The 134,154-nt window shown below is 40.1% G+C and overlaps 2 protein-coding genes across 3 annotated transcripts; one reads left to right on the top strand and one right to left on the bottom strand.

Annotated features, from left to right (window-relative positions):
- Positions 1 to 41,736: 41,736 nt before the first annotated feature.
- On the bottom strand, positions 41,737 to 105,928 carry kctd16b (potassium channel tetramerization domain containing 16b). Its single transcript, XM_029519877.1, has 2 exons — positions 105,091 to 105,928; positions 41,737 to 42,200 (listed from the first exon to the last, which is right to left on the bottom strand). Exons 1-2 carry the CDS (start codon positions 105,926 to 105,928, stop codon positions 41,737 to 41,739), a joined length of 1,302 nt encoding a protein of 433 aa, XP_029375737.1.
- A 13,807-nt stretch (positions 105,929 to 119,735) lies between these two features.
- yipf5 (Yip1 domain family, member 5) lies at positions 119,736 to 123,676 on the top strand. Of its 2 annotated transcripts, XM_029519419.1 has the most exons (6): positions 119,736 to 119,828; positions 120,904 to 121,021; positions 121,269 to 121,441; positions 121,717 to 121,862; positions 121,989 to 122,170; positions 122,434 to 122,596. In XM_029519419.1, exons 2-6 carry the CDS (start codon positions 120,912 to 120,914, stop codon positions 122,594 to 122,596), a joined length of 774 nt encoding a protein of 257 aa, XP_029375279.1. In that variant the 5' UTR covers positions 119,736 to 119,828; positions 120,904 to 120,911. The 2 variants fall into 2 exon arrangements, with proteins under 2 accessions (XP_029375279.1, XP_029375280.1); XM_029519420.1 differs by lacking the exon at positions 119,736 to 119,828 and having other exon boundaries at positions 120,912 to 121,021; positions 122,434 to 123,676.
- Positions 123,677 to 134,154: the final 10,478 nt, after the last annotated feature.

A 134,154-nucleotide genomic window follows, 5' to 3' on the forward strand; every position in this document is an offset into this window, starting at 1 on the left:
CTCCCTGATCTCTCTGTTTCTCGGTCACATCTCTCTTTTTTCTTTTTTTTTCCTTTAGTCCTCTGGCTCTCCCTCTGCCGCCTCCTCTCCTTTCCCTCCCTCATTCCCTTATTTCTTTGTGTGTGCATATGGTTTTGAAGATGTTTATTAGCTATCAAGTCAAATTCATACATATTTCCTGCTTCATAACAAGCCCAGCGGACAATTTATTTGAGTGAATATATATATATGAGAATATGAAAATGTGAGATGAAGCAGAAGGAGGGAATAGAGTCTGTCATAGAAAGTGCTGAATTCCTCTGGTTGCTGCATTGAGAGAAAATTTGCAAGGAATTTCCATCATGGTTGATAGTGGGCTGGAGACTCAGAACAGACCCAAATTATAGCGTGTGAATGGTATTTATCTGCTATGGCTCTTTTTGTTTGTAAAAGCAGCAGGATAGCTTAAATGTAGTTAATTTTTTCTATAAAATTTACTGCTTGTGTCATTGTTTGAACTGATTGAATGTCATGGAAAATGAAACTTTAACAACAACAACAAAAAAAAACCTTTCAGCTTCAAAGCTGTTTAATATCTGAGACTTTATTTGTCTGTGATTGCACAAATAAAAGCACTATTAAAGCTGGTGGCTGAAAGATGTTTGAACTATTTTATTATATACTGAACGTATAGAGAACAGTAAAGTACGAGAGAGTAAGATTTCTTGGAGAGTTCATTAATCCTTGAGCAGAAGGACTTTCAGTATCTACACTGACATATCACACATAGATCAACCATCTAATATTGAGTGCAACTAGAAAGTAAAGCATGTGAGAATAAATTAAAGGACTTTGAAACTTGCTCATTGAGAGGGAAAAGTGGAAAAGCCATCATGTAATTAGTCCATTTGAATGATAATGAATGGGATTGTCATATAGTCTGCTCATTTGAGCCCAATAATGGATCATATAATTAGAAGAGGGGTAGAAACACTGCCTCCCCCCACTATAATTAATCTTTGTGGATCGTCTGTACAACCAAAGGATCTTAAACCTCATGGACTGGAAATCGTGCCTGCCATTTACAATAAGAACTGTGAAGATACTTTCTAGTAATCAACGTAATTAAGGAAAAAAAAGGAAACTGAACATTCATGATGTATAATTCTGTAATATTTATAAAAACTTGTAATTATAGTCATACCTGCCTACATCCTGGGAGTTACTTCAGAGGAATTTACTTTTCACAGATTTATTGTATGAAATATTTAGATGGTTAGAAGAACATGACCTCTAGGGTTTGGACAAACTGCATGACATCCCTGGCTACTTGTCCAGTTGGAACAGGGATATAGATTGAATATTAAACACCCAGTAAGCACTCCTTGGGAATACAAATATAGAGTGGAACAAAGCACTTCAGTTCAACTATCTAATGGTTGTCAGATTTCCTAATATGACACAACACATTTGTCTGTCTTCTGAATATTGATAGCAAAGATTTTTGGAGTCTTGACCCGCATTTAATGTTCAACATAGTAGTGCAGACAGGGGTGATAATTTTTAAGAAGCTGTTGGTGTGCACTACAGAGAACCTCATTATGGCCCAATTTAGATAATATACATGGTGAAATGTGGTGAACACAGACACACACCATTACTTTCTTTCTGTACTGTACATGAAAAGAAGAGTCCGTTCCTCCAAATCAGATACACCCTTAAACACAGACTGTGCATCATCTGGTTGAGCTGTCATTTCTAGCATAGCCGGAGGCAGAGTTAGCTGGTGTCTGACTGAGCCAAAGCAGATGCTGAAGCAGCAGATGATGAAGCTGTTAAAGTCTGCCAATAAACAAAGGTATGGCTCATGTTCAGTTTTCTGGTGCACGGCACACCTATCTTTACTGTTGTCTTAACTACTGCTTCCTATTACCAGTTCCTTTAGCTATCCTTTGTGATCACTGGCCTCACATTGGAATCCTCACTACAGGCTGCTCACAGAAAGAATGAGATTACCCACATTTAAAATTTTAATTGCATTTTTTTAAAGTACAGGGTACATCTACAAGCAAGCATTTGCAAACGATGACCCAGCACACATGTGGCTATACGACACTAACATTACTGCCTTGATTGCACGGTTGATGGGGAAAAAGGATATGGGGCATGTGGCATATTCCTTCGATTCCCAAGTTTGAATAATGAGTTAAAGTACTGAGATTTCATTCCATTCCTCAGGAAACCACAAACATTCATATATATCTTCATAAAAGTGTAAACACAGCCACAAACATATAATTTTACACAGGCATGTATTTAGACTGCAGCATCAGCTGGTGCATATGTAGAGACTTTTGGGATGAGGGGCAGGATACCTTTCACAGATATTGTGGCAGAACAAGCGGTTAAAACAAATTGACTGAGATTTGCATACATACATAAATGGTTTACATATCTAAGATGTGTATTTTGTGAAGTCGTGTGACAGAAGCTCCCAAACATATACAGTCTTCTTTCTGTTTTTGATATATTCAGTTTTTCATGCTGCTTCCCATGTCTGTTATATAGAGGCATCTTCCTCATTCCAGAACTGCAATGATTTAGGAATGATGGTGATGATACTGCAGAATAAGAAACCAAAATTTGGCTGCTGTCTGTGGACATCCATCACTTTGAGATCTAGGTAAAGGGCAGCAATTAGAGCAATTTTTAGTGGTAAAAACAATGTTGTGCTACTCTGGAGAAGAACTGTAGGCATAAACACTGACTTATTACCTTTGATATTACCTGCATTTAGACTTGGATGCATTGTCGGAAATGTTTGAGAATCTTTTATAAAAATGCACGAAAGGCAAGTACAGCTGATGGGTTTTGTCATCTGTGTTTGCTCATTTTGCACCGGTAATTAAAATAATACAACTAAAATCTTAGAAGTCAACAGTATTGCCATATTGCTTTGAATATGTGAAATGTCTTCTGGGAAATCCTCACACCTGTTTAAGCAGAAAAAAACTTTCTGGACATAACTGACCTGAAGATGATACCTTAAATACTCTGAAACGAAGGAGGCAATTCACTGTAAATTACTATTCAGTTTCTTGTGTAAAAATGCAGTGAAAGAAAAGCCAATATTAACTTATAATGCAAATGAAAGAACTAAATCAAACAGACTAGAGAATTCAAATTGGTAGTTGTCGGCGGTGGCAGTGAATTGGGTGATGATGAATCAACAAACTTGGACTTAAGAGACTGTGTCAGTTACTTTCCTTATGAAATAATGAATTTGTTACATTTGATACATTTTTATTTTATCTCAAGAGTAATTCCTTGACATGCAGCCCATCTGCTTCAATAGCCACAGATGTGAATTGGCTTACTGTCAATAGTGTGTGCTTGTCTTTTGTTATGGGTCTGTACTTTATCGATTTTTACCTATCAATGCACATCTCTTTCTCACACACACACACACACACACACACACACACACACACAGAGCTAGAGAGAGACAGAGATTGAGACAGATGAACACTCAAGTAATGAGGAACAGGAATAGAGGTTCTGTGTGTGTGTGTGTGTGCGCGTGTCTAAGGGTGGCAGAAGTATCCCTTGCAATTAGGTCATTCTGAATAATTGGCCGCTGGAAACTCTCATTAAAAACCAACTCAAGTTTTAGGCCTTTGATCAGCATACAGAGCAAATGTAAATAGTTCAGCGAATGTATAGAAGGCAGCAGGAAACAAAGTTCACAAAAGACATCATGTCTACTTTGTGGTCCTGGGTCGTCATTGACTAAACTTTGGTTCTTGGCAGGTATTAGATGAGGACATCTTTTCAAAAAGGAGTTCTCCTTCAAAGGCTCCTCAGTAGCTCTGTCTGCCTCTTCATGTAACACTTCCTTATTGACGGACAGTGGCTCATGTTAGACCAGAAGTCTGTACTTTTGACATGTTGTTAAAAGGCTGAAATAATCCATTGGCTCTGCAAAATACAATTGTCAACTGCAAAAGCAGGCTGCCACAGCCAAGGCCCCCGGGGAAGAGAAGAAAACAAACCTGATCTCTACGAGTGTCTGCTTGAAGTATCCTTTACCTGCTCACATCACACACACTCAATGACATAAAAGGGGCACCGGCCAATACAGACAGCTATGGTAGTAATCCTTTTAAGATACACAATTTAACACTGCTGTGGTAGTATCAATCTGTCAAGTGGAAGTTATTGCAAATCTATTCATAATTTGTTCATTCTTCAATGTGAGTGCAAGAATAACTGTTAGCCAGTTATGTTGCAGTCTTCACTGTTGATAAACATCAGTATAAGAGAGATTTGCCAGCCGTAATTGATTTAATATGCTTGGAAATTAGTCTCATTTGCGAGGTGGGAAATGCACTCCCACCACCAATATTGTCAGTTACTGTGTTTTCCCATCACTCTTACTTAGCGGGGTTTGAAATTGTTTGTATATCAATGGGAAAAGATGGACTCATCAGAGTTAATTAATAGAGGAATAACAATTGCTTTTCATAAAAAAGCAAGCATTGCAGCATCTGGAGGTATTCATGACATACATTTTGCAACCCCGCATCTTCCTTTCTGCATATGTGGTAACTTAAAATAAAAAAAACTGAACCAAATTTGCAAAACAAGATCAGTCAAGATCAAAACAAGATCAGTCTATATATATATATATATATATATATACATGTGGAATATGTAGGCTATACCATACAGACACGGTGCGACCAGATTTGTAATTCTTCCTCATAGGAGCACTACATTTTCTCATTGTGTAATTTACCTCTTCCAGTTGTCTCTCACAGTGGGCTGTTGCGTAAGTCATCAAAACACTGGCAGGATACTCATTTTTAGAGCAAGCTCACAGCTATTAGCTCCCTGCAAGTTCTCCTTGGGGAATCAATTCTTTGAAGACTGAACTAATAAATGAAAGCTGCACCGCATCCTCCCCTTCTCTTCCTCTTTCTCTCACTATCCCCCCTTTCTCACTGCTTCTCCTCAGAGATACACCACAGCCTGAAGCCATATATATATAGACAAATAAATAAGTCTGCCCAAATACAAAACCCCTTTCACAAGTAATGTGAGTAGTCATTAGCATATATATAACAATTTAAGCATATTTCTAGTTTTCAGATATTCTGTCCTCGTATTTGTTATACATACATCACATTATTTTACAAACTTTTTTCGATTATTTTATTAAAATGTGAGGGAAGATGATTATTGAATCCTTCCCACTGAAACTGCAATTTCTAGTGTTTTCTCGTGCTCTAAAAATGTTGTTGCTGCATTTGATGTTTTTAATATAATGTAATCTGAAATAGGTAATATTTGAACTATTTAGAATTTTTTGTTAAGATACAACACGATGCCCATTGCATCTCATGTTAATGTCAAATGTATAAAAAATAGCTCAAGATGTAGTTTTCAAACAATGACTAGGTTTGAGACTGGTTTTTAGCAGGCACTCTGGGTCTTCATGGGTTATGAAGTGATTGCTGCTTTTATTGTACTTTTCTCCCTAACCCTAACTCTGTTGACTCCACAATCATTTTTGTGGTGTTATTAATTGCCTTGAGGAAAATGGCAAATAGAGCTGAGTTCTATGTATTTTAGCCTGAAGCAGTTAACTGCGATTAGCATGAATATGTTTAGGGGCCACTGTTAGTGCGAGTACAGGAGAATTTCTTGCTTGTAAATGTGGCACCATCATTTGTAAGGTGTTATACAGGTGGCAAAAAGCTGTCTTGCTAGCACCTGAAGCATCAGTGGATTTAACAGCCGGTGTCACACCTCCCCTGTAGGAAAACTGTTTCTTAAGTTTTAACTTTCATAACACTAAATTCCTAAAACTACTAGAAGTAAGTCAGAGTATCTTAACCCCCCCAGTCAGTTGTTGTAACTCTTGTCATGGAGCTTCTGAGGTAGTTGTGAAAACTGCAAGCATCTAAGTAGACCTAAATATCTAAAGACTGACCTGAATATTGTGAATGTGACTTAATCCAGTCCTTTTCCTCACTCTTCACACAGGATCCTCGTAGTGTAGCTGAGTTGCCATGACTGCCCTTTAGGGCCTCATCTTCTCCAGTATGTAGTATGACGAAACTCTGCTTGAAAAACAAATAGGGGAAACACAGATCAGAAACTATAGTTTGTTGCAAATGACGCTGGTACAGTGCCAAGTTACATTTGTCCTGGGAACTGCTTCAGTCGCCAATATGCTAGTAAGCATTGAAAAGTAACTTGAGTAGAAAAGTCAGATTGAGCTTTGAACTTGACAAGTACCCAAAATGCTTTGAATTATTTTTCTTTCTTCCACTTTTCTAGTATTCACATTGAATATGGATGGCTTCTACAATTTTTTAAAACCAATAGAAGCCCCCAAACTTTGTCAAAGGTTCCCCACTTTGCCAACCATGCAAATGTCCAGCTAATAGCAACCATCTCCCAAAGGAAGCTAATTAGTGCACTCAGCTGTTAGAACATTTGGTTTGACTTTAACCTGAGGTATGTGGGCTGCCTAGTCAATGCCTAGAAAGGAAGAAAGTTCCTGGTTTGCCATCTTGGGGAAACAGACAACAGAGGCACGATGAAGCATCTGACTGGCTTTGTGCATCAGATTGTACAGTTAATTACACAACATGGGTGTTTTCCCTCACCTGTTTCACTGTCTTTTTTTCCCCCCAGTAAATTAACAATGATCTCATTGTTAAGCAGCACGGCAGAATAGTGGTTAGCACTGTTGCCACACAATAAGAAGGCTGTAGGTTCAGTTCAGGCCTGGGGCTTTTCCGTTCTCCCCGTGTCTGCATGATTTACTCCGGGTACTCCTGTTTCCTTCCATGGTCCAGAGAAATGCATGTCTAGGTTAATCGGTGACTCTAAACTGTCTGTAGACTGTCTGAGTTTGAGTGTGAGTGGTTGTTCGTCTTTGTCCTGGCCACCTGTCCAGCGTGTATCCCGCCCTCACCCAGTGTGTGCTGAGACTGGCTCCAGCACCCCTCATGACCTGGAAACAGATAAGTGGTAGAAGATGAATGAATGTTCTCATTGTTCTTGTGAGCTGACTGTCTCTTTGGCCAACTACATTTTTGATATGTTGAAAAGAATTTAATTTGATGTTTAGCTTAAAATCCTTTGGATCCCTTAAGTCCTTGAATGTAATTTTAAATGTTTCTTATAAAGGAGGACAGCACAATTGTGTTCTGCTCACTTATTTCTGATTTGCGGGCAAGCTGGATGCACAAGATTGTAAATAAATGTAATCTGAATTATTATTTTGATGTGGATTTATTTATACCAACAACACATACTTTAAAAAGAAATAACCAGAGTCAGCCATTACCCAGAAACTGTCTCTTTCCCTATTCACCAATAAAACATTCAGACAACACATCTAAGGCACCTGCCCTTGCGGATCCCCTTGGCAGAGTACATCCAACAGAAATCAATAACTCCCTCTGAGCGGCACAATAAGTATATGCAACAGTTTATCTCCACAGAGAGAGCTTTACTGTCCACATCCTACTTCTCTGGCTCAGAGATTGGCAAGTTTCCTCCCACAGCGTCTGTCAAATCACATGGAAGGGGTGAGGTTAATAAGATGCGGGCCGACTGGTTGTCGTCGTTGCTGCCGCTGTCTTCATTTACCAACAGTTGTCTTTGTTGTAACTAAAACTTATTCACATCCTTTCTTTCTTTTTGACATCTTTCACTACCTCGTTCTTGTGCCTTTTCTCACCTTGCATAACCTCCTCTCTTAGAAGCTATCCACCATCACAAACATCACTTTACGCTCCATGTTTATGTAGATGCAATACTCCTGTGTTCTTGTACACAGTTAATGTATTTATTTATCTCTACATTCTTAAAATTATATTTTTGGTCCTTTTGCCATTGCAGCTTGGCTTGGTTGATTACCAAATCTGTACCAATTATTTTTTTTTATATTTAATTTAAAATTAGCCCAATTATTTATCCTTAAACATCCCCACAATATTTCTAATTGTATTCTTGATATTTTCTCAGTTGTTCTAATTACTAAGGTCAATTAATTAAGGTAGATAAATTGCACCATGTAGCATTTGTGTAAATCTTGGCACAGCTTGCACTTTGCTGCTCATTAAAATGATTCGGCAAAGTGTTCTCTTGCAGATAATCAGTCTTTTCAGCTTTAAGCCCTCGCCAATAACCAAAGTGTTTTGTGACCACATTGATGACTAAACTACTAGTGCTAGCAAGACAGTGTTTCCTTTCACTCAGTGATGAACTGCCCTCCTGCTTCGAAAGTGCCAAGTTGCATTGTAAAGACAAACAGCCTTTTTATTTCTTTATTTATTTTTCAACTGTCTGGTGGAAGCATGTATCCTGAGGTGTACAGTGTAAGAACGCACATAATCAGCTGTTACTTCTTATAGCGCAAATATGGATAAATTAATTACTTAAGCTACTTAACCCTTCAACACCGAAGATTCCTATTCTCAAGCCCGACAATGCTTGGTTCAGAAGGGTTCAATGCCTTTCTCAAAAAATAAAGAATGTGGTAACAGTGACAGATTATTTACTGAAACAGTGATTTGAAATATGTCCCCCGTACTCCTGATTAAATTGCTAATATTACAGATAACTGAGTTCATAGCTTTTCCTTTAATTAAATCAGCAATTTGAAGAAAAAAGTAATTTCATATGATTTTGAAATATGTTGCTGTCCATGATAATTTATCTTACTGTGGATCTAGTTTTTCCAGTCTGTATTTACTCAGGTCTCAGTGTAATTTGCCAAACTGGGCACTCCTCTTAATTTTTATTTTTATTCTAGCTTGAACAGAGGGATGTTCCTAGGTTTTTTTTTTTTAACCATGTGTAAATATTGATTGACTTTGATGTTTAACATCATACAGCATTTTTTTTTTTCTCAAAGGATGCAGGGAAATTTGTGTATGGCAATGTAGGCTTGACTAAACGATTTTGCACACAAGGATACCTGGTTAGTCTAGATGTGAAAATTCTGAATCATCCACATGAAAAAAAATCCCCAACAGCATTATAATTTATTTTGAAGTGAAATACTGTTTTGGAATTCTTAGAGCATGACATACACTTTTAAACTTTTGAGTGACAACTTAAATAATTAAAAACATAGAACATGAGTTCAGAATTAATTTTTTTCCACTTTCTCCTCCACCCTCTTGAAGCCACTCATCTATTTTCTATGACCCGAGACCAAAATGATGTCAGCAAAGAAAACATCCTTCAACTGCATCTTCCTAATGGTTGGCAGCCCACATTAATTTGGATTACGCCAAAGTTTGTGACCATAGGTTAGGATTGGAATGTGTGTTTATTACTGAACAAAGAGATTTACCTTCTGGCTGCCGCCCTTGCTCACCCTCAGTAATCATGTACAACAACTGAGAAAGTCACACTAATTTGGCTGCCCTATACTACACAAGAATGCTTTGACCAGCAACGTTCCCCCAACACTTCAGCAAGCATTAAATATTTGTCATTATGGCCTTGCCACTAGAGTTGCTGACCATTAGTTGTGTTATTTGCGCACTGCTCAGATCAGCAGATGAACACACGTATCATTCCTCCCCCTTGATAACCTGAAAGTAGAAGCTAACAAATTAAGTGGCAACACAGCCATTGTTACACAGTCAGACTCTTCTATTTGTTTCCATACACTATTCATTGCATCTAGGCAACGATGTATGGTTAGTTTTTTGTAATTGTCTGGTTTAGTATTGTGCCACAGATTCTCTAATGAACTACAGAGTCTTGTGTGAAAACAAACCGTTACTGCATATTAGACATTAAGGTACAAAATTTTGAAATAACCATAGAATAATGAGCCATCTGATTGAGTCTTGAAGCCAGCAGGTGTCCTTATTAAACAAGATCATTTTAAACCATCCACCAGTGTGACCCTTATCAGATTCGGTGTGCAGGGTTGATGTCTCCCTGATAGTAATCCTCAGGCTGATATCTGAATAACCCTTACCAAGACATCAATCTTTATTCAATTGCCTTCTAGGGAGTATAGCTTGGTAATAAGTTGAGGAAATGACCAATTTGCCAGCTGATGGTAATTCACTATGTATGCAGGCTGTCAAATACATGGTCTGAAGTCTTTGATCAAATCTTATGAAGGGCTTGATGGGGTTTAGTAAAGAAAAAGGGAAACGAAGGTGAGGAGAGGGAGGGCAGGGCGAGGATGTAAATTCAAAAAATACTCATCTTTTGTACGAGAATGTTTCACTTTTTTGATCTTCCCTAGATTCCACTGAGTGGATTTTATCCAACCTATCAATTAGACAGTCCAGTATGAAGTTTTTCAGTTCCTATTTTGTGGTTTGAGGTTTTCAGTTGGACAACCAAGATTTTTGCACTACTACACGTAGCAATAATGAAATCAGACAAAGAATAATTAATTTTCATCACAGACATTTAGCAAAGTAGGAAAGCTCAGGTGTTACTAATAATATTAACAAAGGCTTTGTTCTGTTCAAATGTCCTAGTCCAGCATAACAGTATGACACTGAGCCAGTATGAATAATTCCAGGACCTTGGAACTGGAGCAGGTAAATGTAGCTCAGTCATTATTCATTTTATGATTTACTCCTGTCCCTTCCCTCTTTCATCATGTTAAAATGTCTTGTGTGAAAAATGTCTTATTTGAATCAGGGACCATTATTGTAGTGTACTATAAAGTCCTCCAAAGGTGAAAGACAACATCAGACATGCAATGCTAAATCAAAGTGCAACTTGAGTAATAAAGTTTTGCCTATTGTGGTGCTTTAGTGTCTGAGGGCTTCACAAATTTTTATTTTCAGTTAGTAGTTTTGTATCTCCTGTTAAAGTGGATAGTTGGTTCATCAAGTTCCTCCATCACTATTTGAATATAGACCAACTTTATTAATTTAGTTTTTGGGGTTTTGTGTGTCCATTTCTCAACTGCCACCTTCTGTGGCACACCTGACAACACCATATTACCCACACACTGTTCGTTTGCCTGTACTTTCTTCTTAAAAACTGCCTGTTCTTCCTCAGATGAGACAGTGTAGTGGCTTTTGAGGTGACAGCAACAGCTGCTGGCTACCCCCCTCTCTGTTTTGTGCAGCAGCAGCATAAATCTATAAATACAAACTCAAGGCAATACAGCATAATTAGAGACAATAGAGCTGTCTGATTTCTTTCATCTCTGTCTTTCTCTTATTCTCTCTGTCTGCGGTTCACACATTTCTGCCTATCTGAGTTCGCCACCCCAAACTCAGACAGGCATGTGATTCGTGGGTGTGGCCTGTTTGTCTTTCAGCTTGTTTCTGCAGCATCTTTACTAATATTTGTCTCCAACAAAAAAAGATGGATTTATATTTGTGGATGAGCATAGCTTAGGATGCAGCCAGTGTCATCAAAAGGCAACTGAAGCACCTTAACACATGTACAAAGACTCTGCTACGGTGAACCATGAAGGCATTAAGTGATGAGATTTCATTTGTTTGGCAAAATAATATTAATTAGTTCGAATATTGGCAGTATCCTTTTACGATTTATGTGATTCTTTCTAGAGCTAGACCGATATGTTTTTTTTCAGGGCCGATACCGATTATTATTATTATTATTATTATTATTATTATTATTATTATTAGTCGAGGAGGCCAATAACCAATATTTGGAGTCTATTTTGCAGTAAAATATTGGCACTAATAATTGGTCTATCCCTAATTCTTTACAATTAAGATCACTTTCACAAGAATAAGAGAACAATCTGCCAAAGTTTGTGTGGCTCCATGAGAACTGCTCCCTCCCACCATCTTTCCTCATTTCTGGAGGAAATGGATGCTTTTTTGCAACCTCACTGGTTTTCTTTAAATACTTAAACTAGTTTTCTGCTTAGATGTTTTTGACAGAAATGAATCATTGATGCGTCCAGAATACCTGTTTGGGTTTGCTACATTCAAATGTGAGAGATTTCTCCATTTGTATTCCTCAAAGTTGATATAGTCAGATTATCACACGTCCAGTGTTTGTCATCCTCAGGAGAGGGAAAGCAGTGTGTAAATCCAATCTCACAACTGATAACAGTCAACACTATAGAGGCCACACTCGGCTGCTGTACATTAATGCATACAGATTACAGTGGTAAACATAAAGGTCTGTTTCTTAGTATTATGTTGTTTTAACATTTTTGCTCTTATTAAAAAAGCATTAAAATCAACCACAATTTCTTCCCATAGAAGTCAGTGGAGATGCCCTTTGAAGAGCTAATGAGCCAAGTAGGCACTCTTTCTGACTGAGGCTTTGTCAGAACTCACCTCTTTCCCTCTTTCCTTCTTAATATAAAATCAAGATCTATTGGTCCTATTCCAAAGATTCAGCCTGTCAGCTTGTCAAAGCCATGGCCATAAGTGCCTGTGTTTTTTGTCCATATATCCTATTATCATGATTGCGCTATCTCAGAAATGTCTGCAGGGGATCCCTTAAAAAGCTGTCCAAATATTCTCTTGGAGTCACAGATGTACTAAGTCAGTCCAAAGTTAAGGTCACTATGTTGTAATGATCACACCGCTTTTTTTTTTTTTCCCCTCATGTTATTATTTGGGAACTAACTTAAATTGACCTTGAAAAGAAGGATTAATCATAAGAGCATCATTGGATGGACATTTACCTTGAAACTGCATAGAAGCATTTGCATTTGTTTCTCCACTCATTTGTACATGTTTTTAATTTTTAAAACGTTTGTATTTATGAATGATGTAGGATTAGGACTGAAGTCAGAAGAAGGAAATGGAAAAACAAGAGTGAGGGATTTTCTGCTGTGTGTACCTGTGGGATTTGGACATATAGAGAGAGTTTGGACTATTTACAACCTGTGAACAATGGCGATAGAAACTGAAGTAGAGAAAAGTAAAAGGAAATCTGTCTGAGGAAACAAATCATGTGAGGAGATATAACACAAAATTAGAAGGTCAGGAGCAACACTCTAGTGGTCAAGCTAATGACCAAAAGACCTGCGAGACAATCACATCCTCACTCAAGAGGTCAAATAAGCAGCTCTTGTACTTCATACATCTTCAAATAGCAATTAGGGAAAGTGCAATCAAGAACATGCACATGCTTCCCTGTAGCACACACACACACACACACACACACACACACACACACACACAATAGCACATCAGCACTTCTGCATTTTTTCTCTATTATGATCGAGCATTTCAATTTGAAGAACCAAATGACAGCTTGACTACCACCTTGTGTGTCATACATCAGTGCAATAGCTGTATCCAAAGGAGAATGATTCTGACTCTATTAAAAATTATATTTGTTCTGCTAATTCAAGTTCAGAAACTTGGAATGAAAGTTTATAACAAATCATTCAATCTTCATTTATTTCCTTCATGAAATTCTCTTCTCTATTAGTATTGAATTAAGATACTGTCACATTCTTAAAATGAAAATCAAATAAAAATAAATGTGTTGTAGAAATTCTATTCATGAACTTCTGAATTAAAATGCCAATTAATGATTATTTCTTCCCACGACCAAATTTTGACAGCTACACAATCATGGCTTTTATGAGGTCCGTGGTTCTCAAAGTGGGATAGAGACATGACAGGTGGGGCACGACAAACTAAAGGAAATTTCCTTTTCCAGCCTGTAGTAATCAATAGCTTTCTTGATGAAAAAAATCCTAAATTCAAAACATATCATTACCAGTCTACGTGTAGCCTAAATGAGAGGAACATTTTCTAAGTTCCCAGGAGAGAAATGTGACCTGGAACCAAAGTGTGAAAGTAACATTGGCCTGTTAATTACACCGGAACAATAATCAAACTTTCACACAGAGGAGCAGAAGGCTATTGTGTTCTGTTGAAGGAATCTATATTACAAGACCAGTCCAACTTGTTGTTCGGGTGCACTCAGATATTTGTAGGCTGGTACAGCTCGATGTCCACTTCACCTATGTTCTCAGGCCAAAAAGGGACCTTGTTTTTCTTTTGTCTTTGAGGTGTTCAGTCGGAAGCAATTTTTGTGACTCCAGTCACCGCAGGCTTTTATCAGATCCCCGGGTTGATCCCCGGTATATTACAAGGAAGCAGTATCATCTGAGTATTTCTGTATATTTTTGTATGGCAGTATTTTGCTGCCTATGCCTGCTCTTCACTGTGATGGCAGTGTGTGCAGACTTCTATATATGGCATCATAACCCAGTGCATATTTAGTGTTCACTTCATCTGTGTGCCTCTACACCAATAGAGATATGATGGATTTATTTGAAGAGATACAAATAAATGTGACACCCCTCCCCCACCACCACCACCTTAAACACACTGTGATATTGTAATTGATACCGCAAAGCACTGGAGGGTGTAAGGGAAAATGAGTAAATAATATGGTAGAAAGAGATTGAGGGAGAGACTGTCTCAAATATTATCTATTTATTTATGTTGGAAACTTATAAAGATTCAGACTGATCAAAATGTGAAACTAGAGGTGTTAAGTTTCCAAAATAATTCTGAAAGAAAGGATGAGAAAATAGATGTGATCAGTATCTACACAGGAGACAAAATGCTTATTCATCCTAGGATGATTGTGTATGTCTCCTGGAAACAGGGTTGACTTTGAAGAATCTTTGCAGACAGTTTTTTTTTCCAGGCCAAACTGAAAGGACATTATAATCCAGGTCACAACGCCACTGCCCTGTTTTCTAGCTCTTAGTCACTTTCAGGCAGACTAATCAAAGGGGACTTGAAAGTGTTTTTCCTTTTGAACCAGCGTCATTAGTAGCAGAAACCTTAGGGACTTGGTGCCATCGCTAATAGTGCATTATTTAATTATAGGCATTACTGAAATCAGCAGAAGTGACCTGTCTTCTTCAGACAGTTGCCTGAAGGTTTACACCTAGGTACACAAATTGAGGTCTTTCACTGGAGGATCCTATTGTACCTTCTACCCCTTTAACAACACTGAGAAGACAGCTGACAAAATGGCTTATGCTGCCACAAGTATTTGCATTGGACTTGAAAAGAAGAAAACGTCTTGTCTGGCTATTTATTAAAGTTTAAATAAGACATTAATTCTTAAACAATACAGGGATAATTTGAAGTTAATGAAATGTCAGATAAAAAGAGTAATAAGTAAAAACATGATATAAAAAGCCTTATCAGTCAACAGTAAGTTTTCTTGAGTTAGAAACAATCATATAAAACAATGAATCCTTTAAAATTACAACCAAGAACAGATCAACACAGCGGTCAAACTGGACAAAGCTAAACCACCATGCTTTCAATTCAAACTAAATCTGTCATGTTCTTCAGCCTCCACACATTTTCCTCTGGCTGCTCATGTCACTTCCTTACATTTCCCATAAACATATTAGGCTTTAAAGGGTTAACTGTAAGATACTCGACCATCAGTTGCACAGTCATTTCTCCCACTCTTGTTTTTGTTTTAATTTTACTTATATCCCAAACAGAAAATCTCCAAACACAGCCTGGTGCTGATCTATCACAAACAAGTCATTAGTTCACAAAAGAAAAAGAAATAGTTGAATTAATCAAAAACCTAGCTAAATTAAATGCAGATGTGACACAAAGGGTTCTACTCTAAAGAGAGATGAGATGCGTGTAAATCAAAAAGGTCCTTTTTCCTCTAACTCTTTTTAAAACATCATCCCCAGCTCTTTCACCTTTCGTTTCGTTCAGAAATGTTCATTCATTCATTCATCTTCAACTGCTTATCCATCGCAGGGGTTGCTGGAGCCAATCCCAGCTCACATTGAGCAAGGCCCGTGAACTGAACCCACGACCTTCTTATTGTGGGGCAACAGGGTTAACCACTATGCTGCTGTTAAGAAACATTCAAACTAAAAGGCTGTGAAAATCTTGTCTTTGATTCTGTTGTTTCTGGTCTGGCTGCTACTGAAGCAGGTGTCTCTTACCTTTGTCTGTTTCCCTGGTGTGGATGTAGGTTTGTTCTTGGAGTCAACTGACATTTGGCCTTTTTCTTTCTCTTTGTATGCATTAGCGAGTTCCTTCTTTTCAAACATCCCACTCTGTCAATAGGACCGAAAATCCCATCCCATTTCTCTAACCTTGTTTGATACAACAACGAAATCTGATGCGAGTGGAAAGCGAATTTAATCACAGCAATTCTGAACTAAGCCAACCAGTTTCATTCGAGAGCAGAATTTGAAATAAATATTGCAGTGTTTTGAGAATTGCTGACTTTTGGATAAGATTATGATGGTGCCAAAAGGTTCCTGTAGCTTATTTAAAAGCCACATAATATATGGATCTATTTTTAATACATGTGAAATTTGATAAATATTAGTTGTCAAAGAAAATTGTTTTGCATTTTATTTTTCTAGTCAGTATGTAAAGTAACAGTCTCGTTTTTCACAATGGTTAAATTTGATTGAAATATACAGTATAGGGAGCATTAGTAAGCTTTATTTTTATTGCAAAGAAGATGTACAGTCTCACCCCTATACAGTATGGCACGATGACAATAAAATTCTGCATTAACCATTTTGTTTCTGTAAAATAAACAAAAATGCACATCATTATACAATAGCATATTTCAAATTAGACATATTTCCTCATATATTTCACCCTTTTATAGGTTATGGATCACTGACTGATCCAACTCTGTTCAAAATGACAGAATATTACAGGTTTCTCCTCCTCGCAGATACATTTGTGAACGAGGCATTGTGTTGCTTTCATCTAAATCCTAGTGGGATGAAATGACAAGTCTTTTTCTCCTTCCGCCTACCTGTGGCACACACGTCATTGCATATTTCTCGCAGCAGGACATTTTTGCATTCTGCTTTTCCTTGCCATACCAAGAAAATCATAATAATTTCCAAGCACATAATGTGCACAGCTGAACAACAAAACACCTGCACATGATCCTTTTCCTTAAGCTTTTCAATGTGCTGTCATGCTGAAGAAATACAGGTGAGCTCTTTCAAACTGATTTTTATCGGTTATTTCAAGAGCAACACTCAGTATCACTACAAGGGAGCTTCTGTTTCTTAGACAAAGGATATGACTTATAGGTTATGAATGCAGAGCAAAAGGATATAAAGGGCAAGATAAAGACATGGAAGGATGAAAAAAGAGATCAACAAAGGAAATAAAGGCAAAGTTGAGGTAATGGATTGGATGAGTCAGACCTCAGTGTCCAGTTAGTTATTATGGATTTGTCTATATTAACAAAACACCTTGTCATGTTTTGCCTGTCCTAGGGCTAAAATCTATCAGATCTATAATCCATCAGCAAGTACAGAAATGACGATCAATTTGGCAGCAGCTTGTGGCTGAGGCCTAATTACATCAGCTAGTGTGTGTTTGGACTCAATCAAGCACTTCTGAGTGAGAGCAAAGGCTGAACTGAATGCAAAAGTGGTGTGGAAAACGGCAGTGTTATGTGCACCAACAAATATCTGCAAATGCAGAGCTGCTTGATGTGCCCCAAGATGACTGTGTGTGGACTCACTTTGTTAATGACTGATATGCTCACTGTTGTTATATTATTTTAGAACAATATTAAGCCAGTTCGGTTCTACCAGAGAGTCAAGACAGAATTTTATTTATTTTTTTTTTTATTTGAAACAGTCAGATGAACACCTTACATCAAACCATTGATGTGATGGAAGCATTCACAACTCTAACATAACTCATTCATTCTACCACATCTATTACCGCTTATCTGCTCTTGGGTCACAGGAGGTGCTGGTGCCAATCCCAGCTCACATTTGGTGAGGGCATGGTACACCCTGGACAGGTCGTCAGTCCATCACAAGGCCAACACACAGAGACAAACAACAGCTCACACTCAGATGTACGGGCAATTTAGAGTCATGTATCTAAACATGCATGTCTTTGGACAGTGGGAGGAAATTCATGCAAGAATGGGGAGAACATGCAAATTCCGCACAGAAAGGCCCCAGGCCTAGGAACCGAACCCACAACCTTCTTCTTATGGGGCAGCAGCACTTACCTCTATGATGCTGTGCTGTCCTCTAACAAAGATTTTGTGGTTTTATTCTGAAATTGGAAATTTGACTGTGACAGTGAAATCTGTTAGAAAGTCGTTTGGATATAAAACACGGTGCTCATGTGGTGTCACTACTTTGTGCTGAGAGCGATACAGTGTGATGTTTCTTAATTAGGTAGACCAAGAACAGCTATTGGAAAAGGACCGGAACTCTGCAGTTTGTCATTTATAATATAACATTTTTGCTAGTGCAGTTTTTCAGGCTATGTATTGTTGTGTCAAAAAGATCAAGTAGGAGCTGAATTCCTTCTATAAAAAAACAAAAAACAAAAAAACAAGTAGCACAATTTTCCCTTGAGACTGCTCTTGTTAAAAGAAAATGCAAAAACTTCCAGTCAGTTGATTTGGTGTCAACAAAAACGGAACAATATGAGCTTTTGGGGTGGATGTTGGGCCGTCATATCGCAGCCTTGGGTACCAGAGTTACGCTCATAATGGCCACGGTGCACCAGTGGTTAGCACAGTCATCTCACAGCATCAATTGTGACGGATATGTGGTTTAGGTGATGGATGGTCAACTCACCGTAGAACGTTGTTACGGCTGCAGAGTATGTGTGCAGTGTCAGTGGTGTGTCTTTCTTGCCCTCCTGCACGCCTGGCCACGCCTCCTTCCCTCTGATTGGTACGGCACCTTTCCCCCCATTTCGTTCCACCTGGACCCGCCCCTTGTGTCTGATTGGTGCAACACCTGACCAAACGTTAACTGCAGAAAATATGTGGCAATGCAAGTCTGGATGGAGAATTGGCATGTAGATTGTCAGATTTGACAGTTGTTTATTCTTTTGTTTGTTTGTTTGTTTTTTACGGTAGCAATGTTTCATAAACATCTAAAAATGCTATAGTTGTCTAATATATATTTTTTTTGTACCTGTAATTTAGTTTAAGTTATTTGAGAAAATAAAAATGTTAACACCATAGAATACAAGATGAGGTTTTCCTCATCTTCTGATTTTGTGTGAATCGCATTATATCTACCACTTTCACCTGAGCATAACTACTACTCAGTTACTACTGAACCAAATAACTCTGATTGAATAAAAATAATCATATTACTGGGTTTAAATCCTTTAAGTGAAATATCATTTCATTTAGGCGGTGTATGAATGTCAGTCACCTCCATTAGGATTCTGATTAATCAGTGAATATCAGTTTGAAAACTGTGGGGATTTCTTATTCCGAACACAAGCTGCGCTCTGCTGTGAGTTAAGGTGTGGGAGTTGGAAGTGTCTGTGTGCTGAGAGATATAACTAGCCTAGCAAGCTTCTAAAAGCACCTAATTAAAGCCAAGATGAATGCCCAGTGGGGATCAAGCCAAGGTTAGGCCCCATCTGGCCCTGTTTCACACAGATAACAACTGCAATCGGCCTTCAGTCTCTACTAAAGATAGCTATGACCTATGCATTTGTCCCCAAGATTGGGTCTTTTTTCCCCTTCACACTAGAAACCTTCTTTATTTGGTGAGCTTGATATATTTGATACATTTGCAAGTGCTATGCAGTGGGCTTTGTTACAAGGTCACTTAAGGTCAGTGTGTCTTATGCTTTTGAGATGATTAATTTGCTCATGTCCAAAGGAACTAAGCTCTGTATATTCAATGTAAGTTCATCACTCTTCATCACAGATTGCAAGCATTCATTTTTATGTTTCACACTGACACCTCAAATTCTGCCTTTTTGGGATCTAAAAGATAATTGTAGTGACTACAGTAAGAATGGACTAAGATTACTCTTGATTACGCATTGATGAAAAGTCTTCTGTCTATAATGTTTCTGTATTTAAGTTCAACTGGCTCAACAAAAGGGTGTCTGCTTTGAGCAAAGTTGCCTTTTATCTAAAAATCATACTCTTACTCGAGAAAAGCATGTTCGGTCAGGAGAACAACAAGCAAGGCTAGCCGTTTGACTTGCAGATGGAATAAAGGAGCTCACCAAATCACTGAGACAGCATCCAAGTGACCGTGACAAATACACAATCTGTAAAACAAGAACAGCTGAGGTTTTTATGGTGGGTGTTTGAACAGGGAGGGTGAAAACACATTTGCATTTCTGCCAACCGAGACTTGAGTCCTCATGCAGCCAGATGGCTGGTGCTGTCTTGATTCGCCTATCTGGAGCAGCTAAAATAGATAATTACACACCTTGCTGCCAGAAACTACACATCACATCACCGGAAGTGGGTGAGTGTGACTGCTACTCACCGGGAGCTGACCAAATGAGATATCTAACTTGATGTGGTTAGCCGCATTTAATATATTTTCCTTGTTAATATTTATGTGGATTGTGTTTTGCCAAATGCCCATGACTGAAAATGGGTTCATCATTTATGCAGAATATGCAGAATTTGAAATCACTATTTATGCACCGTAAAATAAATAAATAAAAAATAATAATCTGAAGGGCTACAGTGGTCAAACATGACTTTCTATAGGGGAAATATTTATAATGCACCATCTTAAGGTGAAGAAACAAAGGTTGCGCTGCCAAACAGGACATTGCAGTCCAGCAGAAAACATCCCTATGAGAGGAAAACACTGGCCTCACTTGTTTTCCCTTCCTGAAACAAAGAGTTTGAGATATTTTTTCTAGTAAGCATTATTCGCTTTCAGCTGCAGCTTTGTTTGTAGTCTGTCCATAGACTCCCAGGCCATGGGGGTGTTACTCCGAATCTCACTATATAGGAAACAGCGGAGCCTAATAAATGGCCATCTATTCACGAGCATTTTTTTTTTTTGGGGACTCTGCATTCCATTCTCTTTTTTTTTTTTTAGAGTGGAGCCCATCCAACAAAAATGAGCAGCAGGTCAAGAGGTGTTTGGTGTGTTTTCCCAGTGGGAGATATAACAGAACTTAATGAATGGCTTGTTAACCAGAGGAGGAATCCCGCAGGCAAATGGCTGGTTATGTTGCAAAGATCGAGGTCTGAGGCTAACTGTATCTGTGGGTTGATAAAATTTAGGTGAATATTAAATATGTCTGCTGTACTTTGGGATTCTTGCATGTATTATAACTGTGGTAGTTACATGTTAGGTTTTTCTTGCCTCCCAGATGCCAAACTTTAGAATAAGGGCAAGAATTCACCCAGAACCAGGCCATGATCTTCCTTCCACATCTCAACACAAGCAGCCAGCTAACTTGGGCCTTTTTTTTTGTAATTATTCTCAATCTCACATGGAGTTCTACATAGGAACAAGCCCATCAGAGGATACTTTAGTCTTTAGTTCAAAAACACAACAGCTTAAAAATTAGTTTCCCTGGTTTTTAGAATATGGTATAAAGTGTCGGAGAAATCAGCAGTTTACCCGCTGCTCTGTCTCAGCTATGAGCATCTCTCAGAGGTGAAGACAGCAGAAGGGGACCAAAGGCCTCCAGATCGTTTTCATCCGGACATCTGTCTTGCCAGGTGCGACTCATAATGCCTCTTTATATCGAGTCTCAGAGGAAATAACACGGCTAATTGATAAGGCCTTCGAGTTCAAATGCTTCTTACGCCTCAGTTGCCTTTAGTATCAGTATAGAAATTTTTTTTACCCATTAGAGTTGTGGGAAAGCACAGCGAGCTTGCTATTAATTAAAGCCTGAGTCACTGAATGTAAGGATGATATATTACTACATATGCCCGACCACAAGCTGTTGGAGGTTGCAGTCTCATTAAGATTCATCCAAAGACATAAACTATATAATTAGAGCAACATTGGAGTTGGAATTCTGTATGAGCAGTGCTGTGAGTCCTTTTAGATGTATGTAGAATATGATTTTAAAATTAAATCTTACCACTGCTGTCACTTTCAGAACACCTCATCCTGTATATACTCATAACACTCAAATCCTGGGAACAAATCCTTTTTTTTTTTTTTTTAATGAGGGTTATAATGTTCGGTTTTTATTTTCCCAATTTGGAAGATGTAGTTCTGTGGTGCCATTGAGCTGTACTGCTGTATTTAGAGAGATTCTACTTTTGTTCAGATAAATGGACAAGACAAAATCATAGAATCATCACAGATTACTCGAAGTCATCCATTTCTACACATCCATTATTCAATGTGACTAAAGAGGAAAAAAGCAGGTGCTATTATCTTTCAATGAAAATCATGCAAAATATATATTTGCCAGAGTAACAAACCAGGAAGGATTATTTGAATATATCTTTTTAAAATGGACAATAGATTGTTCAATAAACAAAAATGTAACAAAAACAGTTTTTAACAGAAAATCTTTAAAATGACATGTCAAAAAGGTTATTTGTCCTGTAAGATGATGAAATGACTGAATGCTGCTACTCTTGCTGCCAAGGACCAGAAATATTAGTATATTTCTGGGTAATAACTGGGTCGGAATGAGGTGAAACAAACCTGCGGCTGACCAAGGAAAAGGCTGCTAATGCAAACAGCTAATTGTAGCCACACACTGAAAACTTCCATGACAGTGGCCACCCGTTAAATCATTAAATCACACAAAGAGAATGGTCCCCATTAAGGCCCTGTGGTTTTCAAAAGCATGTCTGTCTCCCTCTCTGAAGAGAAACTTCCTCATATCCAGGACATTTTAAAGTACAAATTTCATGCATCGCATCATTGTAATGTGCCGTAACATAATAGTCCGTGTCATTATGTCTAATGGCACTTTAATGCTCACTGATGTGCAGTTTAAGTTTTCTGGTAGATTTGCCTACATAGCACAAGCCACATGGGCAGAGTATCGGGCACTGTTAACCACATGTGGACATACATGTGATAATTCAATTTCTATGCATCATTTCCCAGTATGTTGTTGGGTAAATGAATGCATTTTTGAGGAGTTGCAACACTGTGCACAATTTCCACATAGATAATTAAAACTGGGAAGTGGAGTGAGAAGTGTTTGAGTAGCCAAAGTGTTAAGACTACTCTGAGAGAAATTTCCATTAACTAAATGATCCCTCAGGTTCTGCTCCCATTTAAAAAATAAAAGGAGGAGGAATCATGCAAGGTGAGAGCCCAGTGTTTGATAAGATATATCAGTGCTTTTTAAAAGATGATTCAATGGCCTGTGAATAAGGAAATTTAAGTAGGAAATCTAAGTATTTTCTGTTTCTGGGACTCAAAAGTTCAGTTCTTGATTTGTCCAAACTTTGATTGGAAGGTTCATCTATCCAAGAGGAATGATAACAGTAGTGAGAAAATCTCAATAACTGCTGACATAATTTCTATCCCATGGATGACATGAATCCGGTGTATTTATCATGTATTTATTATTCCGATGTATACACATAAGTACCAATTAAAAGTAGTTTTTTTTTTATCGATACTGATAACAGGTTTAGCATCTTATTGCAGATCTTTCAAACATATCCCCTCATTCTTATTTATTTTTTCCATAAAACTAGTCCATCAGTCAACATGGAGATCGGCAGAAAAGTAATTCAAACCATCTTTCAAATTCTTGATTTTTATGAAATATGAAAATTAGATTTTTCAGTTTTTTGTCAATATGAATTGGTACATTTTTGCCTTGAGCGTGTTCGCTGGAGAAAAAATTTGACATCATGGGATTTCATTGAACTCTTGGAAGTTGTGAAGTTTCAAGTGCCAATTCATGATTAATAAATTTCAATATATAGAATGTCGCAAACGAAAAAGGAAGAGGCAATTCAAATTGTAAATTTGCCAAGTTTCCCCTGGTGATTAATAAATTATTTCTGATTCAGTTCCTCGTCATTTTTGTAGATTATGAGCACATTAGTTAGTCACATCAGTCATTTTTTTTCCTTTAATATTTATATGTATTTTTTAATTTACCTTTTGTGTGCTGTTAATGGTTGGTTGTCTAGTTGTTCCTGTTGCGGCCGACAGTTTCTCTGCAGTCTGCTATCATTTGATATGATTACCCTCAAGGTAAAATTTGTTTTGTGCAGGAATGAATTGAGAACCATGCTGTAGACCTACTCCCCTTTCCCCAAACTTATTGGTGACATTTTTAATTCATGTCTGCAGTCTCCCCGAGGACATCTTGCTTTCTCTCTTTTATTGATATTTATGGTGTGATGCTGTCTGGGTGTGGGGATGTTGACAACTCACTCTCCAAAGCAGCACTTGGATTGTTTGCTGCTGTGCACAAAGCAATAATGTATTTGTCATCCACTGCCAAAGCCCATACTCTCCACCGTTCATCTTTTTTTTTTTTTTCCATTTTCTGTACAACAAAGCAAAAATATGTTTTACTTTCACTTGGCAGGTTCAGGGATATATGAGAATCTGAAACGTGAAATTTCTTTGGTAAAACTGCAACCCATTACTACAGAAACAATTGGCTCAGCATTTCATTCATGAATGTCCAGGCTTCTGCCTCTGAAATGGTCTGATATGTTGTTACAAAGTAAGTCACACTAAACAAATGTTACATCAGAGGCAACAAGCATAATAAAGTTTCAATATTACATGAGCCAAAGTGAAAAATGTGACATGGTACTTCCTGGCCATAAATAATATACTGTTGTTTCTCTCATGTAAAGGTTACTTTTAAAGGATGATTCTGCTTATTAAAAATTGGGTGGTGTTTTCACTTTTAGTTGTCATTACTAATAAAAGAGTGCGTGAAAGTTAGTAGAATATCTGGTAAAGTCGTTCCTACAGTTTCATTCATAAATGTAATGGTCACACTGGCACAGACATTCAAAATTTTAAAAATGCAGATTTTGGCCAAATGCAACGAGCATTTTTATCTTTTGAAAAGTGTTTATCATCCGAGGACCAAAAATATTGAAAAGCTCTGCTTAATAATGAACAGAAAACATAAAAAGTCTTCATATTTTCATGACTGATTACTGTGTGCCACTTATTAAAAAAAAAAGAAAAGAAAAAGTTAATTTTACCAACTTTTTGACTTGAGCTCGTCATTCTCTGCTGTACTATAGTGCAGGTTTCCTGTGCTGTTGGACATTATTTGGGTCCTTTGGGTGAACCTATTTACACACTTTTAACTGGTAAATTAACTATTTTATAATATCTGATTTGTTTCTCTCTTCGACATATTTTGTTGTATTGATACCACAAACACAACTTTGGTGACTAACTTTGTCAAAGAGTAATTTTTCTTGTAGTTTTCAGAAATTATCCATTCCTCACTCCGCTTGTATCTTACCGGAGAGGAGATGTGGACTAAACGTCATTAGTGAGACAGTTCAAGAATTCATAACATGCAGTATCTATTCACCCTGAGTGCATTTGTGCGCTGCCTCAGCCTTTGTTACAGTTCAGTCAGTTGCAGGCAGATCTATCTGACATAAATCTGGGAAATCTTGGATAGATTAAATAGAAAGTTATTTATAGTGAGCTGTGTGAGAGGGGTATTCTTTGTGTGGCATGGAGCATTAGTCTTTAACAATAGTTGAAAGGAGTAGGCTTGCCGGGGCTGAAACATTGGGACTTCCTCTGTGATGGCCTAAAATTGAGTCAGAGCCGTGACGATGGTGGCACGGACGTGGCTCGGGCATTCATATGGAGATCATGGAGTTGGGCCTTGTTAGAATATTTCTCTTGGAAAAATGAATCTCTTGTCAACAAGAATGCCGGTCCCATCAGTTCGCATCTCTTTAGGGTATAGACCTAATCACTGAATACATTAAATGTGATTGGCTGAATGCATCTAACCTCTAGTACATCTCATTCCTGTAATGACTGAGCCAATTTAATTGGATGGATGAAAGCGAGAGCTCTGCCACAGCAGCCCAGCAGTTAGAGCTATTATGTCCGATTTGTTACCCAGTGGCAGTGAGGAAGCATCACACGTTGGGTTCACTTTGCTATTTTTATTTTTTTATTTTTTTTCTGGCTTCCTTTGTATTATTACTGAAAGTGAGGGCTGCACTGTGTGGTTTTGTTGCAGTCCAGTATTCTCCAGTTTCATATTGAAACACAATGGCAATTATGTATGTAAAAAGAACTGACACATGATTTGACATTACTAAGAAAGCATTACAGTGGTTTGTGTTTTTATGGCATTTCTCTTAAACAGGGCAAAGCTGTTTTTCAAGCTTTTTACAGCTTCTTAATGTTTTTCTCTTTTCAACCATATAAAACTTTTTTGAGGTACTGTGATTTTTACAGAGCATTTTACAATTAGATTATTGCACCGAAAATGCTCTCTTTTGCTGCTTTGCTATTTCTTTGTTGCTTGGTAATACCTTTTTTGGTGCTTAAAGGATTTTACTGCCGTCTTCAAGTAATCCTGTCACAGCCCTCTGTCCTTGATCTCCTGTCCATATCAGGAAACACAGGAGCGCCTTCATGTTGCAGCGTGAAATGGTGCAAAATGGGTATGTTATGCAAGCTGAGACAAACTATGTAAACAATATCTCCAAACATACTGTACTGTACGTTCATTCCAGGTTTAAATAACACTACAGAATACTAAAGGCATGGTATTCGTGATGAATGTGCTCGTTCTTCCTGCAGTATATGCAAGTAGCATCATCATAAAAAGCTGGAAGACTGAAGGCCTCATCGTCTGTTCACTTGATTAATGTTGACTTGAGGTAAAACAAAAATCAGCAACGAACAGAGAGATGAAACTGAATTGTCAGCAGATGGATCAACATTGAAGCTTCAGTGATATTTGACCAATTTCATATTTTCTTTTGTTTAATATTTGGAATAAAGTGCAGTTTACATTTAAACATTTAAATTCCAATCATAAAAGGAAAAAGTTATGGAAGATTTAATATGTTAAGTCACTGATGGGTATGTGTTGATTATTACATTGTAATTTATTGTTGTTGCATTGTTGTCAGCCCTTTTCCTACATTCAGAAGCAAAGGAGCTAATTTACTCGCTCATTTCAATGATCAAACAATTTCTAATCAATTCAACACTCACTCCATGCAGGATTTTGAGGATTTTTCCATGGTGCACATTTTCAAGCATGACTTTCATAGTGTAGAAATGACTTCTGCCCTCTGAGGGCATTTGACAGCTGAAGGCTCTGTTTTCTTGTTGCGACTGGCGCTCATACTGTAGTATGTTTCATAGGTAAATGCATGGACTAAGAGAAAAAACAAAAGAAAAGTATTTCCATCATAATTATTTAATGTGGGTGCAGAGACGAGGCCCAAAGTAGTTTGTGAAATGTGTAAGTGTATTTCATATTATACTGGGAAATAATCCTAAACCATTACACTAGATTTGAGAGTAGTCAGAGATCTATTATGGATCATACATCAACACTAGTTTACGGGAAGTCGTAATTTATTTTTTCTCAACCTGGATTTCAATTTTATTTGCGCCTGTCTTTGTGAGCTTTTTACCCCCTTAATGTGAGATTCACATGACACACAGTGATTGTAGCTGTGATCCAGGACTGGTGTGAAATAGAAGAAACCACAGAGGCAAACTCAGACAAACTTAAAGAGCCGTGAAAATTGATAAATGACCATTAATAACGACATTATTTTAAAAGTCACAGAGCAGTGTTTATTGACCTGTATTCTGCAGAAACAGCTCACATTCCCTCTTATGGTACTCTGTGTGCCAAGGGGATGTGTGCGTGGGTGTGTACACACGTGTTTTTCATTGCATAATGAAATGCACAAAAAAAGGTTCAAACTGTCAGTAATTACATTCACTAATAGTTAAAATTTCATTGTGAGATGTGAGTGGAGCAGAAATGGACCTTGAATGTGGAGGAAGGAGAGAGATGAGCTGGAGACACTCTGGCTCATTGACTCACAGGGTTTTGTCGGATTAGACAGCGTGCCTGTCAGGATTGGCAGATGGAAAAGGGAGAAAAAAAATATATTGATTTTAAAGAGCAAAGTTACATGTGCCTTTAATTAACGGCGGTCACTGATTGAATAAAACGTGTCCATGGGTCTGCAGTCATTGACAATCACTTTAATGAGGAAAACCTGAACGATGAGTATAGAGTATTGCATTGAGCGCTGGTAAGCAGTCTATCACAACAGAGTTAATCAGAGTAAAATAAACAGGTTGACCTCTTTCATACACTTTAAAGGTGTTAGGTTTTTAAAATACTGGTGAAGAGACAGAGCTTTCTCCCTCCTTCACATCCCCTCCCTTCAAATTTCAGGCAATCCATTGCTTGAAATTTCCACCCAGCTTACTTCTGTAAGGCTACATGTAAGCAGAAAGCCACAAGGAGAGTGCATCTTCACACACCGTGCCATGGCACAAATACGCTGTATTTGTGGTTATATTGGTGGTTATAATGGTGGGAGCCTGTAGCAATTTTCACTGCTCGCCTTGTACCTATTTCAGTATCACCGTCCTCTTCCCTCCTTTAGAATCATGATTCCTGGACAGAAATCTTAATTTTGTACATACAATATGCATGACTTTGGGTTGACATTAATTTTGGATTTCAACCTCTGTATTACAGGTTCAGGGAACCAGCTCCACTAATGAGCTCTTCACATGAAGAAGTAACTCATTTGTGCGCCTGCACCTGTCTGCCCTGAACTGCTGACCCTGGTTTGATGCTTTGGGAGTAGAGCGCCTCTTAATCTCAACAGCGCTCACATTGACAAGTTGATGCTCTCCACGGAGCCACACTCAGCTTTCAAGCTTCATGCAGGATAACAACTGGACTGTCAAGTTGGCAGGCCGCGGACTTTAAAAGGTATTCACATGAAGAACAGTTTGCAGATGTCTGTAGTCATACAGACTCTCTATTGCTTCTTTGTTGCTATAAATGGTTGCTCTTAGGCTTCACACTTGGTAATCGCTGGCGAGAGTTGAATTTGATGTTGCTGTCACTTTGCCCAGGAGGGCAGATTTTGAATCACTTTAAGGGTGCTTATGCATTTTCTACAACTTGTACAGTATGGCTGTAGGAGCCAACTACTGGACCAAAAAACATTTTCTAATCTGGAATTGAAACAGCTCCATTGACAAACAACAACTTATGTGCTTTAGAATTTGGCCCAACGCCTCCAGGTAATTGTTTCTAATGATGTGGTGACAATATGACCGCCCATCTAGCACCATTGCCAAGTCAGAGTTCTCAGACATTCACAATAGATATAAATAGTTGAATGTGCATATTGCTGTCAATATTACAGAGAAGCTTTATGTTACTGTGCTATTGCTAAGCTTCTTAAATGTCTAAAAAAGCACATGAGAGTGTTTCTTTTCATGCAACACTTTCATATTTTGGAGAGTAATGAGCCTCGATGAGCTGTTTTTTGGCTTGTTTCTACGTTTTACGTTTTTTCTCTTCCTCTAATGTGTCAATAAGATGTCTTGATGCCCTCCCTAGGCGCACTCCCCAGGCGTTCTACTTTTTTCCCTACGTGTTTCTGCTTTTTACATCTTTTTTCTTAAAGGTCCTGTTATGCCAATGACTGTGTACTGCTAAAGCCTAAAGCAGTGCTCCAGTGCATCTGTGTGTTTTGTCCGTGTTGATAGGGCATGGCTAATGTAATTCCACTGATGCTGCTTATATGAATGATGAGTATATATGTAAATGATAGGTCTTTGCTTTTGAGTGAGCAGAACAGAGCTGTGTCAGCAGGTTCTGACAGTGTGTAAAGAGCAGCCTTGTAACTTGGAGTTAATAAGCTTCCTTTAACTTCTCCAATGCCCGTGCTTATCAAGACTCGAAATACCTTAAATGCAGCTGTGCAGTCAATTCCCATGAGCAGTCTCTTTTATGTATTTGGGTGTTTTTAAGGTCATTAAAAACTGGTGCCGTTCCTGTTTGAAGGTTCTCAGCTACTATATACTAATGTACCTACTCACATAGATTTTTCTGCAGACTACAGCAAAACAGGTAGCACTGTTGATGAGCTGTATGAGTAGTAGAAAGCACTGTATGAATGCATGAATGTGGCTTCCGCTGTGAAGGGCTAAAGAAGACTAGAGCATGATAGAAGCGTAGTCCATTTACCATTTACAGTACCACAGGATTAATGTAACCATCTTGTGACTTCAATATAGCTGAAGTCTACTGTATTAAGTGCATTACCCACAAGCCCCCATAGTCTTGAATCCCCTGACACCAAATATGCTGTGTTCAGGAGACACACTACCTACAAAAGTCAGACTGCTAAATGCAGCCCCAGATTTGGACATCTCCCTGGACAGACTGTACTCACCAGTTTTTTTCATTCTGTGAATTTCAACACCCAAAATTACTTTTTTTGTGTATTTTTGGCAAATAAATTGATATTAATGACATGTTTGGGGCAACATACCACACATTGATGGTAAAGGTGAGAAACAGTGTGAGCGTCTGACAGTATACGTCTAACATAATTTATTATGCTGGACAAGACTGTACTTATCTTTGTGATGCTGTATTTGTTTTCCAGCCATGCGATGCATAGCACAATTAATTACAGTGCTCATATTAATGAGCAACCTCTATGAACCCATCAGAGTGTGGAACAAACATTCACAGCCTCGTAGCGTAGTTTACAGGGCCGCATCACAACATCAACACTAGCAACAAGTTTATTATAGATAAGGGCACATCCACATTACTGGAAATGCACGTAAACACAACAACGCACAAAGACTTGAAGGGGATTTTTACACCAAGTTAAAGAGCATGTCGGCTGCTATTCCTATTTGGCACTTTAGCACTTTACATTAACACATTAAATATTACAACGTTGTGCTATTTTCGTATCACACAGGGCTCCCCCTTCCTTGTAGTATGTATACAGGCTGCTATAGGCTGTGTAAATGTATGTACGTAAAAGACAGGCTTGTGTGTGTTTTTGAGGATGTATACTACTTTGGTGGATTTCTTTCATAGTTTGAACTAATGAGGTGTTGGAAGTGTGTCGACTGTACAGAAAACTACCAACAGCATTGCAGAAATTGCAGCAAATGTTTTATTTATTTTTATTCACTCGTGGAATTTGGCGCTCTGTCTTGGGATGAAATAATAGAAGCTTCTGGAACACATTCTGTGGAATAACAATACGGTCCAATATCCAAGGCCTGACACGTCTTCCTGATTGAGCTGTCATGAGCTTATTGGCTTCGTTGATCAAGCATCAGCAGCAAAGATACACAAGCTGTTGACAGCAGAGACAGCCAAATATTATGAGGGAATATGTCTAAAAATATACCAGGTCGACAACGAGATAGAAATAGATACTAGTTTAGAGTGTGACTGAAGAGGTGAATGTACACTCACAAAGCGGCTTATTCATCAGATTATCTACACTTTCATCTGAACACCATCCATACTTCATGTAGTTTTTGTTACAGTTGTAAGTTTAGGTATCTTTTTATTTGTGTAATTCAGATCATGATCAGTAATCCTATATAGGGCGGAGATACTGAAGATAAAGATGATGATGAAGATGAAAGTCCAACCACCTCCAAATCTCGTCACATTCAACACACTAAATCTTTAAGCAGCACCAAGACTGCAGATACATTTAACACTTCTCACTGCATCAGGCTAATGGACTGGGGTTATGGCTCCTGACTGGAAATGCCATTTCCTTTATTTGTGAGTGCACTCTGTACAAAAGCCCGTAAGTGATAAATGATCCTAATTGCTTGAAACACAGTAAGCAGAAACATTTAAAATACTTGCACTTTATAGGTAAATCATTTAAATCAATGCAAATAGTTAGCGACCACACAATGTCAGAGAAAATGACAGCTTCACATGAATTAGTCCACACCATTAAAGTGGCCCATTTACCTGCACACATTTTCACATTATTTTGGTATGTAATTATAATATATTAACATTTGAATGATGAAACTGTGAATTTCAATGAAATTTTAACAACAAAAAAGGTTTGAAAAATCCTTACGTGTGCTAATAATTATTATACTATTGTATTCTTTATATGATAAATTACCAACTAAATAAGCAATCCAAATCAAACGGAATCTCAAAATTAATTTAAAAACGCTCTTTTACATTTATTTAACTGCCAAGCAATGTGTATATTTTTTCTATCCAGCCTTAGAATGACTCTTACAGTTTCCATTTTTTGACTCTAATGGACCTTTTTTTTTTTTTTTTTTTTTTTTTTTTTTAAGATGTGTGAGCAGTACAACAATTTAAAATTAGATGTCCATCCCACTAAACATACTCTATTTGGCAAACTCATTTGTTGAAAATATATTTGCGTTTTGCACTCTAACCTAACCCTTACCCTCTAGCAATTAAAGGGAATAAAAAAATGCTCTCTGAAATTATCCCTGTCTTCAGCTGTTAATGAACATAGAAACATTAAAGGTCCTCTTTAGAGCCAGTACTTGGTTTGTCCATTGTGGGCTACAGTAAGAACATGGGGGCAAAATTGCCCAGATAAAAGACATATTAAAAGCTCCCTGTGGAGTTTTCTTGCAAACATTCATTATTCATTAAGAATCTCTAATCGAAGTAAAATGTACTTCTTACTAAGAGCCAAAAATTATGATATATGGATATTAAATTCCAAAACCGAATTTCGCAATATTGGCAAGCTTGTTGTTTAAATCTGTTTTTCTTAAGGTGATGCCCAGAAGTCCTCAAAGGAGTTCAGAGGAAATGATTTCTTTCCATTATAAATCCATCCATAGCATACCTCTCTGTGATAAAATATTTCAAGGCCAAAACTCAGACTGGGGGTCTGTGGTCTAATTTGTGAGATTAGGTTCCCCTTAATGTGTAAAAATTTGAGAAGTAGTACTTTAAATCATCGATCATAATTCTTTTGTTGGTGCACTATTGTGTCTCTTGATGTGTTACAGCCACCAGTTACTGTAGCATGAAATCCTTTGCTGTTGTATATACTCCATATTTGCATTACTGCACATGGTAACAATATATCACAAGCCTGCATGTCAGTGTGTTCAGTTTTTTACATTAATTAAACAAATGAAAGATATAACATGGACTTTAAGATCAAGACATACTCCTCAGCGGGACTAATCTCTAATTCCAGAATCAAAAAATCCTCACAAATAAATGAAATAATGTCAAATGGATTCTAATTTCTATTTTTTTTAAAAGATGAAGATAGATCTTGATATGCTTGAGTGCTCGCTAAGCACCTCTAATTAATTGGAACATATATGATAAGAAGGGCCCGCCCTTTCTCTCCTCCTCAGCCTCATTTGTTGGTGCGTACAATTTTGAAAACATGCTTGAGATTCTTCTACATGTAGACAGAATCACATAATTTCTGCAGCTACATGTTCATGCTGCCAATCTCCTGCTCTACCAGATCCCTCTGGTGTTCTCATTCAGATCGTGTGACTTAGGGGGTGGGGGTCCTGAAGTTCACTGAATTCTTTGCCTTGTTAACGAAACCACTTGGAGACAACTTCAGCTTTGTGACACGTTTTTTTTCTTCTGCTGGAGCTAGCCATGGGAAAATGGGTTAGCTATGGTTATAAATGGACACGCATGTTTGGCAACAGTGCTCAGGCTGTGGCATTCAGAATGATTGACTGATATTAAGTGGCCGAAGTCTGTTTGGTAGACATTTGTTACACAGTTATACATCCAGGAGCAGTGTTGACTGCTGACACAGGGCAGGACCATGGATTCATGCAGATACTGACCCTGCCATCTGTGTGCTTCAGAAAAAAATCGAGATTCATCCAAGCAGCCTACGACTTCCCAGTTTTCCACTGTCCAGTGTTGGTGAGCCTGTGTCCATTGCAGGCACAGATTTTTTTGTCTTGGCTTTCCAGAATGGAGGATTTGGCATGTTGTTCTTTCTGAGATGGTTTTCAGAAACATCACAATTGTAAAGGCTGATCATCTGAGTAGCTGGAGCTACTGTAACTTTTCTGTCAGCTCCAAGCAGTCTGGCCATTCTCTTCTTACCTTTCTCATCAACAAGAGATTTCCACCCTCAGAGTTGATGCTCACATCACTCTATGCACATCCAATTTCATGTATGTGTACCTCATTAAGTATTAAAAGATAGGTATATGTGTCAGCAGCTCTCCAAACTCGAGCGCCCTGTGCTTCAATGTCGGCTGTCAGCCCTTCACTGACTGCTATATGTCTGCTATATATATTTTAATGCTTTCACACAAAAGCACCTCAAGTAATATTTAGCTTGATGTTATTGACAAAAAAGGGATAATGCATTAAATATCCTCTTCACTAATCTTGTCATTGCGATAGTGGGTCCAGGACACAGCTGAAGCTGGATCAGCCCATTGTGCACAAAGGCTTGTAGCATTGTTTGCTCCACAATGCCTGGCATTGTGCATCGCTCAGCTGTGTTGCTGAGAAAATCATCCCAGCTAGTGGCAACAATGGAGATACACACGGCTGATCTGATTGCAGTGCAGGAGTGCTCGCTTTCATCTGTAATGCTCGAAAACAGATCATGTAGCTGGAGCTCTTATCTTAGAGATAGATGCTGACAGCCAACACAGGCTTTCTACAGTTCCTCATGTGTTTTTTTTTTTGTTTTGTTTTTTTTTCTGCTAGCTCTCAATCTTTTTTTTTCCTCTTCTGCACCCCAGTTAAGCTGCCTTCGTTCTCTGCTGCTTAATGTCCTCCCTTCCTTTCCTGCTTAAATGCCCTTAACTTATCTCTTTTTTTGTTACCAGTTTTTTTTCCTTTTCCTGTTCTCCCTGTCACCATTATTCCTGCCATCCACTATTTCCCACTTCTTCCAGCTATCTTTTTTATCCTTTAACCTCTCCTTGCCTCCTTAGTTTTTCCGATTCTACACTTCCATCCACATTCCTAATTCACCTGGCATTTTCGGTGGCATCATTGTGGTCTCAGGCCAGCTCTCAGAGCCACATGCAGCCCCCACTTCCTGATCTTGAGAAGATACCTGATCCCACTGATGCTATTTTAAGCCTGTCATGCATACTCGCCCTCCTCTTCTCTTCCTTGCAGAGCTGGCAACCACAAAGAGAGACATGAAACATGCATTCTTCCCTCACAACCAGACTTTTTCTTCCTGATTGTGACTTTGAATTCAGTACAATTAACTGTAGTATCTGGAGACTGGCTGGTCTGACGAAAATAGCAGATTCCTCACCATATGTCGTCGCTAAATAATGATTTAATTGTCTTGAAGTTTTGTCAGAGGACTCTGTGCAAGTGGAAGAGACATTTTTTATGGTTAATTTGGGTTTGTTTTTTAAAGTGTCTGTCTTCTTCTGCCCCCGTATGGAAACGAGTCAACATGATTGCCACTCCATTGTCATCTGTGTCTAATAAGTCCCAGTGGCCACCATAAGGAATTAACTCTCCTAGACCATAATGGGTGTAATCCTCATGATCAGAACAAAAGCTTAAAGTGCAAATGGATGCTTTTTGTCGATTAGGACAGTAGATATTAAAATCATTATCTAGAGCAGAGGTATGTACTATTTAATTAAACATAATTAAGCCTCAGTTTGTCAGAGGAGCAGGAACAATCTTCGTTATGAATTATGAGTGCATACACTGAAAACTAGTTAATTCATGTTAGTTAGTTTTGAGTAGATCCTGTAGCGAAAGCCTGGAGGACTTTGTTTGAGTGGGATAAAAATACCTCTAATTTGGCAAAAATAGCTGAAAATGTGCTGTCAGTTATGCTAATCCATGCTGCATGGTGTTTTTTTGTATCTGGTTTCACTTGGTAATCAGTCACAGTACAGAACAATAGAAAGGAAACTAATTGAGGTTGTTTATCCGCCGCGGCTACAAGGTTAGCATTGAGGATAACCACTAGAAAAATGAATTAACATGAATGACAAGCGTTTTCTTGTGCTCCTCCTTTCCTGACACGATGTGCCTGCAGTAATAGCCTGTGCGTCTGTGTACTCGACTCACTTGCCATTTCCACTGCTCCTTCGCTCACCTGTCCAGCACATGCCATTGTTAACAGTTTCAGCTTTCCTGCAGATGCCCTGACTGCCTCACTCTTTCATATTCTAATTACCTGGCCTGTATTTTGTCTGCTGGTGCTATGGGTTTTGGGATCTTGCCTCACTTCCAGTTCTTTCTTAAATTGCTGTGTTTTCAGTTTTTTCTTTGTTTGGCCTTATTCGTCGTTGAGTGTCTGCACAGAGTTTAAACTGTGGCAGAGAATTAAACACTGTTATTAGTAAATTATTTCCAGTCATTAAGGCTGCATCCTTAACGAGGAATTTTAATCCAAAACTCTTTGAGTTTCACTCATTCCCGATATGTATAAAAAAGCTCAGCAGCTAACTCATTCAGACACTTTAAATAATCAGTTTGAAACATCACTGATGCATTTATAAACATGTTTACGACGCTATAAAGTCAATAGAGAGTGATTTTGGAAGCATCCCAAGGATCTTTCCTATACTCGTAAAAACTCCAAATATTTTAATGTCCGTACTATTTTATTCCATTAAGTGATCAAACGCATAAAAAACATTTCATTGTATTGTGATTGCAAAGAAACGTTGGGCTGGTCTCATGAAATATGATGAAATCAGGGTTTCAAGTGGAAACCTGATAAATGAGGATGCAGGAAATTCATGTTATTGAACTATGAAGTAAATACAAGGCTATTTCTCTACGACCAGTGTGCCATGATATGAGCATCCCGTAAACTATCACCATGTGCAATAAATCTGTGCAGTGGTAAACAATGCATTGCTGTTTATGTGACACCAGTTGAAATGTAACTGAGATGGTGCTGATTTGTCTACCAGTCAATGATTAAGAATGAAATTCTCATTAATTATTATTTTTATGAGACAATGTTGCAGTCTTTTTTTGAGCAAATTACCATCACAGCCGCAGAGGATGAAGAGCATACATTTTTTGGAATAAGGACAACTCGTCGGTCGCTGTACAGAATGTCTTGTTTATTGGTTGTACTCATACATTTTCAAAATTACTATATGCTTCGTATCTAAACACTCTCAGATGAATCATATTGTCTCTAAAGGTAGACGTAGTAACAGGACGTCACACCTGGAATACAGGGCAACCCTCACCACGGGTGATTGGATGTTGAAAATTACTGTTCAGATAAGCAATGGAAGTAAATCTGTGTGTAATTTAAAGGTCTGAAAAACTTTGATAGATAGTTTTTTTTAATCTTTTTTATAATAATAATAGTCAAAGATGCATTTTAATATTAATTTCTAGATGGTTCATGGTGAAACAGTATCATGTGCTACGTCCCAATGGTGAGACTGGCCCTATTTTACAGGAGCTCGGTCACGCTGCAGAGTCGACTCTTTAATTTGATAATGTTATAGAACTGTGGAGGAACAGCAGACACTATCAACACATTGTGCTTTTCTTTTCTTTTTTTTTTTTTCTTTTTGCAAGTTTTCTTTTTTCTGTTAAATATCAGTTTTGACATAATCTTGTCACACAAACAGACTAAGATAAATCTGTTATAAGTTTTGTATACCAACATGCTCACAATGTTTCTGAACCATTTTTACTTTTTTTTTTTTTCTCTTTTGTTTTGTTTTTCTTTTTTGTCTTAGAACAACATACACCAAAACAGATGCCCTTTTTTGTGTCTGCCATTGCCCAGTATGTGCCGTCGTGGTATCTGAAGAATGTGGTTTTCTTTGTGGTTCACAGGCTCAACAGAGGCAAGGGGAAAATCACAGGGCTTGCAATTGTGTGCTCGGGCCTCACTTGCGGGGCATGACTATAACTTCAGAAAAAAGAAATCACACACTGTATCTGACCACTCCAACATAAAAGAAATTTACAAACTTAACATATGTCCAGTCTCTCCTCCTTTTCACCCATCGCATTTGACCTAAAACAAAAGCAGCCATTCTTTATCAAAGAGATTTACATCTGTTGTTCATCTCATGGCCTGAAGAACTGAATATAATCTCACATGCTGTGAAGGTGAAAATTTGTAACCTTGCTCTACAACATTTGACACACTCTCTCTCTCACAATACACACTTTAACGGTCGCTATATTGTGCATGTAAGGTGATTAATAACATAATTATCTCTTTTTCAAATACTATCTCATTTGTCAACTTCAACTTTATACATTGTGCAAAACTGCTGTAGTCTCGTCTAGAAGGCCTCCAGGTGTCTAGGTATTAATTTCCACTGTGTGTCTGTTCACCGTCATTTTTAATCATCACTGATCCACATCTTTGTTCAATCATTTCTTCACATTTTCTAAAATGACAGCTAGAGTCTAGCCCACCCATCCCTACAATACCCGCTCTCTTTGCTTAATATGAACAGCACGGGACTAAGTACAGCAAATGCCAAAAATAACCTAAATAAATGCAACAAGCTATACAACAGTACTTTCTTGAAAATTATGACTTTCTTTCATTCTTCACAGCTCCCCCATTTTATTGAAATTGCTCACTGTGTTTGTGACCATAATAAATGTACTTGGAACATTTACGGGAAGACGAAAAAAGGAAAAATCTCCATTTACTATCATAAATCATCATGCAAAGCAAGAATCTGTCAGAGGCCTGTTGTCATGGCCTGGATATACAACAAGCCCTGATTTTATGGAACTGCTCAGTGTGAACCCACTGTATGTAATTCCAAAACAAAAATATGCCTAAGTGAACATTTTACCTTTGGCTCAAAACAAAGAAAGTCAGGATGCAATCTACCTTCACTAAGACTGAAGATGGATCAAAAGAATTAAAGTAAAATTCTAGTGCAGTCTCTTGCAGCATTTGTTGTGTGTTGGCTCCATGTTCTTATACAAGAGACCTAGCTTGTAAGTTTATAGTTTTCAACTTTGCTGTAAATCGAGCTAAATTTACATCCATAAGGCCTTTGACGTGCGACAGATTAGGTTATACATCAGCTGCCTGAAGACAGCCCGGCAAGATCATTGAAGTATTTTTCCATAGAAACATTTAGTTGCTGCCTCGCCTCTTTTTAGAATCATTATCCTGCTGCATTGACTCAAATTGGGGATAAACTTTCCCAATATGGATGAAACAAGTACTTCTAGAGCTTGAAGTCAGCACTTTCAAGAGATATTGTTTCTAACCTAATGTTCTGGAGAATAGAGCACAACAAAATAATCCCTGACCTAACACTGTGGAGCAACAAAACATCCAACCTTTTTTTTGTTTTGTTTTATTTTTCTAAGCACTAACCATATGTTTGAAGATCTCATGATGCTGTTGTCTTGAAAGGCGATTAACTCAACTCACTTGTCATCGTGGTATATAGTATGTAATAGCTATGTGCTATATTTTCCCTCGTCTCTGATGGGCTAACACTCAAAATGATAAATCAAGAATGCCGGCATTACATTAGGGTCAGTCGACCGCATCACAAGAACAAGTAGCAGCCACGCCTCATGGATTTGCATGTTATATACAGAGACTCTAATACATTACTCTGGTTAGGTATGATTTATGATATTTATTTACATATGATATGTAGTCTGGATTATCATATTTCAATTGAAAGATAAATTACTTTAAAATGAAAAGGTAATATTCCAGCAGTGTAGAAAAATACGTAATATTCATGACATGAGGAAAACGGTCGGTTTGCTGCTAGCACCTATTGCAACCATATTACTGAATATAACTGGAAATCTCTTTCAACCTGTGAAGCAATTCTTGCAAAGGAAATACATTAAGTGGGACACACAAGGGCATTTGATTATATTTTCATTTCAAAGCCTTCGGATAGAAAAATAAGTATGATAAAAACATTTTGTAATCATCAGTTTTTATTAACATATAAGGGACATTTTTTAATAAATGACTCTTTTGATAAGTAGATATTCTATGATTTCAGTGTGCTTTTAATATAACTGTATACTTTGAGAAGTTAAAACGTATTTATTTATGTGAAAGTGAGTTTCACCTCCTCCTTTCATCTCTTTCTCTCCTTCTGTTCTGACAAATCAAAGACATATTTTGATATAAACAATGCAAACCACTTTTAAAATTATTTGATCCCACCTGCCCATTATGTCTTTCAGAAATACTTCAAATTTTACCTGAAGCTGTGGTCAGTAAACATGTTTTTGCAGTCATCTATGTTGTTTACTTCCTCTTACAGAAGCACAAAAATCTCATCAGATTTGTCTCGTATAATGTGTTCCGACACCACACTTAATTGGCCCTGTTGTTTAAAAAACCAATAACCACAGATTTTTAGATCCCTAACTCTAATTCTGTGATGTCATGTTTTCAGTTGTTACTTTGACTGTTTTCATATATGTTCTCTCTTAAAACAGAGATGAGTAATACTACCTGTTTAAATAAAAAAACAAGCCTTTCAATATTTACCGTTACACCTCTTTTAACCTCTTATAATTCCAACATTTGTGGAGGCCTGTGTGCTTTTGTCAGTTACTGGAGTTGATTTCATTTGCTGTCTGAAATTATTTCTCAATCATTCTGTCAATATATATGAGCCAACCACGGTATCATCCTACCAGGAAATTAAAGTGTATTCTCTTATTGTGCTGTTTTTTTTTTTTTTTTTAAATCTTCACTTGCCAGACGAGATTCAGACAGAGCCATGGGTATGGAAATAAACACATGAATAATGACTCATTTTCATGAACAACTTGTCTTCATCAGTAACCCAGGGGCTTCATAAGTAACTGCAAACAAGAGCCACGTTTATCAGTTCTTATTCCCGAACTCTGTCATCAATAACTATTGATTACTATGTCAAGTGTTTGCACAGAGCGCATCAGTCTGTCCTGACAGGGTTAGCAAATTTAGCCATCCTGTCTGCTTCTGTCTGTATTCAGTTCAGGTTTCATATTGATCATTTAAATGACCTTTGAACAAATTGGTCTGTGTGTTTGTGTGGTGGTGACGTTGAGTACGAGGGTTGTGTTCGTTTCAGTAATGGACATTGGCTGAATGCCTGTGATAGCTATGGAAAGGTGTGTGCGTGCGTGTGTTGAACCAGGACTGTGTTGCCCTATGGTTTGAATATCAAATAAAATCCTTTATATCCTTTATTTTATTCATACATTAACCTCTGAATTGCTCCATGTTGAGCCAATGCAGCAAAATCAATGCAGTTTACAGCCACTTGATTCACTATGAGTAGGGTTGCATTGCAACTGATATTGGAAGAAGGCAATTAATTGCAGTGTTGATGAAACTGCAACTCCTCTTGCCTCAGAATTACCCAAATCTTACCCAAAAGTAAAACAATTGACCCAACTGTTTACACCGCCCATGCAGCAGAGAGCTGTATTTATAGTGACAGCACTGTTGGGAGAAGAATTATTAATGGGTCCTGATGACCTCTAGGCCACCTGGGCGTACACACACACACACATTTCACAAAGTAAATCAGTGCGGACTAAAACTGTTGTCAGTGAAACGATGGCAGATGACAGTGTATGCAGTCCAGTAAGCCTCAGTAACTCTGAGTGGCCATTTGCAAGTTTTCGGTTGGTTGATCAGATGTCTTTCGCGCACTTTGATTGGTCCTTGGAGGTAAATTATTCAAGCTCTGAAGCATTCAGTAGGGTACAGCACATACTTACATTACATACAGAAGGCCTAAACTACACACACACACACACATACACACACACACACACACACACACACACACACTAAATATGTCAATAGGAGATCAGTCTTTTTTATGCTTCTTTCTAATTCTGTGTAGACTTTCAATCGTCTCACATACAGATGAAATTTCCCTCAGGAATTGGATTCAAAGTGTTGCCTCCATTTTTGTTGTAAAAGTCATGATGGAAAAAAAACATGTAAACTGATCCTTGGCCTCATGTGTTTGCTCCTTCTCTCCTGTCTCCAGGCTCAGAGGCGGTACTTTCTCAGCAGGTCAGCCTGCCACATGTACTTCCTCTCTGGGAACCTCTCTGGGATCTTGATCTTGCGGAAGTCTTGAATACACTTTTCCAGCTCCTCCTCAACCGTCAGCTTCTCTTTCGCTGGCCTTTTCTTGCACGTGCTGGTGTCGCGGGAGCTCGCTGTCAGCGTGCGCAGCAAGTCACTCTTACGCCGCTGTTCAGACTGCTGGAGCATGGCGACCGGACCCTTTTTCAGTGGTCTGTCCAGAGTTTGGACATTGGCATGGGGGTGAGACTGGCGGCTGACTGGGCCACGGATGACTGTTCCTTGTGGAGAGCTGGCCTCTGATTGGCTCTCAGAGCTGGAGGTGGAGAGGTCATTAAAGGAGGTGCCGCTCTCACCTTCGCCGTCACCCTTATGGTTTTTGCAGCAACAGTCACACGGAGGGGAGGACCAACGTGATGGACCACCTAACAAGAGAGACAAGCAGAGAGGCAGCTAACATTAGATTGAATGCAGAGCTATTTTTCACCCCTTTTATTTACCTTTGGGCAAATCATCATGAAGAGAAAAATGAGGCAATGCCACAAAGAGCGGCACAAATTAGTCAGACAGGAGAAGAAAACCAAAATAAGAAGCACTGAAGACAGAGACCAAAATTGAGCTAATGCCAAAAGACTATCACCAAGAACAAAGTGACATGACATCAGGGACAACTGGCTTGCTTCCAGTCTAATTATGGAAGTGTTGTGTTGCAAGCGTGTATTGTTCAGAGAGCTAACACTGTCACATTAAACAAGTACAAGAACTAAGGCCTTTCACAACTATGCAAGTCCAGATTTATGCTCTATTTGTATTTGGGGAAAAACAGAGAAGGCAGTGATAGTTGGCATTAATAAAATATGAGTCACTGCAGTGCAAAGGAAAGGGGTTGTTATTGTTTTTTAACTTGTGCAAGCAAAACTGGTTTCAGTATTCTTACAGTCCCAATGTGGAAAACAGATAAAGAAGTGAAAAACTGTGGCTTCTGAGTTCTATTAAAGTTTAGCAGCCACCTTATTATCTTTTGAAAAATGTTTCTTAAACCTGGAAAAAAATAGACATTTATTAGATTGAACATCGCCAACAAAAATGTTAAAAACTGAGATAAATCTTGTTTTAAAAAACTCCAGGTCACATGTATAGACTCTTTAGTCAGTTTTGACTTAAGCATAGTGCAGGTCCAAGGTACACAAATTCATTTCAAAGCTATAAGACATGGCAAGACATGTTTTGACCTTACATGACGAAACGACTTGGTAACAGACACGGTTAGCAGTGCTTTAATACCAGCCTTTCTAAAATTTGTTGTTTGAATCTTTTGGATCCACTTAAAGATTTTAAAATTCTGTGCAATCCTTGGAAGTGAGGTCAGAGGAAAGTTTCAGTTGAGCTGCTCTCCCTCAACAGTACAGTAAACGGTACACTTGAGTAACGCTGCTATTTCCCACGACATGGATCCTAATTTCTCTCAGAAAAATTGCAAGATATCTCGCTGTTGATGAGATCGATGCAGCTGCTTAGTTGTGGTGGGCCCAGGCCGATGACTAGGCAAAAGCACTGATCCGTAATCATTGCTGGAAGGAATCAATTGCCCAGCCTGACCTCTGCGAGGGGAAAGTTGGCTGAAAGATTCAGGGAGAACCAGAGCAGCTGGCACCACCTCTCACTGCAGGAAACAGCCATTTATTTTTCATGCTAACCTCCTGAATAATTGAAGAGGTATCTGTTGCTGATGGACTCGCGTCTGTAGAGTGAGGGAGAAAGATCAAAACCCTTCAGGCAAATGCACATATGAGGTTCTGCCCCTGCCTCTGATTCCCAGCCCCACCCCTCACCATTTACGCTTAGACCTACACACACACACACACACACACACACACACACACACACACACAAGTGCAGGCTCCAGCTCTTCAGGCATCCTCTATTCATCAAGTTCAATCGTAGCATCGTTTCTTTTTACAAGACAGCATGAGACTATAAATAACACTGCTTAAAATAACCCCCCCCACCCCCCAACCACCCCTTTTAATTCCCTTTGTCCTCAGTAGCATATTTTGCTTGTTTATAGAGAGTCAGCAGAGCAGAAATCGATTCATCTCACCAATATTTGTTCCTCTGTGTATCACACAGAAATGGCTACCATGTATCACAACTTTATTTATGTGAGTATAAATAGAAGAAATATTTCTTGGACAGCTTTGACACTCATTCTCCCCTGCTAGTCTAAGTGGCAGGAGCACAAACATTCATTGCTGAACTAAATAGACACAGAGAAGCATGCATGCAGTGCTGAACTACAGTCTATGAAATAAACATTAGCCATCAAAGGCACTACTTTTGACATTTGCAGCTGTCACATGCACCAACGAATTTATAGGCAGAAATGCACAGGTCTAAGACATGGCTGCTAAATAAAATGATAGAGCAGTTAAAGTATCTGAGTAGATAACATTAACGGATATTAACAGTACAAATGCATTTAGCGCTGTGGAGTGTCATATTAAAAGTATTTATTATACAGTAGAGTTGCAGACAAGATAGAGAACATAAACCCATCATAGGTGCTGTGGAGTCTCTTCCAACCAATGTTTATGGGCACAAGTTCATTTATGTCAGTCTGAATTAATATGGGCTCATTGATTGATGAGAGGCAGACTTATAAATTGTGTTTTCAAAAAAGGTCTGTAGATTTGCCGTGACAAATGTCTTAAATTATAGCTATATATGTGTGTGTCTGTGGCGGGTATTGGTGTGCATGTTCACTGCCTTACATCTTCACATATGATATATGATATTCTAAATAAACTTTAGTGTTTTGTAATTAGATCGACCCCCTTTTGGCTCTTCGTACTCTATCTCTCTGACAGGGATATGTTGCTTTAATATAAAGGAATTGTGAGTGGCTATTAGCCATGCTACCGCTAAAGACCAGCGGATAGAGATCTAATTTATCATTTTGACCATTTGGGTTTACTGTGAAACCTTTAGCTTCATGACAAATAGGCTGACAAATAATTCAATTGAGGACACCATTTGCAGGGACTTTAACATCTAAGCACTGTTAACTGAGATTGGTTTAATAAGTCACTGAGTAGTGTCTCTACCCTCATCGACACTGATATCGTAATTATGTTCCTAAAAGCATATATCAGTATGCCATGTTGATCCTTCGCAGCACATCGAGTTATGCTAGTAGTGAAACCAATTTCCTTTGCTAATTGAAGTGGAAAAAAGTGTAAATGTGCAGACCCATATTTTCTCATTGATATTTACTGTGCACTGCACGATCATATCTAGCTAATAGAGCTGAAAATTAAGCCTCAATTTGTTAGTCTTTTTTTTTCCATGTTTTTGTTATAATTTTTATCTGCCCAAACTAACTTTTATCTTCCCTCGTTACTTCTGCCAAAAAAATATCACTGTATCTATTTAATGTGATCACGTTATTCGATGTGGCGAATTTATCTGTTATTAGGGTATTGCCTGTAGTACATTTGGACGAATGTGCTTCCAAAGGGATTGTTTTTTTTGTGGCAGTGTTCAAGTGGTTAAAAATTAACTTTATATTCATAAAAGGCCTTAAAATTGGCTGTATTGATACATAAGTTCTCATGTAACACTGCATTAATGCTACTAAATTTATTTCCAACAAACACACTCTTTCCCACTGTTGATCTGATGCAGAAATTAAGGCACAAAAGGTTTGTCTCAAACTTGATAAATCAGACACCTCCTGTCCAATTTGGCCTAACTTAAGCCGAGGAATGCATCCTGGCAGTATGAGCTGTAGCTTCAAGATTTACACTGACAGAGGTGCCATAATTAAAGGTCAAGGTTTCAGAGTTTGAAAGGCTATAGTAGCTACTCAATCGGTGTGGTTGTAATTATACAGGGGAGGGATGATGTGTCTTGGTAATGAGCAGCTCAAAGCATGCCTGCATCCATCCATCACTCAGGTCAACATTAGGAATTGAAACTTTCCTTGTTCACCTGCACCTGAAGTCATTTAAACTGCGGGAATGGTGATAAATTTCCCTGCATCATGCCTGAGCTATTGAGTTAATGGGGCACTGACTTGTCCATCTATTGCAGTGATTTTGAGTGATATGTTGGTGGCTGCGCTATATTAGTTTCCTCTTGCAGAAAAATCATCATGTTAATTAGAAAAGGAGCTATTTCCTGCCTAGGCATTGTCATAGACGAAGTATTTTAGCTCTTTAAACACTGAATTTGACAGTTTCCCTCGATGATTGATGAACGACTCATCTGAATGATCCAAAACTTTAAAAAATAATCAGATAGTCATTTCTCCTACCAGTCAGGCGATGTCTTGAGAAGAGGGCATTCCCCATTGCTGTCAATCACATCCATATACGTGGCAGCATTTTTGAAAAGATGTAAAATAAATCTCAAGAGTTGAGTGAACTCAACTCTGTGAATTTCTAAGAATTTGAACTAAATTTAATGCAATTTATAACACCTTCAACATTTAACATATTTAAGTCTTGGCACACACTCATTGCTTGTTTAATCTACATAAAGCTTGTTAAGATTGGAACAATAAACTTAAGCCCCCTGACAGGACTTGGACTATTGCAATATTTAATATTATAACAAAAACACCTAGCTGCAGTTTGCTATTATACTAACATATTGATTGATTTATCAAATGATTGATGATATCAACAAGCTAGTGCTTGAAAACGTTGCAGATGTTACAGTAACAACAAGCCTGGAGGCAAACATGTTTTAAATGGCAGCTAACAACCTCACAAATATTCTGGTAGAAGTAGACTATACATAGCAACATATAGTGCAGCACTTTGTGCTGGAGCAGACTCCAGCAGGTTCAGTTCATTGTTTAAAATAAAAAGAGCAGCCTGGAGGTTGGAGAAGTGGACTTGTTACTAGAAGGTGCCTGATTCAAACCTTGATCTTTGTGGTGAAACAGCTTTGAGCAATGCACTTAATTTCCAAACTACTTCACTCTGCTGAAAATACTGACGTTGGGCTGAGTAGCTCTTGTTATTGTGTTTACTGTTGAAATTAGACACAGGCATTAATGGAAATTGGAAGGAAAATGTACTTGATTAAGAGCAATAGTGCCAACTCAGCTTCTGTAAAACTAAAGAGAGAAGGAACCATTGGGGTCAGGAAGGCTAAGGCATCACAATGTCTAAGGCATATTGTGGAAAAACTAAGCACACAGCCAAAAAGCTTTTAATAAAAAAAAAACAGAATGAGACTGTGTTTAAAGGACAAATGGTTTTCTAAAAATAAAAGTGATTGACAATTACATTGGTGTGGCTTTCTCCTAATAGGAACGTGTTTGCGTAATTATTGTCACTGCCAGAAGGGGGAGATGCATTTTCCACACCGGCCAGACACAGAGTCGTGTATGTGATTTATCTTAGTCCTATGTCCAATATGAAGATGTAATTCACAATTTTTCAGCAAAATTAATAAAAATCCATGTTTCCATGCTGCTCTGGTTTTGACAGTCTATCTACATTTCTGCACATATATAATATGTGTAAATATATATGCTATCCGTGTGCAGGCGTTGTAAAAAAAGATGTGACAGTCTGTTGAGGGTATGAGGGTAAGAGCATACTTTTGTTTAGGGTTAAGTGCAAATTTGTGTAGGTGTCTATATGTGTTAGTACATGTGGGAATGTTCATCCACATACATGTCACGTACATCTACTGTACGTGAGAGCCTGATGTAGGTCAGTTTGTGTCCTTCCTTGCAGCCTGGTTTCCTCCACATGCATGACACATGTTGTGTGTGGTACAACCCGACATTGTGTGCGTGTATGTCTGTGGTCATTCCTCAGTGTCTAAGTGCAATGGCCTTGGAACTATTATCTGTATGCCATCGGGCAGAGAAAGGGAGGCTGGTGTCAGGTGGGGTTCCCATTCATGTCATCAGAGGTGTCAGACTGTCGGCCGTGCCTCCGGTCAGCATTACTCATCACACACACCCTTGTTTTGTGTGTATGCGTGTGTGCTGGTGTTGTATTATGCTGTACGTGCAGCACTTGATTCATGTTATTTCTTGTCTGATGCGCAGTGTGCAGAAGGTCTGACCACAGACTAATGACAGTCACTTGTTATTACACATACACTCAAATAAAAACACACACATGGACAATTCTTCCTGACAAACACTCCCAGCTCAGTATTGATCCCAGCAGGAGCCGCAACAACTCATGTTTGCCTGTCGGTGAAACAACCTGGCATACACTACACTGATTGCACATTGAAAAAAATCACCCACACCAACCTTATTTTACATTCATATCCATACTCCATCTGTCATGTCATTTCCTCACATCAGTTGTTATGTAAAGGTCTCTTTATTTTTGTCAGCATGAAACTATATAACTATGACTGTTTAATCTTGTCTGCACTAGAATAAGACAGATCACAAAGCAAAACGCTGGCACTATCAGCTAAAGGAACACTTGTCTTATTTTCATCAGCATACTTGTGGAATTTGATGAGCACTGTTTAATCACCCTGACCTTGAACAGGCAGGTGAGACATCTTCTCTGGCCAAATACAAATTCCGCCTTCTGTGTCAGCATTGAAAATAATGACCACTGACCTGACCCTGACCATTTCACTTATGCGCTGACTCAAAACATCAGCAAACCCATAACCAACCCTATCTCTCCAATTCTGTTATCTTTTTCTATCCCGTTTGGAAGAAATACTGCTGAATGTTTTCATTCAGTCTTTCATCTTCTACTGCCTATCCATTTCCGGGTTGCAGGGGTGTTGGAGCCAATCCCAGCTGGGAGAGGGCAGGGTACACGCTGGACAGGTCACCAGTCCATCACAGGGCCAACACACAGAGACCAACAACCACTTGATGATGGGAGGAAACCAGAGTATCCAGAGGAAACGCACGCAGGCACGGGGAGAACAAGCAAACCCCACACAGAAAGGCTCCAGACCGAGTGCCGAACCCATGACCTTCTTACCGTGGGGCAACAGCGCTAACCACTACGCTGCCATTCTGCCACTGCTGGAGTTGCAAAAATAAAATAACACAGATTTTTTAAAAATGGAAAATAAATAAATAATAATGTCTCTAAAGTACTCATGTGCATGATGAGCGTAAAGAGATTCATATATTTATCTCATTATGTTGCCTTATTATGGGAGTACGAATTAATTATTTCTTTTTGAGTAGAGCTGCAAGTAAAACAAAGGCTACAACTGTTGGAGTATTTAGTGGTCATACAGATAAAATGGACCTTTGACTGGCACTTATTTCAGCAACAAAACACAAGCACATAATTATATAGTATTTTTTTCTTCCAGTCTTCTCTTACAAATCATTCATCTTTTTCCTTGTGTTTTCTCTCTGCACTTCTTTATCCTCCCCTTTTGCATCACTCCCTTACCATTGCTCTTCAACGCCTGTATCGATGGCCTGGTGCATCTGTGGAAGTGTATGGACGATTGCCCTCTGATTGATTTCTGTCATACAGCCTCTCAGCACTGGGAGGCTGTTCACCGGAGATAAATGATGTTGGCACAACAAAAGCAAATAAACCTCTTCTATCTATCACTCCGTCTTACACATCAGTTCTGCTGTCTGCATGTCTCTGCCCCAATGTCTCGCTCCCTACCTCCCCCGCTTCCTGCCTTCCTGTCTGTTCCTGAGTCTCAGATTAAGGTTTGTGCTTTCCATATTCTGTGCTTTTTTTTTTTTTTTTTTTAACTTCATTCGCTCTGTCACTTATTATATCCTTAGTCTCAGTAAGTCAACAGTCCTGACTTAATGTGTCAGGTGCTGGATCCATGGAGACATTTCAGTGAATTATTCTAGTCAAATTACTACTTATAAGATGAAAAATTAGCAAATTAGATTTTGGATCTTACACTGTGGCAAGAAAACAAGCAGAATAGTTTTAATTGAAACCTGAAGATAAGTAATTTCAGCATTTGCCTTGACAGAATGATCACCTGTGCATTCAGCCACTGTTATTAACCGACAAGTCCTATTTTATGATGTTTCAATTTAACTTTTTTGTGTTACCACTTTCCCTAAACCTTCTTTTAATTGAATTTTATTCAGTCAGGCTACTCAGCTCCAGTATTTCTATTAAAACATCTTATGAACAAAGATATAAAATAAAAGTTCATTTTGTTTGAGGAAATGTAAATCAAACTCAAAAGGCCATGTGGCTTTCCACTTTTATGATGGATGTCCCATCAAAGAATGACTTTAGTGCCATTGTCATCAAATACTGACAACACCATCATGTTACAGGGGTGACTGCATAACTGGAAGGTGTGGCATATAAAATCTGTAACGTCTTTCCTCCATTTATTCTATCTAGTGTCAAATACTACAGAAGAGCACAACTTTTTGGACTGCTTCTTTGTTCTACATATGAAGCAGCAGCAGCAGCATTATTGAACTCACTCATCCACCTTTTCCAGGATCTGTTCAGGGGCTTTTTATTCATACTTAATTAAATTTTCACTCATGTTAAACGAATGTCACTCATAGGTCAGTCAGGTGCATTAGGAGGAAATGTCCTTGTTTCACTTCCCCGCTGCTGTTACTCCTCCCTGCTGTAAAGAAGCCACAAAAACAGAACAGGACCAGTTTATACATGTATGTTGCTCCCCTCCTCTTTAAATGTTGTGTGTGTATATATATATATATATATATGTACATGTATATATGATTATTATGAAATGTATTGCCCTTACTAAACATTTTCGACTGTGCCCTAACATTAACCTCCATCAGGTAATAGTCCACAAGACAAGTGACTCTACCTGTCAGCTTACTCAGAAGTGGCTGTACAACTTTTTTTTTTTTTTTTATCAGTAGACAACAGATATGTAAACACATATCGGACCCAAATTCACGCATCAATGACATTGGTTCAGATCATAGTGTGTAAAGACTTTGTGAAAGGGCATATTGACAACTTAATACCACAAGGATTTATTAGGGTTTGACTGGCAACCAGTTTCAAACTGAATTACTTATGGATCTCAACTCTCATAAATTATTATTACAATCCTACTGAAGGTTGAGATTATGTGACTGAGGGCTCAGACCATCCAAGCAAAAACAAAGTGAGAGTTAGAGTAAGAATTTGTTCCTCTCCTGAGCATCAGACTGATGTGCTGCGCCATAGAGAATCAATCAGAAGAGATGAAGAGTGAGAGGCTGGCTGTGATTTTCTGGGAATATGAGTCTATTTTCTGGTTCAGAGCTGTTATCACTGCCATAAAATGGATGTTACTTTAGTTCAAAAGCTCAGACAATCACTCTGAGAGCCCACAAAACAAGCCTTTTTTTTTTTAATTGTTAGCTGAGCTGAGTCCTCAGTGCTAAGGTGCAAGCTGATGTCATCATGTGTAAAGTATTTATCTGATAATGTGTTATCAAGCACTTCTGTTTTTTTTGTTTTTTTTTTCCCCTTTATGTGTCGTCCTCCATAGAAGGGGTCGAAAGAGCAGCAATTAAAGTTGGCAGTGATTCAGAGATTTGCCCAAGGACACTTAAGGATGACAGATGTTGCTCCAACCCAGCGCCTGAACCTGCAGGACCTTGTTTTACATCCCATTTCTCTTGTTTTTAGCTGGAGGAAGAAGTTCACTTGGTCAGATATTGATTAAACTGTCCCTGGCTCTGGGAATCAGTTCTGGACAAAGATGTAAACTGTCAAATGATATTTCAGCATTTTCCACAACATAAGAGCTGTATATTCCTGAGCAGATGACTGGTTCGGGGTACGTGAAGCATTTCCCCACTCCTCTCCCATTACATGTCCTGCAAAGCTTGTTTCGCTCACATTAGTTTTGTTTTTGCCACAGAGAGAAAACACTCCCCTCTCCTCCCTACAAGCAGGTGTTACATTTTCAGAGTTACACAGTGTAGTAACATTTTCATTTGCAGTAGCTCATTGGTTCCCTCTCACTTTTCTGCCTGTGAATTCACTCCCTTTTTCTTTCCATGTAGATGGAGTAATCTACGATGGTATGTCTTAAAAATGGAAATAACACATAGAAGTGCATGTAGAAGTCACCATATGTTATGGTAACACACTGGCAGCCTTTCTTCAGAAATTACAAGAGTTTCTTAAGCAACTTGGAACAACTTCTGAGAGCAAATGTGATACCACTGTCAGTTTCATTTTTATTTTATTTCAAATGTGTAACAAGCTGCTAGTTGAGGAGGGAAGTGAAAAACAGTAGGACCCAAGGCAGCAGGAGGAAGTAAAGTGAATATGAAGAGCAATTTTCTAAGGATGTTGGCAAGTTTTACATATTTTCAATAGGAAAAAAAAAAACAAACTCCAAACAATTAATGCCTGACATAGACCCGGCAGTGCCCTTTCCTAAATTGCTCAGAAAATAATTGTAGCAATGGAGACACTTCAAAATAGCTGTGCCAATGCATTCTTAGTGAATGTTTCCTCTTGAAGGCCAGTCCTACTGATTACTAATCAAAGCTTCTTTCTAAGTGTTCAACCCGCCACCACATTCCTTTTTAACAGGCACCAGCCTCAGTCTGCATTCATTAATAATACTTGTGCAAATTGTCACCGGCTAGTCATCAAATCCACACTGCTTTCTTAACATTCATCATGATACAAATTAAACCAATAGCTCATGCCCATCACAACTCACTGTGAACACCAGACCATCAGCACACCCCCTGTTGATGCTTATATTTACTGCTTCCCTTTATTTAGCCTGTACATATTAAAAATGTTAGATAAGAGAATTTCAAAGCAGAGACTGTCAGTTTTAGGGTTATGCTTAGGTTAAGTAAGTTAGGTTAAATTAATTGGTAGATTTTCTGTCACACAGCTTTGGCAGCTTTCAGTCTTGTAAAATGAACCAAACAACCTGTATTGAGTGTCAACAGTATTACTGACCCATCGTTAGATATAGGAGATGGATAATAGATTGTTAGGGATCAGATTTTTTATCTCAAAATCTATTTACAGTAGTCCATCAATCCACAGAGCTGTCAATCGATCCTCCAGCTACTAGCTCTCCATTGCAACTGTGCCATTGATTCATTCATTGATTCTTCATCTATTCATTCCTTGTATAGATAGTTTGGCTTATGAACCTTTTTCAGGAACAGTAAGTGGCAACACTTTGTTGTAAAAGTTAAAGATAGTAGAGTTTAAAGTTAAAAAGCCTGAGAATACAATTAATACTGCCAGTACTTCATTACATTTATTTTGGTGTCGCCAGTTCCCTTGCTGAGATTTCAAGTATCAAGTATTCAAGAGAATGTGACTATAATTGTCCCTTGAAGAGTCATTTATGGAAACCAGGTGATTCTTTTTCGTCTTTTTTATTTGAAGGGAACTGAGCACATAGCCTGGAGAAGCAGAAACTCTTACCACCACGTAGCAAGCTGTTGTAGAAGTAGACCAAACATTCTGCTGTGTTGACAAAATATAAAACATTGGAGTGCTGCAAGGTGTGCAGGAAAAATGGCCACTGCTGAAGGGCCTACTTTGCCATATACTTTATAGTAAGAAATAACAAAACAGTATAAATATGAAAAATCACATACCTCAATGCCCTTTCATTTGAAGAAAGCAGTTTTCTGTGTTTGGAAACTGTATTAAAATTCAAAAGCACAGGTTTAAGAGCATGCACACTGCAGACCTATATACAATACCCGATGACATGTGTACACAGTTATTTGTGTATATTGACATGATGTTGTGGTAATAAAAGTGCACACTGCATATTGCTCCTGACAAACAGGAAAGCTTTGGCACAGTGTCCAGTGATAAATTATCTGCAAATGATGTCAGCACAAACATACAGGCTGTAATCGGCAAAACAATTGCATGGGCATTATCGCTACCCAGCAGAGCGTTCACCAGCCACTATCTCTGTCCCTCTGTCACACAGATTGCTCATTATCCATCCATAAGACACACACACACAAGCATGCACACATACACACTCATGTAAGGGTTGGGAAGGTTATTTTCACAATGTAATTGCTTATAGATTACTTCATGTTTCCTCCTGACTGTAGTAATCTTTAGTTGACTTTAGTTGTATCTACTGGGCTGCACTCAGTCTGGAATCTATGCGAGGTTAAATGGCATTCCGCTTTGTTTCAGTTCCACTATTGTAAATTTTGGCATCAGTGATCATTCATCTTTCATCATTTAAAAGATTACTTGATTAATTTTTCTCCCCATTAGCAATGTTGAGCTTCACGGTCTCTCATTTCTCTTTATCTGCTCACTATCCATCTGCTTGTTTCATCTTTGTCTCCCCACCTGTTTTTCTTTGCTAGCCGCATCACTTTTTAGCTCTCAATATCTGATCCCCTAAACCAGTTGTTAACCTCTCCCACAATATTACCATTTTTGTTTATGTGTCAAAATGTAACTTAAAGTCCAGTTTAACTGCCGCAGCGGTGGTACTGTTTGAGGATATATTCCTATGGGGCACATCAAAACCTATATGACCAGTGAATAGATACTTACATACTGGATCCATGAACCAAGATTCAATATGGACCCTGTATGTGAAGCAATACATCAGCTGTGTACAGTATCAGCCCACCTCAGCTTATAAAACATTCATGCCTCCTTCTGTGCTCAGTGGTCCATGAATGAGTTACACCTACTTAGCATCAGATAGAACCCTCTTTTAGCCTCCAGGGCCTCCTGAAAATTTGGGAGCTTAGATGCAGCAACGTGCAGGAAAGTAAGGAAGAGTTGTGGCTTCCACATTAAACTGTTTCATCAAGAACAACCACTGACCGCTATTATTTTTGTTTATTGTCATTCTCAGGGGGACAAAAGACATGTTGTTGCTGGAAAATACCAGGTGGCTGCCTGTCTCCATAAATGAGTTAATTAAAGTGTAACATACAGGTTAGATTTTTTTTTATGAGAACTACACACGCATATATGTGTGTGTGTGTGTGTGTGTGTGTGTATGTGTATGTATATATATATATAGTTGTTTCTATATGTCATCCCTCTGATGGACCTCTGTCCAAGATGACCCCGTCCTTGTCCATAAACTTGGCTGGCTGGGATTGACTCAGGTATTCTCTGGGCCCCTGACAGATAAGCAGTAGAAAATGAGCAACAGAGAGACTAAAAAAAGAGGGGGGAGAAAAAAAAAAAAAAAAAATCTCAAAAACATTCATCTTTCTCTCTCTCGCTGTCTTCAGGCTCAACATCAAATGGTTAAAGTCCGGTAAATTCAAACATATACGTATTTAAACATTTTCAACTTCTTCAGTGTTGAAATTGTCATTGACATCGGTATTTATTAAATGACTAATTTGGTATGTGTTCTTCCTCATATGTCCCTTCCAGTTTGCCATTTTTACATGCGGAACCAAAATTCTATCACAACACAACCCCAGAAGTCTCTTTAATCTGCATGCATGTAAAGAGATTTTGAAGAAGTTAGTTACAATGTTTACCTCAACTTTGATTTGCTTGGATCAACAGCCTAAGTCACACTTTGAGTCACAACTTGTCCACTAAAACTCTCAATGCTGTCTCCACAAATATGCCTTGAGCTGTTTATGAACACAAAGAAATCCAACAACTTCGAGTACTAATGCATCTACTGCAAAGCATTTTTCCCTCAGCATAATGACTCAACACGATCAGCTACATACTTTGAGTGTAGTAAATGCTAATGGTTTGATAATGTGTTGATCCATCCCAGTATTGGTACAGGCCAAATGTGGGCTGACTTATAAGAATGATGCAAGATTACTTATCTCTGTGAAAACCTTTTCTTTGCTGCATCCTTGTCACATTCGTTCATATCAAGGAAAGGTGCGTTGTGAATATTTATGACAAATGTGTTTTTGCTGGGTGATGCCATTTGGTGAACACAGCTCCGCAGGAGTCCATGAACCACAGCCCACTGGCCATGCGAAATGATCAGTTTATGAGACAGGCACTGATTTCCCCTGACTCTGCAGTCAGACAGTTTGCTTGAGCAGTGAGCATGTTGTCCATTTTGTGGTTTGTAGTCTCGCATGTGCAACACAAAGGCAACTGTGAGGAGTGCTGCACTCCCAGGAAGAGCCCATGCTGGCTTCAGGAATCTTACAGCAAAAGTCATTGCAGAAAAGACAGCGCAATGACGCATTCCAAATGTTTTATGAGAAAGGTAGATTTAAGACATAATCAATGTGGATTATCAGGATGGATGGTTGAAGTGATGAAAGGTTTGACTGAAAAGAAGAAGGAGAATCAAAAGATTAAGAAAAGCTGTTGTTGGCTGTAGGAGGTATGCAGATTGAAAGGCGTCTGATCAATACAACCTTATCATAGTGTTAAATCCTCTCACATCCTGGCAGCACTCTCTGTACTTGGCATCTTTATCTCTGATTCCATCATGCTCCCTTTTTTAACTTGATCTGTTGGTTTTCTTTTTCTTTTTTTTTCTTTTTTTTAAGCAGGCAGCCACATGGTCCACAATAGTTTGTCTTCATTGAGAGGAAAAGCAGAGAGAGGAAACAGATGCGATGAGCTCTGGAGAGCCAGTAAAGATAATTTTCAATTTAGACATTTAGGCAGCATTTTAGCACAACACTATCTTTTGGTATTGTGAATCTCCCATTTTTATGCTTTCTATCTGTGCAAGTGATTGTGAAAGTACTTGCTTATGATCCTTTAACATCTTATACCTGTGAACTCTGTGAAAACAAAACACTATGGGAACTTCAGAACTGCCTCTCCCACTTCACATTCCACTCCAAGCATCTACTCCATGTTGAGTGCCTCAGTTTGCAGCCTCATCCATAAATGGCTCATCCCAGTTGTCCCATAGCACCTGGAGTATTCCCACCAGGGGGGATTTAAGGAAAGCAGCGACGTACAGGATGTGCAAGAAGAAACGGGGTTGGTGAACCGAAAGGAATAGCATAATCCCAGAGGGCAAGTGACATTCTTCAACATGGCCTGCTTCAAATCGCTGCATGTTACTATTCTTTCTCTCAAGCTGACACATTTTGCAGCCTCCTCCTACTTTTCCTACATTTTCCTCTTTAATTTGTCCTGTGCTGACTTTCTGCTTCCCTGCCAGTCAACCATTGTGTTGCCGATTTGCAGGCATTTTGTTCGAACGTTAAAACGTTATTTTTCTTTCTTTGTGTTTGCTCTGTTGTCAGTCACCACTATTGCTACTCACGATGAGATGACAGCCAAAGGGATGGGAAATGAGAAAATTAAAAAGTAACAGCTTGGGCAAACAACCCACATTATGAAATTGGTTGTAAGCGGCAAGTGGCAGTCTGCGTGTATGTCTGGGTGGGTTAAGTTGCCTCTCTGGGCAGTTTCTCAGTTGGTTTGTGTATGTGAACTAATGGGTGTGCAATGTTATTTCAAATACAATCAGGGTATATGGGCCAAATCTGATGGCATTAATGTCATTAAGGTCCATGACAAAGCTGCACTGCTGCTTCCCAACCATGGCAGTTCAAAGGCTGGGGCGCTTTCAAGGCAACAGCTTTGAAATAGAGTTGGAACAGGAGCAATTTTGAAGAACCACAAGCTCTGGACAGCTTCCCAGGGGCCTCATTAGGGACTAGGCATGATGGGTAGATGGGGGAAGTGGGGCACAGCTACCAAACAAACACACTTAGAGAACATAAAATCGCAAATCTTCTCACACGCATAAACACATGAGCACACACGCTCTCTCTCTCTCTTCTTCCCTCTCTATTGCCTACACACATTCATGCATGCACACACATAGCAGGAAGTGAGAGAGCCTCAAAGAAATAGAGTGTGATGGTAATTGGCATTAAAGTGATGTGTTAAGACTTCTGTGTACATCAAGCATCTTTCAGCTGGCAAAGGTTTTGAAAGATGAAATGAAAAAAAAAAAAAATCTTTGCCGCTTTGAATTTCTTTTCAATTACCTAATTAAAACTTCAGCTATGTGTTTGTTTTATCAGTTTGGTTAATTAATTTTTGTATTTATTTTTTTTTTTAATTCATGAGTTTGGATTTGTGTATGTGTGAGTGTGTCGGGTCATTAGCTGCAACAGCTTCAGCCCATTGTGGTTTTTAGAGCGTTTCCTGAGTTGATCTCACACTAAGTGTCATTAAGGCACTCCTCTTCTCATGCAGCTGGTGAGTGTGAGTGTGTACGTCTGCATCTGTGCTTGATAATGACTTTTTTGTGTGTGTACGTGTTTGTGCGTTTGTCCATACAGTGGGAGCAGGCTGTGTTCCCGACACCCTACATTTAGCTTTTCAACAGCTCACTGACGGAGCTCCATATGGTGTCTCAGTTTCTATCTCATGCTCCCATCACAATGTGTGATTTATGCTTTTTTAATAGGCAGACCTCCTTACATACATACACATCCACACACACTCACACATGGCATGCAACATATTATTGAAGCTGTGAAAACACTAAATCTGCTCTAAAAGTCAAAATTTTTCAGGGAGATGTTGGCATTTATGACTTAAGAAGGAGACAAATGGCCACATGTATAACCAATCCAGTTAGAGCTGGTGGAGATGTCAGCAAAGTAAACAAAAAAACCCCCAAAATGTTTTGTTTTTGTTTCTGTATACTGTGAAAAAAATAATTTTCAATATTAAGACATCAGTTTGTTTAGCTCGGAAAGCACATTTGCTCACTGTGTGTGTCCAACCAACATAATCACTTTTTCCCTTTCACTTCTGACTTTGTGTACTTTACTTTTTTTTTTTTTTTGCTAAAAGACAAATGCTATGTGTAATTCTGTTCATTTTACTGCAAATACCGATACAAACACTGGTTAAAATGTATTTAAAATGTATAAATTCAAATGGGAATTAGCCATTTGTTTCATCATGGATAAACGCAATTTGCCTTTTTATGTTGACAGCAGTATGATATACTGTATTTACTTTAAATATGGAAAGTAGAAGAACCCTTGCCCTTTCATTTCTCTCATAATCATGTCATCCAACGTTTTCCAGCATGGATATTCAAAAAAGGAGGCCAATGACTGCGTCCTGTGGAGGACCCTGTTAGAGCTCTTTGGGAATATGAAAGTCCGAAAGCCATTTCTACAAAGTGTGCAGTTCTTGTAGAACCAGTAAGAATCGTGCCTGTATGCTCACCAGAGAGTCAAACATGAACTTGGTGGGTGTTAGCCTCCTCCAGGGTTTTCCTCTGTGTGTGTGAAGGACTTGAAGTAATAGGCACGAGTGAGCCAGAGCTGGAGCCGCTGCTTCTGTTTGTTAAAAGGAACCAGTTATGATGGGTTGGGTATCTGGTTGAATGCGTCTTTGGCACATTCTTTTATAACTGGGATGAGGCCATGGGCTAGACCCAGAACATGCTGTAGAGACTGTAGAGCTCATCTGGGATTGCTTTAGGATTCCTCTAATTATTTATTGCGCTCTCCTCCTCTTGAGTGGTTTAAATGCACCTGACTGGATGATTACCACCACTCACTGTAACAACTGCGTAACAATAGGGTATGAAGGAATATTTTAAATCTTTTAATCATTTGTCTACATTCAAACTTTCTATATACTGTACTATTGAAACAGAAACACTCTCTCTCTCTCTCTATATATATATATATATATATTCATTCCTCTGTGTCACAGGTGGCTCTATTGATAAAATGCCCTCACCACAGTCACTACGGGCAGGAGAGAAGGCAAAAGCTTGCTGAATCTCATGAGGAAAAATTGCTGCATGAATGTTGATTGCAGGAGGCAGGTGTTAGCGGCTGTGTTTGCATGCATGCTTGTAGCATTTCATGTGCCAGACGTCAGCTCCCCTTAGCAATACTTGTGACTCAGCAGGACAACACAGGGAGCGAAAATCTCTCAGAATCACTCCTGTCTTTCTTTTTTACTGTCACGCTCTGTTAACCGTATGTTGCTTTTCGTGTTGGATTGGATTTTCAGACTTTCACTGGCCCTGATTCCAAACACAGCTCTCCCATTCCCCTTCTGCTCTCCAGCCGTCCAGCTGTCTGTGTGAGATATACCACATCCCTAATCTTCTAATTGGTAGGTAGTCTTGGCCATTACCTGAGCAATGGCAGGGTAGAATCGATACGAGGCACAATGCTAAACGATGTGTCCTGCTGTTTCTCTTTATTTCTTTCTGCCTATTTTGCTCTCTCCATCACCTACGCACTTTACATTCACAGCATCCAAGGCAACAGCCTTTCTATCTCAACATGTTAGAGAAAGTAACACTCCTTTAATTTATCTTTATTACTGCCCTGTTGGTTTGTTTCTTTTTGGGGGGGTGGATTTGTCGTCTTCTTTCCATATAATATACACCATTGATGGGGGGGAAAAGTGATCAAGGTACGGTCTGAAATGCTCCATCAGCTTAAAAGTAATCAATGGAAAGATAGTTATCAATCAATGGCAGGAATTTAGCCCCGACCCCCCCAGTCTCAAATTGATGTATTATTCACTGCATGACATAGTGCGGCTTATGTGATGAACAGTGCTTTAATAGTTTTTGATGAAACGTGAAAATGGAGAGAGCATAATGATGGGGAAATGGAGAGAAGGGGAAACCAGTGAAGAGTGAAAGTGACGGGTCAAACAGCTCTGGCCTATTTGGAAAAATGAGGATAATCTCTTTTAATCCAGCACAGATGGAGAGAGACAAACATTTCTGTGTGGTTTTGAAGCTTGACCATCATTTCCACTTTTCTTGTCATTCATTTTTTCTTTGCATATTTGGGTAATTAGTATCATCATCATCATCATCATCATGATTATCGTCTTCATCATCAGACAGTTAGGCCAGATTCATTTAGAGGCAAATAAAAAGCCTCTTGGAGCAGCACCTCACTGTGGACAAACATGTATCCTTTCTTTGGGATGAGGCCCCTTACACTCACTTTTTGAATAAAGGCACCTTCATTCCAAGCTGTGTGAATACACTGCACTTCTTGGACCATTGTCACGTTTCAGCTTCTTGAAAGCGTGCTTGCATACAGAGCAGAAAATGAATAAAGTCCCCAGGGAGAATTATGTAGGGTTGAAAATCTTATTTGAAGCCTGCAGTGAGCGGTCCCACCAGATTATTCTACTAAGCGGAGGCAGAAAATGGTGACAATCAGTGATTTCTAGCGCAGGGTAGAACTTCATACAGCTCTGTCATGGTTGACCAAATACCAGTAAACAAAAAAAAAAAAAAAAAGATGATGAATGTTCCCTTTCTCTCTACAAAATGAAAAACCAAACATAAATTCACATACAGAAAGAGAGATTAGCATGAGGGAAAAACTCATAAAGCTTATAAAATGTTTTTATACGCTCCATGTCAGTGTCAACAGATTTGACTACAGGCCAATCCTAAAAACAATTATTTAAATGTCAGATGTAACATGGAAGTAAATGAATGTGGACAAGCTTGAAGCCTTGGAATGAGAAACACAATTTAGTTCTACGGCTCACTATTTACTAAACATGAGATTTTGTCAGTCAGTCTCCTTGTATGAAACAGCACCAGTATCCTTCATTGCGGGCTGTTCTCCATATGCTGAGAAAACAAACAACCTGGGGTGGAACAAGTGCATGGTTGCCTCCTTTCTAAACCGCAAAGATCGACAGACAGATCACGATGGAACACATTGAACAGTTTGATGTGAGAAGATTTCTCTGGCGTTCCACGTATGACGTTTTATTATTATTCATCAGGATTACGACTGAACCCCCGTGCAGTATGTCTCGGAGCTAAGAATAGCACCTCCTTGATTTGGAACAGGCTGCTGAAACTGCTGCTCGCATGTTGTCTTTTAATTAGTACATTCTCTGAATTTCAGCCTGGTAATCTGTGAATATTCCTGAAAAGCTCTTACTGTTCTCCAGACCAATTAAAATACAGCGCACAAAAACGGCCTCGAAGGACCCCTTAGGTTTGTCTCGCCTTGTGCTCGACAGGCTCCGTGTCAAAAGCTGTCTGCCAGGGCAGAAGATATTTACATACTGAGCATGGAAACAGATATCATTATACTGATACTGAGCTAACACTTCTGTATTAAGGATGGTGGGTGGCTTTGGGGGGGGTCAGGTGCTGGTGGCAGGGGGTTAATCACAGCAGTTGGAACGGCCCAGGCTCACTGTGTAGTACATGTAACCTACAAAAGCCCTCCCTCCATTTTCAAAGTAATGTCACTTTTAGACTGCAGTACATGAGGGGTTTTTGTAGCAGAAGCTCTTCTCTTGTTTTTTTTTTTAGTGGGAGAGTTAAGGACATGTTTACAGTGTGTGATGTTTGGTCATTAAAGCTCATCTTAATTGAGCTGTAATCACCTTGTCAGAACTGAACAGTGGATAAATGCTGAGTTGGGTGGAAAGCAGATGTGTGCTTTAAATATTGTATTTCTGTGTGCCTGGAGAGCGGAGATTTGTGTCCTGTTCCTATAAAACACATTTCATATTGCTCATGCTCTTTACTTCTTGCTTCGCATGAACATATTTTCAGTTTTATTTCAAAGGAATCAATTCTGCATTTTGGTATAGAACACTTCTGTGTTATATTTCTGAGGATGACATGATCAATATCAGTAAAGGATGGGAATAAGACTTTGGTTTTTTGTTGTTTGTTGTTTTTACTTTTGTTGATCGGGAATTGCTCATTCGATAGTAAAGTATTACAAAAGCGTTTACTTTCTAAAATACTCTGAAAAGTTAGTATCTGGAGAATCATTCCAAAAAGCTCAGATTTCTATACCAGGAATGAGAAGGAGGATTTGTGAGTTGCCCCATGTAGAAGAGGTAAACAGGCAGGCACTGCCATCTACACGCAGCCAGACCTCGCAGGCTGATGGATGAAATGGCTTACAGAGGACACAAGCACTGTGACATTGATGGACAGTCTGATATTGCCTCCCTAATCTTGCCTCCACTCAGTCTCACTCACACACACAAACACACACAATGCTCTGTGTCCCTGTCACTCCTCCAGCTCCTTCTTTTCTTTCTCCTTTTCTCAGTTCTACTTTGACTCACACTTCTCATCTCTGTTCACTCCTCGTTCCGTTATTATCTCTCATCTTGCCGTGCCTTTATTGGGCCATAAGTTGTCCCATTTCTTTGTTTTCTGACTGTCCGTTGCCTCAATTATGCGTTCCTTCAACTCTGCCACTGCTCTCTGTCCTTGTGTGCACACACACAACGTTCACAAACATGCAGATTCCTATAATCATTTCACAAGATCAGACATCCGCCACTTGGTGTGAAGGACACAGGAGAGGCGGCAGCTTGCAAACTACAAATCAAACAGTTCTCACCCAAACACACACAAAAAGTAGAATATTTCTGCATGTGAAAAAGCTAATTCAATATATTTTTTAAAACGTATCAATACATAGGCGTGTCTGTTTGTATTGTACTTTTTCAAATCCAGACTGTCGTATGTATAGAGACGCAGAAGGTGTCATCACACAATCAAATCATGTTTTTTCAGTTCTCCAAGACAAAAACTCTGAGCTTTTTAGCCTCTAATAAATATTTTTTACTCTGCTGCCAACTATGAAAATATATTTGAAGTGCAAAAAGCTCTGATCAACCCACTGTGTTCTGCAGCCCAGCACCAAAGCACAGACACATAAAATTAACTGCCGAGCAGAGCTGAAGAGAGCTTGACAGTTTTCTCAGGAGTTGGTGGGGAAACAAAGCATGGAGGCAGGGAAGGGAGTTCTATTTACTTATTTCTTCACATGTCCAAAAACATGAATCTGAAAGACTATTAATGTTGTGTCTGCAGAATTTGTTGGTGCACTCGTCTCTGCGAGGACTTCAGCCACCACAGCTTTGCATGGTCCTAAAATACCAGATATGTTATCTATAATTAAGAAAATGAAAGACCAGAAATAAACATACTTCCGTGCAGCTCGAGTAAAAAAAAAAAAAAAAAAAAAAAATCTCAAAAGAAAAATGATTAATTTCAGCCACTTTAAGAAAAATCTTTTCACTTTAATCACACAGTTATTAATCACATTGTTATTAATTATAAAGACAATGCAAATCAGTGTTTCCTTCATCATTCAGAGGATGGCATCAAAAGATTACAAAATAGAAAAAAAAAAAGAAAAAATTGCCTGAACATATAATTCATTTGTAACGCCATACAGTAGATCCTGGTATCGTGGCATGCCATTGGCATCTCCCATCTGTTACCTTTATTAATTACTGCTTTTGTTCCCTCTGTCTGTATGTTACACTGTGTTGCCATCTGCTGCTATTTTTTTATATTGATACACCGGCTTCTCCACCACAGCTGTGTCTGACTAATTCTTTTTTACTTTTTCTTTTCTATAGGCAATTTGAAAATGGGGACAAAAACACATTTTCTTTTTCAGTCATGACTTGTTTATTTGCCTCTTTGGTTAGATGTAGGGTATGGCAAGAAAAGGCCCAAACAGTCCTACAAATGACCAGAGTGAGAGCGTAAGTCCGAACTGGGGCCTGAAGGCTGATTGGAGCTTTCTGCTGTGAAGTACTCTGTCTGTTCTCACTTTCTATCTGTGCCTGTCTGCCAGCTTGTCTCTTTGCCAGCCCATTAACCTGTGTGCTACTGTCACTTGTCTCTTCTCATGTCAGGAAGGAATATTTTCTCCCTTTCAAAGAAGTAGAAGAGAGACTGCAATATGCAGTGGAATAAAAATAAACATAAAGCCAGACCTAAGCATTTTTGCAGTTTACTATGTCTTTCATTCTCTATTTTCGCTGCCACCCACATAAATTCTATCTGGATAACCTCATTCATTGGTTAGTGCAGAAAATTGAAGTATTCAACCCAGCATGGGTTGGAGAAGTGGAAAATAGCATGGCACTCATATCTGACCAGGCTGCAACCTGCTGTTTGATTACAGCAATCAATCGAGAGAGAGAGAGAGAAAGAGTGTGTGTGTGTGTGTGTGTGTGTGTGTGTGTGTGTGTGTGTGTGTGTGTCCATCCCTATGTACACATGGGGGATTGTGGGTCAGACAAAGCAGAACAGACAATCGCAGAGGACTCTTGAACACACTCCACTCCACTCTGATGCTTAACTGAAGAACTTGTGGGACGAATATTAAAAAGAACAGTGGGTTCTCCTGAGGGAAGATAAAATAACAACAAGACCGCACTGTATCCCTTCCACATCAGTTTTTGTTTCCCTGACTCTTTGCTGTGCCCTGTTTTGGGTCAATCAGCGTGGGTGATTTCAGTTTTGCCGTTGACACGCTCCAGTGCTCTCTGTTGACATATCATTGGTTTCCAGTGATGCATTACTGCCCGAGCTCCAATAACTACTCAGATGTACAACATGGGTCAGGGAAACCGTTTGGGGATTGAAATTGCATCCAGTATTGGCAGGCTTGTGTTGTAAGTTGTTACTAAACGGCAGAAGACGTTAAGAATAAATGAATGACTGATAAGCATTTCAGAGTGCTTTCTGAGTCAAAAAATGTTTTATCTTATATCCACCTCACATCTCTGCAACAGTCTTTTGCCAAAATCTACTAAAAGGAATTCATATTTAATTGGGACATTACACACCACCTTCTACACACACACACACAAATATATATGAGATGGACTAACTTCGGTCGGGGTGAGAGGAGTTACACTGCCTGATAGCAGGAGTGTTTCTGAAAGCAGCACCAGAATCAGAATGGCTGGATAATGATCTTAGGGACTAAGATTGATCCAGTCTTCCATCAGTGTAATGAGGGGACTGTAAGAAGCTCAGACCACTGTGATTGGGATCTCTGAAGAACTGGCAGCAAATGTTGGCCAATTTCTTCTACTGACAATAACAGAGGTTTTAAAAAGTCCCCGCAGAGAATTGAATGGCAGGGCCCATCACATACGACAAGGCCTTACATAATTTCACAGCTGCTGATGAAGCAGGCTGTAGGGTTTTTACATTAAACGGCTGGATCCACAGGGTTGCACATCCAGCCTCTGACCACAAATCTCACCCTGAACTGACTGTGTAAACATACGGACAAAGTACTGCTGTGCTAATGATTCATCCATTAGCTCTGCCTAAATATTATCATTGACATATGATCACGTGATCTGTCAACTGCTTCCTCATTATTCTCTATTTGTAATGCCCTTGTGTTTGTGTGACCTGGAAAAGGTGGATAAACCAAGCAGAAAATGAATTTAATACCTCAGCATCTTTCTTCTTTTGTGTATTTGTGTCAGTTGCTCTATAGTTTGTTGTAATTTCCCACCTTAAACTTCATCACATCTCCCACATAACTTTCTGATCACTTTAATTTTGAAATATACAGCAGAGGCCCGATCACACATCAGCATTTTATGATGATTAATTGATGAGATTAATAGTCCATCTCACATTTTGATAGAAGTTAATTGCATTTTTTGTGGTAGCTTGAGAAAAACATGTCAGTTGATTTCCTCCTTGAATTTATATTTCCAATACTCAACTGCCATTGTTGGGTGGAGTCTTTGTTGACCAGCAGGACTTGAACTTCAGCTCCAATGAGTTACGTCTAACCCGGCTCTGTCCATCAGTTCAAAACTAACCAGCACATTTGAAGTTCATTGTGTCATGTTTTTGCATTGTTTTGTTTAGTTTTCTGTGAATCAACAGTAAAGTGTTACACTGAAGTGTTGTGGTATTTATATGATGGATTATTTGTTGGCTGGAACCAGTTACCGAGGAGCCAGTGCAAAATGCAGGAGGACCCCTGCCCAGAAACTGTCAGGAAGAGCAGGATCACAAATTAGTCACTGATACAATGTTGATCTATTGATGGCTACTTACATTACTTGGCTTTAACGCACTCTGAAAGAGGTTCCTTTTTTATTTCCTTTTGTGAGTACTTGCCTTGTAAGCACATCCAGCTGCCCTACATGACTTAACCCTCCTATTATCCTCATATATAACAACACATTTGATGTTTTTATTTCCTTTTATATGTGTAGTCAGTCACCATAAAGTCTTGCTCACCCCTCCTCTTTTGTTATTTGGTTTTGGGACTGGCAGAGTTGAGGAGTTTCATTTATTTATTTTATTTATTTTATTTTTTCGTTGCTTTTCGTTGCTTCTTCTTTTCAGGTGTGGGGGCAGAAACATGTTCAGATTCAAATTTGCCCAAGTAAAACAAACACATTTTTAGCAGGATTATGTAAATTTATAACATGAGAACATTGGTCAGAACATGAAACTGTTCATATTCATAATTCATTAATTCATTCATCTTCAACTGCTTATCTGTTTCCGGGTCGCAGGGGTGCTGGAGCCAATCCCTGCTCAAACTGGGCGAGGGCGGGGTTCACCCCGGCACGTCACCAGTACATCACAGGGCCAACACACAGAGACAGACAGAGACCAACAACAACTCACACTCAGACCGACAGACAATTTAGAGTCACCAATCAAACTAGACATGCGTCTCTTTGGACGGTGTACCAGAGTACCCGGAGGAAACCGAACCCAGAACAGTGAGGCAACAGTCTAATTAGTCGTTATGCTGCCGTGCTTCCTTGCAAACATATTTCTCGCACTGAGCACAGGTCATACTCGTCTTTGAATCATTTTGGATGGGACAAACCTGGCACCTGCCACGCTACCTGCCTGCGTACCATTCCAGATTTTGGGTTCCTCACCAGGGCGTACGAAGTAAAAAAGCCAAGTTGTGCCCTGATTTTTTTTTTTTTTTTTTTTCAGGTACTTCCTCAGGGGATTTTCCTCTATAAACCTGTATATTGCAGACATAGCTGGACTGTGCATCACATGCTGCCCAAATGTTGCTGTATGCTGTATTTGGCAGGTTTAGTCAGCATATATTGTTGGAATTGACAGCCCACGAAACGCAACATCAAAAGTCACCATGAGAAGTATGAAGGTTCTCATGGGAATTATGCTTTCCCCTGCCCCCTTGTGATGTATCAGCTCAGTATCAGTTGTATGTATCGGATGTATCAGTTGGGATGTGAGGTCACACACACACACGCACACAGACAGACATGCTTTACACAGCTTTTGGTCGAATTGACCTCAGAGGAACACAGATACTTGCAAAAGGTATCATCATGATAATTTTATGCCTAATTAGTTTTTTGAATGAAAAACACTGAATGGGACCCTAAGATGGATAGGAAGGTTAACAACAGGCTGTACATCCTCTTCTTGCTCTCATCAGGCAGAATAATTGCAGAACATAATGTATCAGAGTTCGATACTTTTATCTTTGATCACTCACACACCATCGTTCAGCAGAGCTTTTTGAGTTTCCTTTCTTGTACTCCATTAATGCTTATAGGAAATAATACTACCAGGTATTACTTTTTAAGTGTGCTATGAATATTTGATGTATTACATTTCTTTCTAAAGTTACTGCTTCAGCAATATGTTCTATGCAATATATGCAATTTGTGCTTCTACATTTCTTTTGAGGAAAAGAGAAACCTTGGATCCTTTCACCATTTTAATGTTACTGAGAGACGTGCAATGAAGTCATTAAACCTATACTTGGTTAAAAGAACACTCAGGAGGATTTAGCACCAAAATAGTCTTTGGCCTTAATAAATGCTCAGTGCTCGAATCTCCAATCAATCACACAGTATGTTGAAGACTGAAGAAGTCACTGTCACTGAGGCGTTGATTTGCATGAACATGAGCGGCAAATCTGCCTTCTATTGTTTACCTTGTTTGGTTGGCTATATGTCGCATGCACAATAGCTCGAGTTTCTTTGCAATGCAAATCACTTTAGCGTTCAAAGGCTCAATTTGAACATCAAAGACTCGTCTAAACTGCTCGCTTCATAAAAGGATTAAGGTGGATGTGGTGGTTCCACATTTTCCCTCAACTGATGACCAACTTTTCATTACACACTTAGCACTGACAAAAGTAAGTGGCCTCTATGATCCAGCCAGGCTACCTTCATGAAAGAATTCATGCATACAATTTTAACAGAACAGAACTTTGTTCTCATTGGAAAATGTAATATATATACATATATATTTTTTTTTATTTTTTTATTTTTTTGCCGCAATAAAACTGCAAAGTAGTTTTTGTAGTAGTAGTTTGTCTAGCTACTCCTACTCTCTTCATCCATCCTGAACCCTTACAAGCATCAATTACAGAAACATCCCGTTCCTTTTGTTTTCAGTAAATGATCTAATATTCTGTGTTGAAGTGAGATTGTTGACCCAAACAGAACTAAGCAGAAGGTACAACAATTCTCAGCCTCTTGGCATTCAACATATTTGGCTGGAACAGTGTGTAGTCGCACTGCAAACCTGGCTGAACAGCCACGAAAGCAGTTTCACAACAATTGTTAGTTTAAACTTAATGTTTCATGGAGGAAAACCAATCCAAAAGGCACTGAAAGCAATCAAATCCAAGTACGATTGTATTATTGATTTGTGAGACCTTTAATGCATAAGTAACAGGCTAACAGACGAACTCCTTTTTAAAAAAGTGAACAAATTGCCTCTTTCAGCCGCTCTCTCTTCTCTTATCTTAACTTCCCCCTTTCCTCAGCGCCGTCTCTTCATCCCGTCCTCCACTACACTTCTCCATCACTGCAGTGAGCCTATACATCACCTAATTCTGATCCCCCAGTGCTCCAACAGATTATTTATTCAGAAGGAGCTCTATAAATCATGTCAAACTCAGTATGGGATGCCTGCTGACGGGATGAGAGAGAAATATGAACTTGTGACAGACCTTTCCCCATTTGGATCATGGTGACACTGGCGTTCTTAGCTTTAGTGTCGAGCTAACATGTTCCTCCAGAGAAACCTGAATGTTTGAAACGCGTAAGAAGGTCAGGCATGAAAGTTTGATGGTCTCCGCTGCATACGGACAAAACTAGGCTGATGTACATTGCATGTTCAATGTGATCTGTGAATCTGTGAAACTGGTAATAAGCGCTGAGGTGTATTGCAATGTATATAAGAGTTTGAAATATTTATGTTTCATATGAATAATTACTATGATGAAAAGGAAGGTGTAGAAATGATGGAAAATTTTACCGTGGCTTTTTGTTCAGGCAAAAATTAATCATGTATAGCAGGTATACTAAAGGTAGTTGGCACTCTATTTCCTTTTTTATAACAACTCTATAACTATGTTTTCGCATAAATCATGTCAAGAGTAATTTTAATGGCCACCTTTTTAAAACATTATTAGATGTTCCTTGAAATCGCTTTGGCCATTTGCAAGTGTTTGTTTCCAAAGGGTGCCATTTAAAACCTTTAAAGAAGAACATAATCAAAAGTTGCCAAATTCTGAGTCGATCCCTCTCGCTGGTGTCGATTGCTGACTGAATTTAAGCCATTGCACCGGCAGCACCACTGTGGCAGTCGATAGATTAACAGAACGGAGATAACTCAGAGCCCCATCACCTCACCTGTCTGCACACACAGGTGGTAAAACAGACAGAGATGTAGAGAAATTGAGATGGAAAAAAGAGGGTGAAGGCAGACATTAGGCAGCTATCAAAGTGAGTTGAAGCTAAAAAGGACGGGGAGATGGAGACGGGAGTGACTGTGTGAGAACACGGCCATATACAGTACATATAATTGCAGCCATTACCATCATTAGTCTTGTGCTCAGATTCACTTGGCTCACACTCTGCCCGCGCTCCTGCCAGCCTGCACAATGCCCCTAAAATAGCCCAGTGTTTTAAATTATGCATGGTGACAGAAATAGACAAATTGCAGCGGGACGATTCCCTTCCCTCTCACTGGTATATTGGTACTTCATAAAGTTGGAAAGCAATAAAGATTCTTTTGCTCACTTATGGCAGTCAAAACAAAACAAAAAAAAATATATATATTTCACGTTATATTCATTACTAAGTAGAGATGGGACAATTATACTTTTTTGTGAATCTGTGTCAGGCCCCAAAGTTTAATAATTGTGATGTTTTAAAATAATAAAACCAGTTAATTGTGCCATCCCTCTTAACAAATAGTTTTTATTTTACATATTGGTCCAATATTAATGCATGACCTCTCATTAATGCATAAAATGCTTGAGAGGATACACTCCAGAATGCACACTCCTGATTTATTACAGGAGAAGGAGGCGAAGCCTTCCTTTCCTGTTTGGATGGGCTCTGTCGAAATTTTTCCAAATGACGTAATAAAATGGGAGAACGGTTCGATACACCCAGCCTTGCCAGCACTATTTACATGTTTGATGCTCTTGTTTTTCTTACTGACCGGCCTCTTACCTCTGAAGATAATATTCTTGGGGCTTTTTATACCTTTGTTTAGACAGTAGGCGGCAGGAAGGCCGACAGGAAGTACGGAGAGAAAGGGCAATGACATGCAGCATAGGTCTGTAGGTCAGAGCTGAACCTGTGATAATGTGACATTCGCACTAACCACTCGCTGCCACTGCCACATGATTCGCTTCGTCTTTCCATTCAGACTTTGCAATGTTCACAAGATGCAATCTGCCCATAAAAACCATTATTCTCCCATAGCACAGGTTAAATAAGAATAGCTTTTCCATCAGAACAGATTTTTCTACATTTGGCCCCCTGGTGGGCTGACATATGACATATCATTATTTAATAAAGGTGATGTGGAAAACATCACAGAAATTATGGACAATATTAGAATCTGGGCTCGGGTATCTATACACCTGATAGAAGTCAGTCCAGCAGTGACTAGCTCTGTCTGTCAGTTGTTTGTTCCTGCATACATTTAGAAGCAGGAATTTGTGTAGGTAATAAGAGCGAAGATAGAGGACACCTATAAATTAATCCCATTTTGCCACAAAATCTGCAGGAATTTTATAAAGGAGACTTAACATTCAGCATGTCTGGAATAATTCTGTAAAATAAGCTTAGGATGGAACAGGCTTTACTAAGCTGAAATCTTAGAAGGTTGTTTACCACTCAGTGTTGTGTACGTTGTCTACTGTTGCATATGACTCACAGTGGATTTTTTATTTTTTTATTTATTTTTTGCTTGGCTTGAAAACTGAGTTCCCCCTGGGACTATGTGAACATTTTGCATCTTGTAAACTCTATGAAGCCTTCTTCTGGCCAACACAGCTCCATTTGCTAAAGAGCATTTTGATGTAAATGAGTTTGGAGGCTGTAATTCAGGCAATTTCAGCAGAAAGATGGACCAAGATTATTTTTTTAGCATAATATTTTTCTTTTATGATTGAAATTATTAATTGAAAAGGTGTATCTAGACACTGCCCCTCCCATTCTGACTCATTACGGAGGTCTTACTTCAAAACAGCAGACTATGAATGTGTTATTTACATTGTATTGCCAGCTTTTGCTGTTGCAGCAGATTGCCTTTCAAAGAGCGCTCATTAAGAATGCAAATAATGTTTGGTTCACTTCAGCAGCTACACAGGCCTGAGCGCATTCAATACAGAATGTGTGAGAAGGGGGAGAGAGCAGGAGAGAATGGAGAAACAGAGGCAGGTAAAAGGATCGAGTAAATGACATGAAAATGGGAAAAAGAGGGAGTGGGACAGAGCTCTCACACACAGACTGTAACACACCATTGAAATTGTTCATTTACAGAGGAAGTGGCTTGCAAACAGAGCATAGATGTGTGTGTGTGTGGAGATACAGTAGCTCTGGTAAATTGCTCAAGGTACTTTCCATTTAGATGTACTGTGTATTCATGTGCTTCGCCCCCACTTGTCGGTTCTGAGATTCAAGCCACACTGAACTCCGCTCTGTTGTAGTCAGTGTGTCTGATGGTTGGGAAGTGCACATATTTCTAGGACAGCAGTTTGTAGAGCGCAGGGATGCGTGCACTCCTCCTGGTGGTCATGCACAGACACTTCCTTGTGATCATTGCTGTTAATGCTGCTGCCAAAGGCAACTGCCTTCCATACATTTTCTCCTCCCACAGAGGCAGTGGATGATGTTCGGGCCCATTCAGTGTTTCAGTTTGTCATCCAACCATATCAGCCCCTCAACCAGATCAAACTGGCCACATTATAATAGCACAGCAATTACGGATATGACTGCAGGGGTCAATTTTTTCTTTTGAGGATAATGGTGTTGTTGCATTTCTGTATGATTAAAGTCCATTTTGCAGAAATGACTTCCAATTGACCCTTGTTGTATTATGCATATAGTATATTTGTAATTTCTTAGAATGCTCTCAAATATTTAATCACTTTGTTGGGGCTTCAGATAACTTTAGTTGCCCATCGAGTATTTGTTCTATTTACATTTGATTTCTGTTCCAGCTTAGGATCGTGGTGTAGGGAGTTGGCGTGCATTGTTGGACAACCTTTGATGTTCACTCAAATTATTAGTAACTGGCTGTTACAATAGGAATCGAGTTGAAGAATACATAAATCTTAATGTGGGAAACAAGCTTGGAACTGCAGGTGGTCTTTAACTAACTCACCAGCAGAATTGCTGGCATACCGTTGCATCAACATCTGTGGAAGTAAATTTGAGAAAAATGACTCAAAGAACAGTCATGATCCTCATCGCCAGATGGAGCGTGCTCGCTTGTTTATAAGCTGTAGTTGAGGGCTTCGGATAAAAGCTAGTGGGAGGATCATAAATTTGTATTTATCTTTAGCCCTACTACTGTTTCCAAGGTCGGGACTGAATGGTCATACATGGAACTTAATTTCTAAGTTGAAAACCACAGCTGTGTTTATCCACCAGAGTATACGACACTAGATTTCCACAACAATGTGGGAATATTTGCGCCAGTTTATTAAAAATGATTACCATCTATGATTTTTTTTCAGTCTAAATGAATGCTGTTCTCCGGTTTAGAATATTATGGTCTTTGCTGCAATGAACAAGTTCAATGAGTAATAGGGTTAGGGGTCAGGGGTTAACCCCTAACCCTAACCCTTAGCTGTATTTAATGGATCTGCATGTAGACGTGTAACTGCTGATTTAGCACGGCGAAGAGTAGAAAGTTACTCTTCAAACAGATGCTTGGTTCACTACATAAGACTTTTTCACCATGACTGCTGTTCTTCATCTGCTTTGTCTGGTGTCTGTATTTTCAACGTTTTCATCTCATTTTGCTGCAGGTGAGGGCACGGTACATCCTTAATTCTGTAAATTCGACTTACCAGCACTAAGTGTGAAAATTAAGCTTTAAACAAGCACCAAGGGAATAACCGTTCTAATTTTCTCATCACACTATTCTCTACCTTGCAATTGCTATGCAGTTAACTCACTGAGTAATGCGCACATACCAACCTAGTTAGATGTTATCATACACCTTATATCAGTTGTGTTGTAATTGTAGTACATTATTTTTTGACTGACCTGCAGTTACTCTTTGTCAAATTTTGTTTCTAAACTGTTTTTATAATGTACACTTTACCCTTAAAGCCAGAACAGTAATGTTTTAAATGACAAATAATGACTATAAATGTGCATTAATATTTGTGATCTTTGTTTGTTTGTTTAAGAGAAAAACTAGTCAAACCGTATTGTTGTTTAAATGATTTACTCCCATATTTTTTTCTTGCAAACAAATACTCAAACACATTGCAAATAGAAATTCCATCTGTGTGTGTGTGTGAGTGAGAGAGAGAGAGAGAGTGTGTATATACCTCACAGGCCTTGGTCATTCATCAGAAAGTACTCAAGACCTAGATCAATGATGAGAACATTTAAGAAATGGAAGGAGCTATTCTTTCACCAGGCTTCAGTGCGAAAATTGATTCTTGCGAGGCAGCGACTGCTTGTTATAATGATGTTTTCACTGTGGTGAGGACGTACAGGGAGTGTGTGTATGTGTGAATGTCTGGACCAATCAGTGTGAGCGAGGCCATCGACTGGCTGCGTAAGACTGAATAAACCTGTCATTGTGATCCTGTCCCTCCTGAGTCATCCTGCCAGAAGCCGGGCCTTCGGCTTGTGTCTAGTCCAGCACACCTGGGGTACGGGGGCCGACTCCACTGCTGGGTACAGGCTAGCCCCTCTATGCTGCCCTAAGGAAGCCACTGCCGGATGCAGGGAAACAAGGCTGTAGTGATAATGGTGTATTCTCTGATGTGACACCTGCAGGTTTGCTCAGGGCAACTCAATGAGCCATGCGGCTCTTTTGGATCATTTGTGTCTCCCTCTGTTTGTCTGATTTTCACTTTTTGCCCAGTTGCTTGCTTTGACCCATGTTATCCCCTGTGAAGGATTTAACTGATGAGAGAGGCAGAATCTTAGGGGTTATTTCAAAAGCCATTTGACCATCTCTACTTCTGGTTTTCTGAAGGTGCACACAGTGAGGTGAAGGATGAAGCCGCGGAAACATAAAACAAGAACACTATTCAACCAGCTGCCACTGCAGAGCCAGATATCAGTGCTTGTGTAATTGGAATTTTGCGCTTTTGTAATTGGCTTGTTTTCTCAGAAAATCACAGGACGATGGGAAAATAGACTGAAATACAAAGAGAAGGTAAAGGGACTCTTTATCGTAAAAGCACTACTCCCAAAGTACTAATATCCAAAGTACTTTGCTTTCAAATGCCTCTGCACATATATACATCACTCCCCAGCCAACAAAAACAAGTGTTTGAACAGCTTAGACATAACTGACACTATACAAGTACACAAATGGGTTAAAGAGCAGTTGTAAGATATGTAGAAATAAACCACACCAACTGAAGTCCTTGCCCTGTGTTGTAGCTGATGCCTTGGCTCACCTCCTGTGCTTCATCCCTGCTCTCCATAGATGAAAGGAGCTGCCGACTATTTTGGCGCGCATTAGCATTCAGACGCACATCTTCCACCTTATCTGCTGTCAAAACAGCCACCTCTAACTTCCACAGAGAAACATTTTGACCACACATCAATGGCAGGCTTCCTTATCAATGGCCAAAACAAACTGGGTACACGTCAAAAGCCACGGACAGTGGGAGACGGGGAGCTTGGGAGATAAAAGAAGCAGGAAAATGAGCCTGTGTAGAGAGAGCAGACAAACATAAAGAGCAAAACAGACAGAAACTAGTGAGTGTGTCTGACATTTCTGCCACTGGTATTTTGCTTTATGAGGAGACCTAGATGGAGTAGAATTGAAGAAGCCCCCCTCCCATCTCTTCCACCAGGCACCCACACATTCCTCTCTAACATTTATTTGGGGCATCTTTGCAATGCTTGCCTAGACCAATAAAGCACACAGGGCGGTGAGGACTTGTCATACAATGGCTCAGAAATGGAGAGCAAGCAAGCGAGACAAGAGCAGTGTAAGACAGAGACAAGGAGGAGAGAGTGACAGAGTAGGACAAAGAGACAGCTCAAGTGATGGCAGGATAATTGCAAGGGTCCAAGGACTTGTCATGATGAAGTACACATCTTGTGTCACTGCAGGGGGCAGAACAGGGCTGTATGATTTAAATTTGCTTTTGTATTGTTAGACACTACATGGAGAACAAGGGAACATGTTGAGAATCAATTTAGATGAGGTGTTACTACAACCAGCCTCACTGGTTTTATGGAAGAGTTAAGTGCTCATGCCTGTCGATTTCAGCTGTGCAACCTCTGCACTCTCAGTATTGCACCTCTACACTCTCCTGTATGATTTGTATGATTTTAGTTAAATGTTACACAAAAAAGGCACGCAAACGATTTGCATGCAGTGCTTCATTTAAAAAACTAATTCCAATTGAGGCTTAGTTTAAGGAAAATGCTGACACATTATAAACAAAGTAGCACTTCTGCAAGTAGCATTGCACTCAATTAACTTCAGGGAGGCAAATAAAAGCCAAGTACTTCAGCTTCTGCTGTATCAACCGTCTCCATAAACACAGGATCCTACACTTTCCACGCTCAGAAGCAACTTTTAGTTTACGATCAGCCCACAACTTCACGCCTTTGTTTGTAACAAAGTTCCTTCATTTGTAAGCCCCGGACCCAGACCATACTAAAGTGGTGTGATATATCAAATTTGATCCAGAGCCCCAAACAAAGCACTATGTGGCAGTTTTCACAGACTTTGAATTAAGAAGTAAACTCATACTGATGTGTAAAAACAATGGAGTTCTCCCTTCAGGAACCAGACAGACCAAAGCAATTGTTATGCCTTCTTTGATTCAAGTCTGAAGAATTGCTTTACTACGTACTGATGTCCCAGCATCTGAAATATGAATTGGCTACTGACGGTTATGTGCTATCTCGAGATCATTCATTGAAGCTGGAACAATGGAAGAACGCCAAGAAAGGGAGGCTTGTGTTGAATGGCCACAGTCCTCAAAGGTTTCAGTTTACAATCCAAATTGAATAAATGTATAATTTCCTTGGATGCCAGACACATGGAAACATCAACTGACAACAGGCTAACCAGATAAAGCCAACAATAACAGTCTTATGACTGCAAAATTTACACCCATTAACTTTTTTAAATGGCACATTTATTCTTGATAGTTTAATTCCCGATTATGCTTAGCTGTCGGCAAACTGCTGACAGTGATCACAGCGTGAACTCAACTAGATTCATAAACTTAACTGTAAAGTTACCTCCCTCCCTGCCTATATATGTGTTGTATCAGCAGAACAAATATGCAGTGATTGAAAGTTTAAAGGCCATCTTCAGTCCTTGCATAGATGGGTTGGGGGTGGGCGACTGGGGCCTGAATGTCATTTTCAGTCTGGGCAGCGTAAGCCAGTACTTAGCCAGAGGGGAGGTCAGAAGGTCTGAGGAAAACAAATCCATCACTTTGCTGACCGGGTAACAGGCCAGAGAACTGAAGGCCTAAGGGGGGGGGACAAAAGAGCTTTAGGTTACAGAGGCAGAGGGGGTGCAGGGGTGGACAGAAATGAAAGGCATTTTTTTGTGTCTGTTTGTGTGGCAGTGGGATAATGCTAAACAACGCTGAGCCTGCCAGAGACGGCAGCATACTGTGGATGTTTAAAGTCTGGGATGAAAAGGGATAGAGATTATCACAGCCAGGCCAACCTCTTCTGCCTGTGATCAGAGTTCTCTATGATCCACAATTCACAAACTCCTCTGTAACATTATTCAAACACATATCACACGTTGGCATAGTTATGCAGAAAATTATATTTGTGTCTGTCTGACATCAAAGAGCATGGCATATTCACACAGAAATTGCGTTTATAAATGAGTGCACAATGTCTCAGCCGCGAGTCTTTTTTTAAGATGCATTATAAAGTTGAGTCTTTCTTGAACCAAAGTCTTAGTGGTTTACAGCACAGTTTTAAGCTACCAAGACAATGGGCAACTTCTTTTTTGTTTGCTGCAAAACAATGCCTCAAGTGCAGGGGATTGAGGGTTAGGGTTAGGGATGAGCCCAAATTCTATTTGAAATCCCAGAGACTGATTTATAACCAAATAAACACACAGCTCATATCTCTACAGTAAGTAAACTTCCCTGATCTCTGACTTTGCTGGAGGGCACCTGCAGAACAGATCTTCCTAATAGTGATGATCAAAGTATCAGTCAATAGTAGTCATTTCCTTTCCATATTTTTTAAAGTTAGAAAAGTAAGGGGGGTGTAGTTGCAGGTAGGAGTGTGTTTTCTGCCAGGCAAGCTGCTGGGTCATGTTTTATGTCTATTTTACCAGTCCAGATCCAGTCTTGTTCCTCAGCATTTTGTTAAATAAAGGAGAAATGCTCTACGTATCAAATTTCTGAATATGTGTTCATGACAAGTGAAAGATAAGAGTGTTTCCTTTTACACAAACACTGATGCTGTATTATCTTGTTAAAAACGGAAAACAACCTGCTAATCCGATCTTGGATGAACGCCTGCACTTCCACTTTTACAACTCAGTAACAGCCACCATCAAATGCTTAGTCACTCTGGGGTACAAAACGGCTTCATTCTGATATCTGATTGGGCAAGAGTGCTGACTCCATCAAGTCCCAAGAAGTTTAGCCAGACAGTGTAATTGCTAATCGTTCAAGCTTGAGACGCACCTAACAAGGCATGCCAGGCCCCTCGTCTTGAGTGCACATCATTCTCCATGGCTCTCCGGCTGTAGTGAAAGTGATAGGCTGGCCCCTGAGACCAGAATAATGTACATCTTACAGCAGCTTCTAATGGGCTAATGGGGTGAGTGTGGGAAGGAATGGATAACATCCTCCACCCTGACTGGGAGGACAAAGACAAGTCCAGAGAAGAAACAGCAGTTGTGGTGGAGGGAGGGAAAACAGGGTGAGAGTCCTGTGGATAAACGTAGAAAGAGTCAAAGACAATGTGAGCCCAACGAAGTGACAAGGGCCAACATTTGAAAGACTTTGAAGGGAAAATATGTGAGCAGTAATACAGACAGAACAGTGAAAGTAAGAGAGTGAGGTGGGATAAGGAAAGAAAGGGAGAGCGATAGAAAGGCAAACGGTAATTATACAGATAGGAAGTGGGGAAGGCAGATAGAGAAAGGGAGAGACGGGGAAAGTAACAGAGATAGGGTCTTAAGCGAGAGAGAAACTGTTAAAGCGCTAAAAGGTTGAGCGGAAAAGCAATTTAGAGCTCTAATCAGATTGCTATTGAGTGTGCAGGAATTAGACTTTGGCCCCCGAAGCATTCTTGGCTGCGACCAGTCACACTCAGCATCCAGCACCCGAGTACAGTTGGATCCTTGTCAGCCAGACGGCACGGCGGCTAACGACACCCCAAAAAACCTGCTCTTGTTTGTGTACGTGTGTATTTGTGTAAATACAAGAATGTGAATTTGGGGTGTGGGATTGTCAGGTGGTCTCTGTGTGCGCGCATGTGCGCCTCTCCGTTTCACTGGGGGTTTTTTTGTGTGTTTGTGTGCGCGAGATGTGAGATGTGAACGCTGCAGGGGAGATTAGCGGATTATATAAATGAGTTTAGCGTATTTGTAATGCTGGTGTAGAAAAAAGAGATAAGATGCGAGTTGTGGAGAACATTGTTTTTCAAATGTGAAGGGAAAAGGCTACAGTAAAAAGGAAATTCAATTTATTTCACACGCAATGTTATTAATATTACAAAAGGCAGTCATGTACAGTATTTATTTTTGTAAAAAGCTCAACAAACGTAATAGCCATGAATGAGAAACTGGAAAAAACAATAATGTGCATTTTGTGTTTACTTTTAATATGTAAATAAGTTGCTTTAGAGCTAATTTGATCCTTAGTACATGTGATATAAGGATTTAATAAAAAGTGTGGGGGACATAAGATGATTTTTTTTATGTACATTCTTGGGTGTACTGTACCAGGAGCTAGTAATGTAATTATTTTTGCTATATTGTGTACTGGCTCTGTTTTTTTTTTTTTTCACTGAGCGCAGGATTTCTAGGCTGACGGCCCTTCCCATCATGTCCTATCTGTCTGAACCTCAGCCCAGGACGGCACCGCTTGGCAATGAGAATTATTTTTGACACAATTCACTGTCAGGGCAAATTGGTGCAGTGGGCTGAACTTGAGCATCATGGATGATGGAGAAGGAGAAAGGATAATGAGGAGACAGACCCAGTGGGAAAGATGGGCAAAGATAAATAGAACGAAAGGATGATTGTGGGGCACGATGGGGGGGTAGATACGGATAGAAAATTTGAGGAGAAAAATGGATTGGAGTGGCAATGGAGGGGAGGAAAGGGAGTTGGGAGAAATGGAAAATAAAAAAAGATAAGGTAACAGCAGACAATGGAAGCAAAATGACTGAGAAATTGTCAGCTGACTGTGCAGCTCTGACTCTTTGTCAGTAAGATCAACTTGTTAGCCCCACAGTTGGAGATGTTGCCTCTCAGAAATACTACACTTTCTCTCCACAGTAGCACTGATTATTGACATCACGCAATCATTTTACCCTGTTAGGCAGCGCGAACAAGTGTGTGTGTGTGTGTGTGTGTGTGTGTATGTGCGTGGATGGTGTGGAATGAGGAGGCGGTGTGCTTTTCCTCAGCATGTGAAGGAATGTGGAAACCGAAACACATGTGCTGATGAGATTTACAGTACATTTATTTTCTCTCTCTTTCTCTCCTTTATCCTTCCTTTGTCATGCTTCCTCTATCCATGTGTAACCTGCTTACTTAGATGTGTGCGAGTCTCCGAGGGAGAAACTTTGACGCTTTCCAAAGGCCCCAAACATTTGAAGAGAGAAGGCAAACTTGTCTAATGGTGTGTGGGTGGCTGGAAAGCACAGATCCTGACTATGAAAGTGAAAATAATTTTCATTCTGTAATATAAATGCTGTGAAATCTGTGATATAATTGTGTGGGTCATCTGACATATTTTTAGTTAATAATGTACAAAAGCGGCTCATAATATATATATGTGTGTGTGGGGCGATATCATCGCACAGAGAGAAAGTTTAGCTTTAAATGTTTAGTTGCTATGAGGGATGATGGTGCTCAGTGTTTCAGGCCTACAGAGAGAGGCAGCTTGAATATTTCAGCACCACAGAGAGAGGCAGACAGATCGAAGCTGCCCCAATTCCAAACTACAGAGTGATTTCAAATGGAGCTGAAAGTCTGCAGTAATTCACACCAGAAAACAAAGATGATGGGATCTCAGTGATGCCCTCCTCTTAGACGTGTCCAATCAGCCCAATATTAAGCTCTGAAATATGAACGGATTTAAAAATAGGCTGCAACATTTCCAATTAATGAAGTAGAAGGACAAATTGGTTTAAGGCTTTCGTACAGCAAGGCTGTTGAACAAATTTCAAAACGCAGTGAGCAGTACTTTTCCATCATTCTCTGAAATTTAAAATTATATTTAACATTTCATTGACTACAAAGCAGCAGCACAGCTATCTGTCCTGCCAGGAATGTTTTCTTATTGTTAACAATCACCATATCTGTATCTGTAGCACAAAATAACAGCTTAGTTAGTTAATTATTTGTCTAACGCAGCAAAAATGCACTGTAGTACTCATATGAGCTTTTGTCTGTGCTCTGACTCAGAAAAAAGGAAACAAAGAAGATGGAAGGGAACACTTTGACTGCTCCCTCTCCAGTCAGCTGGTTCCTAAATCCTTTCTTTTTCCTGACTTTGTGTAATCTATCTCACTGAAGTACACATGAGCCAGCAGAAGCTTCGGGTTTAATGTTTTCGCCAAGTTGCATATGTCTAAGTTCATTATGCTCTTCTTCCTGTGCAGACAGGTGCTTGTCCCTCTGAGGAGTGAGAGCCCTCTCAGCTTAGTATTGTCGCTGTCATCTTAATGGCCTGTTCACCTTGCTGGACATTTGCTTGGAGGCAGCATCCCAGAGAGCACTGAGCTGTCACTGAAGAAAGCTCTGCATAATCTGCATCCCTGTCGATCAGTCCACCCTGGGAACTCACCGCGGCAACAGACCCCAGAAACTAATCATGGCCTGATAGAGGTTGCATCCACTGACACAGCTGCATACACATAATACTCAGAGAGATCGCAAACACACCAATAGAAACCCTGAAAGGCATTTGAAGTATGTTTCTGTGTTTAAATTCAGGAGAAAAAAAAAAAAAAATCACGCCCATCAAGGATGCTATTTGTTGCAGTTTTAGTAGTCTACTAAACTATGGAGCCCCATTAAGTGAAATGTCTCACAAATTGTTCTGTGTCTCACAGCAGCATTAGAAACACCCTTAAAAATTTCTCTCTAACTGGAGTTAGAACAGAGCTCCATTCATTTTATATTCATTTCATGTAATCTAATTCCTCACTGGTCTGGTTTCACCAGCTCTTTGTGAATCCATCACTGACCAAAAAGTTCTCAGAAAGTAGCTACCGGCTCCAAACAAGTGAGCCACAAATCAGGTGAAGAAGATATGTCTCAGCTAAAGTCTCCGCTAGCTGAGACGGCAAAACTTAAATAACTAGTTCAGAGGTCAAAATGGTCATCTGAAAATTGTACGCGCGCGCGTGTCCGTCCTTACTTTGATTGGTGTTGTTACCAAGTTCAACTCTTCTTAACAAAGAACTTTGGAATCAATTGACTCTTTTTTCTTTTTTGCTTGATGTCATTAGCACTTCAAATGCTCTGTCCTTCCACTATGGTAATGTTGTTTGTCCCACCCACTGCTAGTTTTTATAGATTCAGTGTCTAAGGACGTGGCTTGTTGGAAAATGTGTTGCCACCAAAAGTCTGTTGACTTGGCAAAAGTCTCACAAATCACATTGAGGGGAGAATACACAGTACAAGCTCCTATATCTACATCCTAATCAGGCCAACAGAATTTCAGAGGCTACTTCTGTGCATCACAAACTAAGCAACCCAATGCATGGCCCTGGTCATCCTGGGATCAGAAGTGAATTCTGGCAAAGTACAGAGTGATGTGTCTCCATTTGTCCAAGTTTCTTTGACATTATTTTTAATGATTAATGAATCCAATGGTCAGTGTTTTGTTTTTTTTTTTTGGCTTTAATCAGAAATTGTTTTAGGGTGTGTATACATACGGTACCCATAAACCCATAAAGATTTCTAGTTTGCACTAGAGGTCTTTTAATGCTGTCATTGTTCTGTTTAACCTCCTTTCTGTGCGTAATTTGTTTTTCCTGGAGGTAAACCCTCAAGATCAGATGGTTTGTCATACTCAGGACAACCTCGAGCAAAGCACACAGCCTCCGTTTGCTCCGCTGAAGCTGTTCAGGAGTGAGTTGGTGTTGTGGAAAGCTCCCCGAGGTGATGATATGAGCTGTGCTGCTGTGAAGAGCACGCTTGAGGAATGAAATAAAGATTAATTTCCTGGATAAATTAAGGTTTCTGATTACAAAGGGACAGCCGTTTTGCTCCTTCTTCAATGTTTTCGAGAGAGGGGAGTCACCCTCCAGTCACAAAGGCTATCAGTAAGCTCTGCTCAAAAGAAATTCAAACTCTCTCCCTCTCTTTTTGTAACTGTCTTTGTCCGTCTCCTTGAGACCAAGTCTCTAATTAATTAGCAGAATGTGACTTTTAAGGATGGAACATTGTCCACACAGTTATTATATTAACAACTTTCTTTTATGTGTTTTAATATATGCTAAAATAAATCTTTTTTTTCATTGTGCATTATGCAAAGAGCTTGTGATTGTGCACATGTGCATCTATGAAACATAGGAATCGCACTTTGGCTCAATACGCTGTCAAACTGAATGTTTTTTTTGTTTGTTTTTTTTTTTTGTTTTGTTTTTTAACTCAGCAGTCATAGCACTTGGGAGCACAGTGGGAGCACTGAAGATAACATACAGTCCAGTTACAGTAAGAGCTTCTCATCTGAGAACAACTCATTTCTTCTGGGACGAGGCTGCAGTGGCAAATGTGAATTTTTTATATATATATAACATCTTAACACAGAGTGGGAAAAAAAAAGTTTTTAAGAAGAAAATACATCTATTTAAAAGAGAGGGGACAATCTGAGCTGAGGACTCACTTTGAAATCTCTTTGATACAAAATTAGCACTCAGGCACTTATTCATCTTCATTCAGTCTCCTCTTTGTTTGTTTACACATCCATGGGCTGGATGGATGAGGACGATCATCATTTTTCATTTATTGTTACTTCTTTTATAATCTCGTCTCAGCACACTTGTAGAAAAAGCAGATACAGTGAGGCATAATCAGCCTTGTTGAGTCTCTGCTGTTCAAATCAAAGCATTTGGTGTTTTTCTTTTTTATTTAAAATGTTTTTGGTGGGGTGGCATCCATGGTGCAGTTTTAAATAAAAAAGAAAGGATGTTTGGTGTTGCAGTGCAGGAGACAAATGCTGCTGCATATGCTTCACAGAGGAAGTCTATATTGATGATTGCTCAGGAATAATTTGCTACTAAACACCTATAAGTTCTGGTGAAGTGTTATATTCCTTCTATGTATTGAATGAAGCCAGATTGATAGTGATATTTGTAAGAGTCAAAATATGTAACTTCTTTTTGATGCTCATAAGTTTGTCAGTGCATGGCAACCTGGCGAAGCTTTTCACAAGATGAGAGCACACAAATCAAGTCAAAGTCAAGTCAAATGAAGAAGGTATAAAAAACCTGCAGAGTCCATCCAACGCCTGACAGAATGTGCTTCTAACAGAGCTTGAGCAGCTTTCACTTTTTTCCTGTTAAGTCACTGTCAGGGTGACGGTTAGACCCCCCCCTCTTAGAAAGCCACGTCTAACTACTCTTCACCAAGTGTCGCTAAAAGGTGGACCCTCTCTCCGAGGAGAGCACTCTGGACGAGAGGGTCATGTAATTGCGTCTAATGACCCAATCACGCCTTTTCTTAGTTCTATGGACTTGCACTGTAGGCATTCATCAGCTGTGATCATCTAGTCTCTCACTGATGTCAGGCAGATGGTCAGCGCTTATCCAATCCTGTATTTACATGCAAATGAGTTTGTCCATCGGTGGCGGCGGTTTGTATAATTTTGTGCTTTTATGCAAATCCAGTTCGCATGAACTTCAAAAGTTGAGTCAACCTCTTAGCTCAACAGACATTATATGATCACCAGATACAGAGGTGAACACACATACAGTAATTATAGCTTGCATTTGTGTTGATGACATAGGATGGCTGAGGTGACAGGCTGCAGTGAACCTTGTACTGTGGGTAAAAAACCGACTCCCAAATCCACGACAGAAGCAATGAATTCAATAACCCACTTCAACAGTTGCCAATGCTGTTAAGAAAATGGAAATAAATGAGAGTAGTCTGCAAGCATAATGCAACTTCATATAACCTCAACAGCTTACTGATTACAGCTGTATATTTTAGGATGACGTATGGCACTGTTAGACCTTCCAGTCCAATACTTGTGTCAGTCCTGTATCCGTCTCCTTCCCTGAATCTTTCACCCTCCTTACAGAGCACCTGGCAATCGATTATGTGGACCTGCATGTTGAAACATTTCACTGAATTAATGAGGGCGGGCTTGCCTTTCATATGAATTATGGAGGACTTCAGACCATCAGGGAGGTGTTTATACAGTGCTAGCCGATTCTTTGCTTTTTATTTTCGTTTTTTTCTGGCAAAAGATGTATATTTATAGGTGTAAGAGTTTTTATGAAGGTTCTCAGTGCAATTGAGGGCCTTTCAATGTTTCAAAGGCATTCGCATCTTTTGTGGCACTGGACTTATGAGCTGCCAGCGTGGATTGCTGCCGTTAACCTCCTGCAGCAGATGTTCACATTGGGCCCAGGAATTCGTTAACTTTGAGAGGGTCCCATGTGCATGCGTGAGAAGAGCTCATTTCCTAAACCCTTTATTACAATGCATGGCATTGTATGGTGTTGTCTATTTTTATTTAGTATTTAATATACTCCATGTAATATTTGAAGATTATTGCTAACATCACAAAGAGGAACAATTTTAAACCGTAATGACTGAATGAGCAGAAAGATGATAGAAAGAAATCTTTAATCATAGTGCAGTCTTGTAGAAATCGTGGTAATTGACATTCAAGGGATTAGCGATATGAAAAATAAGAATTCACAGTGTGCTTATTTACACCCCATCCTTCCTATTCATTTTTATTCTTGGCCCCAAGCTGGGCACTGCAAAATCAGGATGAAACATCCGTACAATATATCTCTTTGACTGTACGCTGTGAAGCTAGAAGTCCCCAGAGCACAGTGAGACACACATAAATTGAATTCCATAGAGAATTCCATTTGTGACCAGACATTTCCTCGAGCCATCAACACTGGTATCATAATGTACAAGAGACACCCAGTATATTTCAGTCAGAACAATCGCGACTTCAAAGGCCGCCATCCTAACGGAGACTGAGAGAAATAATTTTCCAGCAAACCTTAAGGTCACATCCTCCTGAAAAGTTCTATAGCGGAGAGTTGCTTTTGGAAGCTTTTAGGCAGCCTCAAAATGAACACTGGTGAAAACAGCTCATCATTTCTCTTTTCATCTTCTCTTTTCATGGTGTCCCACTGGATCCCTGATCATGCGGTGCACCCGCTTACAATAAGAAAGAGAGGAGCCTTTTAAATCTCTAAGCATCTTTTGAAGCATCACCGTTTCTGATGAGATGTTGTAGTTGTAAAGATAATGTCTCTAGGTTAAACCAAAGACTGACCATAATTCTTCTTTGAAGGGTATAGCTCTGCGATTATATGGATAATTTACTATTTTCCTCTCAAACATCAACTCCCACACAGCAGCAAGTAGCTAGCAGGGGTGCTGGCATTGGTAGTAATTTTGGGTTGAGTGTCCTTCTCAAGGACGTTTCAATGACCGGCGATCAATCCACAAAACCTGTGATTAATGTACGACCTGCTCCATCTCCTGAGATAGAGCTGACCTACCTATATGTACTTTATATGCTGTCAGCAATTTAAAAGTGTATGATTACGACTTAAAATAGCATATAGTATAGTACATATTTGTTTTGCTCATGCAGTGTATGTCTGTGGCTCCGTATTTCTCTCTCTTTGCATCGAATGGGCTCTTACTGTACATATCCCTACAAATATACTCATACAGTGTGCGTGCCATATATTCTGCCAGCGTTAGCTGTGAAGTGGCAGAGTCTCCAGAGGCACTGCCAGCCGATGGCTTCCCTGTCAGAGTGCTGCCTTATCTGATGATCCATGAGCGCGTAAGGCAGCTGAGAAAGCCTGGCCATGTGGGGGAAATATCACTTGATGATTGTAGATCGGCTTTCCTCTCCTCTCCAAGCACATGACCTTGTAATATATGGTGCATATAACCCTGGGGATGCATGTGGGAAATTTCTGGGGGAGACAGAGATGATATAGGCTTAAACTGATGTTTCTGTCAGGTGGGAAAAAAGGCTTCAAGGGGTGGAAGTGAATAGGTAATTTTCTATCCCATTGTCGAGGTGCTTTTAAGAGATGCTTGAAATGTGACCGTCCTCGGAGAAACTCTTATCTTTGTGAATAAGGATTAAAACCGCTTTGTTTCGCAAGTGACCTAAATAAAGCACGGTACAATACAAACAGGAGATAGTCCTGTTAAAGTGAATAACCTGTAAGTTCAATACATTCTTCTTTTTGTGTTGAATGGGAAATATGAAACTGTGCGGCTTTCTTTGTAGACTGGATTTACCTCGCATCTTCTGAAAAACAACAGTCTCATTATGGATTTTGAGCAGCGTTTGTAGGTGACAGAATGCAAAAAAAAAGAAAAAAAAAAAAGAGTTATTCGACAAGAGTCTGACAAAGCAGATAACACAGCTATACTTGGACCTAAAATGACTTTAAAACATTACCTGGATCCACTTTGGGAACTGAATAGAGAATTTAAACATTTTGGGAACCAGATGCGTTGGAGTTACGTTTTACAGTTGCTGCATTGCCGACATAAGTGTTAACAATTCCAGAAGAAATGTTTGCATTATTTTTACAGTGACAAAGGATTGCTAACCAGCTACCCCAAGCCCAGCCTCACTGTAGCTTCAGGAAACTGTGGTTTCCAGTATACTTCGAAGTAGCCTCTCAGAACGAGCTGTCAAGTAACCAACTGCTACTACTAATAGGAAAAATAGAAAAACAGCGAATGAAATAGAAGAACTGTAATGACAGTTTGGTTATGGCAGGAGATTTTTCAAAACCTCTCTCTACTCTAATGAAATGTCTATAGTCCATATTGGAATTGAAAAGAGCCTAAAGTGGCTGGTGAATAGCAGAGCCAGTGTCTTTTGGTGATATTGGAGATATTAGCAAGAAATTCCAGGAGACCTGAGCTTTCTTCAGTTTAGCTGAAAACCCTCAAATCAACATTTTCTGCCATTTTACTGCAAATTCAGCTTTGACCTGTGAAATTGTGCTGTCCACCTAAAGTCAGCAGTTTTGTTGACCCTTGAGGGCACCTGGAGCCAGAGAGGAAGCTACTGTAGCCTCCTAGCTGAGTCGCGGCGCTCATTCTGAGTCTGTTTTTACTTAAAATACTTCTAAGGATCAGCTCAAGCACTGGTGGTTAAGTGGCATGTAAACAAAGTTTTTTGTGTTTGAGTCTGGCTACAGACCCTTGCTGCCTGTCCCTCTCCTCTCCCATGCTCTGTCAAATACTAACTAAAATTAAAGCATTGAAAAAAGACTAGCATAAGATCACTAGTCCAGTCAGGCTGGAACTAAACTTTTAAATAAAACATTATATTTATCAAAGATTCTGGCCCATAAAATTGAATATTCTAAGCATATAATAATGTGTACGAGCATCCATAGATCCATCAAAGTTATTCTTTGCTAAATTCAAAAACAAAGCCATCATACCCTGCCAGCACCTCATCTCATCCAAAATGAAGCCACACTGACTCGCATTTATCACACCGTAACCAAGTTGTTCACAGGAAGTCCTCCACTCAGTGTGAATGCACAAAGTCATCACTTCAGTTGGCTGGTAACTCTATGCAGTTTATGAAAGGCATCCATTCACATTAGCATCCCATACACTCATACCATATAAGTCATACTCTCTCTGGGCTACTACATACTCATAATGGATTCCTGTCTTACCATAAGCATTAGGTTGTGTATATGTGAGTGGGCGTGTGCTCCAAATATCCAGCCTAATTTTCTGGATGTACAGATGCTGGCGTAAAGTGTTTTGATCTTGATATCTGGATGTCGCTGTGATCATTCAGTGACTGACTCACATCATCAGGCACAGATACAGAAACTACAGATGTAACAAATATGTACCGCTCTCTGGCCAGTTATTTGGTCTATGCTGCAAACACACAGGGAAATTTCATACAAAATTGTAAATTTATAGTTGGAGGCATTCCGCTCTGTAATTTCAGGAAGATGGGAATAAATCATTGCTACAGAAACAGAGTGGAAGAAACACCCACACAAAGTGAAACACTCCAAAATCCTTGCATTGAAAAATCACAAGAGCAAGAACAGCACAAAATCGCACTAAGCAAACCAACAGAAATCTTCATGTTCAGAGTGGAAAAAAAAGAAAACAGATATAACAGGATATTAAAAGCCCTCATCCCAGGCCCCACTGCTCTGAGCCATCATAGTGGAGATTCATCTGTATTTTTGCCAACGGGTCAAGTGCAGTCCTGCTTGGTAATGGGGTTGATCAAGCCTGTGGCAATGTAAGGCAAGGGAAAATTACATTCCAGCCACTGTTGATGATAGTCAGCTTCAAATCGGCACCAGAAGGATCAGACTGAGTATTAGAATAGTATGCCGCTAATTCAGCAGCCCCTCCTTACCAGTGTCGGGCATGCAATGTAAAGTTAAATGATCATTTCATCATCTTTTTTTGCTTTGTTTTTCCTCATCAACTACTTTAACCACAATACAGATTGACTGCAACAACTAAGAAATGTGTGTGTTTGCGACGGTTATAGCAGCTAAAATAGCCTGAAGCCACGGACCTCAAGGCACCACCCTCAAAGAGAGATGAACAGGTACAAGGTCCGGTTAGCTCACTTGTCTCCTAAAAACATAGCTTCACGTTGGTGCTGTATGAAAATGCTGGGTGGGCCCTTAAAGGATAACCTGCATGGGATATGTTTGCTTCTCCGTGATAATAATGGTAATATCTATGAAATGAGTCATCAGTAACACATGTTTAGCATAAAAGGTATGCTTGATGATGTACAACACAACCACACAAGTGGCAATGGAGCGGTAAGTGGATGAAATCCAATTTGGAGCTATAAATAAATGCCGACATTGTACAGCGTGACTGCTGTACACTGTGACAGAGCGTTCCCTGTAGAACAGTGAGAACCTCAGATATCTGGAGGACGTTCAGAGTGGAATTGCTGCTCCTTTGTTTTAAACTGTGTTAAACTGGTGGGGCATCTGATCAGAATGCTAGTAGGACACATCCCTGTTGAGATATTCTGGGCACGTCCTCCTGATGGGAGACCCCAGGGCAGACCTAAAACCTGTTGGAAGGGTTACGTATCCCATCTGGCCTGGAAACACCCCAGAATCCCTCAGGAAGGGCTGGAGGACGTGGGTGGGGGTGTGTGTGGCTTGCTTCAGCTGTGTGGTATAGATGGGTGGACCTATTGAGATGCGTGCGTGGTATTCCTCACCTCTATCAATTCTGCTTGTGGTGTGTGTGAGCATTAAGTGTGATTTTCTGTCTTAGCTAAAACACAGATGGACTCAGCATGCCTTAGGCTATCATTATCACGGCTGTGTCAAAGGTAAAAGGTCAAAGGTAGGTGGAGGTTGTTTTGCTACAGACTCAGATGGCCTGTAAAGAGCTGATTCCTGTAGCAGGCACTCCACTCAGGGAAGCACACTATACCATGATTATCTTTTTTCCTGAGTGCAGAGTAGCCACTGAATAATGGACACTCGTTCTATCAAACTCAGATTTCTCCAAAACAACAGCTTAATGTAGTAGAAATTACTGTTGATAAAGTTATTCTCCTGTGGAGGTTTCCTTATCTGGCGAATTTTAACAGCTGCCCGAGGGACCTGATAAATGGCTTAAATGTGACCTTTTTTTCATAGCTTTTGTCTTTTCACACTTGAACGGTTTGCCTCCCAAATGAATGTAGAAATACACATAACAAGGAACCCAGGCTCACATACAAATGACTTTCACTCCCACTCGTACTTCTTATGGCGACCTTTCGGCATAATATTACAATTGGTTAAGCCAAGTGTTTATGCTGCTGTATAAGTTTTAATGTAAGGGCAGCAAACACCAAGAAGTACATCTCCCTGTGCTAAGGGTAACTATTTTCTTTTCTCCCGCTTGGTGCGAGTCTCTGCTTTTCCCTCTTCAGTAGTAATAGCTAATGAGAATGCGCCGGGGAAAAAAACAAAAAGAGTCAGTGGTGCAGAGTGAAGAGGAACAGAAAGTACAACAGAACAAAACAAAAAAAAACAAAAAAAACCCCACCAGCAGGACTGTTCTTTTGGCTGCTGTTGAGTCGACTCCTCAGGCACTTGAAGAGTATGAGAAACAGAAAATCCAACCAAATAAAGAGACAAAAGAAGCAAAGAATACCACCCTCACAGGAAATTGGGGGCAATCACAGCAAACCCCAACCTTTGCAGGAAGAAACGGGCAGAGGGCCTGAAGTGGATGGTGAAAACACCAACCAAACCCTGTGCTCCAGCTGCCGAGAGGTAGACATATAGAGAAAACGACAGAGAAGAATAAAGGCGGTTTAATAAGAGACGGAGGCTCAGAGCACTGAGAGCACTGAAAGCCATGGCATTCAAAAACATCCCCTGGCAGCTCTGCTACTCCAGGTGAGATGTTTGAAACCGGAGAAACACTAGCCAGAGCTTGTTTACGGAAGACATAAGGCTCAACTCTCAGCATCGTACCTTGATGCTTAAAATGCCCTAGAGAAAACCAAAATAAATAAATAAATAAATAAATAAAAATCATATGAACAGCTGGCAGAGAATCAGATGCTTGGAGCAGCAGCAATGTGAGACCCTCAGAATAAAAACACGAAAACATGCCCGTGGCTCGCGCACATGATGCATACTTTTAGATTTTAGTCCAACAGTTTGGCTCACAGGCAACATAGAAATCTATGTTGCCTGTGAGCCAAATCGGAGCATGTATTTGTATATTTGCAAGGCTGTTTGTTATCCATGACAGATTTCTTCTCACTCAGCTGTTGTTTCTGCCCACAGCTTTAATAATGGTAAGAACCAACAGGCATACAGATTCACTGATACCCTTAGTAGAGATTAAACAATATCCCCATATTACATATAGTGTATGAGTGATGGCATTTTCTCCTCTGCTCCTCTGGCTTCTCATCTTCCATGCCCCAATATCCACAGTCGCTTCCTGCCTCTCTCTCCCATATTGTGCCATTCGCTGTCATATATTGTATACACTACAGTGGACACCTGAGAAGGCCAGCGTTGTGTATTTAGCAGTAAAGTATCATGCTCAAAGTGTTACAGAAAGCATAACAACAGCCTGATCAATATAACTTGCTGGACATCAAAAAATATACAAGGCAAAGCTCTGCTAATGTCCTTGAGGAGTTCAGGTATTAACAGACGAGCCAAAAAAAAAAAAAACTTTGAAAAGATTTCGAGCTCCAAAGCAAAGTCTGAACACGTCCAGAATATTTATTCTGAATCTTCAGCTGTGGCTCATTGGTTGATAATTCAGTATGCATATTTTTCTTTGACTTTGTCTCTTTTTGAGCCCACTTTTGGTTTGTTCGTCTGCATAATCTGGCACATCTCTCGTCATTTTCTGGGGGAAAAAAAAACAAACAAGGAAAAGAAAAAAAAAACCAACAACCCAAAAAACCAAGGCATAGCTAATGGTATATTCATCAGGTGTATGTAAACTGTCAGGGAGACATGCATGGAAGAGAAGCAAAGCTTGGAAAGGAGGGAAAGAAGTGAAGAGCTTCTCTGGTGGGTGAGTGATGACTGCGAATGGAAAGCGAAGTGGCATTTGTTATTGGGTGTTGCATGAAAACAGGAGAGTGACATCTGAAAAGGGGCCGGTGTCCTCTATTCCACCTCCAACACACACACACACACACACACACACACACACACACACTCAAAAACATGCAACTCGCACAGCAACCTAATCAAGACGAATGAGATTTTCTCTTCAAGGAGAATGTGTCATTATATTTTGAGACAACTACATTATTACGGTGATACCACCTTTTCAACAGGTTGAGGCGCACTGCGTGTGTGTGTGAAAAGGAGAATTTAAATGATTAAAGGGGATCATTGTACCTAAATGTCAGCCTGTAACAGCTGTAATTGGCTAAATGAGTTTCTGAAGTGATGGATGTTGATAATTGTCTTGCTCCATTTGCTTGTTTCTCATCCCAGCACACACCATTGTGTTCATGTACAAATGAGGCCCTCCCTCGCTTCGAGGATCAGATCTCAACTTTCAATCTGGCTGGAGCTCGCCTGTAGCCACAAATCTGCAGATTGGACTGCTGGCTTGTGTTGGTGCATTCGTTGTAGTGACTTATGGAGACACACGCTGCTTACTAATCCACGTAAAGCTTTGGCCGGGTTAATCAAGTGGTACACAATGTGTCTGTAGGTTAGACTGCACTGTGTGATGTTATCTGCATAATGTGTGTTTGTGCACATGTGCTGCTGACTGTTTACTCACTGATCCGGTTGTCCCGTAAAAACCAAAATACCAACATGCCTTGTCTGTGCAGACCATTATCACACAGGTTCACAGACAGCAGCATGATGATCTACACAGGCCTAATGCGGGCTTGTGAGGTTATGAGACCATCATACAGATGTATGTGTACATAAGACCCCAGATAGCAACCCATTACTTTTGCAAACAAACAGCCGGGACCCCTGTGTGTGCCACAGACTGTGCAGTCCTCTGTAAGCAGCACTCAATAATTCATTACACCGTGAACAGTAAACAGGCTCGATGTGACAATAGTGGACACTCATTTTTAATAAATCATTTTCAGTATGAGACAGAACAACATAAACCCTTCAGACTCCCCGAATGTCTGACCAACCAATCTCATACTGAAGAAACTCCCAACTCTTTTGGTAATCAAAGAGCCAATAAGTGGCAGAAGATACTTTTTTTTCTTTGTGTAACTCTTTCGTTTTGCTTGAATTGTATTCAGTGTCCAAAATGACTTTGCTTTATATTGTCTTATGCAAAGCAGCCTCTCTAAGTCTCTTCACACCTTTGCATTTGAAAGACTTTTGTTCATATGGACGGATCAATTAACAGCTCTAAGTGTCATGCCTTGCATCCTTTAGGGGGGCTTTTTGAAAATGCATTGCTTCCTACACCCATCCATTACTGCTGTTCAGCAACACTAAAAGAGGAAAATGGATGAGTCATGGTGAATGGAAAACCACATCATCAAACAATCATGCATGCGGAGTAAATGTGGTGCATTGCATTTGGTAGGTGAAGTTGGAATTAAGGACTCAGCCCCGAAAATCCAAGATGGCTACTCCAGACGCGGAGGTGTTGCAAAGCCCCTCTGTATTTTGTTATCGACTGACAATTTTAACAATGATAACAATATCCAAAATTCAGCAAGAACAAGCTTCCAGTTTCTTCTTAAAGGCAGTTAGTTTAAGTTTTGGGTCATTTCCAGCAACACAGAATTGGCCTACAGCTTCTGTCAGCTTTCTTGGTGCACAAGATTTTCACCCTTTTGACACTCCAGGCAGAACTGTGTGAAATTTCCTTAAATAGTTTCTTTGAGTTCATAAAGTGATTTCATTGGCTGCAGACTATATGTTTGAAAATAAAATAATATCACAGTGCGGTGGTGTGGACGTAGAAAACAGTTTTGCAAATCTCCTCATTGTTCCCTTTGTCCCTGCTTGAGGCGAGTAAACTGGTAGCATAACACAACTGGATCTGCTATGTCATCTCTAAAATGTGATGTTGCATCAGGTTTTGATAGATTACAAACGATCTCGATTGTTGATTTTGGTCCTTTCATCTGAGCTGGGTTTTCAAAAACCGACTTAATACTGATGTTAATTGTCTCTTTGGAATTTCAGTGGACAAACTTGTGGACTCAGGTGTGAGCTCTGATTTCACTCTGGTACATTATTTTGATCCAGCCTTAAAAAGGGAGCTGCAGATGGAAGCAAAGAGATTACAAACAGAATAATTAAGACTTTTTCAACCATGACATGGTTTGAAGTACGGTTCAGTAATTGCATTTCTCATATTTTCTCCTAATATTTTGTATGGTTAGTATATTTCACTTTGTCAGAAATCTCAGAAATCTGAAAGAATTAAACAAATGAATCCCATACATCAGGGAGATAAAGTGGAAGAGTTACATCTTTACGCTCCCTCCTCGTCTCGCTGAAGGTATATAACTCAGCAGCGGGAAGTATTACGGATGTCTGTAGACACAGTTAGTGTGTTTGAAGATGCAGCCTGATCTATAATCTTTCTTTTAATGAGAGTCATTTTTCATCACTGAGCTGTTTGTAGAAGTTAACCTCTGTGTGTGTGTGTGTGTGGGGAGGGGGAGGCGCACATGCTTATATCGTATAAGTGTGTGTTTTAATGGACAGGGAGCTTCACAGCCACTTAGGAAGGAAATTGTGTGCAGTATGCACCAGCAAGCATCTGAATATGCTGAAATTACACAGAGGGATTACTAATAAGATGCAGAGTTTGAAATCCGCCAAGGCAAAACTCAAAGTCTTACATCAGGCTGAAGGCTATTTAACTCCTTTAATACTATAAAGGGTTTTAGGAGCATCAAAATGCCTAAACACTCTGCTCTTGGAATAAACCTGCAATTATTACAATTAATTATCAATCTCAGCTGGTTAAGATTTAAGAAGTTGCTGTGACAGCCTCCCCAATTTTTTTATTTTCTTTAAAAATGTGTTATGACTAATTTGTTTAGCCAATGATTAAAACAAGTCCAAACAAAGGCACAAGAATACAATGATAATGTATTTTTGTGAAACCTTAACACTTTTTAGGCTTATACAACAAGTTAACAGAGGTGGTTTAGGCCAGTCTGTGGACTTCATTTCCTCTGAAGTTGCCACATTAGTGCCTCAAACTCTCCTAATGGACATAAAGACTTTTCCACTTACAAATGAAATGCTGCTGACACTGTCTGGGGAAGTTCTAAAGTGCTGTGCAGTGAAATTACAGCAGGACTACAACTGTGTGAGTGACATTGTGTGATCCTAATGCAGCACAAGGGACTAGGGACTGGCCCAAAGTGGGATGAAACTGTTAGGGTTTCATCATGAAGTACTAATAGTCTGAATGCTGACCATTTGTTTTGCCAGTCACTGCAGCTTCACACTTAGGAAGATGGATGAAGAAGAGACAGGTAGAAGTCAGTTTTTCTTTAACCTCCATTAAACCATAAAAACTAAAAAAATCTCTTTTACAGAGTATCCAACACAGAAGGCAACACTATAAACAGAATGCCAGGCAAACATATAAGAAATAGTTAAATTTACAAGTCCTGAGCCTCAGGGTTCACAGCCGGATGTGGCTGGGTCCAATGAAATTACTCCAGATTTATCCAGTGAGATCAGCTGTCTGAGATTCAGGTAATTTTGCAGCTAATTCCTGCACAGGAAGGATCGTCCTTAATCACCCTTTTACCTAATTCAGTACAGGCTTTAGGGACAGACAGTAGCACTAAGTCCTGGGAGCAGATACAGCAGCGGCCCATACCTTTTGTGAAGGATACAGATCTTTGGGTTCAATGGAACATCAGAAAAAAGAAACATATAAATAAAAATATGGCGGTTTTAAATCAAAGGTGCATTGGGTACAATGTACAGTCCTTAAAGTTAGATTTAGCTGGAGATCTTTGTTTAGTAAAGATGCAGAACAGCATGTGACAGTATCACGTAGGCAACACTCAGCTGGACATAGGAAACCGGACAGATCTCTGGGAGAAGCCCCTGGATACACCAACGGAGCTAGAAGTGAAACCGTCTGCCTGCCTGCCTGCACTCACACGTGCCTGCATCATTTTCAAACCAATCGGCAGTCTGTTCTATCGGGAGTTCTGCGCTGTCTTCCCTTTGATCTTGCATGATCTTAACACCTTAGATGTGTTAATATAAAGGGCTGCACAATGTTTCGTTTTGTCTGAATAAAAACATTTCTGACTGAATCACACAAAGTAAATAATTGTTAGGTAAGAACTGTTAACATCCAATCCTGAACCTTAACCAGGACACACAATTTGGAGATGGGCCTCTAATAGTTTAAGGCTGTAGGGTTCGATCTCCTTTAAAGAAGGGAAGAACAAAGGAAGATTTCCATATGAGAGGAATTTTGTTCGCGTCTAGAGAGAGAGATTGAAAAGATGAGTCAAAGGTGATGCAATAAAATCAGCTGCTAGCTTTTTTAAGTACAGCTGCAAATTATCAAGACCTGCCAAATTTCAAGTGTCAGAAGGTTTGACAGCTAAATGCACCTCTGAGACTGTAGAAAATGAAATGATTGGCTTATCATAGCACAACTGTCAGAACAAAGAGTAGGGGGATTCTCATGGGTGATGTTAAGGGACTTAAAGAAGGATCCAGAGGCAATGATTTTCTTGTTAAAACAATCAAGCATTTTTCTTGTATCATAATTCTTAATAATTCACGAGGGAAATAATAATTTAGCTAAATTTTAAGCGATTGATTCTTTGACTTTTCCAGTTACAGCTGAGCATGCATCTTAGAATAAGCCCAACTGAATGACGACTCCCAACCTTTGCCAATGCCACAGTAAGATGCATGTGTTTTTAGTGTACGAAATGACGCACTGCGTTTCTTCCTTTTGGGAATATTTTTCTTATTCTGACAAACTCATGTTATTCAGAAGCTGCCATGTGCTCATGAGCCAGTTCCAATGTAGACCTTCACAATATTCCTTTAAAGTTCATTCCTGATACAAGCTTCATCTGAAGATTTGGCACCGCTGATAGCTGCATGTAGCCACCAATAACATAGAACTCAAGATCAGAATAAGCAAAATTGTAATAGTTTACTTGCTGATAAGGAGAGAAGCACTTCTACGTGAAACTTGTTTTAAAAAAGGTCGGAAATGGGGTGCTGAAAACAAACACACCGTTCTAGCATATATTTGCCCAAAGCGTCCTAATGCAAATCCAAACCCAAAACCGTTTAGCATCGATGTTTCCTCGTCCTGATATTTTATTCCGAGTGAGTCTTAATAATCTGATTTTAGCTGCAGGTTGGTGGAGCAGGAACTGACATGAATCCAGAACGGATAGTTCAAAAAACCTGCCACGTATCATTGGATGTGAGTCTGCTTCTTCATTGAGAGGAAGATTTCTGTTGTCCAGAAACAGACTCAGGGTCAGCGTGACCTCTGACCCTGAGTCCCTTGGTCTTGATGCCGCATTCACTGCACCAAATCTTATTCAGGTGACGGCTCCTACTGGAGCCAGGGGCGATAAAAGCAGACCTTGGGTGGTCAATAACAAGATGCTCAGTCTTCTCAGAATCAGCACCTGGACAGAAATAATCATGTCTCCTTGTTAAGGGTTAATAAACCAATAGTGTTGTCACACATCACTCTTTGACCTCTTCTGCCTCTTCTTAAGGTTTGCGCAGCAATTTTTGACTGCCTGTAGTTCTATCTTTTCAGTGTATAACACCATTCTCAGGGGTTGCTTCTTCGGGAATTGAGGTGACATCGTGCACAAACAGTATTAGTGAATCCTCCGTTCACTCAGAGCTCTGGCTACAATATACAGCCCTCAGTGTAAGGCATCCTGGGCTCCATTGCTCTTTCTTCAACACTGATGATAAGAAAAAAAAAAAAAAAAAGAGGCGGGAGTTGCAAACATGGCAGACAGTCAGTGGAGGAACAGTGAAAGATTAGACCTTATCAAACCATTAAGGCTAATATCTGTGGCTTCCATGTCTGTGTACTTGCGTACACAGAGCGCTGCATTTGACGTTCTACTGCGCATGCATCAAGGGCACCTAATATCCAAGTTTTAAAAGATAATGTGAACAGCAGCATTAAAACATCAGATCTAGAGAGAAATCTGAATTGTAAAATTGCTTTTCTGCTTCATATTATATTTAAAATGCGTGTGTGTGTGTGTGTGTGTGTGTTTACTTCAAAAGGAACGCACTCAAACTTAGAAACCCGTATAGGATCGTATTTATTTCATCTGAAAGTCAAAAAATTGTATCTTCTGATCTTCTGGGAAACTTCAACACATGCCAGCAGCCCACAGTGGAGACAGCCATCGGTATGATTATGCGAAGCAATTAGCAACGTGATAGGCATTCCCTGCATCCTTTACATTGTGCTTCCAGGCAATCTGGACGCGCACCTAGATGTGCTATTAAAGCATTGATGCATTGCAGCAGCCAGCCGTTGGGTTGAGCGAGTGGAGAGGCTCTCCAGCTGCAGTTTTCTGTCATTATGGCAACGCTCCACACCTTGTCGCACCGCAGAGCACTTATTCCAACACAACAGGGGAAGAGTATCAGTGTTCTATCAACTGTGCCTACCACTGCAGAGAGAATAGAGTGTCAAGAGTCGTAGAAGATGAGAAAATAGACTGATAGATGGCAAGGAGTGAAATGAGTCACAGAGGGCTTACTGAAGCTTGTTGTTGATGCGCTGGTCTTCATCGTCTTTTATTCCTCTTCCTCCCCGTCTCTCTCTCTAGAGATCTGAAGTTACCCGTACCCTCCAGAGGCCAGGGATTATGAGAATATACAATATGTAGCTACACTAAGCTTTGAGAGGAGAAGGTCGAGGAGAGGCTAGACAAACAAAAAAGTCTATCTTCTTTCCATATGACCCACTTGGCCTTTATTTATTCACTTTCCTACAGCGTCCTCACCTTACAATGATACACAGCCCCACCTTCACTACCAATCGTCACAGTCTGACCAAATCAATCAAAAACTTGAGATATAAATGCAAAAAAACATATTGTTTCACGACAGGGTTACTCCTGAATAGTGAAGTGAATGTAACTTATTTGCTATCATCTTGAAAAGGTGAATAAACTCTATTTTAAAAGTGAAAATTGAGTTCACTTTCTGTTTACCCCAAAATACATTTCGCTCACTCCTTCCAGTGAATCGTACTTTTCACCGTCAGATTTCTGTTACTGTTTTTCAGTCAGTTTTGAAAATTCAGATTGATCAGTTTTCTGTATTCAGCTTTGTTGTTTAGGGTTGTCTTTTTTTTTTTCTAACAGAAAGATATTTCCATTGTAAAGAACTGTTATAGGATTTTAGCAGCAGGAGGAAATGGGCCACCTGAGCCGTCGTCTCTTCACAATTCTTTCTCAGTCAGAAGTCACTCCCTCACCTGCAGCTGAAAGGGCGGCAAATCTTACCCTGAAGAGCAAACCATGCAAATCATGCTTCATTAGCTAACCCTGAAAAACAACAGGTCACTTTAACGGGCAGCCATAACAAGCACTTATAAATATACAGCACGCCATTGTCACCACTGTCAGCAGTATGGCATTAAATATGCTGTGGAGGTGCTTCAATGAATGATGTAATGCTGTCTGTATTTCTTTTTTTTCTTTTTTTTTTGCATAGAATCAATAGTAACATTACCAATCATAGAATAACTGATATTACAATAATAGTAGTAGTCAAAGGAGTAGCATCATCTGTTGTCATAGAAACAGAGGCATTGATAAGAAGTTAGCAGTGTTTTTCTCTTCTTTCATAAATCTGTGTTCCCCACCAGCCTCCTCCTTTCTTTTTGTCTCAGTCTGAATAATGCAGAGTCAAGGTGTGTGTTGGTGGACTCCCCTGTGGAGCTCGGGCCGGGGTTGCAGCTGTCCCTATCAAGACTCTCCTCAGAGCTGTCACAGGCTGTCTGCTCCTCGGCTAATCACTTCCTACAGGCCTGCAGCATGGGGCCGCCGCTGCTAATGTGTTCTCCCACTCTGGCTGGGAGAGGCTCGCAGAATGTGCATGATGTTGTTTCTTATGGTGATGGCTATTTGTGTCTACAAGCGGGTGTGTGTGTCCGTGTGTCCGTGCAATGGGTTAATGGAGTGCAGATGTGTTTAGCTAGGGGCTCTGCGGGTGTGCAAACGCCTGAGGTCGTGCAACATGGGTCAGGTTTTAACACAGACACACACCATAACCATTACCATAAGCCCTTTCTTCTCACCTGCCAAAACACATTTTCCACACAAGGCAAACATGCACAAGTTACTCATCTGTGTGTAACACACTAATGCCACAGTGTGTCACACACAAGCACACATAACACAGGGACCATTTGCAGTGATCCACACTTCACTCTGGTATGTTCTGCTAAGATAAGAATTATTTCTGATGAAATATATCCTCAGCCAAATAATATGATTTTCCCACCTTTCCAGCAGACTTCAGGATTGGCTCCCTTTTGCTTTGCACAGAGAATGTTGTGTTCAGTAGTTCTGTTGCTGCTCGTTCTGTCAGGCCCTGAGGTGACTACCACCGAACCAAGTGTCAACAAAGAATGATTAATTAGCAGTCACTCTGGCCGTGCAATAAATTGGTAGATACATTTACATTTTGTGTTTCAGGAGGCATCCAGAATTTAAATAACCACAAACAGAGAAGAGATTGATAGGCACAATCAGAGGAGCGTAGGATCCAGGGAAATAGTTAACAAGCAAAAGGAGGAGAGCAAAAGGAGACTCACGTTTCCAGGCAAAGAAAACATGAGGCTTTGTTGGGAAAGTTGTGTTGGTGAGATCAGAACTCAGAGACATGCAATTACTTTTAAATTGTTTCTGTGCCTGTATTTTCGTCAAACAAATGATGCCATTTAAATAATGACACAACTGAAAAAGTCAGTAATCATGAGCAGGCAGATTTATCAAGATAATCCTCTCATCAGGTCAGTTTATTCCCAGATTGATGGACTCTAACTGCTCAGTTAGGACTAAAGTGAGCGATAACGGCAGATGAGTCAATGCTAATCTAATGCTAACCAATTTTCAGCAGTTTGGGTGTGTCAAAAAGGGTGATAGACTTTGTGGGCAAAAGTCACATCATATGCACATATAATTGTTGCATATTTCAAAACAAAACATCAGATAATAATTACTACTGCTGCCTCTCTGTGAGGCCTTCCACAAAATGTCCGAGCCCAGTGGCAGGGATTTATTCCCACAGCAAAGAGCTTGGCCCCTGCGGTTGGGGGGTATGGCCTCATTTGGAGCTGCTGTTGCAGTTTATCAGCGGGGTTAATGTCAAGAGCCTGTGCAGGCTCGTCACGTTTTTCAGCACCAGATGATGAAAATCTGCTCTTTCTGCGCTTGCTTCATGCAGACAGGCGCTGTCTTAGTGAAACCGGAAAATACCATGCCCAAAATGTCAGCACAATATTAGAAGGCCATTGTGGCCCAACAGAACATGATTGAAGATTCACTAAAGTGGTCGTTCATTTGGCTTTTTAGCCTCAGAATTTGAATCAAAATCTGACAAATGCAGTGAGCAGCTAAAGTTACCAGAGGACTCCAATCAGGCCAACAGAGGGCCAGCAAACAAGGAAAACAAACAGTGGCAATTCAGGATGAGGGGAGACAAACAGATGATGGCAGATAGAATAGCTAAAATGTAGAATGAGACAGCTGAAGATGAAGGTAAGTAAACAATCATGGAGATGGACAGGCAGGGAGACAGACAGAGATATGAATAAGGAGCAAGACAGGGAGGTGTGACGGCGCACTGAGGCATGTAAAGGCAACTGGTGCCGCCACGCTGCTCCTTGGCCCTGCGGCGCACAGAGCAAAACGAAGCTGGGGAGAGAGAAGGCGGGCAACTGAGACAAGAGAGAAAAGCCGGGTATGATTGACTAGAACCAAATGAGGAGACATGAAAGGAAACCAAGGAGAAGAAAGACAAGGAAGTTGAGAAAGAGGGAGGACGGGGAGAGGGAGGAGACGAGCACACCGAAAATGTGACAGGCAAATAAACAAGGGACAGTCAGTGACTGCATTTAATCCACTGGATGACTGCAGCCTTTAACAAACTCCCTACATGACTCAGTGTGTGTGCCTGTCTGTCTTTGTGTGTGTCCTTGTGTGCACATTTGCCTCTGATTGTGCCTGTTTTACAGCATCTGTGTGTTAATTCTTGGCCCGGAGCGAGTGGGTTTTTGTTTTGCTTTATTTAATTTTTTTGTGTGTGGCTGCATGTAGGCTTTTGTGCCACCATGTGTGCTGAGGCCTAGCACACCTGCTACTATTTATGCCCCCGCCTTTGAGTGTGCCCTCTCTAACAAGCTGAACTGAGCATTTGTCAACAAAGCCAGAACGCAGTTGTTTGTCAGTAAGCAAGAAGAGGTCTGCAGAGGCAGCCCACAGACACACTGCCAGATATTGCATAAGTAAAGTGTGTGTGTGTGTGTGTGTGTGCCACCAGCACCCATCACCACTTGATTTGGCTTGTTAGTGCTACTTCTGGGGGTTACCGGAGCCAAGAGCCATCCGTTCGCTGTAGCTGCTTCATGCGGGCCATTAATGCAGAGCTCCTTTCACGTGGAGCCAGCTCGGTTCTCATGTGTTTTGTTTTGGCTGCTGTTGTTGTTTTTTATTTATTCCTGTTTGCTCTGTGACCATGTGATCATTTGACTTATGTGATTTATGGGGCTTGGCAGTGGTTTCCCATAAGGCTCTGTGGTTTGTTACCAGCAGTTCTGGAAAGCCCTTAAAGTCATTGCAAGAAGGAAATCTTGAATCCAGATCAATGTTTTTGGTTGCAAAGAATTTACAAACGATGCCCTAAAATACAACTTGAGCTTTCAGAGATATGAGGCTAAAAATCTGCCATTTAGTGGTATTTTCATATCAGGAATAAATTAGTCCGGTTTTCTCAGAAAGGTCAGTAATTTGTAAACCACTTATTATTGTCCTACCTTTAATGTGTCACTGCATACAGATCGAATAATGCGTTTTCCACCGTGCTCTCGCTTTTTATTTTGTGCTTCGAGGCATTTTTCTATGGTTTTTTATGAAAAAAATATATTATGGTATGTCTGTCACTGATCCAAAGGTTATTCTATGAGAGGATTTTTCCAATTTAATTAGTTTATAAAGGTACCAAGACCTTAAGTACATTCACAGTATCTCTGCTCTGGTTTATAGCCGCTATCGGAGAATTTGTAATAGATTACACACTGTCAGAACAGAGATTATGGATTATTTTGTTGCATCATAAAGTCTTACGAGAGCCAGCCCAAGAGTCATGGTGATCTCTTTTTCAATACCAGTCTCTCTGCCAGTTTCTTGTCAGCTAGTGAGCAGCCAAGATGGAAAAAGTGGAGGGAAAGCCATGAGGAAATGCAAGATGTTGACAGGGTGTGCTGGATAAAAGGGACGGTGGTGTAGGTGTGAAATATTTCACAGTGATGAGAAACGGCAAGCATTGACAAATCATTGCTGGGACGATTGCCGTGTCTCAGATGTGGTCAAGTCTTAAATCATAAAAAAAGCAACTATCTTGCAAGAGCCCAGCAAATACTTCAAGGGGCATGAGCACACAGATAAAAAACATGAAGTCAGCTGTCAGTGACGTCTTTGCATCTACAGATTTGTGGCTTCCAGGGGGAGATAACAACGCCTTGGCTCAACCTGCTTTAGCATGGATGATCTCTAATTGGGTTTGTTCCACATGGCTCAGATCAAAACTGCACACACTGTGGTGGAACTCGTGCTTTTGCTTGCACTTTAAAGAAGGTGATGCAGGATGAAAGGCTTTTTCACAACTTATTTTTTTAAAAAGTCTTTTTAATTCAGAAACCACTGCCAGAAGACCTCGGAGCAAAAAGGTGGAAACAACCCTGATCAGAGGAGCCACAAAGTCCTGGACTCTGCTGCACATTCAGCCTGAGTCCTCTGGGAGAAACGCCCTTCAGTCCCCATCACCGCGCGTCTCCAAGCGCGCAAACCAAGCGCGCCTCCTAGTGTTGGTGCCAAGTATAGCCTACGTGTGCGTGATTAAAAAAAACTATAAATAAATAAATAAATAAATAAATAAAAATAAAATAAATATATTGGGGATGTGGGGGACTTACGGTAGAAGACATATTCTGTGTAGCTGGACCAGATCTTGTCCTCTGTGTGCTGGTTGACAAACGAGGCAGTGACCGATGAGTTGCAGGCCACCATTTGGAAGCCGCACTCCGACAGCATGTCAAAAGCCCGCTCCAGGTGCTTGAACTTGAGGTAAAACCGGGAGGTGTACCGATCCGGGGTCCTGTCGGGGTCCCGACTCTCGTTCAGGGTCTCCCCAAAAATTTCTTTAGCCAGTGCCACCCGCCCGCATATTAGTATCCGAGGTACCCTCCTGAACTTGGCGTCGCTCTGGCTCTCCCGGCCCATGGTGCAGGACCCCCGGTACCCCACCGTGATGAAGCCGCTTTTTCTGTCCGCGGGGACCAGGGAGGGCGGCGGGCACTGCCGGTGGTCGCTGCCCTGGGAGCCGTCCTCGTAGTCGCTGTGGAAGAAGTCGTCCGGGCTGTGCTTGATGTCCTCCGGGGTCAGCAGCTTCACCAGGTCGGGCAGCTGGAAGTACTCCGCCTCCTTCCTGAGCCTCCCTTTCTCCGGGAAGTGGTCCGGCAGGACGACCTGCTTGTCTCGGAGGTAGTCCAACACATACCGGAATAAAAAGCCGTCTCTGTCGATGAAGTAACGGCCCTTGGGGTCTCTGGCCAAGTCATTGGATGCATCTTTTTTGGAGGAGAACAGCTTACCGAGGAGTGAATTCGGGTTGCCCACCAAAGTTGAGTGACGCGTGTAATAAACCTGCCCCCCCACGTTTAATTCAACAACATCTGGGAAACTGTTCTGAACTGAAGCCTGCTCTTTGGGGTTAGTCCTACAATTTCCACTCAGCGCCATCCTTTCCGTCATCAACAGCAGCAGACAGACAGGCTACGCACCTTTTTCTACAGCAAGTTCAGAATAAGAAGGAAATAATAATGGATCAGTGTAAAAAAAGTTGCCCTAAGCGTCCTGGTTTATTCTGCGCTGCGGGGCCTCCAACTTCATCTCCCAATGATCGGAATCAGCGCCGCTCATCGATCCATGGCCATCATCACCTACCAGCTTTCAGCAGTCGTCGAAAACGAGGGGGGAAGATGGCAGTCCGGGGCGTCCCTCTTGTGAATGTTAAATGGAACAGACTGAGATGAGAGACTTTGGGGAGGAGGAGGAAGAGGAGGAGGAGGAAGAATCGCAATCAGCGTTGCCAGAGAGGTGAAACGTATCCGGACGCATCAGAAGCTCTCATCAGTGGCTGCAGGACTCCCATCGCTGCTGGGAAAGACAGCATCACAGAAAGGCAGCCGCGGGAGCCTGATGCACTGAATCTGAGGATGAGGAAAGGAACTTGCTCTTGTTTGCCGTATATCATCCGACAAATAAACAACCCTTCTGCACACATGCGCGTAAAACCAGAGATTTACGCAGTGGAACTGGATCTGTAAAAAAAAAAAAAAAATCTATAAAATAAAAAGTCCAACAACTTCTTGAGGGGCTGTAGTCCAAACAGTGGAAGGCGCTGATGTGGTCCCGACACTTTTGTTTTTCTCTTCAACGTCCCGTCGAACAGCAGCAGCGGGGTTTTCCGGGCAGGACGCAGAATGTCTCAGCGGCGACAAAACTTCACGGAGGTGTCACAGCGCGCTTTGGTCTTTTTGTCTGCAGCCCGTCACTACGAATGCATCTCCTGCTCGGGGTAGAATCAGCCGAATCCCCTCAGCTGTCCTCAGGAGGTGTCACCGATCTCACTTCAGTTCAGTGTTTTCTTTATATAAATATATAAATATATATTCTCTGTTTCTGTCTTCTTGCAGATCAGCTGAGAGAACCGACCCGCCACTGCTGCTGCTGCTGGAGCTGTCTGCGGTTCTGAAACGAGCTGTAAGCCCCCCCCCCCATCCTTCCCACACACACACAAACAGACACACACACAACCACACACCTCCCCGACAGCGATGGGTGGTGTCTCCAAGGCTACCCCCTCCCTCTCCTACACACACACACACACACACACACACACACACACACACACGAAGGCGGCTGATTCCAGGCTACAGTCCCTCATGACCATCTTCTGTCAGCCATCAGCATATTCAGAAGAATCCAGCTGATTGTTGTCATCATTATTAATACACAACATATAGATGTGGTGTGTGAATCAGTGTGTAACGTTTGACTTCTCTGGGTGCTGTCAGAGGTTAAATATCTGATTGAAGTGAAGCCTCCACGCCCACAGTAGCTCACAGCCCATAGTAAGAAATACTGCAGCCGTCTTTGTACCATTAACATCAAAAGCTAAACTGCCACAATTCTGAAATCTGACCCCCAACATGAATCAGTTTGCATTACTTGTAAATGCTGGACATTTTTTGGCTGCCACACTGACTTATAGTACTTCTCATTTTGGAAACCTTTAAACTAAACCAAAACCAAAATCTTTACCACATACAGCATCTTCTGAGACTCCAATAAAAGGCTGTAATTTGACACTGAGTTGTAACATGTGAGATTTCTGTCTCGTACTTGAAATGAGCAACAGTGCCTCCCCCTGTTTGTATCAACACATGGGCTTTTGTTGTTCAGCCCTGCGGACAGAAGCTCACACAGAACAATAAGCACGAGCACTTGCTGATTGATTTTTCATGTACACAGTGCGTGTTTCCTCTTTCGTCATTCACATTTCAGGCCAAATGAGTTTACAACATCATTTAAACTGCCTTAAGAAACTCGGCAAAGATGACCCTCTAACAGATGTATCATACTTCACATCCACACAGTAACTGAATATAAGATAGTGGAATCTGTAATCGCATATTCAGGAGTTTTACAAAACACAAATACTGTGAATGTGAGGAAATCTGGTTCACAGAAATCAGTATCCTTATTCCAGCCTCCTGCCTGCATGCTGCTTTATTTTCCATCTGTCTTTCCTGTCCACTTTAAACAACCTTGCCGAAAGCAAAATGACATTTTTCAGCCATTTCCCCCACTATAAACTGTGTTTTGCCCCTGAGGTAGCATTGTCACTGATCCCTCTTTAGAACTGAATCAAATCTAAATGAATCCTTCATTCTTCACATGCACCAAGTGTGGTTTACGGAGACACACATACACACACAGAGGATGTTAATCACTCGGTGGCCGAGTCAGTCCGATGCTGCCGTTCTGTAGATTGATTATTCTGAAATTGGACTTCACACACACTTTATAAATGTGGAGATTTTCTAGCAAACAAACAAAGAAGTCAATACGCTGTGAAGACTAATGAACAGCATCGACTCCATAGAATTAACATGTAGGTGTGGCATAGTCTGATGTACACCGCTACACAGCAGCTGCAGGAGGGAAATGAGGCATGAGAATAAGGGAAAGAAACAAAATAAAAGGCAGCTAGAGAAGAAAGATGTCTGCCTGGCTGGGACCCGAGCAGCCACCCAGAAGTAGGCCATGGCTGGAGCCTCATCATAAATAAATGTAGCCAGTACCCAACTCCCTGCTGCGTAGCTATTTAAAGTCCAGATGATTGACCACCTGTAAGGAGTTAAACCTGTTTGAGCTGACACAATTCATCTCAGCCCGGCTTTCTCTCCCCAGAGAGTGCTTGGTTTAATGGCATAAAAGCATGCAAAACACACAGCAGGACCCTCACCAAAACTGGTGACACATTCCTCCACGGATTCCGTCTCTGTGCCCGTATTTCAAAATATGTCCTCATAGACTCTGACACTGTTGGTGAAACAGAGACAAGCTCAGAGCTACAGTGATGGATATATTTAGATTAAACCGGCTGTGACGTCTGATCTACTTTTCTGTTGTGTTTGCATGTTTGAATTAATGCTGTGTTTGAAAAGTAATTTCAGCTTCACATCAGTCTACACAAAATATTGTAAATAATGAAATATTTACTCAACAAGCACAGCGTTCATAATTCATCATTTTTCCAAAAGAGAGAGAGAGAGAGACACAGTATCAGAGAGATTTTTAATTTGCAGAAGAAATCCACTTCTTGCAGTCGAAGTATAATCATGAGAACTTCCCTTCTATGACACAGATCAGCTCACTGCGCAGTCATTTTCTTCCTGTGCTGTGCGGAATAGACCATTAAAGGGAATTTTCAGGCCACTCACAGATGGGTGAAATAAACAGCATACTATTTCCATCTCTCATTCCAGCCACGGTGAATGATGCCAGGTCTTAGATGGGAAATCTGCACAGAACAGTACAGAAGGCAGATACTCAATGCGTAAATTCAGGTGACAGAGAGAAGATGAGTATTTACCAATATGAGTTTCTACAGGTTATCCCTCAAACCTGGGTGTTTTACTTTCTATCGAAAGTTGGTATGGATTACAAAAGTTTCAACGGGCTGAATGCTAGCCATAATTTTGTTTTTAAGAAAGCAATCTCTGGAGGAGAGGAAGAAGAGACTGATGAAGAATAAGGTGTTCGCCAGGTAGAATAAGGTTTATGGAAACTGATGATAGATGTCATGGAAAAGATATTAACTTCTATTTATTTAGTTCTCATCAGTGCTGCTATTAGGGAATCATCAAGTATTGTGAGTCATTGTGTGATTAGATAATGTGAAGGCAGGCAAGCTTGATAGTGTGTATTTGTGTAGGTGTCCTTGAGTGTGTGTGTTTGTGTCTGCATAGGTGGTTTGCACAAGAGCTTTGAGATCGGAACGATGGGAGGGTTGGTCTCTCTCTCTCGGGAGCGATCTGGAGAATCAGTTTAATGAGGATCATGACATCATGCATGGTAGTCGTCAGTTCTGTCAGTATCCTGTTGATTCCATGTTGTCTACACTCTGAAGTCTCCCTATATAACTCCAGACTAATCACACACCTTGAGATAATGTCTGTTTGTAGTGTCGATCATATAAGATCAGAGATAGAGATAATATTTATATTTTACATCTATGGATTCATTTACACACTCAGAATAAACTAAAACATTTATTGGCAGCTGTGAATGTTTCTGTTTGGTCTGAAAAGAGTATTCACTTCGCAGCATAATGTGTAAAAAATACATGAATAAAAATCAAATGATTGCATAACTCAGTAATCAGTATTGAGTATATAAGAAGCCGCACGTGTCCGTAGGGAATTCTTTAAGCCACTGTATTTTAAATCAGCTGGCAGGGAATCTTAGAGTTTTGTCTTTTTCTCCATACTTGGGAAAATGTTTGCAAAATATGCCATTTATTTATTTACATATTCATCTTTTCTGTGAGACAAAATTAGTCTGCTAATGTTCAGTCCCTGTGTCCTCCTGAGCAGGTGCACCGAGACACCTCTGGCTGCCAATGCAATGACTCATCACTTTTAAGTCCTCAAACACTTGCTCAGCAAGTTTTTCTGCTTATTATTGAGTCCTGCTGATGAAATTGTGATCATTAGAAAATTTGTTGTCTCCCCAATATTGATCGTCAACCATACACTCTATGACGTCTTTGCCGGAATCAGCAACAAGCTCCGTTGCCCCAGATTGGGTATCAAAGGGAGATATTTTTAGCTGATTCCAGTGAAATGCAGCCTCTTACTACTTTCAGTCAGAGCCACGACAGGAGTCAGTTGAACTGAGGAAGTAAACTTTGTAGCTACACTGTAATCATCTAATCCTAAATTTATTTGGATCTACAAACACTTATTTGAAGAAAATAGCTCCCTGCGGGACTCGAAACAGACATTCACATCCAGCAGAGTAGTTTTTGTGAATGGTATCATGTGTTCTTTTGGCTCTTCAGCAATAAATCGGCGCTCTTTCTGGATTTCTGAAGGCCAAAAAATTACTTCCTTCGTGTTTTGTGTCATTTCATTGCTGCGCCCCTCAATCCCCTCTTCAGCCACGTTTGTCACAGGCCAACGCAGATTTCCCTGCTAAACTAGGTCCCCTGAGGGATATTTAACAGACAACCCACTAAACATTAAGGGCTTTGGCAGCCGAAGCGGAGCAGGGAGTTGAGGGACATACAAGCGACTCCTGGAACCAGGATAAATAGAAGCCTCCAAGACACCAGCGTGAACAGCAAAAGCTCAACATTTCAGCTTGTCTTCTGGCCAGCAACACAGCAGCACAGCTATCATCCCACTCACTGACACACACTCTGCAGGTGTCTGTCTGTGTGCAGGTGAAGGCAACAAGGAGGAGGGTGTTTCCTTGGAGCCAGCTCCAAACAGAACAGGGCAGAGCAGATTCTCAACTAATTTGGATGCAGTCGGCAGAGCAGAGGAGTTGTGCTCGTGTTGATCTGTCACTGTCACAGATTTGCGGAGCTGATGGCAGAGATTGATGCAAAATGAAGTCCACACCATTTCTATGAATTTCTTCTTTTGTCTTTGATTTTTATACTTTGTTTTTTTATTCGCTTTAGTTTGAATATATTTACTTTTTGTTGGAGGCTTTGCTCAACTATGAGTGACATCTCCATGGACATAAATCATTAATCAACACCTCCTGTGTCATTTACTATAGCTTTCAAAGTCAGGAAGACCAGATCTGCCAAAATGCTGATACGTAAAACACAAAATTAGATGGCAGTAGAGTGCACAGCTCTCGTCCTGATGTGCAACTCATTAGAACAGATGTACATTTTCGCTGAGTTCCGTGATGTGCTAACCTTACAGACTTGTTTATTGTCAGAAGTACGTGACTGACTACATCTTTGCGGCCCCAGGCTTCGTAATTACAACACAGTGAATGAGAGTGGTGTTGTTCATGGCAGGTTTACTGGAAGTTGTTTCTCTCTACATAAGGACGAGCAGTAATACTGTTGAAGATTGTCACATAAATGTTCAAAATCAAAAATGACTGAGATTAACAAATATCCTGTTTGGAAATAAAAATGTATTTTATTTAATCTGATTAGTCTAACAATTCATTACACTGTGTTTGCCTGGCGTATTATGAAAACACAAAAAATACAACTTCACAATTTCCCTGGAAGTCCCTCCTTACTGGAAACCACACTCTGTTGGCTATATGTTAAAACCAAAATGAGACAATTAAAAAAACAATGATAATATTGTTTTAGTCATGTAGCTTGACTTTCTTGCAGCTCAGGTGTATAAAAATGATTTGCAGGCATATTCCATAAAGTGGCCTCTCAATTAATGATTTGTGAGGCCTTTGATGAGATCTGTGATCATGAGATGCATGAAACTGACAGTGAAGATGCTACAGAAGAAAAGGAGCTGACAGTGGGAATTTCTGCTTTGAAATGTTCCTGATTGACCAGTGTGTTGATCGCACAGTCTAGTCTGCCCCCCCCCCCCCTCCCCTTTTTTTTTTTTCGTCTGGGAGACCTGTTGCGACAGGAGAAATATATGACCTGGCCGCTATCAGCTCAAGTTTGTTTAAATGCAAGAGGTTTGCAAATTCAAACAGTATGTGCCAAGTAAACCTGGGAAAGGCAGGATCAAGACCAGGATTAGCTCCACCTGAAACATTTAGGCATGGCTGCAGGTGGAGCACCAGAGAGGAACCAGGCCAAGTGTGTGATCCTGGATATGACAACAGGCCTTCAGGGGCACGTCACATGCTATCTTTTTTTCTTACTTTGTGTTCAGCTCAGTCAGACAGAACAAGCTTGAACTTCCTGCTTCACTGCTGGCCACATAGGACAAGGCTCAGTTTTCATCTGAGTTTACCTTCACAGTGACACATGTACTTGTGTCATTCTGTCCTAAGGGAAATGAAAACGTCTTTCTGATCAGCGCATGGCGCAGTGATGTCGCTGCGACCACCAGGGAAGATAAGAAGCCAAACGCTGTTCGAGACTGCATAAGAAACTAAGGCAGGAACGACTGTACGACAGCCCCGGGTGGTCTTCTTAAAATCCTGGAAGTGTCTGCCTACAATGCTTCTATAGCGGAAATTGAGGCTGAAATCAGAGGAAAAAGTTTAAGAGGAGCTGCTGCTTGCCTCTAGGGGAGGATGTTTCTTATTCACCCAGCTCCAACATTTGACTTGAAAAGCAGCGTCTGCCTGATTTATGAGAAGCACACATGGACCAGGACCAAGCTGGTCCAGACAAAGAGACAAAAGGAAAGGCTGAGCGACGTTAGAGCAGTAAAGAAGGATCATACCTCAAAGGTATGACACTAAGGGCACAAAAAAAAACTAACTTTGTGATGGATTTGGTCCTTCTGTTTTTCTCTCACTCCCATACTGGACATACTGAAGGTATTTCTTCAGATTTTCTGAGATTTTAGAGGGCAAAGGCTAAAGGTCAACATCACTGTGACTTCACATACCACATTGTTAGCTTCTTAGATGTAATATCTAAAAACCACCTGGAGAGATTTTCTTCAGATTTCCCACAAGCTTTCACCGGGACTGATATAAACCAATAAGATCTTTGTAGGCAGAGTCAAGGTTCAAGGCTAATCACAAATGTAGAATGTAGAATGAGGAAGCAGTGTCTTTCTCGTATCCAAAAGGTCAGACATCAACTCTTACTGTGACACCATGATGTTCTGCAAACACACTTCTGTCCACTGTTGAACTTCAGGAGACAGGAAATTGTTGTTATTTCCAAACGTGTTGTTGAACACGAAAAACTACGACGTTGTGACTCTACTTGTAACATTAGCAATGTGAAGGATATGATGCAAATAGCCCAGATGTATTTCCTCTGTTAAAATAACCCACAAATATTTAATAATATTGAACTAGAGCTGGTTATATTATTATAAGTGAAATTGAAAAAAAGATCTAACATCTAAAGATCTAACACAGCATCAATAAGTCACATATATGGTAGTTATAGTTGGTCCGACAAGGACGACAAAACCTTTTATAAAGTACGCATTGTTCTTTATCACTTTGTTCCAAAGGAAATATCAAAGAGAAAAAAGACTTGCGTGCCGTATTAAAATCAATAGGTTTTAATGTGTATCATACAGTAGCTGGTGTTTGATTCAGTTTGCACCATGTGGAATTCAGTTGGCCTGGATTGAGTTGTGGGTGTTGTGAAAAGATGGGAGGGGGTGGATGATCTAAGCGCTCCACAGCAGAGGAAGAAAGCTCTGTTCATTTGTTCAAAAAAAAAATATATCATTCATTCATTCATCTTGTACCGCTTATCTTTTAACTGGAGCCATATACATACATATATACATATAAATATATATATATATATATATATATATATATATGTGTGTGTGTGTGTGTGTGTGTGTATATACATATATATATATATATATATATATATATATATATATATATATATATATATATATATATATTCTTTGAGTAAGTGTATTCTGACTCATCCTTCCATCTGAATTGCATCAGACACAGATGACCATGTCACACAACCCATTTAAAATAAACCACATTGAACATGGTTTAATGTTCGTTGAGATGGATTCATCGTTATGAACACAAATTAGTAATGAATGCGTTAGTTACTTTTAAAATTATTCTCATTATATAATTGAATTTAATCAGCTTGTGTCAGATTTGATGTGACATCTTGTCACCTGTGCTTTCTTCAGTGGCCCGCCATTGGAACATGGACAGTATTAAGATGTTTCTAACTGTGTGGCAGTGACTAATCTCTGCTACTTAAAAATAGCCATAAAAGATAAATCAAAAACTGAGAAATTAAAGAACATCTAGACTATTGAGTTGGTGAATGAAATATTAAAAAATGAACCGATTACATAACTGAAGATAAATCAGTCACACAGCTTCTAATCACTTCATTTCGTTCCAAATCTTTCTGAATCCAATTTCATTTGTCTTCATACAGGCAGTAAGTTAAGGGCTTCCAGTTTCCACTCAGAAAATCTTGAAACAGATCCAGTGATCACCTCACACCAATGACCCATTTTTCCTGTTTAAAGAAGAATAAATCCTGTCGGCTAAAGACTGAGACAAAGCAACTGCAGAAGGGATTTTTGCCAACAAGAGAGGTCACAGCTCATATCTGCACCATTCTCTCTGTCTCTCAGGCCGTCCCTTGGCGTTGTGCGGCGCTGTGAAGTTCTCTGAGCCTAAAGGGATCTCGACCCTGTTGATTTGGCAAACCATGCAGATGAGATGTTGCTAAGCGCCCAGTCTCCCTCTGCCAGCGTAAAGGCCACGTAGGAGCACTGTGGGAGGGAGGGGGGGGGGGGGGATAGCTGTGCTAGTTTACTACCAGAGTCAGCGCTCATGCTGTGCTGTGTCTGTGTACTGTGTCTGTGACTGTGTAGAAGAACGTTGGTGTGTGTTTGTCACAGCACAAACCCTCAGCCTTCAGTATTTTCTGGGCATTGCTCCCTGTCTCTTAAGGATTAACAAGGTGGTTTCCACAGGTCCTGTGCAGCGAATCTCTCGATGGGGCCAAATCTCCAAAAGCCTTTTGAAATATAAAGCCCTTTAAAGGTGTTTTTAGGGGATTTTGGCTTTTCCCTCTCATGCTAATACCATTACCAAGTTGTTGTAAATGTTTCAAAAGATGATCAAAATATGATTAATCCCTCAAATGTTTTTTGCAAAATTACAGGAAAAAATACTTTATTCAGCTTGCTCCCAATTTAACAGGAACATTAACAGAATCTATATTCTCGACTTCCACATCTTTCCGTCTGCTCTAGCTGATAAAGTCAGACACAGTGTGTAAAGTAAGATGAATCAAGTGAGCACTTTAAAACTGCATGAGGTTCTGAAAACACGGTGGAAATCAGTAACTGCCAGTAGTGCAAAAATGTGAGAAGGCGACACATACTGAGTGGAAGATGTATAATTGAAGATGTGGTGGGTCTCTCCTGCCATCAGCAATTTCATCAGCAAAGCAGAGTGTCGTGTGAGGAGGTCCCCACCCTCCAGACCCTGAAGAGTCACCAGGAGTTACAAGTTTGTGCATGTTTGTAGCCTCATTTGCAGTTTATTCACTGTGCATGTCACGCCAGCTGAAGCCCAGTCAGGTTAGTTTTTATTTACATTGGCCCAAATCGGCCCGGAGGAGTCATTGCCATCATTAAAAGACTGGTATTTATTTCTCCATTGACCGTAGCCTGAATAATGCAACAATGCAGTGGAAGGCTAAGACGCAGTGCATCCAGTCAAAGAGACACAAAGCTGTGGGGGTTTTTTTTTCCCCCCCCCCACGACTTTCATCCAGCTAAGAGAGCATGGCTGAACCGTGGCTGAAGGCAACACGATCATACCTGCTCTCAGAGGATTGTGACAAGTTGAGGATATAGGCATGCAACAAAAACAAAAGAAATTGCAAACGCTTCATCATAACTTCTGGAGCTTGTGATTTAAAAATAACTTTCTATACATTTTTATAATTCAGGGTGTATGAAAATGTGATATTACTATTCCTATTGTTGTTGTATATTAGTATTTAATTATTATTTATTTTGGCTCATTTCTCTTATTTTTAAAATGTATATCCATACTTGTTAGCAGTTCTGTAGCCAAACACTGGCATCAAGGTTGGTGCCAAGCTCGATCTCGTTTGATTCTTGCATCACCAACTAAACCTGAATGATATGGCGGTTTAATTGTGAAACATGGATTCTGCACTTGCTAGAAATTTTAACTCCCAAGATGCTGTCATGGGGGAGAAAAAGCGGACTTTCCCTAATTTAAGTAGGGGTGTGCCAAAAAATCGTGAGCTATTAAAAGATTCCCACCGCTAATATCAAGGCACTGCTCGGATAAAACGATTGTATGTTCAGCGTGGAAGCAATCAGGATGGCTGGACCTGATAACAAAAGTTAAGGGCAGCAGGAAGTGAAAGTTAGCAGAATACCTGTGAGGATAAGATGAAGGAAGATGGAGCGCCCAGGCCATGCATCTGTTTATAATATGAGACTTATTATAGAAGCTTCTAAATCTGTTTTGACAGGTAGAACACTCGTGGGTCGACTGGTACTGTCCCTGTCACCAACCGGAGGCGGACGAGACAAGGATGGCAAAAGCTCACTGTATATTTATCCAGAAATCATCCATCCTGTTTCAGGGATTGCCTTCAGTTTCAGAAGAATTGATTAAAAGGAAACACATTTTTGTAATTTACATCATGCACTTTATTAGTTTTTACTTAAGAATGCACATTTTCTCTGTCTTTGGACAAAAATGCGGCTAAAAGTTAATTCGAAAACATTCATTTGAAGACATTATTTCCTGATTTCAGTAGTTTGTTTTTTTTATCAGAGAAATTTACCTTAATGTGTTTTTCTTTTTCCTGATTAAATATTTTAGGTATTTCAAGTATCATCTATATTCTCTAGAAAGGGATGCATTTCATTTAGTCCCAAGATGTTAAATCTTAATGGGTGGAAGTCTCAATTTGGAACAAACAAACTTCACAAACTCTTCAACTGCCGATTGTTGTTTTAGTCCTCACAAAGCTCACTCACACAGGGAGGGAGGAAAGCTGCTCACAAAAGAACCAGGTGCTCATTCATTTTTGATCCGTGCAGCAGTCACATCGATGGGGTGGCAGGAAATCTAATTAGATCGACGAAAGGAATTTAATCCTGTGAATGTGCATAACCCTCTGCTGTATAAACAGAGTTGTGTATGTTTGCTGTTTCTTCACATGCTCAGTATGTTGTCTGCAGAAGGAAACAAAGTCTCCTATCTGCTTTTTTTTCCCCCAAAGAAGAACCTATGATAAGAAAACTGTACTTCATTTTTACTTTTTTCCTGATCCTGGAGAGGTGGAGAGAAAATGTTAATTGATGGTACAGTACGTGGTTGAGACTGCAGGTTGCTGCAGTAAAGGAAATTCAGTAGTTTTAATCCACTCATCCACCCCTGCAGTGACAGCAGGATTACAGCAGAGACTTTATAAATGAAGGCAATTACAACAGCCCATGGCAATGCACTGCCCTAAATTCAATTATCCTCTCTTTTCAATTTTCTTTCATTAAGTGGATTTAAAAGAAAGGCATATTCTTCAAGTTTAGAAATGATTAAAAGTCTAAAGCAAGATGAGAGGCAACAGAGAGGAGAATCATTTCTGATTATGATTAGTCATGGGTGTTTGCTGCAGGAATTCATGTTTTGAGCATCAAATTGATTTCATTCATCACGGAGCAAGGAAATGATCCATGTCAGACCTGCAGGGATGAGACGTTTGTTAATGAAGCCTTTTTTTTTTTTTTTTTGAGGTTTTATTTTGTTTTTCATATCCAGCACAACATTTTTCACGTCTTGGTGATGCGTTTTCTGGTCCTAGCGTAAAAGGCTTTGCCTTCAACGGGAAACATAATGCGCCAAATGGTCAGAGTTCAGAGACAGGAAAAATATCCTTTTAACTTGTACAACCTTGCTGAGGAAACTGCCTCGTGCAAAAGGTTTCTCTGTACATTTTTCTGAGACTCCCATAACTCCAACAGAGTTTCTAGAAAAGGTTCAACACGTCTCCTGTAAATAATGAGAAAGTTTCCCTCCATGTATTTTTCAAGTGTATTATTTTTCCCATTTCTCTCTCTGGAACTCCAGGCTGGGAGCTGAGCCAAGTTCTGTGTAGTTCAGTTTCTTATAACACAGCACCAGCTAATCTGTGGCTTAAATTCAAACATTTTATCAAATGAATGCCAGAGGTGTTTTTGGCAGCAATATTCCAGTTTTAATAAGAAAGAGGCCTAGATAGTAGCTGTCACTGTAGTTAGACTGGTAAATCTGAATTCCCTATTTTTTCAGTGTCACAGAAAATCAATTAGGTCATTTATTTTGCTAAACCTAACTGTCGTATATTTCACTGCAGGTTTTCCTCTAATTTATGTACCTCATTTCGGGTCTGCCATTCATTCCAGGTCAAACTTGCTTCTGCGATGCTCTCTCAGCTTGTCATTTCCTCTCAGCAGAGGTCACCTGCCTATTATTTTACATTATCTGTCATCATCAAAGCGGACAGATCCGCCTGCAGTATTTGGTGGCACTACAGCTCTCCTGCACAGAAAGAGCAATCGATGTGCTCCTCTGCTTCCAGATGAAAGAGACTACCTTTTTGCTTGCCTGAAGCCCCACACTTGTTCCGTCTTTCACCTTTTCTCTCTGTTACCGTTAGAGGTTTTTCTCAATCTGCAAGTCAGAACCCAGTCAGGCCTCATACTATCCCACGGTGCCCAAAACAAAGTATTTTGACATGTCTGATTATATCGTATTTTCAAACTCAATGTGTCTTTTTTTCCAAGTCTAGTATTTGTTTATTACTTTTAACCATATAAAGAATTGCATACTGCTAATAGCTTAAAACGTTTTTGTCAGCAGTGCGACCTTTTAGTGCTCCGTTGGTACTTTGAATCTATTTTGTATGCATCATTATAAAATCACTTAATAGCCTATTCTGGTGACATTTACTGAGCATCCCTGAAATGCTAAAATGTATATACTCATTTGTGTTCTTACCAAGCAGGGTTGAAAGCTTAGTGTGTGAGACGTGTTGTGCATTTTGAGATGCTTTTCTGCCCACAACACCATTTATATGAATTACCGCAGTTTTTCTGTCACCTCGGCATTTTCCCCCCTTAGCTGATGTTTAACCTGAGCACCATCCCTTAATTTGACGAATTTATCAGGTTTACAGGTATCCTTAATGTACAGCTCGGTGATTTTACAACAATGTTCCCGCTGTATTGTGTAATACAGCGAATCAACGATAGGGGACGCCGCATTTTCTCCAAAACGAATCAGTTTGTCCCTGCCGGCTTCCCGTCGTCTACGTCACACCCCGGAAGTTTTACCTTTTTATCCTGACACGTAGCAGCCGCAACCAAGTTGGCAGCGCTGTGAGTGGATTTGTCAGTCAACGCAGGTAAGTGTTAGTGTTTATAGCTGAAGCATGTTGGCTGTGTAAGAAACCGTAATGTTCAACATTAGAGATATTAGTCACATGATAGGTTAAATATAGCAGCTAGGTCTGCACAACGCTGCTTTAGCAGGATAGCTCGCGTTAGCTGATGACGAGCTGCAGAGTTAACGGTATGTTAGCCACCCAAAGATTTGCTTCCTTTCATGCATTTTTTCAAAGTGGATTAAACTTTGTTTTGGCTTTGTAACACTTAGCTTTTAGGACAGAAATTTGTCTCGGTGTTCGGTGTGCAGCTGAGGATATTAGCCACTTTAGCTCAGTTGTTTTTAGATCATACGGAGCTAATAACGTTATGCTAATGGCAGTACTGAAACTGAGTAATTTTATCCACTTTAACTTTATAAATATTGACTGTCAAATGGTGTAGAGGAGACAATTAGTTCTGCCATAAAGGGTTTGGTTAATCTCACTTTAACTAAAAGTTTGTCCCACAAGTTTTAAATGCTGTAGCTGTTAAGACATTTCCAAGTCAGCGCTGTGTAACTCCATTTCTGACTATTTTTAATGTTAAATTTGGAAATAGTCCTGCAGCCAATCAAAAAGCTGAAACGATGCTGGGTTGAACATGAATTTTCAAACAAAGCACACCTTCAAATGCACCATGAACTGCTGTAAGAGACACAACGTAGAGCTTTTGAAACTGCTCATCGATAGTTTCTGGTTGGCTCTTAAGGAGCAGAGGATTGTTCAAAATATCTCACCGCTGGAGCAGATCTGTATGCAGGGTGGGGGCTATCTGCCTAATGATGTGTTCTTAATCGGGTCAAAATCTAAGCAAATATATTCACAGAGAGCCAAATCTCTGTTACTTCAATGCACTTCACAAATAGAGCTGGTCTAGACAAAGCTGTTTATGGAGTTATTAAAGAGAGCCAACAGATCCCTTCACAAGAAAGCACTTGGCAATAGTGGCAAGGAAAAATATTATCATTTTATTAATGTAAAAGTTTAACAAAAAAGCTCTCATCATCCCAACTGATCAGGTATATTCCTGTTTCTGTCCCCATGTTGCTGCCAGAGTGAGAGATGTCGGGGTTCGACAATTTCAACACAGACTTTTACCAGTCGAGCTACAGTGTTGATGACCAGAGCCAGGCAGGCTATGGCTACAGCAACACTGAAAACACCTACAACAAGTAAGCAAAGACAGCTTTCCTTACCTGATTCTCCCTCAGATCTTATCTGTTTATCTTGTTCAGCTTCTGACGACTAACCTTTTCTTATTTCTTAATTTACCAGCTTTTTAACCGTCAACTTTTCACATTTCATGTTTTGACATGTTAACACTGCCCCATTGAAAGCCGTTCTTGAGACACAGCCTGCAATTACTAAGCAGAATTTTATTCAAAGACTACTTGTTTTATATTGTAATGTGTTTTCCAGGCCATATGGTCAATATGACTACTCCCAGCCCATGGGCTACTCCTCCCCAGGAATGATGCAGCCACAGCAGCCATACACAGGGCAAATCTTCCAGCCCACCCAGACCTACACTCCATCCCAGTCACAATCAATGTACAGTAGCAGCTTTGATGATGAGCCCCCACTGCTTGAAGGTACTTGAACCACCACCTGGAGACTAATACTTGTATGTCCCTCTTTAAGTCATTCATAGTTCTTCTAAAGTGAAGAACTCAAAAAGTCCTAAGACCTAGAGATCAATCTCAGTGGCTCTTGCTGTGCCTTGTCCATGTGTAAAATGCCACAGCAAAAGAGAATTGCTCAAACCTAGTTCACCCTCTTTAGGGTAAAATAAGTGTATCTCCTTCTTACAATGTCTGATTTACAATTCTAGTGTCCAACATACCTAATGTGTGTTTTCTTCTCTTAGAATTAGGAATTAACTTTGACCACATCTGGCAGAAGACTCTGACAGTGCTCCATCCATTGAAAGCAGCAGACGGCAGCATCATGAATGAGACAGATCTGGCAGGCCCCATGGTCTTCTGTTTGGCCTTTGGAGCAACACTTCTTCTGGTAAATCATTTAGTTAATATGTTGAATGACAGATACACATACTGTGTGTGTGTCTCTACAGCAATTTGTACAGCTGTCATTGTGTGTCTGAATTTATGTTTGTTTGTATTTTTTTCCCATTCACAGTCAGGAAAGATCCAGTTTGGCTACGTATATGGTATCAGTGCAATTGGCTGCCTTGGGATGTACTGCCTGCTCAACCTAATGAGTATGACGGGCGTCTCTTTCGGCTGTGTGGCCAGTGTGCTGGGATACTGCCTCCTACCCATGAACATCCTCTCCAGCTTTGGAATCCTCTTCTCTTTACAGTGAGTACACAGTAAAACACTACGGTTAGGTAGTCTATGAATCAAGCTGTTTTTGTGTATATGATTTCTGTTACTCGACAATTTCTAATAGTAAAAACTTCCTGGATAGATTTATTGTGTAAGATTTTATTATTTTACTGTAGTGATCATGGGTTAGTAATAAATTTCTCCTCCTGAGATTGGTTAATGTGTAGGGCAGTGTAACGTGGTGGCTATTATCACTAAAAATAATGTTAAACGGTTTCTTCTTTTGTTCTCTCCAGGGGCATGATGGGAATTATACTAACAGCAGCAATTATTGGCTGGTGCAGTTTCTCAGCCTCAAAAATCTTCATCTCGGCTTTAGCCATGGATGGCCAGCAGCTGTTGGTTGCTTACCCCTGTGCTCTCCTATATGGTGTGTTCGCACTCATCTCTGTCTTCTAAAGAATTTATAGAGTGACAGTTTAAAATAACTGCTCTACAGTTTCTGTAATATCAGTCTGATTGGCATCAGTGGAATTAATTGGTTATTACACTATTATTACAGAAAAATAGGAGCTGCTAAAATGTTGTCTCAAATGGCACCTAGGTGTTTTTTTTGTTTTGGTTTATTTTTGTTGTTTTTTAATGAGTCTCCACATCTCACATTGCTCTGAGTTGACCATCTGCAGGCTGGAGGGAATAATCTCACTCATGTCTATTCTACACTTCACCCCCTTCGTGCATCTTTAAAGACAGGGCTGGCAAGTAAACCTGGTGAAAATTAACTCTCCCGTGGATGACGTTGGGCCTTTAACAGGCTAGTACAGTCCAGTGATTTTAAGAGCATGTAGTGGAAATGAGGGAAGTAGTTTTCTCAATGGAAAACCTGAAGAGACAGTTTAATTTAGACAAAGACGAGCAAAGGTTTTCAGTTTTCAAGATGGACTGATAACCAACCCTCAGGAAACCCTGCGGGTTCATTTGGAGCCAGTGGAACTGTCATGTGTTCATCACGATTTTTTTTTAAAGAGCTGTGTTGGGCCATTTCTGGCAAGCATCAATCCATTCTCCAGCTCAAGACTAAAGGGACGGAGGGGGGGCAGTTTCATTCTACAGAAGACAAAAGCTCATTCTGCACCTCCCTGCAGAAAAGTGTGGAATAACAAGGGGGTGTCTCTTGCTCAGTATCTTCTTTCTACAGAACTGAGGAGCAATCATGCTCATTACATCAATATCAGCAGCTCTCCTATGTCTTACGTTATATTTTATTATATTCTCTTGAAAGTCTTTCAAGTTTTGATGCCTTTAAGAAGACGTACAGATTGCACATAAACGTTGTAATTTTCAAAACCAAATTCTTATGATTAGATGTTGAAAATCACTGAGAGCTACTGTTTGTGTCTCGGTCCAGACATACAGGATGTTGGTTTGGGTTGCATCCTATAAATTTTTTAAATCTTTCAGAGTTGGCTCACTTGATATGCTTTGATGTGTCATCTGTTGTTCATGTCTTCTCATGCACATTAAAGTTCTTTGAAGGTTTCCTGCCTCGTGTTATTAAAGGCTGTGGAGAATCGGGTGATTGTAAAAAGTGCCATAACCTCTGTACATTTTATTTGGCCTGTAGTGTTTGTTCTGTGGCAGAGAAAAGGCCACTGAGCAGTGGAAGAAGTGACTGTATGCTATCTAATGACAGTTTTCAGCAACTATCACAGCTGGTTTGTAGATCAAAGCAAACAATCTCCGCACTCTGATCCACATTAATGTCATTTTTTATTAGCTTTCAAACCTGAAGGACCTTTAGGTTTTGGAACAAAGTTTGTAATTGCATGACAAGTGCGTGCAGATGTTTTAATACACTGGACGTATTTCCACCCCCAGTTCTACATCTTTGGCAAGTGAAGGCAGAGTTCAACAGACATCAGCTGTAAGTTCCCGTAAAGGCTCTTGTCTCATTCACGTCTTGGCACATAATACAGGTAAAGCTGAGCATTCATAGAAACACATTAACTTGACCAAAAGGTACATTGTAGGATTCCTCCAGTGGTGAAGACATGATACACGCAACAATATGAAATGTTACCTTTTCCACACCAGCAGTCAGGTGTGTAAAACTTCAGTGATTTGACTAATATCACAAAAAAGTGCAGTCTGAAATTTTGTCTTCTAGTGTGAGAGGAAGAGCTTTTGTCAGGATGACCACAACTGTTGACTGAGTGACCAAACTATGACAGAGAGATGTTGATCGGCTCTATTATTCTTCTGTAAAAATAAAAAACACAAGGACACACATGATTTAAACTGAAGGTTGATGAGAGGAGATGTCAAAGCCAAACCTCAGTTTTCCCTTTTGACTTTCTTTGCACTAACATACACAAAACATACTCAGTGGGGACTCCTTAAATGGAAGATAAGCCACTTAGGGAGGTATGAATAATTCATAAATTAAAATAGAGTGCTTTTTCTGTTTGAACAAACTCAACATCAACACTTTTGCATTTATAGCAAAAGTGGGCAGCAGCGGTCTGCTCTCGGAGCCTGTCCCACCATCGTGTGTTTTCGGTTTTGTACATTCATTTAAAAAAGAAAGCAAAATCAACCCCCATGTTAGTGCCTGTGTCCAGTGTCAAACTTTCATATATGCAGACCGTCTACTATCGCCAGCTCAGCTGATATTATGGATATAAACAATGACACCCAAGCACCCTTTGTGTATATTCTGTAACTGGCTCCAGCTAGTTTGCAGAGCTTGTCAGGTTTTAATATCTTGCATCTGTATTCACTCATGGGCACATCACATTTTTCATCTGAGCTCAGAGATGGAATTAATTCCAAAACACCACATTTTTCCTTCCAGTGGTTTGGTCCTCATCATTATCTGACTGAAACATTTTTCCAATAATGTTGTCGATGTGAGCGTAATCTTGTAATTTCAACATTTTAAACCTCGCTGTAGTGTTTGTAGATAAGGAGAGCAATACAAACTGCAATATAAAAAAAATTATTTGAACGTTGTGTTGTATATATATTTTTTTCTCTTTTGTGATATTTTATCATTCATAGATTTGTGGGAAACAAGACTTTCTCAGCATCTTTTACAACATTTACACCCAGTTGCCTGCAGATGACAGTATTGAGTTATGAATCGTCTCTTGCCTGAGCTGACCATTTTATTGCTCTGGCCATTGGCTGCAATGTGACATTTCCTCCAAAGCAACGACCACATCCACATTTTTCTTTTCAAAACTTCCTGACAGTCATGATCAGAAAATTTATGGCTGACTCAGTGTGTGACTCACTTGAGCCTCACCCACCTTGCTTAAAATTATTGCTTGCATGCTAACACATTTGTTTCTCTTCCTTTTTGCTTGGTTGCTTTTTATCTTACATAGCGCAGTGTTACATCCCTTTAAGCAGACAAAGTTCATTTGTTATACTTAACACACTTCATGTCTTTTAAGATTGGTGGATCCAAAGTAAATGTTAGTGCTCGTCTAATGTTGTCTGTGCAAACACGAGACAAACCCATCGGTTTGAATACAACTAAACATCAGTATCCTCACCATCATCCACAAGCTGCTGTTGAAATCGCTGACCAGTTGACTGGTTTGCCTGTAAAGGGGCCACCATACCGTTATGTTATCTAATAGAGGATAATCTCACCTCCATCTGGCCAGCCTGAGCCGCAGTCTGTTCAGCCCAACAAGCTGCACTGACCGACTGATGAGTGGCAGCTAATGTTGAAGTTGTGTCCCGCTCAAGCAGGAAGAAACACAAAGCGCATGACAAGCTGAGGATGAAGGCAGAGAAGGGAACAGATCCTAGAAGTTAGAAAGAAAACCCAAAGGAATTTAGATAAGGAGAGAGAAACCAGCATCATCTGTATATACTATTATGATCATCCTGCTTTAAGTCTCAGAGAGGTTCAGGACTCACCTCCACCTTTAAGGGCGGGCACTAGTGTGCAAGACGAAGGATTTTATAGGAAGTCATTGAAGAGAAACTAATATGCGTAGAATATAATCTTTTCTAGCTCATGTCAGCACTGCAGTGTTTCGGCTCAACTCATTAGGTAAAGCTTTTTGTAAAGAGTTTAGGGCTCAGTACAATAACTTTCAGAAGTACCTTTTGTTCATCAATACCTTTGTGTGTTTATTAGTGTAATCTGGCTTCATCTGGATGACATTCACATATCAGGGGAAATCTCTGTGCTACTTCCTGATAATTCTGCCAAACGGAAGCAGATATTGATGGAAAATTACCGGTACTTACACAAATACCTGTGACTGAAAACTCCATGACTGCATGGAGAAATCATTGTTCGCACAGACGAACGAGTCTGAATTGAGCCATGTAGTTCCTTAAACGCCCATTACTTGTTCCAGTCTCACACAATTGATCTAACAGGAGGAGTAGAGATGAGTCTGAAGCAATGAAAAGATCAATGAAGCTCTGCCACTGCTGTCTGAGTACAGTGGTATACTCTAAATCCTTCTAAAATCCTCAAACCTGTTCAAATTGACAGCAGTGTTGGATGTCAGTGACCGCGCTGTCAGCATGATTGGCTCCTTTGGGAGAAATATCGCCTTGGAGTAAATAACAATGGAATTTTCTCCTTCAGCAGGTGAATGAGGATGACCTGCTAGAGATGGGAGCTGAACCAGGAGGCCCCCTCCCTCCGGTAGGACCCGCCAGGACCGCCACCTGCTCATCCTGCATCTTCCTCAGGGGCCAGCTACAGAGGTACCTGCAAAGGCATTTGTATAGAATGAACATGGGAGCGGCTGGTTGGTTAGAGTGAGCACAGAAACTTTGTATTTATCGATAAATCATCAATAAGAAAGAAAAACACAGTTTTAACCATTCTCCTATGTTATGTATAGAGCTAATGACTGTTGGGTGCAGCACATTTGTGACTTTGGTAACTCAGATCATCTCATTTTAAAATAATCTGGGCTACTTCATGGTTTGGCATCATTACTCCTTAAAAAAAGTGCTGTGACGTGTCTCGATTATTCTGTGAAAGCTGAGCAGGTCCTTTTAAGTGTTGTTTTTCAAATGGCCGACAGCCACAGATGTTGATTGGGTAGCAGATGTGATCTCTGCTTGAGAGGAGATCTGCTCCAAAAAAATTAAAATCCTAAAGGCAATGGGGCTGATTAGGGTGTTATCTTCAGTGAGGGAGCAGACGAGCGACAGTCGGAAATGTAACAATTGGTATTCAGCGACGTGGTGCTGCTTTTTAATGCATCTGCAAAGCCAACAGAACATGAATATTCACTGGGCAACTGTTAACACAGCACTGAGTGTGATTTTCTCCTGCACTTCATTAGGCTAATTGTCCCCTCTCATGGCACCGCGGACTCTTCTAACAGTTGATTCAGAACTCAATGAACCAACTCAAACACTGCAAGTGGACGATCAGCAGAGTCCAGCTGAGGGGAAGTCAGTGGACTCTGCCTGTATGAACGCACGCTCACATGTATTCACAAGTGGGCATGAACTTTATGTATTTGAATACAAACCTTCAGAGTTTGATCACGTCATATAATTGGATGCAGCCTGCTGGCCATTTTCTTAGCAGACTGAGTGGCATGTCATGGCAGGAACAGCAGACTTTTACGATTAAAACTATTTGTTTAGCAACGGCTGCATTCGATTCCACAAGACAGGAAGAAGAAGAATTCAACTGCATCTACTCGAGTGGTTAAGGATGTTTTAGCTGTTTATTTGAAGTGCAATGTGTTGGGATTAGTTCTAATTAAGCACTTACTTGGGATTAATAAGAGATTTATATTTTCCCCTGAAAACTTTAGTCTGGAGAAAGAAAGAAAAACTAAGCAAACAAATTCATGAAAATATCTGCGCAGAGTTTTTGAGCCATGTCCCGACCAAATAACCCAGACAGATTTCAAGGTGTTCATTCTTCACGGTGTCTGACTGAGAAGTATTAGATGGCAGAGAATTGACTTGGGAGACACCATTCCAATTTTTGAAAGAAAAAGCACTTTCTCCTTCAGCTCCCTGCTCACCTGGGAACTATCTATGTCTAGAAGAAGAGACACTTCAGTCCTTCAGTCAATCCGCTACAGCCAGAATTTCTGCTTCCTGGTTTGGATTCCCCTCAAAAAGGGTTTTGGTACGCAATGTGTGTGTCTGTGAAACCGTTCTCCTTTGTAGCAAAATGAGGTTTTCAGCTAGAAAGGATCTTTATGAGAGGATCATGGGAGATAAAACTCAAACAGAGGAATAAAGAAAGATTATCTAGGTGGCCTGATGCTGCGTAAGCCATGCCGAGCTGGGCGGATGACAAAGGAACAATGAGAGGACAGGATTATGTAATAATCCATATAACATAGCTGCATCACTATGTCATATTTCACCTTTAACAGTTTCTGTGCTGACATAATTCATCTGCACGCTGAACGACAGCAGCCTCACTGTCATTAGACACCCTTTGTGGCTATTCTCAGTTTATCCTCATGATTTTTCTTAACTGCTTTTTTAAAAAGAGGGTTTCTGCCGTGCACTTTGGGCAGTGTAATTGTGTGCAGGTTCAGATCGGAGCAGCTACAAAGGCTGGAAAGCCATCTGGTCTTGCTGGGGGCGTTCTTATTCAATATGCATAACATAAGCATAATAATTCAGAACATCGGCTTACCACAGCAAGCAGCAACTAACATCATTCCATATTTGTGCTCTCATTAGTAGAAATGTGACTCATCATTTATTTTCCATCCTTGTACCCCCCCCTCCAACTTTTTACTCTGATGTTTATAGTATCTGCACCAGAGGCAGATATATTCACATTTCCACGCTGTAGTAACTCAAAGGAGATTAGTCAGAATGAAAAAACCTGATGAGTCACTTTCTGTGTGTAATTTTTTATTACACACATGAAAGGTATTCATTGTTTTCTATTTTCTAACAAAATTAGTGATGCAAATAAAAATCCCACATCTGGCTCTGTAGACTTCATAGATAAAAGAAAAAAAAAAATTACTCATCCCAGTTTTAAATTAATAAACTGCAAATGGTGGCCTTATTTTTACCTTTGTATCTTCTTTTTGCAGCATTATAAAATGTTAACTATTTACTTACCAATAAAAGCCAGTCACTATATTTATATATGGTTGGGTTAGGGTTAGGGTTAGGGAATAAATAAACGCGGCATCACTGCTGCAAAATTATAGGATGTATTGGTACCGCTTACATTTTACAAGACATTAATTCAGGTCAAATATATTTTCCACATACAATGAATCACAAAATAAATGTGTTCATTTGTCTTAAGTTAATAAATATGTGTCATACCAGGTAGATGTATGACCCCATTTTCAGCAATATATAACAGGCTGTAATGCTGATCTTTGTAATAATTTCAAAAGGCAGCACATCACAGGTATGAAGTGTAATGTTAACATGACCCTCAGTAAGCGTATAGCCTGATTAATTACGTATAAGCAGCCACAGTTCCTGTTTCTCTGCAGTGAATAGAGGGCAGGACGCTTTATCACCCTAAACTCAGTTTCTCTGAGATTCTTTTTTTTTTTTGCTGTTCTGCATATAGCAACCATTTTAATTCTGCAGTGCTCAGTGGGGTAAGGATAACATAATGATTATTTCAACAGTCATCAGCTCATTGCACGCAACGGCAGCAGTAGTTTGAACCACTCTCTCTTCCCTCCAGGAGCCTGGAAGTGATCATATTGGAGAGCTGCAGAGAGATGTATGGACCTTAGCACAGCTCAAAAGGACGAGCTCTTGACAGTAGCATGTGTAATGTGGCTTTAATTATTCATGAAATGGAGAGTGACAAATGTAATGCTGGGTTTGACATGCAGAACCAACACGCAGGGCGTGGGGCTTAGGCCAATCAGAGTGTGACAAGATAAGGGGGAAGAAAAACTGGCTGAGGACAGGAAAAGTCAGATTAAATAAACAAACAACAATATTTTTCCTGTGAAGTAAAGAGCCTGCTATTTCTACAACAGCAAGAACACACAGGGGTCTATGCAGAGATGAGGGGTCCTTAATATATATAATTTAATATACCCATTTGAATCCATCAAATCAAGGTTTCCTTTTTTTCTATACCAGGAAACTTCTTTGTGAAATGTAAATAGCTACAGTGACAACCTTTGGACAGCCATTTCTTAGCCATTTGTTTCCAATATGTCAGGAGGCCCGCGAGCCGGAAACGGAAAAACGGTGGAAGATGGATGGATGGATGTCGAGGGGCATTAGATATTCAGATATAGCACACACTGCACAATGGATGGAGAGTTTCCGGTAGCCACCGCTCACAGTGACAGACAGTTTCATATGAAAAGTAAGACATTTACGAATATGCTTTGAAAATGCCTAATACACGGTCTGTCCTGAGCATGTGCTCACAGCTCTACTTTCCATTGTGCATGTCTACATTTGAATAAGGATACATGAACACTCGATGGTTAGCACATTGCACAGCTTAATCCACAGTGAGCTATTCATCTCTCTGCATTCCAATCAACCTGTGAGGGACTGTGCAATGTCACTAATTAGTGTGCACAAACAGTGCTGGATAGAAGTCTGATATTTAGTGAGAAATATAATGTACCAAAATACAAACAAATTTTCCCCCTGGTGGTTTTAAATCGGGAGGAAATATGAGGTGTGATATACAACTATTTTGTGTCCAGATTGTTCTTAATGTTTAATACAATGCACAAAGACAATTATGTCTCACTTCCTCATCAGCACACACGTCTTTCTCGCTGCTTTGTCCTCACAGTGCTGTACAAGCAGTGCCTCTCTGTCTTCAGCCACGCATGCATGATGCACAGCTTAATAGCAAATTAGATCATTGTGCTCTAATTGTTAAGGCAGTAATCAGTTAGAGCAGTGAACTGTCTTGGTTTTGAGTTTCGGTCTGCTCGTTCATTCATCCCAGTTGTTCGTGCATGTTCTACTTCTGCTCGCGCCCCTCGTGCCTGCTTTCCCACCAGCAGGCTCACCTGCTCCTCTGCTCCTCGGCTCCCCAGTCGCTCACTAGCTGCTGAGTGTCGGTACCAGCCTGCAGTCATATTACTTTAACTTTCTAGTGCTCTGTCATTTGTGATTCAATTTCCGTGAGTTTGTTGTTTTTGGATTTTGCCTCAGTCTGATTCTTCTTACTTTAAATATACTTTACTTCCACCTCTGCCTGCTGTGTTACCTTTCCGTGAACCGTCACAGGGCAGTGGGCCACCGTGAACCCAATTGGCTCAGTCGCAAAGAGTAAAGGTTCAGACTTGCCACAAGCATTAACTCACTGATGGGAAAGATACAAGATCTCTCTATTTGACAAGACCTGTTCCAGAAGGGGGTGCAGCCGCTCTGACACAACGCTAACCACCTCCAATTCTCATGGCTCCTCCCGCTCTATGGCCGTTTTTGATTAGCACTTCCTTGCTGCTAAACTGCAGCCATCTACTTTCACTGCTGAAAGCTCTGTCCGTGACAACTTGTAGCTTACCTTCCCTCAGAGTTGTTTCTCCTGGTCTGTGAACTGAAGCTTGGTGGGAATTCTATTCAGTCCGTAGGTTCCAAGAATATCAAATATGACACCCTCCTTTGCCAGCTGCGTAAAGAGTAGAAGCCTGCTGAGTTGGAGGAGATCCTCCCTCCTTTTGATCCAGCTCGCTGCTGGGAACTCTGGGATATTAAGGATGAGGCCAAATGGTCTCATTTCGATTTTCCTGCGTCTTATGCCTAAACTAGCAACCACCCAAATCATCACCTCTGCTCCCTGGAGGAACTTTTTGTTTGGCTTACCAAACTCAGCTGAATCATTCCCTAATAAAGGGATTTGGGAGTACTTAGAGCGGGAGGATTCACACAACTTTGTGGCTGCTTCTCTCAACTTCCCCCGACACAAATCTTCCCAAAGTGTTACCCACCAAAGCCCTTCAAATGTCCTCCATCTCCCTCAGCAACCCCTTTCCTGTCTCCAATGACAGCAACAATCATTCTATCTGTTGTCTGCTTTTCCAAACGAGTACAATTTATTCAGTTCTGCCAAATTCTCCACTATTGTGATAGCAGGATTTCTGTCTGCACATTCTCCCCAAATATATTCAGATATGACACAGCTATGCTTCACAGGCATCCCCAGAGCGCTACCATGCTGCTGCTAGTTTGGATGTTCTGCTAGAAGCATGCTTCTGCTCAGTTCTTTCATAGTGAAGTCTGATGATATCACTTTAGAAAAGCTTTGGGAGGAAAGATGGTGTGGTTGTACTCTACCACTCAGTTCTTTGTATCAGCTGTTAGCCTCAAATATCACCTAAGACTAAAATTTCTTCTGCTATGGGCAGTCTGTTACTTAACTCTTTGCTGAGGTTTTTTTGAAAAATTGTTTTTCTCCACGAGGCTCCGATAATTGTGTATGCTGTCTGATTAGGAATCCATGCTTTAGCTTTGTGTCGTCGGTGTTTGTCTTCTTCTGACTGGCAACAGCTATGTCTATATAAATAAAGCATATTGTCATAATGGTACATGCTGGCTGTAACTGGTGTCTTGTGCACGGTACATTAATACACTGCAATTATTCCGCTGCAATTCTGCCTTCATGGCAAATTAGAATGACTCGGCACGCAAAGGTGTTCAGGCCATACAAAGCTCTTACTTGCTCCTGCCTGACACCTTTCCTGGATTAAACCCCGTTGACAAGGGACCACCAGAGGTCACAGCCTTTTCACACACGAGTTAGGGACTGGATTTAATGTGTTTTTCACATATGAGGTTAATTGATGTCATTTCCGTGTGTGCAGGCATCACAGGGAGCGGTCAGAGTCCTGGTGCCAAATATAAACTCTATGCATATTATCTGTACTCACCTAATGCTTTCAAGACCCTTTCTCTGTTAATATTTGCTGCAGTATTGTTTCTGTCCACTAAAAGCTCAGATCAGAAGCACTCAGCCATCCATCTTTGGGCAAATGGTATGCATCCTTCATAACAGCTGTGTCCAACCTGGAGTAGGCATGGGTACATTCTATCTGGCTGCATCCTAATGGCAGATTAACACACCATGTGTGTAATTGAAGATAATTGACACATCAAATTATTCCTCCTGGATAAACAACCGTCTCATTAGTGCAACAATTAGGCAGGTAATGAAACCCTTGTTTTTTGGACGACTTCTCAATGTCATAAATGATCAGAGGAAGAGGACAGATCAAGATAAAACACGGTTCGTAAGTAACAGGGTGCACAAAATGCGCATTAGGGAGATGAGTTGGCTTTGGAAGGGGCTCTTATTTTGAAAAGCGGATTTGTTTTCTTGCCTGTTGGATGAAAACATAGGAGCATCACTTGCAAAGCTAATAGGTAAATTACACAGTGTGTTCTGTAGTTATTAGTCATGTTTACAGTTTACTTTGCTGACACTGACTTAAATAAATATCACCGTGTCTTCAATGTCATTTTTTCAAAGCTCCAATTTTCTCATAAAAGATCTTGCACTAAATTTTAGTTCCACATCAGAAAAAAAAAACTTTTTTGGTGTAGAATAATAGTTGTTTGATTTTATGACTGTACCAAATGTTTGGGTTTTTTTTCTTGAATTGGTGGCATTGTTGTTCTTTCATATCGTCAGTTATCAGTTGTAGTTTTCTATCAAACGGAAATCTTAAAAGTGCTGAGTACTGTGCTTGTTTTCCCACCGCAGAGAAATGCAGGAGGAGTGTATAATTACTACGGGACTTTTACAGGCTAGATGACCTGAATATTTCCTGGATGTTTATTGTCCAATTAATTTCCAAAAATTAGAGTGCACAATCAAGATATAGCGCAGTGTACAGCAGGGGGCGGCACACAGTGGTGCCAACATACAGACAAACGCCATGAAACTGACCATCCTCTCCCTCCAGCATCAACCTCATCCACTCTTTGATGACTAATATATAAGATCTGCACACTAATACAGCACATAGCGTGAAAGGAGAGTGAAGAAATTATGACGCACATACAAAAGTAGATTTCAAGTAGAGTAG

This window comes from Echeneis naucrates, chromosome 14 (assembly GCF_900963305.1).
Source record: "Echeneis naucrates chromosome 14, fEcheNa1.1, whole genome shotgun sequence".
NCBI classification, from domain to species: Eukaryota; Metazoa; Chordata; class Actinopteri; order Carangiformes; family Echeneidae; genus Echeneis; species Echeneis naucrates.

Excerpts from the sequence above, each read along its gene's own strand:
- yipf5 (XM_029519419.1), top strand. The coding sequence starts at position 120,912 with ATGTCGGGGTTCGACAATTTCAACACAGACTTTTACCAGTCGAGCTAC. Across the intron at positions 121,863-121,988 it reads TTGGAGCAACACTTCTTCTG|TCAGGAAAGATCCAGTTTGG; the intron begins GTAAATCATTTA and ends TCCCATTCACAG. Across the intron at positions 122,171-122,433 it reads GGAATCCTCTTCTCTTTACA|GGGCATGATGGGAATTATAC; the intron begins GTGAGTACACAG and ends TGTTCTCTCCAG.
- kctd16b (XM_029519877.1), bottom strand. The coding sequence starts at position 105,928 with ATGACGGAAAGGATGGCGCTGAGTGGAAATTGTAGGACTAACCCCAAA. Across the intron at positions 42,201-105,090 it reads CACAGAATATGTCTTCTACC|GTGGTCCATCACGTTGGTCC; the intron begins GTAAGTCCCCCA and ends CTCTCTTGTTAG.